The 110522-nt window shown below is 35.9% G+C and overlaps 4 protein-coding genes and 1 pseudogene across 8 annotated transcripts; 3 read left to right on the forward strand and 2 right to left on the reverse strand.

Annotated features, from left to right (window-relative positions):
* Positions 1–5870: 5870 nt before the first annotated feature.
* Positions 5871–36153, forward strand: LOC148845507 (DNA ligase (DUF630 and DUF632)). The gene is made up of 4 exons (XM_088956073.1): positions 5871–7093; positions 31983–32158; positions 33730–33953; positions 34967–36153. Exons 1-4 carry the CDS (start codon positions 6082–6084, stop codon positions 35769–35771), a joined length of 2217 nt encoding a protein of 738 aa, XP_088812199.1. The 5' UTR covers positions 5871–6081; the 3' UTR covers positions 35772–36153.
* An 11708-nt stretch (positions 36154–47861) lies between these two features.
* LOC148845508 (small ribosomal subunit protein eS28 pseudogene) lies at positions 47862–48332 on the forward strand (annotated as a pseudogene).
* Positions 48333–67053: 18721 nt separating this feature from the next.
* Positions 67054–75324, forward strand: LOC148845509 (Ubiquitin-associated/translation elongation factor EF1B protein). Of its 2 annotated transcripts, none has more exons than XM_088954634.1 (2): positions 67054–67664; positions 73181–75324. In XM_088954634.1, the coding sequence occupies exon 2, from the start codon at positions 73210–73212 to the stop codon at positions 75160–75162; it is 1953 nt and encodes a 650-aa protein (XP_088810760.1). In that variant the 5' UTR covers positions 67054–67664; positions 73181–73209; the 3' UTR covers positions 75163–75324. The 2 variants fall into 2 exon arrangements, with proteins under 2 accessions (XP_088810760.1, XP_088810761.1); XM_088954635.1 differs by lacking the exon at positions 67054–67664 and adding an exon at positions 71373–72544.
* On the reverse strand, positions 70799–86344 carry CDPMEK (4-(cytidine 5'-phospho)-2-C-methyl-D-erithritol kinase). 4 transcript variants are annotated; one of them, XM_088954639.1, is made up of 11 exons: positions 85923–86314; positions 85707–85802; positions 85525–85593; positions 85310–85414; positions 85151–85207; positions 84861–85061; positions 82867–82959; positions 82671–82770; positions 82481–82580; positions 77269–77354; positions 70799–71104 (listed from the first exon to the last, which is right to left on the reverse strand). In XM_088954639.1, the coding sequence occupies exons 1-11, from the start codon at positions 86121–86123 to the stop codon at positions 71070–71072; spliced, it is 1143 nt and encodes a 380-aa protein (XP_088810765.1). In that variant the 5' UTR covers positions 86124–86314; the 3' UTR covers positions 70799–71069. The 4 variants fall into 4 exon arrangements, with proteins under 4 accessions (XP_088810765.1, XP_088810763.1, XP_088810762.1 ...); XM_088954637.1 differs by having other exon boundaries at positions 70799–71373; XM_088954636.1 differs by lacking the exon at positions 70799–71104 and adding an exon at positions 76039–76238.
* An 11552-nt stretch (positions 86345–97896) lies between these two features.
* Positions 97897–101309, reverse strand: LOC148845511 (phosphatidylinositol 4-kinase gamma 8-like). The gene is made up of 3 exons (XM_088954046.1): positions 101066–101309; positions 100861–100915; positions 97897–100157 (listed from the first exon to the last, which is right to left on the reverse strand). Exon 3 carries the CDS (start codon positions 100050–100052, stop codon positions 98235–98237), a length of 1818 nt encoding a protein of 605 aa, XP_088810172.1. The 5' UTR covers positions 100053–100157; positions 100861–100915; positions 101066–101309; the 3' UTR covers positions 97897–98234.
* Positions 101310–110522: the final 9213 nt, after the last annotated feature.

Here is a 110522-nt window from a genome sequence, read left to right on the forward strand (position 1 = left end):
TCAAATATTCTCAAAGTGGTTTCTAACATGACAATGGACATACTGTTTCCAATACCTTTCAAACGCCTATGCATTATTGGTCAGGCTGGTTGTAGTGGAAACTTGGGATCAAATCCCTTTGTCACTAAGGATGTGGGGCTATGCTCCTCTCCACCCCACGCGCGCGCACACACACCATGAATCCAAAAAATGGGATAAAATATAGAGCTACCCTATGCTCTGGGGGTAGTGACACTTGGATCCTCAGAGCCATCTTCTACTTTCAAATTCTTAAATTTTGCTCCAACATTAGCATTCTATTAAATTTTTATGGAACTATTTTGCCATTTTCTTTATTGTTGGTTTACAATTAACAATGGCGATTGACGAACACTGTATGACTGTACCTAGAGGTGTAACCAAACCGTGGAGCATTTTTTGGAATCGAACCAGTATTACTGGTTTTTTGGAAAACCGATGATTGGAACGAAAGTCAGTCAGTTAATCGGTTGACCGGTTTGGTTAATCATCGGTTTGGTTAACTGTCATTTTTTTGTATTGGTTAATCGAAACTGAATCGATACTTCGGTTTTTTAAAAACATCAAATCGAAAACAAACTAACCAGTTTGGTTAACCGATTTTTCAGCTCATTTTGATCGATCTTTTCAGTCGTATTGGTTTTTCGGTTTTATTTTTTGCTCACCCATAACTGTACCTCTTTCAACTCTCCTTTGTCTACTTCTTTATCAAAAGAAAAGGTAACGGGAATATACAGGAAAGTTTAAAACTTGGGTTTTGGAAATGTAATAAAGAAAATGGCAAATGGTCTCATAAAAGTTCAAACTAGCGGTGTAGTTATTTATATTTTGTCCGAAAAGAAAAAACCATAATAACCTCCCTTGAGTTTTTGGACAATCCTATAAGTATCTCGTGTTTTGATTGTAACAAAAACCTCCCTTATGGTTTTGAAGAATTGTATACCTCCCTCCATGATCTTTCATTAAAAGAGATATTAAAGTTATCAAAATGCCCTTGTTACCATAAGGTATTATTGTACACAATTTAGAATTCCAACTTTGCCTTTTGCTATTTGCAACTTTTAAAGAATAATTCTTTCTACCAATCTAGATGGAGTATGATAAGAAGGCTGAAGTGAAATAGAGAGAAATGGATTTTTTTCTTTTTTAGGGTATTTTAGCAAATGCACATTTGAATGAAGTTGGTTAAGGATTAATGTGGTATTACAAAATGCATACAACAAGGATTTCCCTTTGAAAAGTTAAAGATGAGAGGTATTTAGTTTATAAGATTGCCCAAAAAAGTCAAAGAAATTAAAATTGGTGCCTTGGCTAAGGAGGATGGAAGTTCCACCTATGGATGTGTTAGGAATTAGGGGTGTCAATTGGACTAGATTGGGTCTAATATGATCCAGTCCAATGTGAGTCTATTACAAATGGACCTGGCCCAATCCAATCCAATGAATATCTTGGACCATTTTGGACTGGTCTAGAGACTGTCCAATCTGTTCAAATTCCTATTAATTTATATTGGTTTCAACTCAAACCTGGTCCATTGACACCTATGTTCTTATCTTCTATCAATGGACCAGATATTGGCTCAATCCAATATAAATTCATTATGGATGGATTAGGTCCAGTCCAAATTCAATATGTCTTATTGGTCCATCCAGTCTGTCCAAATTCAATATGTCTTATTGGTCTGTCAAATCCATCAAATGAAATTTGATTTGGAGACGGAGTCCAACCCAAAACTGGTCCATTGACAAAAAATTAATTTGGCTGGGGGTGGGGTGGGGGTAGGTAACACATTTGCGCATCGATAATTATAGAAGGGATTCACTTCTTGTCATCAATAGTCTCAAAATGAATTTGGAGCATGCGCCTTAGTCGTATCGGTTGTTGGACTGGCGCGATGCATGGACTTTTGTTAAGTGAAAGTAAAACAATAAGGATACATAAGAGAAAATTACTTTTTTCTATATTTTAACTTTTCAAATAAATAATATTTTTTTATGTTTTATGTACTACTTTTCATATTTTTTTACAATATAATAATAACAATAATTAATTTTATATAAATTAATAGTTTAATCTTCAATAACTATATAAATTTATAGCAAAAATATATAATTATTGAAAACAAATTTATAACAAAAATACAATAAATAACTAATAAAAATACAAACAAATCCAATAATTACAAAATACAATAAATACTAAAAATATATTAAATTAATTAGTAAATTTTGTAATCTCCAATAAAAGTTTAATCTCTAATAAATATTAATCAATGCATTATAATTAAAATACATAGTTACTGAAAATAAATTTAATAAATTAAATTTCAAAAAGATAAATAACAATAGTTTAATCTCCAATAGTTATTGAAAATTTACTATTAAATAACAAAATGAAACTAGATTTTTACATAATTATTGAAAATATAGTTATCACAAAAATAAATTTAATAATTATTGAAGATAAAATAACTATTAATTTTAGTATATATAAATATATAATAGATATAGATAAATATTTTAAAACTATTATTATTAAATATTATTTTTTGAATGTTATTTTATTTAACTATTACTTGATATATGTGAAATAATGTTTTTATTATTAACAGAATAATAATTGTAATTATTATTCTATTGCTAATACATACTAAAGAATAATTTTTGAAAGCTATAACATATTTTTGCTATTCAAAAGCTTTAATACCTCCAAATTATTAAATAATATATTATTTTCAATTATTTATATTTTAAAATCTTATTATCAAATATTATTAAATCTATCATAATTATTTTTGTATTTTGAATAAGTTTTTTAAAGTTATTACTTAATTTTGTTATTTAAATAATATTTATAATATGATTTAGTTATTAACTTTTCAATATTTTAAATTTATCTATTTAAATATTAAAAATAATAATAATTTATTAAATTGAATAATCCATAAAATTATAATTTATAATATTATTACATAAATGCACTATTAATTTTGTAAAATATAAAATTATTATTAATTTGAATATTATGAAATCTATTATAATTCTTTTTCTATTTTTAAGAAACTTTTTAAATTTACTACTTAATTTTGATATGTTAAATATTTAAATATTTAAAGAATATTTATTTTTTTATATTTAAGTTTTATTTATTTTAAATTTATTATATAATATCAAATATTTTGTTTTATAATTATTTGGATATTTTAATATTTTTTTATTATTTGTATATATATTAATTTTTAAAGTTTTTATTATTTAAATAACATTTAAATCTTTAAAATATTAATTGGTTATTAAATCGAACAATCCATAAAATTATAATTTATAGTTATTACATAATTTTGATATGAATTTCATAAATATATACAATTATTAATAATTTAAATATTATTAAGTCTACCATAATTGTTTTTGTATTTTCAATAAATATTTTAAAATTATTATATAATTTTGTTATTGATGAGGGCAGATTTGGCCCTCCACTAACATCGACACATGGTATATCAGAACAACTGGACTACATCCCAGCATCACTTAGGCGACAACTTGCCTTAGCCAAAATAGGGTCCCAACTGGCGACCTGCCTCTGCCGCCGACCTGGTGACCTACTTCTACTGCCGACCTGGCGACTTGCTTCTACCGTAGACCTGGCAACCTGCCTCTACTGCCAACCTGGCGACCTACTTCTGTCGCCGACCTGGCGACCTGCCTCTATTGCCAACCTGGCGACCTACTTCTGTCGCCGACCTGGCGACCTGCCTCTATTGCCAACCTGGCGACCTACCTCTGTCGTCGACCTGGCAACCTACCTCTCTAGAAGCTTGCTAGTCGTCTTCGAACCTTTCGGGATCACGCCACGTAACCGTAGGCCTTATCCTCATCCCGCCTGAATCGGAGGAAAACGGTAAGCCTTATTAACTAACACGTTATCCTCCTTTCAAAACAGAACGGACCCCTACATCATGGGCCGAGGATTCTGAGAGTGTTTCACGATACCCACGACAACCCAACTATATAAGGGCATCAGCCCCTAAGACCCAAGTAGATGTGCAATTTAGTTCTCACTGCTCTTCGGCTCTCTCACATTTAGCTATCTTAAAATCTCTTATTAGTTGACTTAAGTATTGGAATGCCCACCTCGGGTAAAGTAACCCAGGCACTCTGACACTGTTTCCTTGTAGGTTGCATCAGAACCATCTCTCCAACTTGTCACCACTCAGTTAGACATCAGAGCTACCTCTCCAACTCGTCACCACTCAATTAGGCGTCAGAGCCACCTCTCCAGCTCGTCACCACTCAGTTAGGCATCAGAGCCACCTCTCCAACTCATCACCACTCAGTTAGGCATTAGAGTCACCTCTCCAGCTTGTCACCACTCAACTAGACATCAGAGCCACCACTCTAACTCGTTACCACTTAGTTAGGCATCAGAGCCACCTCCCCAGCTCGTCACCATTCAACTAGACATCAAAGCCACCTCTCTAGTTCATCACAACTCAGTTAGGCATCAGAGCCACTTCTCTAGCTCGTTACCATTTAGGTAGGCATTAGAAACACCTCTACAACTCGTCACCATTTAATTAGGCATCAGAGCTACATCTCTACCTTGTCACCATTAGCTAGGCATTAGAGCCACCTCTTCAACTCGTCACCATTCAGGTAGGCATCTAAGCCACCTTCTAGGTAGGAATCACTCAACTAGGTGTCCAAGCCACATTCTAGGTAAGATTATTTAGTTAGGCATTTGAGTCACCTGCCAGTTGGGAATTGCCAAAACACACATCATTAATTATAATATTTAAATAATTAAAAAAATATAATTTACAATTTCTTTAGATAAATATAGATGAAAAATTGAGGAAGAAGATAAATAAAAATGAGAGATAATTTAAGAGAGATTAGAGAATAATGTATCTATCGGAATATTGGAGTATGGTCATAATGTAATAGTATTGCTGACGAGTTTGGATTTGCTCCAAAAAAGAGCACCTTACCCGACCTCCTGCACGTTTTGGCCGTGCATCTGAAACATTCCGTGCTTGTAATTTTTTATTGACGGGAGATGTTTTAGATGTACGGCTGAGACGTGCTGTCTTGTTAGTGTGAGGCGCGATGTGAGGAGCAGATCCGAACTCATGACGCGCGCGGAAGGGTCAAAAGATCGTGATTCGTGAGGAATCCTTTTCTTGTTTGGGACCGTGGGGTCTATCCTATCTCGCTTTTGTAGATGGCTAGATGCTGCCGGAAAGGCTCTCCTTCGTTGTTGTTAAGCCAAAGAAGTTTTAGGAATCTTGTCAAAATAAAAATGGGCCAAAACACAATAAGTGCTTTTTCAAAAAGTACTTGAAGAAAAAGCCAAAATTTAAAAACTTATTCAAAATTGACTAAACACTTATTGGGTTTATTTACCAAACACATATAAGTGATTATTGATGTGGTCCCGGTCTCAATTCTCAAATAAGCGATTTTTCCAATAAGTGCTTAAAAATAAGCACTCCTCTAATTCGGTAATCCTAAACGGGGGCTACATTCCAATCTTTTTGTTTTGATGAATTATCTGAATTCCAATCTGACGATGACCAGTCGTCAACACGTTCTTTCTGAATCGCTTTGCCAAAAGAAGTGAAGAATCGCCATTCAATAAGGGTCCCACACATGACATGACACTCGTACAAGGTGGGGTACGCCTGTTGGATTAGATCCCAATCTGACGAGAGAAAAATTTCCCTCCTATTAAAATTGGTAAATTAACGTACTATCTCTGCATCTCACGTTGAATATCTCACACGTAGTACTTAAGTGTAACGCAACGGGCGCACGGTTCAAATGTACCACACGTGCCACAGAATCAATGAAATTTTAAAACTCCAAAGAACCTCACTTTCTCCCTTTTCCGCTCTTTGGAAAGAGGACAGTAGAAGGTACCTTCAGTCTCTCAGTGCAGCAGAGGTTATACACAGCGCATCACAACCGAGAACGGTCACAGAAAACCTCATTGGGAGCTTCTGGTCAGAAACCCATCTCAAGATCATCAAGCTAGGGAGCTCTTCCAACCCATCTGCAAATGGGTTGCACACAGTCGAAGATTGAGAACGAGGAAGCAGTCTCTAGATGTAAGGACCGGAAGCAGTACATGAAAGATGCAGTCACCGCTCGGAATGCCTTCGCAGCTGCTCACTCTGCTTTCACCATGGGCCTCAAGAACACCGGAGCAGCACTTAGCGACTATGGCCAGGGTGAAGTCCAGGACATCCATCGCCCTTCTCAGCCCACCCCCCAACCACCCATTGACACCCTTCCTCCCCCGCCTCCTCCGCTACCCAACTTCTCCCCGAGTCCTCTTCAACGCGCAACTAGCATGCCGGAGTTCCCCGTGACCAAGTCCCATCTCAAGCCTGCGGATACCATCCGGGAAGAAGATGGCGTTGACAATGAAGATGGTGATGACAATGGGGGTATGGAACATGACAATGACAACGATAATGAACTCACATTGCGCCGTAGCCGCCACCGCCGGAGCACTACTGGTGGTGGTGGTGGGAGGGCCACCGAAGCGGCGGAACCACCGCCCCCGCCTTCCCCACCTCGTACCCCGCCGAGTGATCCTGTACCTCCGCCTTCTCCCCCGGAGTCGAAAGGCATGACTTGGGATTACTTCTTTATGGTTGAAAACATGCCTGGGCCGTCCTTGAGCAATGCCGAAGAGATTAGACCTGGGAAGGATGGGGGTGGTAGTGGAATGTATGATGGGAGGTTTGAGAGAGTGGAGAATGTTGGTGTTAATGGGGGTGCTGGTGATATGGGTAATGCAGTTGAGCCTCAGACGCCGGAGAAGGTGATTGAGCCGGCCACTGCTAAGCCGGTGAAGAAGCCGAAGCAGGGTAGTCTTGTTCATTCTCACACAGCGCCCCCCGAAGTTAAGAGAGTAGGGAGGGCTGTTCCGAGTGTCACCCTATTGCAGATTTTGACAGAGCTTGATGATCATTTCCTTAAGGCTTCGGAGAGTGCTCATGAGGTGTCCAAGATGTTGGAGGCGAATCGGTTGCATTATCACTCTAATTTTGCAGATAACCGAGGTATCTAACATTTCTTAAGACATCCTAAATTTATTTTGTAAACCTTTGGATCTTCTTAAAAATGTTGGTCTGATGCATATAAGAATCTAAAATATAGAGCATTTGAACTTTGAACAATAATTGCCATGGAAATTCCGAATCTAGATGTCTGAATTATCATTACCGAGAGGGAATAAAAATACCCATGAAGTAAAAGAGAAGCAGCTGATATTTTATTTTAAACAATGGTGAATGAGGTAGAGGTTAACTAGAAACTTTGATGATTAATGTGTATTCCATCCAAGGTTTATATTATTGATATTGCCAATGCGGGGCGTATCTTATCAGTCACCAAGATGGAAAATAGTGAGAGCTAGGGGATATTAACAGTTTGAGCTGTTAATATTCATCCTAGCAAGCCTATTTTCAAAGAATAAATTAAAAAAAAAACTAAAAAAGAGTATCGGGCAATCAAAATGCATAATACTCAAAAAAAATCTATTGATCTTGATTAATATTGAAGGGTTTAACAATACCATTTTTCCCAAAAAAATGATTAATGTTGAAGGGTTTAACAAGATTATCTATTGATAGGCTTTCAATGGATGAATGGTCTGTTAGGAAATAAGATCTTTTGTTTATTTCATCTAATTAAATTGAGCTCTTTTTGGAGATCTTTCCAATATGAATAATTCAATTCATTGGAAAGGGAAGGAACCAGTAGGAAAGATCTGCACTAGGGATCTGCCTAGTGCCTTGAGGCAGATAATTGTGAATTTAATTTTTTCTGTTTCCTTGAAGTGCATGTGGTAAGTTAGGTTGAGCTGGATTTTCCATATCTCTCTTTATAATCATATTTGTTCTTACACAATTTTCATTGATCTCAGTATTTGTTCTTACATATCATCATCATCATCATCATCATCCAAGCCTTGTTCCAACTACATGGGGTCGTCTACATGAGTCCTGTTATTCCATTCTATCCTATTCAGTACCATATCTATCGTTAAATTGTGGGCCCTTAAATTTTCATTGATCTACTGATAAAAAAAGATTTGTTTATCTCTTAGACTCTTACTAATGAAAATGGTGTAAGGCCAGCTGTGTTGTATGAAGCAAAGTATTGCGCAGTCAAGAAACAACATGTCCAGAAAATGAATGTGGCAGAAATGTGAATGGTTAGATGGATGCGTGTAAAAACTAGAAAGGATAGGATTAGGAATGAAGTCATCCTTGGGAACCCAGGAGTAGCTCCAATAGGTGATAAAATGAGAGAGAGTAGACTAAGTAAGATGGTTTGGTCACATGCAGTGAAGACTACCAACTTCTCCAGTTAGAAGAAGTGATTTGTTACATGTTGAAGGGGCTAGAAGATCTAGGAGTAAACCAGAAAGGACATGGGTAGAAGTAGTAAGAGATGATTTAAGCACTAATAATTTAACAGTGGATATGGCTTTAAATAGAATGCCTTGGCGAAATAGGATTTATGCAGCTGACTCCATATAGTTAGGATAAGGCATGAATGATGATGATGATCTAACTTGAGAATTAGTATGGGAAAAAGCTGTTTAGTGGGAATGAATTTGGATTTGGGGAGGTGGAAGGGTATGCAGAGATCTTGGGATGCTCAATTTTGGATTGGTCCTAGAAATATTTAGGCCTTCCACTTGGGGAAATCCTAGGGACTCTAGATTTTGGAGTCCTATTCTTGAAAGGTTTTCTAAGAAACTAGCATCTTGGAAAAGAAACTACTTATCTTAGGAGGCCACATCACTGTCATCAACAAGTCCGGCCTAGCTAATCCTCTGGTATACTACCTCTCTGTTTTTTTGAATCCTAGTTTGGTGGCTAAGAAGTTAGAGAAAGTTATGAGAGATTTTCTATAAGAACTTGGGGAAGTTGAAAACAATCATTTATTAAATGAGATGTGGTGTGCCAAAGGAAATATCAAAGGGAATTAGGGTTAGGGACTGTTGAGGGATAAAATAAAGCTTTACTGGGGAAATGGTTGTGGAGATTCCCTTTGGAGAGAGACAGGTTCTGGCATAAGGTGAGGTTTAGCATTCTTGGGCTCTTGTCAGTATGGGATGCTGGAATTTCTATAAGAAGTACTAGGGATCTTGTCAGTATGGGACAGCTGGTACTGATCATAGGGAGGCATTTGCGCAAGTTCAGTCAGAGGCCCCCTTTTTATTAAGGAACAACTGGAAAACAAGGTGAATGGTGTCGATACTGAGGCTGGTTTGACACAGCTAAGTCAGGAAAATGATGTTGTTGATGAAGTTTTAGGTAAGGTAGATAATTATAAAAATAAAAGTTTCAGGTAAGGTAGATATGCAAAGGATAGTGGATAGAGGTCAAAATTGGGAAAATCTTGGGCTTGCTATTCTGGAATGGTGAGGAATTTGCTAGGAAGGCTTTTGAAGAATTTGAAAGAAAAATGTGGAAGAGAAAATGAAGAACAAAGCGAAGCTGGAAAGGAAAAATGAATGGGACAATGAATTCTCAAATCAAGAGGATGTGCTCACAGATGAAGACTGATGTGGGCAGTTGGAAGGGGCTGGAGGGCTCTTGGTTTTAGTCAGATTCGGGGGGTGGTCTCTAGTCTTTTGGGGATTTTTTATTGGGTCTGTTCAGTGATCTTTTTTTGGAATTGTTTGGGTAATCTTTTACTTGGAAGTTGTGGTTTATTTTTTGGGTTTTTTGGGATCTTTTATATGCAAGGTGTGGTTTTCCGAGGGTGTTTCTTGCTTCTGGTGATATCTTATCACCTCCTGCTGTACTTTATTTTTTCTAATAAAATTTCTTTTGATTCTTCAAAAAAAGAAAAAAACTCGAGGAATGGAGGTGCAGGTGCAATGGGTTCATCAAAGATCGGTCTATGCTATGGCTGATAATTTGGTTAAACAAGGGGTGAATAGAAATCAACCATTCTGGGCTGAGTTGTAATTTGATTTAATGGGGAAGAGAAAAAAAACCTGTTTCTCTTCAACGATGTATATTTCTTTGTTCATATAATGTTTATGAATGGACTGAATTCAAGTTATCTATCAAAAATGTCATCAATTTACTTGTTTATTGATGGATAAATTATTAATTTCATTGTTACTTATGTTCAAGTGGTCTCATGGCGCATCTTGTTTGCTACTGACATTGTTTTAATTGATAGCGATCGAGTTCCTCCACATACTTTGAAGTGTTGCAAAATAAGTAGTTGAACTTAACTCTCCCTGATGCAAAATGAATATACCTTGGTAGTATGTTGAGTTATTGAGACAAGAGGAACACCTTGATTCTTTGGTTTATGCTAATGGGCTTTAGTTGTAATGGGCCTAAGGCACTCAATTATTTATTCATGCAGCTGTTCTATTAAGGGCATTCTTGTAATTTTCCCTTTATTAACAATCATTTGAATATATCTTTGAGAAGGGATAGGAGACAGCCATGATCTCTTTTCTCCCAAACCTTTTTTTTTTCTCTCTTTTCTTCTTTCTACTGTTATGTACCTTTCTTTTGTACTCTATCTTAAGATCTTGATTAAACATTAAGATTTATTGCAGCTTATTTTCCTACTTGGTAATAAAATAGTGTTCTTCCTATTTCGTCTTCTTTGAACCCCATAAACCCTAGCTCAGCAGTGCACTTGGAGAGATGAGTTGCTGATCATCAGTACAAGTTGTCGCCTGGTTGGTAATTCGAGATAGTGGATTCAAGTTTTGAAGCCTAGAAGGCATCCCTAGAGATTTTAGCCTAAGATCTGAACGAATTGGAGAAATCTACTCTTGATTGAGTTAGGGTTTAAAGAGGTAGATTGAGGCTGGCGCTTGCTTGCTAGGAGCTATTTGAACCATTAAGAGTATGACTACCTTTGGAAAGGGATCTGGGAAGATTGTCAAGAGGGACTGCATCTTCTCTCTTTCTCTCGAGTTATAGGGTTGATGAAACCCTAGCTTCAAGTGTTGAATTGACTATAGATCAGTTATCGTGGGTCTATTATACCCTATTTTTGTTTATAGTGACTTCAAAATTGAATTGTTGGATCAATGGATTAGTCAAGATTTGAAACAATACACAATCTGGAGTTGATCCAATAGGGTCTTTAGAAAGCTTTTACAAAGTGGGAAATGGGGTGCTTGGTGGTGCAAGATCTAACACCCTTTCGGAGAGCAATAGGAAGGTTAAGATCATCAGCACTTGAGGTATCAATAGCAATAGGGTCATTGTCAGAAATATCAATGGGAACTAAGGTACTTGGTTGGGTAGGATCCGTCCTCGGAGAATGTGATGGCATTGGTGGTACAACTTCTTAATGCTTCATAGCTCTTGAACTTGGTTGGCCTTTATGATGACACGAGAAAACATGGAAGGGAGGAGGATCAGGTAGATGAGGGAGTTGAATATAAGGTAGAGAAGGATTCTGAACCTGTTTGTCTTCATGCCTACACTCCCCTTGAGGAGAAACAGGAAAGAAAGGTTCACTCTCAAAAAAGGAGATATCCATGGAAACATGATATTTCCAAGAAACAGGATCAAAGCACCAGTACCCCTTCTGATTTGTAGGTTATCCCAAGAATATGCAAGGAATAACACGATGATCTAATTTCCCACTAGTGGGTGATAAGTTTTGAACAAAGCAACGACAACCAAAAACACGGAGAGGAATAGACAAAAGAGGAGCCTTGGGAAACAGAAGCTAATGTGGGGCTTTGTACTCTAACCACTGAGAGGGCATGCAGTTAATGAGATAGGTAGCGCAAAGGATAGCTTCAAGCCAAAAACGTTTGGGGACATTCATATGAATCAATAGTCCCCGAGCTACTTCAAGAAGATGGTGGTTCTTTCTTTTAGCAATACCATTTTGTTGTGATGTTCGAGCATAGGAGTTACGGTGGAGTGATCCACGTGAAGCAAAGAACTTCGTAAGATCATTATGGAAATATTCTTTGGCATTATTAGATTGGAAGATCTGGATTTCAGTTTGAAATTGGGTGAAAATCGTTCTTTGAAAATCTTGGATAATTTTTGGCACTTCATCCCTAGTTCGCATGGGATATACCCAATGTATATTGGGAATAATCATCAATAAAGGTAATAAAATGCTTGTAGCCACTTTCAGATGGTAAAGTAACTGGGCCCCAAACATTAGAGTGAATAGTATGAAAAGGAAATTCAGATTTATTATTCTTTGAAGAAAAATGAGTTCTACAACGTTTACTCAATTGACAAGTTTGACATACTAACTCTAACACTGACATTGACTTAAACAACTCTGGAGACACAATCTTTAAGGAATCAAAGGATACTTGTGACTGTAAGGCAAGCCTTATTCTCCAGCAAGTTGTCACCATCCACCATATGCCCTCTACCAATCATCTTCCCCGAGTTCAAATCCTGAATCACACAATAAGAAGGGAAGAAGGTTACTGAACTGTTTAAAGAATTGGTTATACTACTGACAGAAAACAAATTAATATGGAATTGAGGAACATGTAAAACATTAGAGAGTGTAGGACCAAAGGGAAGAGAAATAGTCCCTTGACCAGCTATGGTAGAGAATGAACCATCAGCCAGTCTGACTTTGTCTCTTCCAGAGAGAAGATGATAGGTCTGAAAGTAGGTAGACTTATCGGTCATATGTTTTGATTCTCCAAAATCAATTATCCAAGGAGAGTCAGAGGAATGAGACGATACATGGAGAGCTGTGGCAGAATTACCTGATGTAGGCGCATATGAAGTTGATGGAGGAGGGGCATCCATCTGGCGAATTGCCCTACCATAAAGCCCTAAATGATCATGGAAGGAATTAATGATATCCTCCCTAGGGTCAGAACCAGTGATTTATGTCTGAATTGTAGTAGTAGTAGGGGGCTGGGTTTCCTGAGTGGCCATGTTTGCTGTAGTGAATTTTCTTGGTCCTTGCTGACTTATTCAGATCTGAACCCTATTTCTTACTCTGTTTCTGAACCCATTTCGGCTTCCCATGAAGGTCCCAACATGTGTCACGAGTGTGTTGAGGCTTCTGGCAATGGGTGCACCATAATTTTTCTATCATCCACCCTTTTCTGAGAGTCTCCCTTCTTAAAAGAGTTTCCCCCACTAGTAACAACACTTCCTTTTGCTGCCAACACAACTACATCTCCCCCAGAATTATTCATCAGATTTCTTCTACTTTCCTCTGTCTGTAGTAGAGCATATACCTCTTGAACAGAAGGGAGATCCTTGCTTCCAAGGATCTGTACTCTAATGGATTCATATATAGGATTCAAGCCAAGGAGGAAGGCAAAGACCCTCTGCTGAGAAACAAGAGACTTATATGCTTTTGCATCTTCATCACACTTCCAATCTACACTCTGATAGTGATCCAACTCTTTCCAGATGGAAGACAAGTCTGAGTAGTACATAGAGAGACTCCTCTCCCCCTGTTTGCAAGTAGAGGATTCTGCCTGTAGCTGATAGATCTTTGCATAGTGTCTCAATTCAGAATAGGTTGACTTGGCTTGTTCTCAAATTTCATAAGCTGTTTCAGCCCACATAAAATTTCTTCTCACTTGAGGTTGCATAGAAACTAGGAGTCATGGCATTACCATACTGTTCTCTTGGTTCCATCTGTCATGCTCAACATTCCCAGAACTAGGTTCTTTAATTTTGCCATTTATATAGCCTACTTTTCCCCTAGCAGTAATGTAAAGTCTGATCCCCTTCGACCATTCTAAATAATTCAAACCATCAAGAGGTATGACAGCCATGGGGAAGGATAAATTCATACCTCCACTTAGTCCATTCTGCATTGATGAAACACTGAAGGTGGCTGAGTCTTCACTATTCATGACAGCTGGTTTAGATCACACTAGAAGAGGTTGAATAACTAGTCTGTCCAACTTATTTTCCCTTTCACACTGTTTATTCTGGAAAAAAAATTCTGCACCAGGAATAATAAAAAAAAAAAGACAGGCAGCCACCCTAGATCAACCACAGTACTTTAGTCACCATAAAACAAATTTTCTCTGCTGTTGCAATACCTACAGGTCATAACTGACCTACAAGTTACCCACTGCACTGTTGTTACAGCACACACAGGTCATCTCCGACCTACACACACTTCACAAAGCTGCTGTTGCAACACATATAGGTCACCTCTGACCTACAACCACCACAAGGATCACTTGATCCTACAAAAAAGGAAGGTACATGTGCTGATCATCTCACATCCGATTGGTTTTTTTCCTTTTTTTAGGTCTGTCCTGATACATGATCAGGGGAAAAAATAAAGAAGAAGAGAATGAAGCTTCTGAGATCAGTCCAAAAGAAAATACGTTGGTTCTTCAAAAAAAAAAAAATTCAGTAGCATGATGAGAAGGTAAGAAAGTAGAGAACTTGATCTCTTTTCAGATCTGATGAGCTTGCTCTGATACCATCTTGTCCAGAGAAGTGAAGAGAAGGGTGAGGAGAGAAAGAGAGAAGAGAGAAGAGAGAAGAGAGAAGAGAGATTTGAGAGCACCAAAAGATGTCGGCGGCGCTAGCTTTTTAATATTTATATTAGGGCGGCTAAACATAACATAAGGACAAGGGGAATTACAATAGTACCCCTGCGACACTAACAAATAAAAACATAAGAAAAAACACACTTTAACCAGCCTTTTAAAGGACAAGGGGAATTACAATAGTACCCCTGCGACACTAACAAATAAAAACATAAGAAAAAACACACTTTAACCAGCCTTTTAATAGCATCAATTTCTTCCTTTATTGCATTTGTCTATTCAGGTTTGGATAAAGTTTTTGCGACATTCTTAGGAATAGAGACACTGCCAATGGAGGAAAGGAATGCACGATATGAAGGTGAAATATGGTCATAGGACACAAAGTAAGAGATAGGATGATTAGTACTACATGATTTAACACCCTTTCTCTTAGCAATATGAACATCAAGATCATTAATGATAGGGGGATCAATATTAAGAGGTTCAGGCATATCAATTGGAACAAGTGTACTTGGCTGATTAGGAGGATCTACCTTTGGAGAATCTGATTATGTTGGTTGCACAGTTTCAGGTTCCATGGCTCTTGAACTCTATTGGCTCTTGTGGCGGCAAAGAAAGACACGAAATGGAGGATCAGGAAGAGGAGGTAATTGAGTTTGAGTCTGGGTGTGTTTCTCCTCAACCCTACTCTCTCCCTGAAGAGAAACCGAGAAGAAAGACACGACATTTGAATCTGTACCTCCTCAGACAGCTAGGACAACTGGCTCCCCCTCCGCACAACTCATCACACTTCTTGTACTCTCTTTTGACTAAATTAAGCCATAAACCTCCTGAACTGATGATGGTAAGTCTTTACTTCCCAACATCTGTACCCTAATAGACTCATATGAAGGGTTCAACCCCAAGAGAAAAGCAAATACCCATTGTTGAGAAACAAGTAACTTGTATGCCCTTGCATCTTCATCACACTTCCAATTCACATTTTGATAGTGATCCAGTTCTTTTCAGATTGATGTCAGGTCTGAGTATTACACTAAGAGACTTCTCTCCTCTGCTTGCAAGTAGAGGATTCAACTTGTAGTTGGTATATCTTGGTATAGTGCCTTTGCTCTGAATAAGTAGATTTTGTTTGTTCTTGTTGGAATATGTTAGAATAACTTAGTTGCATTTGTTAGGGCCTGTTTGTCTAATTAAAGTGTTTTTTATTTCGTTTTTTATTTCTGTTATGTCTGTTATTGTACTCATGGGCACAAGGGTCTTTTCCCTTGTTATTTCTGTCACCCTATATATATTAAATAAACACTGGCGCCGCCAGTACTGTTGCATTGCAAACTCTCTCTTTTCTTTTCTCTTTTCTTCTCTTCTCTCCTCTTTCACCTATCTTTGGCCGGCTACACTGCCAAGATGGTATCAGAGCAGGAATACTTATTAAAAGAGAGCAGACCGATCAACCCTACTGTCAAGAGAAGATCGATCAACCCTACTACAGGCTAGCAGAAAGGAAAACTGATTCTGGACTACAGGATAGCTACAACTGGTACAGATCTTCCTCTATTTTTCTCCTCTTTACTCTCCTTGATCATGGGCTGAGTGAAAACCCTATGAATCTGGGGCGGCTGAATGCTATTGAACCTGTGTAACCCTAGTTGTCTTGGATCGTGTGATCCTGTTGATGTGTTAAGACAATTGTAGGTCAATGCTGACCTGTCCTCTCAATGGTTTGAGTTGACTATAAGCAAAAAGGATCTCTCCTACTGATTAGTGGCTGTTAGCCATTCTAGAATTCTGATAGGCAGGTCTGAAACTACCGAATATTACCTCAGTTTTGTCCTGAATTTGGTACGGTTTGTGCACAATCTGGTTGGTAAACCCTAGTGTGTGGGTGTGAACTGAGTGGAGCATTGCTTTGTGGAGTGAGGGGTCCTAAATCCGGTGTGTGGGACTGAGTAACTGCTTGACCATGTCGACTGAGAATTCTGCTACTTCAGAAATCTCAGGGAGCCACAATGGAGTGAGTGGGGGAATGGATATGAGCTTTCCCATGGCTGTCATTCCCTTTGATGGTCTGAATTACCTTGAGTGGTCTAGGGGGATAAAACTCTACATCACTGCTAGGGAGCGAATAGGATACATCAATGGGAGAGTAAAGGAACCAAAGTATGGAAGTGCTGAGCATGATAGGTGGGACCAAGAGAACAGTATGGTGATGTCTTGGCTCTTGGTTTCAATGCTGCCACAAGTAAGGAAGACCTTTATGTGGGCTGAAACTGCTTGTGAGATATGGGAACAAGCGAAGTCCACTTATTCAGAACAGAAACACTATGCCAAGATATATCAACTACAAGCAGAATCTTCTACTTGCAAGCAGGGGGAGATGAAGATGCAAAAGCCTATAAGCACTTGATCACTATCAAAATGTGAATTGGAAGTGTGATGAAGATGCAAAAGCCTATAAGTCACTTGTATCACAGCAACGCGTGTTTGCCTTTCTCCTAGGGCTGAATCAGTCATATGAGTCCATCAGGGTACAGATCTTGGGTAGTAAAGACTTGCCATCAGTCCAGGAGGTGTATGCCTTGGTGCAGTCAGAAGAAAGCAGAAGAAGTGTGATGAATGGTGTAGAAGGGGAGTCAGTTTCCCTAGCGGTCCGGGGAAATTCAGATACAAATGTCGAAGGTGGTATTAAAAGGGGTGACACTCAGAAAAAAACAGAAGATAAAAGCAAGCTTTGGTGCACTCACTGCCAGAAGACACGACACACTAAAGATACATGCTGGGATCTCCATGGAAAACCTAAATGGGCACAGGATTTGGGTAAGAAGTCAGCACCGGATCAGGGCAAGAAACCAGGCCAACAGAATCAAAGAAGGTATAACTCAGCTAATCTGGCATCGACAGAGACTAGTCCTTCCGTAACTCAGGAGAGACATCCCGGTTCTGACCCTAAGGAAGATATTATCAATTCCTTTCGTGAACATTTGGAATTGTATGGTAGGACTCTCCGCCAGGTGGATTCTGGGCCTACTCCTTCTACCTCATTTGCGTCTACATCAGGTAATGCCACAGCCTTCCATGTGCCATCTCATACTACTGATTCACCTTGGATTATTGACTCCGGAGCCTCAAATCACATGACCGGTAAGTCAATTCCAAACATATAACCTTCTCTCTGGGAGAGATAAGGTTAGACTGGTTGATGGTTCTTTTTCTACCATAGCTGGCCGAGGCACCATATTTCTACCACTTGGCCTTACTCTTCCAAATGTCCTGCATGTTCCGAAATTACCTATTAATTTGTTGTCCATTAGTAGTATTACTCACTCTTTGAACTGCTCAGTCACTTTTTTTCCGTCTTCATGTGTGTTTCAGGATTTGACCTTGGGGAAGACAATTGGTAGAGGAAGCATGGTGGATGGTCTCTACGTGTTAGAGAATAATGCTGGTCTAGTGGCGACTGAGTCCATAAGTTTGGCGAGTGAGAGTCAGGCCTATTTATGGCATAATCGTTTAGGTCATATTTCTTTTGAGTCGTTAAAAGTTATGTTCCCAAAGATTTTTGAGTCCTTGTCAGTGAGTCAGTTACAGTGTCAAACTTGTCAGTTGAGTAAGCATTGTAGAAGTTCTTTACCTTTAAGAAATAAAAGATCTGAATTTCCATTTCATATTGTTTATTCTGATGTTTGGGGCCCTGTTACTCTACCTACTGCGACTGGTTATAGGTATTTTGTTACGTTGATTGATGATTATTCTCGATACACTTGGGTTTATCCTATGCGATCTCGAGATGAAGTGCCACAAATTGTGAAAGATTTCCAACGCATGGTGTTCACTCAGTTCCAAACGGAAATTCATATTTTCCAGTCGGACAATGCAAACGAATATTTCCATAGTGATCTCACGAAGTTCTTTGCTTCGAGTGGGTCACTTCAGCGAAGCTCTTGTGCCAGGACACCCCAACAAAATGGTGTGACTGAACGAAAAAATCGTCATCTACTCGAAGTTGCTTGTGGCTTGCTGATTCATATGAATGTGCCGAAACAGTTCTGGATGGATGCAGTATTGTGTGCAACATATATCATCAATCGCATGCCCTCTCGGCTACTAGGGTATAAGGCCCCACATCAGCTCTTGTTCCCTACAGCCCCACTGTCCACCATTCCGATGCGTGTCTTTGGGTGTCACCTACTCGTGGTAAACTTGACCCCCGGGCTATTCCTTGTGTTTTTCTTGGTTACCCCTCATCTCAAAAGGGGTATCGTTGCTATGATCCCATTGCCCGTAAGTACTATGTTTCCATTGATGTCTCATTCTTTGAGAGTCAACCGTTCTTCTCGGTTTCTCCTCAGGGGGAGAGTAGGGTTGAGGATAAACAGGCGACGACTCAGATTCAACTACCTCCTTTACTCGATCCTCCTCCGTTCCGGGTTTTCCATCGTTGTCATAAGAGCCAACAGAGTTAAAGAGCCGTGGAACCGGACACTATGCAACCAACATCATTGGATTCACCCGAGGCTGATCCGTCTCATCAGCCAGGTACACTTGCTCCCATTGCTCCTTTACATGTTGATTCACATGTCCCCAATGATCTTAATATTCCTACTGCTAAGAGAAAGGGTATTAGATCTTGTACCACTAATCATCATATCTCTAACTGTGTCCTATGAGCATGTTTCACCCTCGTACCATGCCTTCCTCTCCTCTGTGGACAGTGTTCCCATCCCTAAGACCGTGGCAGAAGCTTTGTCAAAACCTGAATGGACAGATGCAATGCAGGAAGAAATTGATGCCTTAATAAAAATGGTACGTGGGAGTTGGTAGATCTTCCTGAGGGGAAGGAACCAGTGGGGTGCAAGTGGGTGTTCACAATGAAACACAAAGCTGATGGAACTATTGAAAGGTACAAGGCTAGACTGGTAGCAAGAGGCTTCACACAGGTATATGGAGTGGACTATGCAGAGACTTTTGCCCCTGTAGCGAAGATGAACTCCATCCGGATTCTCCTTTCCTTGGCAGGAAATCTTGACTGGGATCTTCACCAATTGGACATCAAGAATGCCTTCTTGAATGGTGACTTGGAAGAGGAGGTGTACATGACCCAACCCCCAGGGTTCTGTGCCCGAGGCAGTGAACAAAAGGTGTGCAGGTTGAAAAAGTCCCTATATGGATTGAAACAATCACCTCGGGCTTGGTTTAGTAAGTTCCATGTAGCAGTCCAACAAATGGGATTCAAACAATGCCAATCAGATCATACATTGTTTGTAAAAAGAGGTGAAGGTAAAATTGCAGCACTTATTGTGTATGTGGATGACATAGTGATCACAGGAGATTGGGAGGCTGAAATCCAGAGACTAAAAAAATTCTTAGCCACTAAATTTGAGGTGAAGGATCTAGGCCCCTTACGATACTTCCTTGGAATTGAAGTTGCCCGCTCTCACAAGGGAATCTTTATTTCCCAACGGAAGTATGTACTAGATCTACTAGAAGATACAGGTAAGTTGGGGGTAAAACCATCTGATTCACCTATTGAACCTAATCACCATATGGGAGACAGTCAGGGAGAGTTTTTGAAAGATGTAAAGATGTTCCAGAGACTGGTGGGGAGACTTCTGTATTTGTCTATGACCAGGCCTGATATTGCCTATGCAGTGGGTGTCCTTAGTCAATTCATGCACAGCCCGATGACAACTCACTTTGAGGCTGCAGAGAGGATCTTGAGATATCTCAAGAAGTTTCCTGGGGCTGGTTTGTTGTTCCAGAAACACAGTCACTTAAAAGTGGAAGTATATACTGATGCGGATTGGGCAGGAGCAATCAATGACCGAAAGTCCACCAGTGGTTATTGTGCCTTTGTAGGAGGAAACCTTGTCATATGGAGAAGCAAAAAACAAAGTGTGGTGGCTAGATGCAGTGCTGAAGCAGAATATAGAGCGATGGCTCATGGGGTTGCGAAAATCATGTGGATAAGAAATCTGTTAGGTGAATTGGGTTTTGTAGTAAACGATCATACTTCACTCTACTGTGACAATAAAGCAGCCATCAATATTGCTGCTAATCCAGTTCTGCATGATAGGACAAAACACATTGAAGTGGACAAACATTTTATCAGAGAGAAATTTGAAAGTGGAGAAGTGTGCACACCATATGTCAACTCGGAAGAGCAACTTGCAAATATCTTCACCAAAGGTCTTCATCATGTGCGGCACAAAGATTTGTGTGACAAGCTGGGCATGATTGACATCTATGCTCCAACTTGAGGGGGAGTGTTGGAATAATGTTAGAATAACTTAGTTGCAGTTGTTAGGGCATGTTCCCATATTTCACAAGCTGTTTCAGCCCACATAAATGTCTTCCTTATTGCGGCAACATGGAAACCAAGAGCCATGACATCGCCATATTATTTTCTTGGTTCCACCTATCATATTCAGCACTTCCAGTTGTTGAGAAACAAGTGACTTGTATGCCCTTGCATCTTCATCACACTTCCAATTCACATTTTGATAGTGATCCAGTTCTTTCTAGATTGATGTCAGATCTGAGTAGTACACTGAGAGACTTCTCTCCCCTGCTTGCAAGTAGAGGATTCAACTTGTAGTTGGTATATCTTGGTATAGTGCCTTTGCTCTGAATAAGTAGATTTTGTTTGTTCCCATATTTCACAAGCTGTTTCAGCCCACATAAATGTTTTCCTTACTTGTGGCAGCATGGAAACCAAGAGCCATGACATCACCATATTATTTTCTTGGTTCCACCTATCATATTCAACACTTCCAGTCTTTGGTTCCTTCACTTTTCCATTAATATATTGTATTTTCCCTCTAGCAGTAATATAGAGTTTTATTCCCCTAGACCATTCAAGGTAGTTTAGTTCATCAAAGGGAATTACATCCATGGAGAACTCATATCCATCTCCCCATTCATTCCATTTTGACTTTTTGAAACCCCAAAAGTAGCAGAATTCTCTGAGGACATGGTAAAAAAAAAGATTTCAGTCTCAACACACAACTTAGGATCCCTCCTTGCATCGAAAAACAAAACCTAGCTCCACACAAGTAAGCAGTCCACATACACACTTTGGTTTGGACACAAATTAAGCACAAAACAGCACCAATTTCTAGACAAAAAGGCAAAATCAGATTGATTTCAGACCTGTACGGGTTAACAGTTCTAACCTGCCAACCTTCCAGAATGTCTAAGTGCATTAACCACGAGGAGAGATCCTTAAAACTTGTAATCACACCAACAATTGGAAATAACAGGTCATCCGTAACCTAGCCACCCTTTCATAGGTACAGGATCACACGATCCAAGAAAAAAAGAGGTATAAACCTCACAAAATTCTGACAACATTCAGCAGCTCAGATTCATTTGAATTTTCTCTTGGTACACGACCAAGAAAGATAAGAGAAAAAAAATAGAAAGGTTCGTACTAGTGGAAGCCTTGCTCGATCTGCTCTCACATTCAGTAAACCCGCTCTGATACCATCTTAACAGTAGAGAACTGACAGGAAATAAGAGAGAGAAGGGAAGAGAGGAAGAAGGGAGAAGGTAGAGGAGAAGAAGAGAGATTGGCGACACTAAAACTGTTTTGGCGGCGCCATAATATATTAATATTTATAGGGTGACCAAAATAGAAAGGGAAAAGATCCTTGTGCCCCTGCTGTAAATAAAGTACAATAACAGCCATAAAAAAGTACTTTAAACAGACCAAACAGACCCTAACGAGAAAATAATAAAATAGAAATAAACTATTTCAACAGAAAGCAATTTATGAGGTACATTTTTTTTTTGTTAATCTTATCCGGTATGATGTGGGTACTGGATTGATGGTCTTGTTTTGGTAGGACCTTTGGATATGTGAACAACCACTAAGGGTCCAATTTCCTCCGCTTTATGCACTTTCCTACTACAAATTTGAACTCATCTCTAAGTTTGTGAACTTCTTTGCCTAGGGTTTAAATTGGGATCTTGGATTCAAAAGGGGCCTTAGGAAAACAAAGTGTGAATCTCTCATCCTTCTTTTGGCCAAACTCGACTGTCTTCTTGAATCAAAATGTAGAAGTCAATGGGGTTTGGTCCATTTTTTAGATGGATTTTTCACTTGTGCTTCTTTTTTTTTTTCTAATTTTTTACTTCAGCCTTCCACCTTGGGGGTAAATTTTCCGGTGAAAGAAATTTGGAGTAAGCCAATCCCTCCTAAAATTCAGGTCCTTTGTTGGGAAGTTTCCCTTGGAAAGATTAACACTTGTGATTTGCTACAGAAAAGAAGGCCAAATAAGTGTCTATCCCCTCACGTGCTCTTTGTGCAAAAACAATGGTAAAACCATTTCTTATATGTTAAATCTTTTCATCCTGTCCTTTGTACTTTGTATTTGGGAGCATCTTTGTTTTCTCTATGGGTGTAGGTGGAGTCCTTAGGATGTGGTGGGTCTCTTTGACCCAAACGTATCGAGATAGCCAAAGAAAGGGCAAAGAATTATGTGGAAAGCAGTGAGAGCTGCCATGTTATGGACTGTTTGGGAAGAAAGGAATGGGAGGATTTTCAATGAAAAGATTAGGACAGAGGTGGAGATCATTGACACTGTTAAAACAAAAGTTGCACATTGGGTGAAGACCTTGTAGGACTTCCAAAATTTCTCACTAAACGACATTTCGAGAACTTTGAAGGAAGTGGCACTATGGGCTCAAGACCAGTAGAGGGAAACTATGGATTGGAGCTTTGTTAAACTCAACTTTGATGGGAGTTATATTGGTAATTAGGCCGTAGTTAGACTGGGAGGGGTCTTTTGAGACACAAAAAGGAAAGGTATTAGCATTAATTTTAGGACCCTTAGCAGATGGTAATGCATTGAGATTTGAGCTGTGTAGATTACTCCATGGTTTAAAATTTGCTAAGCAATTTGGATTCCACAACTTGGAGGGGGAAGGGGCTCTCGGGTGGTGGACAAGATGTAGCTCCCAAACCCCATGGATCTATAGACACACATTTTGGAAAATAGAAAGCATAACAAGAGATCTGGATGTTGCCATTACATGGGTAAGAAGAACAACAAATGGGATGTGGTGGATGTTTTGGCTAAACAAGGGACACCTAGGCACCAAATGTTTTAGGCTGATAAATCCAGATCTGTATAGGTTTTAGTTTCAGAATAATGAAGAGAAAGAAAAAAGAGTGATAGGTTAAAAGAAAGAGACGAGAAGAGAAGAGAAGAGAAGGAATAGAAAGAAAGACTAGTTCGAACTAGAGAATCCACACTCTAGTCGGCCAGGTTATTATTTATAGATTCTTAATCTCAAGCATAAAGACAATTGTGCCCTTATTTATGTTTGGGACACATCACTAGACCCAGGATATAACAGGTATTACATCACACCTTTAACATAAAGTAAAATGACCACACTACCCCTCTATAACCAACTCTAACATTCCCCCTCAAGCTGGTGAGTATATGTCATATAGTCCCAGCTTGTTACATATGTAATTCACTCTTCCCCAACTCAACCCTTGGGTAAACAAGTCTGCCCATTGACTTCTGTGTTTACTGTTTACATATGTAGTACTTATCACTCCACTAAGCACATTCTCTCTCACAAAGTGACAATCAACTTTTCTATATGCTTTTCTCTCATGAAAAACTGGATTGGAAGAAATATTGACTATAACTTGGTTGTGATAGTATAGTTTCATAGGAGTATCAATTGAGCACCCCAGCTTTTGCACTTATTCTTGCTAGCATTGTCTGTTTCATGCTCTTCCATGTCACCAAATTGCCCCCAAGAAAGGTACAATACCTTGTAGTGAACCTCTTGTCAGATATGGAATGGAACCAGCCTAACTAGCATTAGTGTATCCTTATATCTCAAGACTTCCTCCTTAAAACTGGAGTTCCTATCAGGCACCGTATAATCTTTAAAACTGCATCCTAATGTGGGATCCAAGGATTCTGCATAAACTAACTCGCCACATAATTAAAAATGAGATATGTGGCCGAGTATGGTTAAGTAGTTCAGCTTACCTACCAACCTCCTATACCTTCTAGGGTCTTCAAACTCCTCACCTACATCACTACTCAACTTGACATTTGGTTCCATGGGTGTTTTAGTTGGTTTAGCACCCAACAATCCTGTCTCTTCTAATAGATCAAGAACATACTTCCTTCGACATAGGTTAATACCATACTTGGACCTTGTTACCTCTATTCCCAAGAAATATTTTAATTTACCAAGGTCCTTTGTGTGGAAGTGATCATGCAAAAAAATCTTCAACCTATCAATCCCCAACCTGTCACTGTCGGTAATAACAATATCATCTACATATACCATCAGTAAGATCTTCCAAACACCTGTATGGTCAATCTCACACTGTTCCATGACAAATTTTTTCGAACAATGGTATTGTGGTTCACCTATTACGTGGTAGTTGATGGATATATAATAAAATGTTTGTCGTATTAAGCAAGGTGTGGGCACGACTGGCCCAAGTAGTGAGTAAGAAAGGAAAGGTGCGAGTATTGACCTTGATCCCGTTCAAGAGCGCAGGTGATAGGTATTACTAGCATTGCGTGCATGCTTTGAGTAATATTTAGGGTGATAGGCTAGTGATGAGTTTTAGTAATCAGTTTCTTCCTTTTGTGTTTAGGGTTTCTACAAATTTTGTGTTAAATCTCTTGAATATCAATTTTTTCGTACAGAGGCTAGCCAATATACCTTAGCGATGAATCAAAATGCAGTGTTTCACACTGAAGTCACAAGGCTTCGTGCAATGTTGACAAACAATGGCTTAAATTTGGACGAAGTCCCTTTGAGAGAGGGTGTGCTAGCATTGGCAACCTGCTTACAAGAAGATGAGGATGTTTGTGCAAAGTTCTATGTGGCACCACCATGGTAGGAAATTCTCCTAAACGGTCTAGTACAGAAGCTGGAGTGTGCTCTTGTGAGATTGTTGAATTGTCTCCCTCTCAGGCTTTAGGGCAGCAAGGGCAGGTTGCAAAAAAGTTTTCAGTTGCAGTGGGGTCGAAAAGAGTGTCGTTGGGGAAGGTGAAATGAAAATTTTGGGTGTTGTGTATGATAGAGTTGCATAGTTGCATAGTGACTAGTGAAGTCTTTGTCGCAGTCTCTTGATGGACGATCGCTATGGTCTTCTTTTAATAAGTTTCTCTGAAAGGATGATTTGACAGTTGTTAATAGTTCTTGCATAGCTCCATGGGAGGGTAAGTACACACGTTGGTTCCTTGAACATGCTTCTTCTGTCACAATTTTTTTTGTGTTCGCTAATAAATGGATAGTATTATTCCACCTAGAGGCTTGGGTTTATGATGAGGTATTTGTTTGATGGACATGCAACGTAGACAATTTAATTTAGTTTACTTGTGTTGACTGGATTTTGATTGTTTGTGGATCCCCCACTGACATATATAATATATAATATATTATCGATGTGGTATAGGTGATAGATGCATATGGGTTCTTGTTGATTGCAAGACCCACAAACATTGTGAAAATCTGCTATGTGCCTTTAGTGACCCGGTAAGTGGTGTTGATTGCAATGTAGCTAATATCTATCCCAACCGGCGTTGCATTAGTGGAGAATACTTTAATTTTTTAACATATAATGCAACCATTTTTCTCTGATATTCATGAGGATGTTTTGTATTAATGGTTGAAACCCAATGCAACCTTGGTGTCAGAGAAGGCCTTCATACCCCTATTAGATGGTTCACATTGACAGCTAATGGTGGTGGATATGGTGCAGTGGAGACTCCAGGCTTACTGCTACATGAACATCGCTTGCCACCAAGTACATGCTAGAAGCATTGTATGTACCTTTGATGTGCTGTTTACATCATTAGTTCCTAACCATATGCTTGTTAGGAACTGACCCATATGCTTGTTAGTGGGTTTTTCCATCAACAAGAACCCATATGCATCTAGCACCTATACAACATTGATAATATATTTCACTGGGGGATCCACAAGTAGTCAAGATCCAGTTAGCGCAAGTAAACTAAATTAAACTGTTTGTGCTGCATGTCCATCAAATGAGTACCTCATCATAAACCCAAGCCTCTAGGTTGAAGAGGGGTTGCATAATCTGTGGGCTCAACCATACATCACCGTTACTCCATACAATTGCTCGTTGCATTAATACTATCCATTTATTAGTGAACACAAAAAAAGGTGATAGAAGAAGCATGTTCAAGGAACCAGGGTGTATTTACCCTCCCATGGAGCTATGCAAGAATTGCTTTAACAACTATCAAATAATCTTTATAGAGCAACTTCTTCCTAAAAGAATACCACAACAATCGCCCATCGAGAGACTACGTCAAAGACTTCATTAGTCACTATGTAGCTAAGCAACTCTAACCTACATAACACCCAGGATTTTCATTTCACCTTCTCCTATGACACTCTTTTCGACCCCATCACAACTGCAAACTCTTTCGCAGCCTGCCCTTGCTACCTTGGATCTTGATATGGCAACACCACTATGCTACTTTGGAAACACTCTCTCTTTCCCTAAGCTGACTTACGTTTGTACGTAGACACTCAGGAGGGAGGCGACTCAACAATCTCACAAGAGTGCACTCCATCTTCTATACTAGACCGTTTAGGAGAACTTCCTACCACGGTGGTGCTGCGTAGAACAACGGATACGTCTGCACAGACATCCTCATCTTCTGGTAAGCAGGTTGCCAATGCTTACACATCTTCACTCAAAGGGACTTAATTCGGATCTAAGCCATTGTTTGTCAGCATTGCATGAAGCCTTGTGACTTTGGTTTGAAGCACTGCATTTTGCTTAGTTGCCGAGGTATATTGGCTGATCTCCATACGAAGAATTTGATATTCAAGAGATTCAACACAAGATTTGCAAAAGCCCTGAACACAAAAGGAAGAAACTGATTACTAAAGCTCATTACTAGCCCACCACCTTAAATATTACTCAAAGCATGCACGTAACGCTAGTAATACCTTCTATCCCTTGCGCTCACAAATGGGGTTAAGGTTAATACTCGCACCTATCCTTTCTTGGTCAATACTTGGGCCAGCCGTGTTCACACCTTGCTTAGTATGGCAAACATTTTATTATATATCCATCAACTACCACGTAATAGGTGCACTACAATAACAAAATTAAACTCATTAATTAACTAACCCGACCTTCCACACCAACGTCCATTAAGGGCAACTCCTCAGCACTAGGTGCCAAGAACTCAATGACCTATAAAGGGTTCACAAATCACTGTGTCATGTTGGACTTCTTGATATCTAACAAAATAAAAACTAATAGCATAAATAAAGGAGCTCAAGTAAGGACTATCAGCTCTATCATTCTTCAACACATTTGATCTTCTTAGCTTCCAATTATACCCCAGGTTTCTCCACTTAAACAAACGGGGACTGACACTAGAACTGATGGGGTGAAAATCAATATGGTCATACAACCATGACTACAACAACAACTAATAAGCGATGGTCAGGTAAAATAGTATTAGATACACGAAATAAAAATACCATGAAAACTAACTAGTAGTGTGATGCTGCATCCAAATAGGTTTCCACTCATGGTACATGTGCCTGTACTCGACCCCCGCTTGGGCACTGGATACTATCCTCTCAAGGCCACATACGAGGTACTCATGCACACATTTGCCCCATGCATAATCACTGTTATGTTGTAAATCATCAACATATCTGGCCTAGAAGCAGCTTACCCTCGAATTGCCCTTAGGAAACAATACACAACCATAAAGGAAGAGAATGATCAACCTCACAACCTCACAACCTCCTCAGTGTACTTGTCACCATCCCAACCAACAATCTTCTTTAGCTTGCGCCAAACCACATCCAACTCTACAAAGCCTGCATGATTTTCTACCAAGTCAAAAGATGCCATAAACAATCTCTTACTGGGGAGGCCGTTTGAGAAGTCAACGGTGCTATCCTTCAAGCTATGCCTCATTATCAAAGCTACATCATGTTCCAAACATTGGATTCTCCTCCCACATACATTAAAGCAGTGGGTGTCCGAGTCCCATGAACTAACAAACAAGCTCACTGAGTAAAGACATTTCAACTGTCACATGTGGAACATTTAGGAAATGACCAAATGGGGTCTGCTGGAACCTAACTTTGTTCTCTGATTTTAGAGGGAGACTATCTAGCAACTCTTTCAACCATTTCGTGGAGCATCTTGACCCAATGTTGCCACTTGACATTTTCTGCAATGAACATAACATGAATACATTAGGGCATGTTCGTTTGCTCTTAAGTCTGACATTTGAAAGTGCAATAATTACATTAAGAGGTATATTGGTATTCATGAACTTTTCTTTTCTCTGAACTCTGAATGTAGAGAATGTTGTTTTGAATTCTGAATTCTAAAAATGATCAAGTATCCATTTTGACCCCATATGTGAGAGTTTTTGTTTGTCTTTTTGGGGGTATCACTGGAAAACAAAAAGTTGTATGGTTGCACTTTAAGAGCTAAAAGATAAGAGGAAACATACAACCATTTTTCTCTTAAAGTTAAAAGATTCCTCTTAAGAGATCAGAGTTAACAAGCAGGTCCTAACTCCAAAGACACTCCTTACAAAAAATTTCGTTTCAATTAACTGGAAACAATGTGACATCCCACCTATCACTCCTTACCTAAACCACAAAATCAACTCCCACCTAAATCAATCCAACAGAGAACTTCAATACATGGTATTGAACTACCAAAGGGTGTGCATTTCTCTTCCTAGAATGCAGATGACATTGTTCTGATAAAAAATTACACTTTCTACTCGAATTCTTAAATTTGACTACAAAGGGATATTCATTAAGTATGCTTTAACAAGAGGAAAAAAACATAAGTAGCTCTCATGTATTTCCATGCTGATTAAAAGAAACAGATATTAAGAATTAATTCACTTAATGGACTGAAAACTTTTACTCATCTTTCTTGTTGCCTTCATAAATCCTAGGGTTACAGGAAGTAAATCATGAGTTTTAGTCCTAAAAAGTTACCAAGGGTTACTTCTGATCCATTATTCCATGTATTTTCTAAGCTCCATGGGAGAGGAACTGTGGAATTTCCATTTTAATAACTCAATAGATGTGTGCACATCACGGTTGACCACATACAACATACAACATACATGCCTAATACTTGCTTAACGAGATATTAGAGCTTCTGCTACTTAGATAAGACACAACGACAAATATCAATGACAATCAAATTTTCTCAACCAAACATATATGCAAATGCAATGTGAAACAACTAATGGAAGGGGAATCAAAAATACACAAGAAATCGAAACACCCTTACCCAGCTTTGCCAAGAAAAAGGGATGGAGGGAGACTTAAAAGCCAGTTGTGGAGCACTGTTCCCCTCCAATTGACCGTGAAGTGTTGGCGAAATGCAATGGACAAGATAGCAGTGTAGCCTTCAGAACTCCGGCGTGGCGTGGAGCTACCGGTTAAAGGCTTGACGAATGAATGACTGAGATTGCTGTGAATGGGTGGGAAGAACCTGAAGCCAGAAAAGGAACACTAAGCTTTGGGAAGAAGAAACCTCACGGGCCCGACCAAAGGCTATTTTATTTCAGGGGTATAAGGGGAGCTTTGGTGCAAAGATTGATGACTTGTGTGGGTGGGTGGACTTGAAAATAAATAGCAATTTGTTAACCAGCTCCCACCAGAGTTTTGCCTCCCGTTCAAGGCTACCCGACAATTCGAATTCTGCTGTGGACCTACCGATAGACCCCATCCCCCACCCCACCAAAAAAAAAATCTGGATAGGTGGGACCAACATTGGCAAATGACCCTTTCTTTATGTGTGCATATATTGCTTTCTTGCTCAAGGTGTGAGTAATGTAACTTGTAGGGTTAATTCTCAAGGCTTGAACGTCTTGCACCAGTACCACATTGGAGTTTCCTTAAGTGGTACTACTTGGTTGTTGAAGACAGGAGGGTCGTTGTGGCAGCGGTTGTGGTAATATTGAAGAGGCATCTTAGCAATACATGCATTCTGTAGATTTTCAAGACTGCTATTCAGTCTTGATCACTAAGAGATTTTAGGTTCGATGAGAAGAGAAAGTGAAGAAGATGTAGAAGAAAGAGTGATGGAAGAGCAATAGAACACAAATTTTGAGGAGAAGAACAGAATGTCAATCATTCTGCCGTCGCCACTTTAAGTTAATATATATAGGTTATGCTAGTTACATGAAAGGACATATCTGCCCTTGGTGTTTACATCATAACTGTGACTAGATAACAACCAATATAAAACTGAAACTAGAAATAACAAAACAACAAAATAACCACAGCTGTGACTAGATACATTCTACCCTACGGACAGAGTGGTACCACAACTGTGGGGCCCACATCAATGTTCTCTACACTTCCCCTCAAGTTGGGAGTATATGTTCATCATTCCCAACTTGGATAGATCCGCCTCTAGCTTCTTTCTTGATACGGCTTTAGTAAGAATGTCGGCTAGTTGCATACTGGATGTGATGTAAGGGAGGCATACTTCTTGAGATGAGACCCTCTCTCGCACAAAATGGCGGTCAACTTCAATGTGTTTGGTTCTGTCATGCTGTACTGGATTATGTGCTATATTAATGGCGGCTTGATTATCACAGTACAGCATCAGGGGTTTCTCATACTCAATACTCAACTCCTCAAGTAGAGATCTTAGCCATAGGATTTCAGCCACTCCATTGGCCATGGACCTGTATTCTGCTTCAGCACTTGACCGGGAGACCACACTTTGTTTCTTACTTCTCCAGGAGACAAGGTTTCCTCCCACAAGGGCACAATATCCCGAGGTAGACCTTCTGTCATCAACACACCCAGCCCAATCTGCATCAGTATAAACCTCCACCTTCATGTGATTGTTGTTCTTGAAAAGTATACCCCTACCTGGGCATCTCTTCAAGTAGGCTAAGATTCTTTCTGCCGCAAGAAGATGTGTGGTTCTAGGAGAATGCATGTACTGGCTGACAACACTAACAGCATAAGTAATATCTGGCTGAGTGAGGCAGAGATATAGGAGCTTTCCTACCAGTTGCTGGAATTTATTCTCACCCACATTCCATGTAGGAATTTATTCTCACCCACCCTTTGAGAATTTTTTTGTAAGCCATCCAACTTGATGATTTTCATGTAGGATGGTTCAAGTGGTTTCAACTGTCAATTCTGTCCCACTTTCATATCATTACTTGGTAACGCAACACAGATTGAAAATACTTTTGAGGAAGGGAACACAGATTTAAAATGTAAAAAATGCTCATAAATTTGAAGTACAAGCAGTTTTTGTAATGCTTTGTAGTATACATTTGGAAGTATGAGCTGGTTGTTTTGTTCAATTCTGTATCCATAGTGTATTTCTATTTTATTATGCATCAGTTTTTCATATGCATACCTTGCTATATGTGCAGGACACATTGACCATGCTGCAAGAGTGATGCGTGTTATCACATGGAATAGGTCTTTCAGAGGTTTACATAATCCTGATGATGAAAAGAATGATTTTGATTCAGAAGAATATGAAACTCATGCTACTGTCTTGGATAAGTTGTTAGCATGGGAAAAAAAACTATATGATGAAGTTAAGGTGAGTTAATATCATACTCAAACCTTATCTATTGGTTATAAATCATTTTTCATTTTTGGCATTTCCTCTTTTCCACAAAAATTATCCTAGTGGGGATTTCCTGTTTTGGTAGGCTTGTGTCTGCAAAATTTATCCTTTGGTAGCCATTGATATACTTTCATTTAGTCAGTGTTTTTTCATTAGTTGTGTTCTTTGTAGAAAACTAAAGCTGCACCTAGGCCATAATTTCATTTGTATGTCAGATTACATTCACTTGAGATACCTTACTTTTTTTAGGTCACAGATGTTCATTGAAAACCATCGATATGATGTTTTTCTTGTTGTCTCAGTTCTTTTACCAGTCCTTTTTGTTTATAAGGATCGGTGCCTGTTGCCTGGTATTACATCCACAAGTGGGGCTGTCAATGGACTGGTATATCCAATCCAATCCAGTTAAACTGGGTTTGGATTTATAATTTAATTTATCTTAGCTATTAGATTGGATTGGATATCCACCTCAAAATCTGATAAATATCTGATACAAAGGCATCTATTAGAAGTTAAAAAGGTAAATGACAATGAGAGAAAACTATCCAAATCATCTTAATTTATATAAAGGACAACCCTGGTCACCCAGGTCGCAGTGGAGCAACCCAACTGTTGCACCAAGGTCCACCTTCAAATCTTCTTAATTTATAAATTTCAATTAATTATATGGGAAAAAAAACTACACTACAAGGTATCCATGAAAATCACTGTTGATCACCATTGTTACTTAAGCAATGCATCTCCCAACATAGAACCAGAAATTGGAGGGAGGGAGGGAAAAGGGTGCTGATGGTTTTATTGATCCTTGGTGGAATCCAGATCAAGTGATGCTAAAGCTTCCACATTGTTGACTCTACAAATCAAGTAGTGCCAAAACTTCCATGTCACTTGCATTTACACTAAGATCTATATAAGCCTTTTCTCCATCGAGAGCTTCTTCAACATGTTCAATGTAAAATCCAGGCCAAAGTGAATCAGTGTGTAGAAATAAAGAAGAGTTAAAAGGAAGATAAGGGATTTAGAATAGACTATACATTGATATCAATCCTATTACTTTCTTGTTTTTTGTATTTTTTTTAACTTGTTTTAACATGTAGTTTGAGGTCACCATCGGGATAGATTACCGGAGTATCATTTGTACTGCTTTAATAAATATTCTTTTGGATTTGGATTGGATTGTTTTCCACACAGATTGGATTCATAATGAATCAGATTTGGATTGGAGAGATATCTGGTCCATTGACAGCCCTAGGGCCACAAGATCAAGATGTAGCTTTTTGCAAGAAGAAGGAATGAAAAATAAAATTGGGAAAAAGAGTAATTGTTTAGATAACCCTACGAGCAGTCAAATGAGTTAATTAGAAAACAGAAGAATAAAGAATAAAATTACATATAGGTATATGCTGTACATATACTCTTTTCACATCCTATACTCATATGATACAACCATCTATCCTTTAGCTGTGCTTTCTTTACAAGCACAATCTTGTTCTGTTGGTGTTGCTTATGATGAACCTTACTGTAGTTTGACTCATGCTGGACAGGCAGGTGAACTTATGAAGTTGGAGTATCAGAGAAAGGTTGCTTTGCTGAATAAACAAAAGAAGCGTGGTACTAGCACTGAAGCACTGGAGAGAACCAAAGCAGCTGTTAGTCATTTGCATACAAGATACATAGTTGACATGCAGTCTATGGATTCAACGGTCTCAGAAATAGACCGTTTGCGTGATCACCAATTGTACCCAAAACTTGTCAGCCTTGTGGATGCGTAAGTTGAGAGTGAACTTTTACCTGTGGTCAATAGTTTGGTGGAGTGTATGTATTACTCAATCATCTATCATCTTTTTTCCCGTTGTGACATATCAGACTGTTTAATTATTTATATTTCATTTATTTAGCTGCTCTCTAGGCCTCACCAAAAGCTAACTTTGGTGTTTTCATATACCAATGGTGGGGTCTGGAGGTAGGTGCCCAATACAAGTAGCCTAGTGGTGAGCATCTCATCATCATCATCTTCTAACTTGTCCCATCTATAGTGGTCAGCATCTACCAAATATAAAATACCAGGAAGTACCAGGCTGTGTGTGTGTGTGTCTTCATGTGTATGTGTGCTTTCTCAGTTTCTCTAATAATGTTTTCATCATAAGATTAAAACAAATGAAAACTTGCTTTTATATGCGTGCATGTGCTTGTGCTAATAGAAATTTCTTAATACAGCTTATTACTAATTCACTTCTATTAGATGAGAGATTTCCTTTTGTTGCCTTTTACTAGCCTTTGTATTGCAACTTGTATTCTTGCATTTCTAGTATTTTCGCCATATCTATTTCTTTCTTTAATGAAAGTTTTTAGTATTGATTAAAACAAATGGTTATCAACAATAGAATTTGGTCGAAGCAATTAACTGTTACAGTATAGGGCTTAGCTTTTCTCATTTTCTTGAGGTTTTGTGTTAAGGGCTTAATTTCCAAGGTTGCTGTGATGAAATTGTGGCAGTTATCCTATATTATTAAGAATGTAGGGCTCTAGCTAAGTTTTAATATTTGATCCATTGTGTGCCTAGGGAAGTAAATACAGAAGCTTTTTAGGTATTACAATTGTAATGCTTCATTGATTGGTTTGTTAAGTTTTCATTTTTCTTTGTTTTTCATTCTTTTCATCCTTTACGTTAGTTCTTAGCGCTGCATCTCCCCCTTTTTTTATTTGTCATTGTGCCTTTATTAGTTGTCATTTCTCATCTGCAAAAGATGAATTAATTACCATCTGGTGTTTGAACTACAGTATGACCAATATGTGGGAAAGCATGCATGCACACCATGACAGTCAGCTGAAGATTGTTTCAGATCTCAGAGCCCTTGACCTCTCCCATGCTCCCAAGGAAACAAGTGAGCATCACCATGAACGTACTGTCCAGCTGTGGAGGGTTGTCCAAGAGTGGCATTCCCAATTTCAGAAGCTTGTGACTCATCAGAAAGAGTATATACGGGCCCTCAACAACTGGTTAAAACTGAACCTCATTCCTATTGAGAGTAGCTTGAAGGAGAAAGTTTCTTCCCCACTAAGGGTCCATCGACCTCCAATCCAGAGTCTTCTGCATGCCTGGCATGACAATCTGGAGAAGCTTCCATATGAGCTGGCCGGGACTGCAATATCCACATTCGCTGCCGTCATCAAAACCATCATAGTGCACCAGGAAGATGAGATGAAGCTGAAGGAGAAATGGGAGGAGACTAACAAGGAATACATACGTAAGAAACAGGCGTTTGAGGAATGGCACCAGAAGTATATGCAGCGCAGGACTCAATCTGATGAAATGGACCCAGAGAGAGCTGAAGATGCAAATCACAAGGATCCTGTCACTGAGAAGCAGTTTGTTGTCGAGACTCTGAGGAAGAGGTTGGAGGAAGAGATAGAAGCCCACCAGAAACTCTGCAGGCAGGTGAGGGAGAAATCAGCAGGAAGTTTGAAGATGCACTTGCCTGAGCTCTTCCGAGCCATGTCAGACTTTGCTTTTGCATGTTCTGACATGTATAACCGATTGCGGTCCATCCCACAAATTCCGGATACACCTGAGAACCCCTCTTAACATTGGAGTAGCCTATAGTGTGTGCTTTGTATTTATTCTGCTATAACTTCGATGTATTTTCCTCGGCACCAACTTATTTTATTTCCTCTTTCCCTCTTGCGTCAGAGTTGCTACATGTTTACCATTCATTCCATTTGCTTTTCTCCATGAGTTTATAGGACAGCTATGGCGCACATGTACATCCAGAGGACAATTGCAATCTACTGGATTGACACCAAAGAAGCTTTGATAGGATTACATTGTCCCTGGAAGTATGTATTCTTAAATTGAGTTCTAAATGTAATGTATAGATAGTTGAAAGTCATTTGTAAATGCTGTTTTCTGGCATGAGACCCGGAGATTGCTATATGCAGCAGGCTTGAGTGGTGCTAGCTTTCATAAAGCAGATGCCCTTGTCTCATTGAGTTTGATTTCTTATACCATTCTCCTCTCTATTAAGTTTGTTTATTCTCTCTCATCTCAGGCATGTGAAGAAGCAGATGTTCTGATGTGGTGGATTCAGATTGTCCGTTAGGTGGGGAACTTCAAAAACAGCTTGATAGGTTCAATGTGCAGAACCTGAATCTGTATTAGCTTTATATTGTGCTAAGATAATGGCAAGCATGTGAAACCATAGGAGATTCCCAGGTTGTTTAGTGCGAGCTGAATTTATGCTTTAGTATAAGCACTCTGACTCTCTTAGCTGAGGCCCTGAAATAGTGGTTCTTGGCAATGCTTCTTGCCCTCTGGTCCTTACCAAGACAAATGAACGGAAATGATCAGATCAGCAATGGCAAATTTGCCAAGTAGCATGATGGTTCAATATATACGAAACAGAATATTGGGAAGAAAGAGATGTATCGGGGTTAGTTTTGGACATTTATGGAATATGGATATGGATGCGCCGAAAACAAATATTTTAAAAAATATGTTAATAAGGGTCTGTTTGGTTTGCAGTGGTTTGCAATTAGAATTGGAATCAGAATCAAAATCCTTCAGAATCGGAATTTGAATGGTCTATTCTCATAGTCTGGTTTAGACAGGAATCAAAATGGGAATTGGAATCTAACAGGAATGAGGCTTCATTTACAAGCAGGGGGGAGGGAAAGGGGAATATTATTCCACCAAGTATGAGATTTCCATTCCATCCAACCAAAGAGTTGGAATGGGAATGGTTCATTCCGATTCTGATTCCTATTTCCATGAACCAAATGGGTCATAAATCTAAGCACTTGGAAATCGGAACTTTGTTCCAAGATTGGGGCTTTTCGTTGGCAGGATTCTCATGGGGAGATTAATACCTTTGATATTCTCCAGAAAAGAAGGCCTTACTAGTGTTTGTTGCCAAACTGTTGCCTTTTTGCAAGGATGTTGATGAGACTTCTTTCCATTTATTAATATCCAGCTTATTTTATTTTGTTGTTTGAGAATGGTTCTTTTTATTGTTTGGGTGTAGGTGGGATGCACTGTACGATTCTTGTTTCTCTTAATTTTCAATTGGCTGAATAAAAGAGGAAAGATAATGTGGAGATTGTAAAAGGCAGCAACAGTTTGAATAAATTTGGGAGAAAAAGTAATGCAAGAATTTTCAAAGGAAAAAGAGAAGCAAAGTAGCAATTGATTACTAGATGAAAACAATGAACCTCTTACTCACCATTTTCTACTGTTGACATTTTAGGAAATGGAGGAAGTGGCGGGATCTTCTAGTAAGATAAAACACAATACCAAAATCTTAGTCACCTCATGAAGAAGGTTATGTCAAATTAAATTTTTGTGGAGGTAGCATGGGAATTCAAGGCTTTAAGATGTGGGGAGAGCATTAAGGCTGCGTTAAGCAAAAGAATTAAATCTATGTTTATATCTATATGTGTACTTCCATTAAAAGTATGAACGAGAGTCTTAAACTTTTTTTAACTAAAATACCTCTATTAGTCTCATTCAATTGAGACTAATATATCCTTATTAAAATGTAATTTGAACTACTACTTTTAGTCTCATTCAATTTCCTATTATTAAGTCTTATATTTACAGTTTTAACTCTTACATCTTTCATTGAATTCTATTCTTGATTAAAATACTCATATTTTTGAATTTGGTCTCTCTATAATTGTGAGGGCATAAAATACAAATTGAATTACTATTTTTCATCTCATTTTGTTCACTCTCGTTAAGGGCTTGTTCGTTTTCTCTTAAAATGAATCTTTTAACTTTAAGGGGGCACTCTATTTTTGGATTTTGAGAGGGGGAAAGTTGGTCAATGGGATTTGGTTCCCATTGACCAAGAATCTCATGTTCTTTTTTTTTTTAGATTTATGTGGGGACCAGGGAAAGTTTATTTTCTTGGTTATCACTTACCTATTTAGTGATACCAATCTCCTAGGTGGGTAAATAATTTTTCCACTTAGGGGGAAAGTTGCCAACACTTGAATGGGACAAGAATGCCCCTTTTAATAATAGAATTTTATGGATAGAATGGTCAAATAAAAGAACATGGGTAAATGCACTTACTCGGCTAAGAGTTTTTCATGAAAAACTTACCCAGGTAACTGCATTTACCTGGGTAAGTAACTTACCGAAAAGTGAACGAGGCCTAAGAGAAAAATGATTGTTCGTTTCTTTTTATCTCTTATCTCTTAAAGTGCAATTACAAAACTTTTTGTTTTTCAATGATACCCCCAAAAAGACAAACAAAAACTCTCATATATGGGGTCAAAATCGATATTTGATAAATTTCAAAATTTTGAACATTCTCTGCATTCAAAATTCAGAGGAAAGAAAAATTCACCAATACCAATATACCTCTTAGTGTAATTATTGCACTTTCAAATGTCATACTTCAAAGCAAATGAATACGCCTTAAGTCTTGTATTTAAGGTATTAACTCTCATTCCCTCCATTGAATCAATGTTGGAGTTATTTTTTTCTTACCAATAAATTCTATCAAATAGATGTATGTATATATTTAGTACTTTTAACAATATAAAGCCTTTTTTTTTGTTAAAACCGACCAAAAAAATGAAACTAGGACTGTTCAAAAAAGTCACCAAATCGACAAAACACTCGATTCAATATGGCTAGTTTTTAAAGTTGTTGGGTTGGTTTCGATTCACCAATACATAATAACTTGAATGGTTTGTTTGGTTTATAAGTTTATAAACCAAAAATAACCAATCCGAACTGATTACGTATTAGTATATATAGTTGTCTAGTATTAGTAGACAAAAGTGGAAACATTTGTACTCTCTCTGTCTCTCTCTTCCCTTCATTAATTGCTTTCACTCTTTTTGAGACTACTCTTCTAGCCTAAGGTGTGAAGGAATCAAATGCTATTTTAGTAGCCTAAAGCACTATTTGGTGATTCTTTTGAAAGTATGAAAGTATGAAAAGTATCGAAACACATTCGTTTGGGGTGTTTTTTACTTTCAAAAAATATAGAATAAAAGTACAAAAAGCATAAAAAACACGAATTGAGCTTTTGATACTTCACACTTTTTGGCCCTCTAACATATTTTATACTTTCTTAAATGTGTGCATCAACCACCATGTGAAAGTATATACGAATGCTACATGAAAAGCATATGCACATTAATGTACTTAGTGACACGTAGTATGTGGTATCATTAACTTACTTTTTCAAATGTCACATGACATTTGAATATAATTAATGACACATGGTATTCATATATGCTGCCATGTGGCATAACACCATGGATAAGTCTTCAAATCCCATGTGGCATTCATATATCATGCCACATGACATGCCCATATTACTGACTTATATAAAAATTCCATGTGGCATCATATATGTATAAACCATTTTGCTATTGTTGTTGTTGTTGTTGTTGTAAAATCTGCATATAGAACATTTTATTTGGTTGTGTAGCTTCTTTCTTTTTTCAAGTCAAGCAAGTCTTTTGTTGATATTATTGTTTTTAAGAGAAACATGAAATGTTATTTGGTTGTGCAACGTCTTTTTTGTTCCAGGTCAAGTGAGGTGTTTTTTCTTTATTGTCAATAGTTGATTGAGTTTAAAACCAACCAAACTGAGAACCTAACTCCCAACCTGAGTGGTCGGTTTTCATGCAAGGTTGGTCGATTTCAAACGATGAAAACCTCAACCTGATTGATTGGTTTGGTTGAGAAAATTGTGTGCAATCAAACCAAGCCGACTTGTGTACAATCCTAAATGAAATTGTCTTCCATCTTGATGGCAAGTTAGTAACTCAACCATTTGGGTCAAATGCATCAACCTTTGATATCAGTATTAAATAATACAAATGAAGAAAAAGATAAAGACACAAAAATATAAAAATATAGAAACTCCCTAATATATTATATTAATAATATTAAAACTAACCCAAAAATGAAATTGATTTCTTATTTGGTGGTGGGTCAACAATTCAACCTTTTTAGTTGAATGTGTTAAAGTTAAAAATATAAAAACACAAAAAAATTGTAGAAAACATTTGGGCACATCTCTAATGTTTATATTAATCATATTAAAGAAAAATAAGTGTGATAAGCAAGAATTGTTTTTAGTAATGATAGAATTGAAATACAAATTTACAACTAAAAGAGAATTTTTTTTCTTGTTTGGTGGTAGGTCAATGGTTCAAACCTTCTAGGTAAAATATATCAACCCTTGATGTCATAATTAAGTAATAAAAATTAAAACATGATGTTTCTGAACACTTGGGGTAGATCATCTCCCTACTAGTTGTAATTTATTTCCAATCTATCAAAGAAGTTAAAACATGATAAAAACACACACAAAAAAAAAAAAAAACATATGCAAACACATACAAATTTTGTAAAAAATACGTGGGCAGATTTCTAATATCATATATTTATCATAATAAACAGAAATAAGTTTAATAAATAAGGATTATTTTTATGCACATACAAATAAAAAATTGTAAACATACTATTACTTTCATGAATTCGGATTAACTAAACGCTTTCGCTGTTCAACAGGTTGTGGAACCAATGATGAGGTTCCATGCTAGTAATAAATTCATGGGCCCCACAATGAAAGGTGTGGGCCCCATGTATTTTATTACTCGAGTGAAACCTTATCATGGGTTCTACAGCTTGCTGAACAACCAAAGCATTGAGCTAAACATTGCTCTACTTTCATCATCATTATTCTGGTGGTTTTTTAATTTCTAATTTGAATATGAAGAGGGGAGACATCTTCTTTGCTCTCAATAGATTATATATTGATTGCATTTTAGAAATTGTTCATAAGATATCAATAGACTTTTATGCAAAAGATATCAACATAATTATTGTTAACATATTTATATATTAAATTATAGTAATTATTATTTTTTAATTCTTGGATCGGTATAGTAATAAAAGATGCCTAAAAGTTAAAACTTGTATGTGAAAGGTTCAAAGCAATGTTTTAAAACCAGATCAGACAAGGAACCATTTTGGGACCGGTTCCCAGGTTGAATGGTTCAACTGTCTGGTTTGAACAAACAACCCATTCTAAGTTAAAAAAACAAAAAAATAAAAAATGACCAAAAAACGTTGTCCAGTCGACGGTTCGATGGCTTGACCGCTCGGGTTAGTGGCTTGCTAATCAAATCAACAATTTTTTGCCACAAAATAGCTTTAAGGTGAAACAAAACTGGTTACCTGACCAATTCCTAAGTTTTTTTGTTCGATTTTCTGGTGTAGTTCTGTTTTAAAAACCACAGTTCAAAGTATCATACATCTGATGCACACAAACATGCCAATTGAGTATGTGGGGTGAATGAAAAGATTTTTTTTACTTCCATGTTTTCAAGGAGGGTGATAATATTGTTATTTAAAGTTTAAGAACATGACCTTTTGAAAACACCTTAAGAAAGATGTCTTGGTGACCTACCAAAATGATATAATATGCTCGATACAAAACGTATATTAATACTTTGAACCAACCAATATAATTATGACAAGTTATCGAAATGCAGTGTGATGATAGTTTTTTTTTTTTAACCATGTTTCATAGTATTCTTGATACTTGACATCAAGCATGTCAACAGTTCAATGCTCAATTTTTTTTTAATACTCTACAAATAAAACAAATAAGATAGATTTAATGTTTAAAGTCATTAAAAAGGATCTAAGATGGAAGCAACATTTTGACCAACCAAAGGCAGCAATCAAAAGAGATCTAAGATGGTGGTTTAAACCGTCACCTTTATTAATTCTGAGTTGAACATATTGCCACTTTAGGAATGATTGAACTGCATTGGACCAGTTCTCAAAGGCGACGGTCTTTTCTGTCTAAGCCAATGGTCTTGACTTAGGCTGGCATTGGTTTAGGTGGGGGGCTCATGACTGCCGCCTTACCTCTGAGGCGGCGTCCTAAAGGCTAAGTCGATAGTCCTATGATTGTCGCCTTTAACTGTTTTTCTTGTAGTGAACTCTAGGAATTTAGTATATCAAACACTGTAAAAATAAATCGATACATATTGTATGATATACATTGACAAATTGTGACATTTTGAACCTTGTCTATAACCAAAGGATTCAAATTTGATTTTTTTTAGCAAATTTTAATTTCTTTACTTTTTTTTGATAATACAAAAATTATGGCTTAAGAGTTGGATTAAGGGAATTTAATGTAGGAGTTTGAGTTTGGCACCAAAAAAGGTATCTTACATAAATCATCAATCAACTAGCATTCATTCAAATTCACGTGAGTTTCTGATTGGTTGAAGTTTTTCATATATCATTTGTGGGACATGTGTGATACACGAGATTTGTTAAGTTAAAGATAAATAATAGAAACATGTAAGAGTATATAATTATTTTATATAATAATTAATAACCATTTATATTTTATATACTACTTTAAATAATTTTTTACAATACAAAAATAACAATAATTAATTTTAGATAGGGTTGTTTATCAAACTTAGGTATGATAATTTTCCCCATTTCTCTGATCCTCGTGGGATCTACCCCGAATGGGGTGGGGATGGGGATGATTTTCCCCCTGCGGGGACGGAGATGGGAAAATTTTCATCCCCATTGGTGGGGACAGGGAGAGCACTCCCTGTCCCATGGGGAGTCCAAACCCCATCCCATGGGATCCCCGCTAATATATATGTATATATACACATATGTTTATATATGTATATAGGTACACATGCATCTATATATGTATATATATGTACACATACATCCCATGGGATCCCCAATCCCTGCTAATTTTCATCCCATTCTATTCATTCTCATTAAGTCTTATATTTAAGGTATTAACTCTCATTCCCTCCATTTTCATCCCATTCTATCAAATAGATGTATGTATATATTCAATACTTTTAACAATATAAAACCATTTTTTGTTAAAATCGACAAAAAAAAAATGAAACTAGGACTATTAAAAAAAAGTCACCAAATCGACAAAACACTCGATTCAATATGGCTAGTTTTTAAACTTGTTGGGTTGGTTTAGATTCATTAATATGCATTACTTGAATGGTTTGTTCTGTTTATAAGTTTATAAACCAAAAATAACTGACCTGAATCGACTATGTGTTAGTATATATAGTTGTCTGGTATTATAGACAAAAGTGGAAACGTTCGTACTTTCTCTCTCTATTTCGCCCCTTAATTAATTGCTTTTACTCTTTTAGAGACTACTCTTCTAAGGTTTGATGGAATCAAGTGCTATTTAACCAATGCCATTTTAGTAGCCTAAGGCATTGTTTGGTGGTACTTTTGAAAGCATGAAAAGTACTAGAACACATTTATTTGTGGTATTTTTTATTTTCAAAAAACACAAAGTAAAAATACAAAAAAGCACAAAAAACATGAAGTCAACTTTTGATACTTCATGGTTTTTGGATCTTTGACAACTTTATATTTTTTAAAATGTTTGCATCAATCACCACGTGGTAGTGTATATATGAATGCCACATGAAAGCATATGCACATTAATGTACTTAGTGGCACATAGTATGTGGCATCGTTAACTTATTTTTTCAAATGCACATGGCGTTTGAGTATAATTAATGACACATAGTATTCATATATGCTGCCATGTGGTATAATACCATTGACTTGCCTTCAAATGCCACGTAACATTCATATAAGATGCCCATGTCATCTATATATTAATGACTCATATTCAAATGCCACATGGCATTCATATATCATGCCACATGACATGCCTATATTATTTACTTATATAAAAATGCCATGTGGCATCATACATGTATGAAACATTTTGTTGTTGTTGTTGTAAAAACTGCATATTGATCATTTTATTCGGTTGTGTAGGTTCTTTCTTTATTCAAGTCAAGGAAGTTTTTTGTTGATATTATCGTTTTTAATAGAAACCTGAAATGTTATTTGGTTGTACAAGCTCTTTTTTGTTCCAGGTCAAGTGAGGCTTTTTTTTTTTGTCAATAGTTGATTGAGTTTAAAACCAACCAAATTGAGAACCCAACTCTCAACTCGAGTGGTCAATTTTCATGCAAGGTTGGTCTATTTCAAATGGTGAAAACCTCTACCTGATCGATTGATTTGGTTGATAAAATTGTGAGCAATCAAACCAAGTCAACCTATGTACAGTCCTAAATGAAATTGTCTTCTATCTTGGTAGCAAGTTAGTAATTCAACCATTTGGGTCAAATGCATCAACCCTTGATATCGGTATTAAATAATACAAATGAAGAAAAAGATAAATACACAAAAAATGTAAAATATAGAAATTCACTAACATTTTATATTAATAATATTAAAACCAACCCCAAAATCAAATTGATTTCTTTTTTGGTGGTGGGTTAACAGTTCAACCTTTTTGGTTAAATGTGTCAACCCTTTGTACTTTAATAAAACAATAGAGTTAGAAAAATATAAAAAACACAAAAAAATGTAGAAAACATTTGGGCACATCTCTAATGTTTATATTAATCATATTAAAGAAAAATAAGTGTGATAAGCAAGAATTGTTTTTAGTAATAATGGAATTGAAATACAAATTTACAACTAAAAGAGAAATTGTTTTCCTGTTTGGTGTAGGTCAAGGGTTCAACCTTCTAGGTAAAATGTATCAACCCTTAATGTCATAATTAAGTAATAAAAATTAAAACACGATGTTTCTGAACACTTAGGATAGATACTAAAGAAAAATAAGTGTGATGAACAAGAATTGTTTTTAGTAATGATAGAATTGAAATACAAATTTACAACTAAAAGAGAAATTGTTTTCTTGTTTGGTGGTAGGTCAAGGGTTCAACCTTCTAGGTAAAATGTATCAACCCTTGATATCATAATTAAGTAATAAAAATTAAAGCACGATGTTTCTGAATACTTGGGATAAATCATCTCCCCACTAGTTGTAATTATTTTCAATCTATCAAAGAAATTAAAAGATGATAAAAACACAAAAAAAAAAAAACATATGCAAAAACATACAAATTTTGTAAAAATTATGTGGGCAGATTTCTAATACCATATATTTAGCATAATAAACAAAAATAAGTTTTAAATAAGAATTATTTTTATGCACACACAAATAAAAAAATTGGAAACATACTATTATTGTCATGAATTTGGATTAGCTAAACACTTTGATTGTTCATAGGTTGTGGAACCAATGATGAGGTTCTACGCTAATAATAAATTCATGAGCCCCAATGTGAAAGGTGCAGGCCCTATGTATTTTATTACTAGCGTGAAACCTTATCAATGGTTCCAAAGCTTGCTGAACAACTAAATTGTTCAACTAAACCATGCTCTACTTTTATCGTCATTATTCTGGGTGGTTTTGTAATTTGTAATTTGAATATGAAGGGGGGAGACATCTTCTTTGCTCTCAACAAATTGTATATTGATTGCTTTTTAGTAATTGTTCATAAGATATCAGCATACCAACATATTCTTATGCATAAGATATCAACATAATTGTTGTTAATATATTTATATATTAAATTCTGGTAATTATTTTTTTAATTCTTGGATCAGTATAGTAATAAAAGATGCCTAAAAGTTAAAACTTGTATGTGAAAGGTTCAAAGCAAGGTTTTTAAAACCGGATCAGATAGGGAACCATTCTAGGACTTGTTCTCGAGTTGAATGATCCAATTGTCTTGTTTGAATGGACAACTTGTTCTGACTTAAAAAATAAAAAATGACCAAAAACCATTGTCCAGTTGGCGGATCGATGGTTTGACCACTTGGGTCAGTGGTTGCTGATCAAATCAATGGATTTTGGCCACTAAATGGCTTTAGGATGAAACGGAACTGGTTACCCGACTAGTTCCCAAGTTTTCTGGTTCGATTGTTTGGTCTAATCCGATTTTAAAACCATGATTCAAAGTAGCATACATTTGATGCGCACAAACATGCCAATTGAGTTTGTAGGGTGAATGAGAAACTTTTTTTTTTTTACTTCCATGATTTCAAGGGGGTGATAATATTGTTATTTAGAATTTAAAAACGTGACATTTTGAAAACACCTTAAGAAAGACGTCTCGGTGACCTTCCAAAATGATATAATATGCCCGATTAGACCTGCTCAAGGGCCGGGCTCGGGCTTGGCTTTTGCCAAAATTTAAATAGGCCCGACTTGAAGCCTGAGCCTGATGCAGCGTAAAGTTAGACCCGAAACCAACCCCATAAATAGGTCTGTTCCTGATACCAAGCATTTTGTATTAATACTTTGAACCAACCAATATAATTATGACAAGTTATCGAAATACAGTGTAATGATTGATTTTTTAAACAATGGTTCATAATACGCTCAATACTCAATATCAAGCATGTCAGTAGTTCAATGCTTAGTTTTTTTAATACTATACAAACAAAACAAATAAGATAGATTTAATGCTTAAAGTCATTAAAAGGCTCTAACTCTAGGAATTTAGTGTATCAAACACCTTGAAAATCAAGCAATACATATTGTATGATATACATCGACAAACTGTGACATTTTGAACCTTGCTCATAACCAAAGGATTCAAATTTGATTTTTTTAGCAAATTTTAATCTCTTTACTTTTCTTTGATAATCTGAAAATTATGGCTTAAGAGTTGGATTAAGGGAATTCAATCAAATTTACGTGGGTTTCTAATCGGTTGAAGTTTTTAGCACATGATTTGTTAAGTTAAAAATAAATAATAGAAACATGTAAGAGTATACAAATGTTTTATATAATAATCAATAATCATTTATATTTTATATTATACTTTTAATAGTTTTTTTATAATACAAAAATAACAATAATTAATTTTAGATAGGGTTGTTTATCAAACTTAGGTATGACAATTTTTCTCATTTCCATGATCCCTGTGGGAATCTACCCTAAATGAGGTGGGGATGAGGATAATTTTTCCCCCATAGGGGCGGAAATGGAAACATTTTCATCCCTGTTGGTGGGGTTAGGGAGAGCACTCCCTACCCCACGGGGACCCCAAAACCCGTCCCATGAGATCTCTGCTAATATATATCTATATATACGCATATGCTATATATGTATATATGTACACATACGTCTATATGTTAACATTTTTAAAAATATGGTTAAATATGTTTGAATTTTTTCTAATAGGATTGTAAATTTTAATTATTTTATTTTTATTTTTATTTTTTAAATAAAACAAAAAACAAGAACATAATAGTTGACATTATAAAGAATCATGGGGAGTGGAGATCACTGCGGGGATGGGGATCCCCATGGAGATGGGGATATGGATAACTTTGTCCCCATTAGCGGGGATAGGGATGGGACGGGGATAGAGAGATGCTCCTCATCCCCGCCCCGCCTTATTTCCATTCCTAATCAAATTAATAAAATTGACCAACCCGATTTCTAGTATTTCCAACCAAATTTGATTCAACAATTTCCTAACCTACTACATAAATATTGCTTAGTGGTCATGCGTTCAATGCATCTGTTGTATGTTATTATTTCTGTAAAGCAACCTAATAAGGTACTAACAAAAAAATGGAAATTACAAAAAATCAAAGAATTTTAATTCGACTGGAATTGGAATATTGGGATTTGGTTTCTATTTGGATTCTAATTTTCTGTATTGGTCAGACACTCCGACTCTATATATATAAACCCATCCTCGGTCTCACTCACTGTGGTAAGATTCTCTCATTCGGTAGTCATTCTAATTAGGGTTGGTTTTTTTAAATTAAACATTGAATTAATGCTTAATTTTTCAGCACAACCACAACCAACCAGCTGAATTTTTTTAGAAGGAAAACATGGATTCGCAGGTGAAGCTAGCAATTGTGGTTAAGGTGATGGGTCGAACCGGATCGAGAGGGCAGGTGACACAAGTCAGAGTCAAGTTTCTGGACGATCAGAACCGTCTCATCATGAGGAATGTCAAGGGACCTGTCCGTGAGGGTGACATTCTCACCCTGCTTGAATCAGAAAGAGAAGCCAGGCGGCTGCGTTGATGGCATCTTGTTTTTCTAATTTCTTGAGACTGAATCTAGGTAAAGAGGGAATAAATTAGGGTTATTTATTTATTTTTTGCTTTGAGCTTTGAATCATGTAATTTAAGGTTTTAGCCTTTAGGCCTCAGTTTTGTTTTGATGAAGTAGTTTGTGAAGAAGGATTCAGTTCTGATAAATACTTCAAGTTTACTTCTCTCTCCACCTTTCCTTTGGAAATTATGTGTTTTTGATAGAACCAAGTTGTCTGAACAACTAGGCTATGCTTGGTTTGAAGAAAAAAATGGGGAAAGGAAGGAAAAGATGGGGAAATTTATAGAAAGTTTGTAAAGGATTCTTTATCTTTTCCTTTCTTTCCCTACTTTTTTCTTGAAACCAAACACAACATAAGGGAGAGGTTTGAACCATGTAATTTAGGGCTAAAAAATAGTATGTGAATAAGGAGATTCAGCATTTCAGCTCTTGAGGTTTATTTCTCTCTCCGCCTTACTTGATATTGGAAATTGTGTTTTTTAGATAAAAAGAAGAAAAAGGAAAATAAAACTCAATTCATTCATTAGCTCAGTGAAGAGTCTGTTACAATGGTTGAAACCAATCTAGAGTGGACAGTTGGATCGTTCCGCCTGGAACCTGTCCAAGCAACTAGTTTCCTGAATCAGAAATTTACTAAAAACCGTTGATTTTGTCAGCCACTTAGGTAATTGAATTTCGATTCAAATAATGGTTTTTGACTATTTTTTATTTTTATTTTTTTATTTTTTAGAATTTCAACAGGCCATCGTTCGGACTGATGGTCTAACCGCTGACCTGGTGACCAATTTGGAAATTGTGGTGATCGATGATTGTTTAGTGAAGACCATAATATTAAGGATTCATATTAGGGTTTTTAATCTTCTGATTGTAGGGGTTATCATCTCCGGCTCCGCCTGCAAATTTTCTAGCTTAGGCTTAAGTTCTGTGTTCAGGCCTGGCCTGGTCTTTGGGCCACATTAGGCCCAGAAATTCGTTGGCCCAGCAGGGCCCAAATATTTAACCAAAAAAAGAAACGCAGGCAACTTATTGCACACTCCGAATCTGTTACCCACAAAACGTTCCCACATCTCTACCCACGAACCACCACAGTTGTGAATTGGGAGCATCTCCCATTAAATGAAAAGGGAGAAATTCCCGATGCACAGCTGTAATTTCCCGTGGATAAGGATGTGGGAACACCTTGTGGGTAGCAGATCCGACCCCAATGAGCCACGGTATTGCCTGTAGAAGGTATTTAGGAGACTACACTACATATTAAGTAAACTAATGTAAGTAAGCCCGGGTACCAATCGTGACTAACATGAAGCTACTCTGAATAACTTGTCTGGAACATGGGTGCTCAACCAAAGCAGTTAAATTAATGCAATTTGTCCCAAATACAGAAGTCATCCCAAACAGGGCCTAAAGGTTTAGACATCCAGTTTGGACTTGGGCTATGCCCCTTATCATAGTTGTAGAGCCTGACCCAATGTTGATGCGGCATGGCCTGAGATCATATCTCTGCCCCACAGCACATCCTCACCGTATATTGGGAACGTCTCTCGATAATGACATCATTGGGACTGATATTATCATCGAGAGATGTTCCCAATACACTGTGGGGATGTGCTGTGGGGTGAGGATGTGAACTCGCCTGACTCATGATCAGTCCTAAGGTTCAGTTTGGAAGGAATACAAATACAAAAATGTGCAGTGCAAATGCCTACAAAATACAAGATTCTGCATTTTACATATTTGTATTTATACTCCTTCCAACCTAAGCTTGAAGTCCTCCAATGGAAGAGAGATAACTTGAAGAGGAATCACCAAAAATAATACTATCATCCTCCAACTCATGAGCAAAGTAGAGAGACTCTGACAAATGAACCCTTACAATCACAAACCAGAACACCAATAGCAAAACATCTGAGCCTTGTAACCTCATCATAATTAAATTTTCGAAAGCTAGGTGTTGAGGGAGTCCAATGAGGCACCAATTGAGGGGACTCTAACACTTTGATATTGAGATGAATCATAGGATTGGTGCGATTGTTTGATGTAGTGGTAATATCTTATGCTGGGTTGGATTGTTTGAGGGGGTGTTTTAATGCTGTTCGATCTAAGGTATTTTGAACCGATGATGCAGTTAGATAGTCATATCAACTGGATGAGGCCGAGGTGAAAGGATGAAACCACACACTGAGATTTGCAACCAAAGTAAGAGTCAAAGGCCCGGGGAATTGTTTCTTGGATAGGTACTCTGACGCTCAAGTCAATAGGGTAGAGAAGGATGCGGCCTGGATGAGCAAGTTAAGATAGTGCTGGTCCAAGTCAAAGAAAGTGCAAAGAAGTATTCCAAGAGAGTGGTTCCCAAAAGTCCCTTACCTTGAGTAGGGAATATCTACTTATAGTTGGCCATCCGTGTCCCAGATAGATAGGGCTTCTAGGATTGTCGAGATGAGAGCGTTCGTTGAGGTCTTTGGGAGGTTCCTTCTTCCCTAGTGAAGTTCATTTCCTTGTCCGTACAGGACACTCCTTCTTAGTCGTGCTCTTCCATTACACGTGACATTGGCGTGGCCTAAAAGGGGGCGGCCATGGAGATCGCCATGTGACATCCTTAGCCAGCTCAACCATCACCCAATCATGTTCAACAACATGATGTTTTAGTTTTCATTTGTTTTTTAAATTATCATATCAGCATAAAAATAAACCACTTCTTGAACTGTATTTTTGTTTTAAAAGAATAAAAAGCAGGTTGGTTGCTTTATGGAACATGTTTAAATAATCAACGAAATCTATGGTGCAGCAAAATACATGATTGGTTTAACGTAATGATAAGTACACATTGTTAAACATAAAAATATACTTTTGTGAAAAGTGAACCAATAAAAGTAAGCAAATTTTAACGTCATTTGTTGACAACTAGATTTAACGTGCAATTAATATTGGTGAATGCAATATAATTGAACTCTAAAATTCATAAATTCAAGAACGTGTTTTTTTTTTTTTTTTTTAATTTTGGAAATGAAAGCACACATTTAACCAAGAGCATGTTTTCTGTATTTTTGTTTTAAAACCCAATTATTACTTACAATAAGAAAAAAACAGTTCTCGTTGAAGAACGTTCTCTGAATTATTATTTGTTCTCTTCAATGTTTTTGTAGTGTTGTGATGATCATACTGACACAGAACTGCTTTAGGAGATGTTCTCCAATGTGAACTTTTTTCCCTTGCTGCTAGTTCTTAAAATAAATCAAAACTATCTGGTTAATTTGAAAACAACTTGCTTCTAAACATGTCCGATGGTATCTATACCACTTTTTTTATTTGTTTGTTTTAAGAATCATCTTTCAAAAATATGATTTTTTTTTTTTAAATGAAACCAACTTGCTTTTCTTTTCAATTGGATGGAAAGTTGTTAGTATTTGGATGAGACAAAATTAGGGGTGAGCATTTGGTTTATTCGATTAAAAAACGAGTCAAATAAACCAAAGTTTTTAAAACCAAACTAAAAAACTAAAACCGAAACCGAATTGTAGAAAAACCGAAATAACCAAAACTGAAATTTTTGGTTCGGTTTTTGGTTATTTCAGTTAAAACCAAAATTTAATAATATATACTTTATTATATATATTATATATTATGAAATCAAATTATATTATATTATATATAAATATATAATATATTATATAACATATTTGCATATTATATACTGGACTTGTTCAAGGGTCGGGCTTTGGGCCGGGCCCATTCAAATTTTAGCAAAAGCCAAGCCCGAGCCCGACCATGAATAGGTTTATTATATACTATATCTTACATATTATATATTATATATAATAATAGAAAGTTTGGTTAATTTGGTTAGCCGAATTTCTAATTCTAAAAACCAAAAACCGAATTAGCCAAATTGATTTAACCAAAAATCGGAAAAACCAAATTAAAAAAACCGAAACCAAAATTTTTGGTTTGGTTTTTTGGTTTTAACCAAATAGTTCTCACCCTTAAAACAAAATTACTCCTTTTAATAAATGTTTTTATGGATAATATGATCATTGTCTTATTTACGTGGAAAATAATAAAACATGGGTAAACACACTTACCCCGGTAAGTGTCGGATAAATGCATTTACCCAAAATGGCTTCCCAAAATGCTTATGTGGAAACTCATAAAAACATTAATAAGAGTATATTTTATTGCTAGTTCTAATTGGATATGCCATTCCGGACTAAAAGAAATTTTTGTGGTAAGGTATTCCCTATTGCATCTTTTGGGGGAAATTGGACTTTTCTGTTAATATAAAGAAGAACAAATAAAAAAATAAACAGAAAAATACAAATAAAAAAAAATAAACTGCAGCAGCCTATGCATCCTATTCATGAATTTGACATCAATCTTGAATTAGACATGAATTCAGCCAAACAACGCAAGGAGACATTAAGTTTTACAATAACAAAAATACCCCGGCATTGGCATCAAATGTAGGTACATCATTGGTTGACGATTAAATTTTCCAAATACCCTTAGGGTCCTTTCAGTTACAGCTGAAATGGCTGAGTTGAATTGACTTATTGTTTTGTTTTTTAGTGAATAACATTTTTAGAAGGTTGTGGGCAACTTATTGGCTAAAACTAAAGTTGGGTTGATTATCGTATCTTTGAATATTTATTATTTAATTGTTTTATTCGTTGAAAGACAAAACGATAAATTATTCAGTTCAACCACCTTAGCCTTTATCAATCGGCGCCCATTAATTCTTTTTTATTCTTGTGGACCCCAACCGATATTAATTTAAAATGGGAGTTCATACCCTTACGTGTCAATAATGGTAACCTGGCCCTTCGATAGCTGACACTTGTCGATTCAGAAACTAATGGCAATTATTGGATGGATGGGCCCATTTGAAGACGCCTCCTATACCAACAATTCAAGAACGTGTTTTGAGTTTATATTTGCGCCCTACAACGTCCCACAGCAGATATCTATCATGTGTTGCGAACATCTATCGATGATGTATCAAAATTGATGATGTCATCACCAAGAGATATTCTCAATAAACGGGCGAAAATATATTGTAGGACATTGTGGGGTGCAGATGTGATGTCGAAAGTTTTGGGATTGAGCTGATACATAATGATGGTTCATAATATATTAAGGGTCTGTTTGATTGTAGTTGGAATTGAAATCAGAATCAGAATGGGCATCTTTTGGAATCAGTTGGAATGGTCTATTCATATAGTCCGTTTGGTTCAGACAGGAATGGGAGTGAGAATTGGAATATGCAGGAATGAGATTTCATTCCCAAGGGAGAGGTAAGGAATGACCATTCCCTCAAATGGGAGAATGCCATTCCAACAAGAATGGGAATGGAATTTCGATTCCGCCCAACCAAATATTTGGAACTGAAATAACCCATTTTGATTCTGATTCCAGACCCCTATTCCCGTGGCCTAAATATATAACCAACTGAGGACTGGTGGAACTCCCAAAAGAGTCATATAGTCTCGTGGAATAAGCTGTGCCATCCCAAATCTTGTGGTGGATTAGGTCTCAGGCAAGGTGCTAGGATGAATAAAGCTTTATTTAGCAAACAGGTGTGGAGGCTGTTAGCCTCCCAAACAACTTGTGGAGCACACAAATTAAACATAAATACTTCTCCAATTCCAACCTGTTCAATGCAAGAAAACCAAGAAGTAGCAGTTCTCCATGGTGGAGACAAACCCAAAAGCTCCTGTGGATAATCAAGAACGACGAAAACATACAGGCATTCCAAGACTCTTGGGTCCCCACCCTAAATGGAGGGATTTCGAAGCCAGCTCCAAATACTCATCAAAACCTGAGTATAAAAGTGTGTGATCTCCGTAGAGAACACTAATGTGGACTCTACTGTTTGTATGTCGGTAATAAGTTATGATTAAGATTAGTTCTTTATGATAAGAATGAGACTAGTCATTTATAAGATTAAAATTATTCTTTTATAAGATTATGATTAGTCTTTTTTTAGTTTTATCTTATCTTATCTTATCATGCCATGTAAGTAATTCAGTTCTTTTACAAGTATGATACTATATGTATAAATTTAAGAGGGAGGCGGCTATTTCAAACATCAACCAAACTCTCTTTTATCAAAATCTCTTTCTCTCTCTCTCCTCCCTCTTCTTTTCTTATTTTTTTTCTTTTCCTTTTTAAGTGTCTGTTCAATCTTGAACGACTACTCACATTAGTGTTCTCTACAATCTCCTAAGCTCAGAGGGAGCATGGAACCAGGCAGAGCTGCTCCAGTTAGTGGACCAGCAATCAAACCCCCACATAATGAGCATTACACCAAACAATGAGTTAGAGAGAGATACACCTATTTGGAAATTAACCAAGTGGCTAGGTCAGTCGGATTCATTCTGAAGTAAGTTCATCATCATCAACATTCTTTGACTGGAAGCTACTTTCTTTGGAAGATGAGTATTCCATACCGATTCCAACTTTTTGTTTGGAAAATGCTATGGGAAGGTATACCCACGAAAGACAAAAGCCACCACTGGCTAGGTCAGTCGGATTCATTATGTGTGTGGTGCTCAAATGAGGTAGAGAATTTTCATCACCTTTTCTTTCATTGTCATTTTGCACGAGCTGTATGGTGTTCAGCCCAGGTTGGATTAAACCCAGAAGCAATATCAAACCAGCCGGCCCATATAATCCTCTCAAATTGGCACCAAAAACTCAGATCAGCACATTCAAAGGAAGTGGCAATAGAGATCATGGGAAGGAGGTGTATGTTGTTTTATCTTATATGGAATGCAAGGAACAAAAAACAATTTGAAAAATGTCACATATACCCCACAGGAAATTATAAAGAAATGGAGAACCTACATACCACTAGAAGAATGGAAAGACTCGAGCAGCTGTGCTGATGTACAGTTCCCGAAAACCCACCTAGGGGAGTAGCTACCATGCAAATTGCAGGATGAACTTTCATCCTCCAACAGTCATCAAGAGAAGAAACCATATATGAAGGAGCGCTATGCTGGGCAGTCATCCCTTATGATGCAGAGTTAAAGGCACTAATTTCAGGTTTAGAGGCAGCACACAGGCAGAAATTATCTTCGGTAGCAGTATACAGCGACTCCATGCAACTTAAGTCCTTTTTGCAAGACATCACAAAGCCAAAGCTCTGGGTTGAAAAGCTTCATCAGCCGCGGTTAGCCAAGCTTCTGAAAGCTTTTACGAGTCCTTTTTTGTTATATGTAAATAGAACAAACAATCAGGCCGCGCACACCCTAGCATATACAGCCTGTAAATCAGCGATATCTATAGTTCCTTCTAAGAACAGATGGATAGGTCTAACCTTAAGTTACGTAAATGAATGAAGCGGCCTCTTACTCAAAAAAAAAAAAAAACCAAAAACAAAAATATAAAATATTAAAATACTACAAAAGGAAAGGGTTTGGTAATGATACCATAAAATCTTGAAACCAATCAACTAGTATCGTGGCAACTAATCATATGGTATTTAACCAAAATTTATGAAGGGTTTTGATTGATCAAAGCTCTTATAGTATCATGTTTTTCGGGTAGTATAGATTTTTTTCAAAAATAAAATATATTTTAAATATTTAAATTGTAGGATCACCCCTTTAGAAGATTTTTCAAAATTTAGGAGGTGTTTTGTATTGTGGATTGCTTGGTTTTGAAACTTGCTACACCCATTAGGTGTTCTTCTAGTGGTGTAGCGTATAAATGGTTTTGAAACACAAAAATATCCCAATTTCTCATCCACACCAAAATCCTGTGGATCAATACAATGATAAGTAAAAGATCATTAAATTTTATTGAAAACCATAATGATAGGCATCGTTACAAGCATCCCAATGGGAGACGTGAGATGTGGCCTCACTGTTAGAACAAAGCTAGTACATAATTATAATTGCGCCCAATACAATTGATCCCTAATTACCCCTTGCTTAGCTAGTGAACCAGCCAATGCATTAGCCTCCCTCCTAACTCACTTTATACATAAGTTCATCTACTGTGTTAACCGCTGAAACTTCTTCATTTCATTTCTATAACACCAAATCAATAAGTCTGAATCTCTTAGCCAACCTACCACCACCTTGGAATCCCCTTTAATTACTAGGTTCTCCAAGTTCAAGTCTTTTGCAATCTGGATACCTTGTAATACTGCAAACAGTTCAGCCTTTAAAGAGTCTCCAATCTGCACCGATCCTAAATAAAGTGCTAGTATGATCCCTTCTTTATTTCTTATGACTCCTCCAACTCCTGAAAGACTTGGATTGCCTTGACTTCTCCCATCAAGGTTTAATTTCAGAAAACCTTCAAAAGGAGGTATCCACAACCGGCCTTTGTTTCATCTTTTGCACTAAACTAGATACCACTGAAAACCAATCCCTCTAGATATCATCAAAGGAAAACTATTTAAATAAATCCAAAGTTAGTAGCCAATGTATAATTATTATATATAATGTGATAATTAATTGAAATATCTTATTTAAAATTTTTCTAACAATACATTCACACCACAATGAAAAACAACTTATGGAGTGTGTGATGCTCCAAATCATGTGATTTCAACCACACCACAGCAGGGCCCGACAGGTGTAGACACATAGCACCTTATAAAGACCACACCACCAAACACTGCCTTACAAAAGAAATATGTGGACATAAAGAATCCCAATTTCTCAAGATAAAACAACTCAAATGTCAATTTAAATTAATCAGTTTTAGGAATAAGAGGAATACTAAATAGGCTCATAGACTTTGTAGCCTTTACAACACCCCCTAAAGTGGGACTTGGTGTTTAGGAGGCCTTGTAAGGGTTAAGTGCAACATAGTCATAAAGTGAAAACTTCTAAATGATCTTACAACCAATACATGAGAAGACAAGAGTAAAACTTACTCAAAATAGAGTAGCCAAAGGATGCCATTAGCATCTATGTTTTAATGGCAAGATTCCTTCTACCCAGATGCCTCTCTTCTTCAGTTCAATGGGGAGGCTTTCTTCTACTGGGATCAAGAATGATGGAGAGTTTAGGGTTGGAGACCTCCATTTGTAGAGGAAAATATTGGTCATTCACTTATCTATCAAGGTTGGTTCAACAATGGCGTTTGTTGCCAAATGAGTGGCTAGTGAATGAGGTGGAAATATAGAGCTTGACATATTGTTGAATCCAAACCGTCTAGCAATCTCCTACTTGACTTGATCTTGCAATGATTATAAAAAAGCATACATATAATGTGTACTGTTATCTATTATTATTTTGTAAAATCACCAACTCTTTCAAGTGATGTTTTAGAAAAACGATTTTGATGCATGGCCACAAATGAGAAAACCTTCCTCATTCACATTCTTTATGGCATATAAAATGAAACTGGGACAAATAAGATTATTAATATAATATCATGGATTTTAATTACACCTGGTTTATGGAATAATGCCATTCCATGGTCATTGTATCAATGCATTATTCTTCATAGTTCATACCTTAATGTAGAATGACATGTATGATGTGGTCAAGCTTCTAACTATGTATTGGTCTATGTCGGTGCTTTTTTTTTTTTATGTTTTACTTATTTTTTTCAAAGTCGGTTCAGAGGGGACGATTTAAGGCCCAGCTACCCTCTAAACCAGTGGCTGACCCGATACAACCCCTATAGGGCATATCGGGAAGCCACCGACATGATACGTATCGACCGATATGAGCCGATATATGTCAATACTATGAACCTTGGATGTGGTAATAATTTCTTCCACCCTTACGGTTTCTAAATATTTGCTATTTATAACACATTAAAACCTTACAATGGAAAAGCAATTATATGAATAATAAGCAAATGGAACAAAAAATTATACTTTATGGGAAATTGGGAACAATAATAGTAACAATCTAAGTGAATCAAAAGATTTTACAAAACTCACGTGAGTTCTATGCTCGATAAATGATTTCATTGAGAGCCTTTGCTACCTAATATGGAAAAATTGGGTTGAAAGTTGAAAAGTATGAACCTGACTTAACTTTATATTTATACGTATAAATATTATATAAGCATGTATTTATATACTCAAATGGTTAGATATTAGCATTCAATTCAATATGCTCCATGCCTGTGTCAACTATTTAAGTGAGCCCCTCAAGCTCACCCTCGGTTGGGAAATTTTAGGTCTAAAAGAGGATGACCCATTTAATTCTTGTATGATAAGCCTTACTTTTGGCATAAATGTCTCATGATAATACTTGAGGAAAAAGACGGTTCTATATGAAATGCCTTGTATGAATAAAGTTATTCATAGCTAAAATTAGAAATGTATAAAGAATTTTGGCTTTGAGTGAATACATGAAGATCTCATTTCCAACATTATAACCATGGTTGATATCACCCTTTAGTAAAACAAGGATTCCTTTTACTAAAGCCATTAGTGTTTAACTTACACAATAATGTATTTGTGTATGCTTATGTGCACAAATGAGATTGGACTAAATATCACACATGGTATATATAGATGCATTGTTATATATATAATTACATACATATATTGCTATATAATGCGCATCCCTACTTTTGCTAAATGGCTTCAACAAATGCAGAAAAACTACGCAAAATACACTTATCTTTTTTTATTTTTTATCTCGCTATTAATATCATATACAACACATATGCCTTCCTATATACTTGTTCACATAAAAATAATGCACATATATACGTAGTTCAGTTGTAAATGTATTGGAAAAGATTCATGATTAGGGTAATTGGATCATGGGATCATGCTTGGATTGGATTAGTTAGGTTTAACTTCTAGGATAGGCCTTCAGAATTGAAGACCAATTAGTGCCAAATTTAGATTAGGTTGGGTTGCCCAAGTTGTCCCTATATATCTTACATTTCCAATTATTTGGCCAAATTATTTGTATCCTACCTTGTCATTGGTGCTCTAATCTTGCTAACAACTCTACATATCCTCAGCTATTTTAACTTACTTTTTTCTTATAAAAAAGTTAACTTATTTTAAAGCTAAGTTATAGAGTTTTAGCCCAAAATATAACAATTGAGTGCTAACACATCAGTACATTTATGTGTAAAATTTAGTTTTAGTTGCACCATTATAACATACATTGAATCACACATTATTTTGAAGTCTTAGATCAATTGTGTTTTGGTTATTTTAAGAAAAGACAATTTCATCAAGTCTAACATATCTAAAGCCTTAAATCAAATCTTTGGTCTTTTGGAGCTTAACATCAGTTTTTTCAATTCTATTTCAATGGCCCATATTGTCTTACATTGTATTTTATACATACTTTAGCATTGTTGAAGGTGCCAATTGGCTCATTGATAAGGTCTATGGCTAGTTCATTGGGATTGAATCCCACCTTTACCAAGGTTGGTGAGGTTATGGGGTTGGGGATGGGCTACATCCATTGTGTAGCCCCAAGAACCCAAAATAAAAGAAAATATTGTTTTATATTAGGATATGCTAAATATTCATTATGTGTGAAACATATTTTAGAATAAACATTTGTGTTTTGGTCATAACATATGTTGTTTACATGTTGCAATCAAAATTCAGAAAAAAAAAAAAAGCTCTATATGTATAACATTTTTAATGTGCATAATTTTGTCTTTAACTAGCTAAGCTAGTCTAAGTTTATAGGAAATATAGGTCTTGGCTTAGTCCTGAAGTAAGCCTAAAAACATACAATCTAATAAAATAATTTTACATATTTTATCATTTTCTTCATACTTTTGTAATTTTTTTTTAATTTTATCATATTATTATCTTTATTATTATATAATTCAATTACATAAACTATAATTTTCTTTTTATATGAAAATTTATTTCTTTTGTTCTATATTTTTATTGGTATTCAATTTAAATGTATACATGTCACCTGCACTTCATTCAAATTTACCTATTAAATGCACATTTATGCATTTGGTTGGCTATTGCTATTTTAACATAGCCATATTAATTATGAAAGAGTGATGAGGTCCTCTTGTAAGTTGTTACATGTCCATGTACTTAAGATCAAGATCTACTAATGGACGGATCAAATAGCAAGGATTATTCTACCCAAAAAAGTCAAATATATATCTTAACTATGTATTTATGAATTTGAAAATTCATGCATTATTTAATGGTAGAAAGTGCACTACTGCAACTCTAAGAATACGTTAACGTTTAGATTGTTAGAAGTTATTTGATTTTTTTTTTTTTAATTCTTTGTGTAGACGATCTTTTAGGACACGCACTCATATGTTATTGAGCTGTGTTTCTTATTCATAAAAACATAATGGTCAATGAGAAGGAAATCATGGTTCTTTTTATAAGGCATTTTCACTGTAACAATATTCCTTTTATTTAACACAAAAATAAAGAAGATAATTGTTGAGAAATTTTTATTTAGAAAAATACCATGAGAGAATCTTTATAGATTATATCGAGAAAGATCTTAAAAGTCACTTTCTGAAAACATCGAATATAACTTGTCTGTATTAGGTATATTTGTAGAAGGTAAATGACTATATAAGTCCTCTTCTTAGAACCCTAGTTCTTACCTCTGCAACTCTTAAGACATCGATTTCCTTTCATCACTCGAGCATCACATATCTGTAAGCCATATACTCGATTCTCTGTTTCTTTAAAGTTTCTTCTATTTTTTTTTTCCTCTTAAAGGTTTAGTGTTTTTTAGCAAGTTTATTGTTTTTTTTCCTCTTGTAATTTGATTGTAGATTGTAATCATGTGGCGATCCTTAGGTCGACATGTTTCACCTTCTAAGGGAACAGGTGCTTGGTTTAATCTTTTATTTCTTTCTTCTTTGGTCTTGATTAATTTACGTTAACTACGAATTTCATTGCTGATATCCACTATTAGATCTAGCTAGGAAACATATTGTTTTTAGGGATTTTATAATCTTGATTCTTATATATTGTAGTTTTATTTGAAATATTTTCTTCCTATTTTTCCATGCATACTTACCTTTCTTATGCCTAGGGCTTATCTAATGTGATACAAGTCTAAGACTAATTTTTTTTTTTTAACCCCAGAATTTACTCTCCACTATCATGATTGGAGACTAATCCTTTACATTTGTTAGGAATATAAGATATGCTAAGTGGGTTTAAATGACCATGTTTTCTTGCCTTGATTAATATAAACTACTTGACTTGGACCTACTCCTTTGTATATTTTCTACCCAAAAAAATGCCTTAGAATTGGAAACTTTGGAGCATAAATCTTGATGCATGCTTTATACTATTCAATGCCAAAGTTCAACCATAAATTATGATTATCAAGGTGGTGCTATTTATAATTTGTTATAATATTGTATTCATGTTTTATTGTTTATATAATTTTATAATGTTATACAATAATTTTATTATGTTATTGTTATATAACTTCGGTAAAGGTTTTTCTAATTGTTATAAAACTCTATTAACTCCAATTTCTATCTACATCATATTGTGCCTACCTTACTTGGGTTTCCCTAATTGTTAGAAAACTTTACGAGGTCCAATGTTCTAACTTAAAAAATGCCCTAAGAATAACTTATTTTAAAAACTTACCAAGGTGTTTTAAGTTGAAATTTGCCCTATGGATACACTTTTACCAAAGGAACATGTGTATACTATTTATTTAGCATTTAATTTTTATGTAATATATATTCTTTATAAATATTTTATAATTAGAAAAGATCAATTAATCTATAACTAAATTTATAATCCTTTATATTTACACTTTATGGAATTTTGCAACAAAATTTGTTTCCTACCAAAATTATTGATTTTTTTTCAGTAAAATGGAAAAGAAAGTTTATGGGAGAAATTAATTTTATTCCTTTCGTAAAACAAGAATCCTACAAAAGAGGGAGTTAGAAGAAGTCCAAGAGATACAAAAGAATATGAAATAAAGAAAAAAAATAAAATTAATAAAATAAAAGTAAATGAAGAAATGAACTATCAATCATCAAGTAAATAAAAACAAAAAAAAGAGAAGTAAAAGGTGTGTTTTCCTTAACTTTAATAATCTTGAAATGGTTTTAATTATTTGAATTTCCATATTTAAATGAACCAAAGTTTCATTAATATGAAGAACAACTTAATGCCATTGCAAGTGACACCAATTAGGTGGGCTCAAAGTAGTTCTAACAATCATACAACTTGTTTCTAGAAAAAGAGTATAATGGGTTCTATTCACAAAAGTGGCTCCAATGTTAAGGCTTTAAGTACCTGAACTTGACATGTCTTGTTTGTGTATATATTCATGCACCATGCATGTATGTTTGTATAGTTATCAACAATTTTAAGTTTAAAATACAAATATTTTATTGTAATGTAAGTATTATATATCCATAAGGCTCTGTTTGGAAAGAGTACAAATACAAATATATACAGTATAAATACATACAAAATAATACAAAATATAAGGTTTTGCACTCTCCATATTTGTATTTGTACTCCTTCCAAATGGAGCCTAAAGTAGCGCTATAACTTTGTCTCCCTTTATACACATAAGGTTCAAAGTATTGATATCCTTCATACTGATTTTTCATGTATCAAGTGATTCAAAGCATCAATATTCTATGGGTCCATTTGGTTTATAGTTGAAATTGGAATTGGAGTGGTCTATTCTCCTCATCTATTTGGTTTAGACTAGAATCGAATCGAAATCAGAAATTGTTGGAATTAATGGATTCTCATTCCCAAGGGAGGTGGAGGGAATGACCGTTCCCTCAAATGGGGGAATGCCATTGTACTAGGAGTGGGAATGCGATTCTGATTCCGCCCAACCAAACAATTGGAATCTGAATGGGTCATTCTGATTCTAAACCCCTGTTCCCGTAAACCAAATGGACCCTATGTTTTTAACCAAGTTTCAGAGAATGCCCATTAGACTACATGGTTTCCACACCTAGAACATTGTTTAAACTTGACAAAATGTCTTAAAATCCTACTAGTGAAGGTATTGCCTTATTCAAAAATTGATATGTATCATATGATACATTATGATAATTTGAACATTGTATATATAATAATGTCTAAACTAGTTAACATTGATTGGCTACTTCTAAGCCTAAGGAGTGAGGATATATATATAAAGCAAAGGAAATCCCAACCCGAAACCTAACTCCAAACAATCTAACCCAACATGCATGACTTGGGCACCTAATTTGAATTGATAATTGTGGAAGTATTTTTTCTTAGCTATTATGTTTACTTGCTTATTTCAGTCAATGAAAATCAATAATACTTATAATTGATTAAAACAAATACCTCAAATGCATTACAAAACTTAGTTCCACTAGGATTTTTAATAGTTTTCAAAAATTACAAGGGAACATGTCGCTAGTAACTGGCTCTATTGCTTATGCAACATATTGCCAACATATTGGCTTTTATAAAAGGGTTCAACTATGATGCAAAAAAAAAAAAAAAAAAAAGCTTTTAACTAATCAACTAGAATCATAAAAGTGGTAACCAACAGGGGGTGCTCTTTTAGTATCATATCTTTCGGGTAGTATAGATTTTCCCTTTATGCTCAGTTTGGAAGGAGTACAAATACAAATATATAAAGTGCAAAACCTTGTATTTTGTATTATTTTGTATATATTTGCACTGTATATATTTACATTTATACTCTTACCAAACTGAAAGGCTCAGTTTGGAAAGAGCACAGATGCAAATATATATGTAGAGTGAAAAACCTGATATTTTGTATTATTTTGCACCTATTTGTACTGTACATATTTGTATTTGTACTCTTTTCAAATTGAGCCTAAATACATGCAAAATAATACAAAATACATGGTTTTGTACTTTACAAATTTGTATTTGTACTCCTTCCAAACTGAGCCTTATGAAAATTCCTCTTTTAGTATATCTTGACATGATCTAAATTATATATATTCTTGAAATTTGCTCATATGAACTTTCATAAGAAAAGCCATTTGACTACGTTTGGTTGATGTATTCATTTGCATTGGTGTAAATGCATGGGATTGCAAATAGGCTGATCTGGTTTATTTTTGTTTCATATTTGACTTTGTCTTATTTGTTTGTGAAAAACAAAATAGAAAGTAAAATGGTGTGGTTCCACCTTATATGAAGGAGTAATGAGATAGAATGAGGGTTATTTGTTTTAGAGTGAGATAAGAAACAAGATGATGTGGTCCCCACTTTATATGAGAGAGAAGGTAGGAGGAAGGTGCTGCAAGTTTTGCATCAGTTTCTAAGATGCAAAATTTACAATACTAGTGAGTACAAATGGGGCAAAAAGTACAAATTTTGTATCAAGTTGGAGTGCAAAGCATAGTAACAAACAAATAGACGCAAAGTTGAATTGGGTGCAAAATTTGTGCATGATTCAGATTTGAATTGCAATCAAATGCAGCCTTTATTGCATAAATATCATATTATTGCTCCTAAAACATATTAATAGTTTGATCATAGATGAAAACACATTATAATGTGGTATTAAGGCCTTAGAAAGATATTTTGATCACAATGTTAAGTTTTTCTATTTATATGGCATGATGTGAGAATCTACTCGAACTAGCAAAGGACCATTGCCTAGATATGACTTAACCTTCATTTTCTTGCACAAAGGGGGCATTTGGTTTTTGGATTTTGAGAGGTTGAAAGTTGGTCAGTGGGATTCACAATCCCATTGACTAAGAAACCTATGTTCTTTTTTCAAATTTATGTGGAGACCAGAGAAAATTTATTTAAGTGATACCCATCTTCCAGGTGGGTAAATAACTTTTCCACTTGAGGGAAAGTTTCCAAAACTTGGATGGGACAAAAATGCCATTTTAATAGTGGAATTTTATGGCTAAAATTGTCATTGGCTTATTTACTTGGGAAATAAAAGAACACAAGTAAATGCACTTACTCAGGTAAGTACCTTAATAAAAAGCAAACGGAGCGAAAGTGGCTACTCTCAAATTCAAACTTGTGTTTTCATACTTGTAATCAACACAAGATTTTTCCATTATACCAAGTAGGACCTTGGATAGTTGTTTCTCATCCTTGTAGTCATTTTCTTTTTTCTTTTTTTTTTTAGTTTATTGTTTTTACGGTAGATATACATGGACAGGTAGAGACCCCATGATTCTTAGTGTTTGTCATTTCAACAACCTTAAAAATGGATAAGCATTATAACACATTTTTAATTTATTAATGGGAAATTGTCAAAAACTCACCATGAGTTTTCAGCATTTCTCTTAAACTCACCACAACTTTTCAAAATGTCTAAAACTCACCATGTCACTAACTTGACGTTAAAGAGACTAACGACTGTTAATATATTACTATTTTAACCTTCACAAAAAAAAATATAAAATATATACATATATTTTGATATTTAGATATGAAAAAAAGGAAAGAGTTCAAAAAGTATTTTCAAATATAAAATACATAAAAACACAAAAATTGCAAAAAATATAAAAAAGTATAGAAATTGCACACAGAATAAAAAATTATTTTCAAATTATAGAAACTACAGAAATTGAAAAACTAAATCAAAAAATAAAAAATGTAGAAAAAACACCAAAAATTATAGAAAAACATAGAAATTGCAAATAAATAACAAAAAATACAGGAAATTTTATAGATTATAGAAAATAGAAAATGTAAAAAAAAAACAGAAATTATAAAAAACATTAGAAATTATAACAAAACACTAAAATGTTAAAGAAAAAGAAAACTGAAAAATGAAAAAGACCCTTTTCCTCTAACTCACCATGGGTGATTTGGTCATAAAAAATGTTATTTATGCTGACAAGGACACCTCCGTTAAGAAACATTAATGGTGCAGTAACGGAATGTGAGTTTTGGAAAATAAACTTACTAACATGGTAAGTTTTAGACGTTTTGAAAAGTTGTGGTGAGTTTAAGAGAAATGCTGAAAACTCATGATGAGTTTTAGACAAATTCCCTTTATTAATTTCATAGTATATATACTAAGAGAGATTCTATTAGTTAAGAGGGTGTCCGACACTATGGTTGGTTTTATTTTGAAACCAAAATTGGGATTTGTTTGTTTCCTCACACTGGCCTCATAACCACATCCCACCATGTATTGTGAACATCTCCCCATAAATAAAAACATACAAGTACAAGAGTGTTCCCAAGGTTTGACTGCAGGCTGGGACATGCTATAAGGTCAGTATAAGGAGCACTATATGAGGAACAAATCTAGACTCAACAAAAACAATACAATTTTACTTTTATTTTTAAAAACAAAACCAACCATGTTGTCTAACAACCCCCTATACCTATAGAGATTTTCTGATTTCTCTTATTTAATGTTTCCATGAACTTGAAAAAAAATGATATGCATGATGGGCCCATAAATCCATTTATCCATCCCCAATTAAATTTATTCACCTACTTACCATCCATGATAAGTTGATTCCTCCTTCCTTTTTTTAACACTTTTATCACTTAATACTTACTCCTACCACAATAACACCTTTAAAGCTTTGCATCATTATTATTTATTACCGTTACTATCACAATATCACTGTCACACACTGTTGCTAAAATAACCTTTTCAATCAAATAATGGGACCCATCAGAATCAAGTCCATGGGGCAATAGTAATTTCATATCCCATTCATCCACATCTAGTGACCAAAATACCCTCTACCAACATAATTACCCTAGATAGACAAGCCGACAGCTTAGAATGATGACCACCAGAGAATCAAATATTGGCCTGGCAACAGAACATCAATATGGGAGTGGTACCCTGCTCATGTTCTATTATACTTCCATGGGTACTTTTGTAATTCCCACACCAGGAACCCACATCCATTTGCCAAAATGACCTTTATATACAATACAATCACCAAACACTCCACCATCTCAGAAAAAATAAACAAAACGGGGTTTTGTCCTTTTAGGTCCCTCAGATTAGGGTTTATCTTATTTGATTAGAGTTTGGAAGGAGAAGAAGAATGGGAAAAAAAAAAAGAGATTTGCATTTCTGATTCCTCGCCCCTGCACAGTGTGGTGGTGCCCAGGAATTCGAAGTTCCGGGGATTTTAACAGAGTCATTAGTTGGCGACTTTCCCATTCGGTGCGGAATCCCAAGGGCCGATCCCTAATTAGGTAAACAGACGGATCCCAAATTTCCATTTAATTCGCTACAAATGTTTCTTTCACGCACAGAGACAGAGAGAGACAGCGAAAAAAATAATTATTAAAATTAAAAATAAAATCGAAAAATAAGAAAAAAAGAAGAAACATAGAACGAGAGAGAGAGAGAGAGCGAACGAGCGAGAAGAGACAGCTACGATAGCGAATACAATACAAACCCTCCCAACCCCCTCCTGTTATTTCTTTTTCTTCGTAATCTTGCAACCCAAAACCCTAATTTCCTCTTCCTTCGATTCCAGCCTCGCAATCTTTATCCTCTTCAAGGTTCGGTTCCAGATCGCCGTTGAAGAAGGACCGCGCAATCGGATTCTCTTCCCCAGGTTAGTTTCTTAATTCTTCTTCTTCCTCAATTGTGTCTTAATCTCGCGGCCGAATGGGTTTCGCGGTTTCTTGTGTTTTGGTGGTGGATTCGTGTTGGACTACGATGTCTTCGTTTGTGTGTTTGATTTTGGATTTTGTCTTTGGATGTCGGTGGTGGATCCCTTTGGGGATTTTGGTGTTTCGGCCATTGGAGGTTTGCGGAGTCGGCTGGGATGAAGTTTTATGGTTTTTGGTATATGATCTCTGGTTCTTTTGATGATTATTGTGGGGGGGGGGGGATGGTTTAGAGATCTTGTGGACCGTGTATGGCGCTTTGCTTAGGGCTCTTGTGCGATGTAGTGGGATGGAGTTTGTTATTCTGCATTACGTTTTATTTTCGTTTATCGATTTTGTGGATGCCGCATGATTTCGTTATTCTGCCATTCGGGACTGTAGCGTTCCTTTTGAAATTGTGGGGTTTTAGTTTTTTTTTTTTTATTTGTTCTCTGCTTGAAAATTTGGTTATGAGACATTGAATAGACGGGGCTGGGACGAGATTCAACGTGGATAGTGATTGGGATTCTGAGTTGTAGGGTTTATGTTTATGTCCCTATGTCTTTTGCCCTAAAAACGACTTTGTGCGTGCGATATTGGTTGACGCATCCAGTAGTTGGTCATTGTATTTGTTTCGTTAGATGGAGAACAGACGAGTTCTGCGATCCTCTGACATCTTCTTTTGTTAGATATTAATTTATGCAAAAGAAGCACCAGAAACTAAAAACAGGGCTGTATCTAGAAGTCATAATGAGTTCTTGTACAATCTATACTGAAATTTGCTCCGAAGGTTACTGACATGTCTAGTGAAACCTAATGTTGGGGAGTAGTCTAATTGTTCTCCGTCACTTTGCTCATATGAATAATAATTTAGAGAGTTGAGCCATTGAGGCAGTAACTCTATTTTGAAGTTCTGCAATCCTGATTTGGAATGACTGAACTCTGAATTGCAGCAATCCTGAATTTGGGGTAGACTCCAATTGTTTTTGTTAAAAGTGAAAAGGAGATCATGTTATGCCATTGTTGAGCTACATTTTCTTTTCTAGAATGACCAAAGCCAGAAAGTTGTTTAGCTTTGTAGGGTACCTTTAGATAAGCATAGCATGAAGCCAATCGTACTTAATTATTATTGTGCAAATGGTCAATTGGTAACTTCTCTGAAGAGGCATCATATGCTTTTTTTGGTATTTCCTAAGTTGGAACTTTTGGATTTAATAGTTTTTAAGTGTGTTGAGTCTGACATAGTTCTGCACATTATTTTCTAAATGCCTTGTTTATATTCTAGTACAGTGAGCTTGCTTCAAGGACAAAAGTGAATGTTGATGCATTTTGGGGTTGAAGTTGCTTTCCATGAGCAATTTTCTTTCTTTGATGATCACTTTTTCTGCAAGATAATTATTGATACATGGTGCTTATACAAGTCAGTCAAATCTCGTTAGAATTTAGTGAGGTACATTGTGATTTGTGAGTCCCACAAGAATCTCCAAAGTAATTGTGTTCATAAGAGTTGATAACGACAGAGTACAGACATCAATAGCATCTGAAGGAGCTGATTGTCTGAAAGTATACAGATAATGCCAGTCATTGGGATAGAAGTAATTTATGTCAGTAACCTTGTTAGGGGTGGTTGACAAATATTAAGAATGGTTTATCAGAATTGCTTTGCATGATACAGCCATGCTTCATGGGGGGAATGCTAATTGTAAGATGTCTAGGACGATGGTAAATATAAGAAAGATTATAGAAAACGACACAGTAGAAATGATTGATTTGCTGGCTATCTTTGTTGCACCTTGAGGAAAAAAAATAAGTGGGTTTCAGATTGTACAGCAGTACAGGGCAAAGAGAGAATGATGGTATCTCTAGGATTAAGTTACAATTTTCTTTTTCCATGGTGCCCATAACCTCTATTTTTTGTGGTGTGGTGATTCTGTGAATGGGAAATCTGGCCTTTAAGCCTATGACACTTCAATATTTATTTATTTATTTGTTTGTTTTAAATTTGGTCTGCTGATATGTGTAGAAGTTTCCTTTATTTGTCATCTGTGTAACTTGGGGCATGGGTTGGTTTCACAGTGTCTACTATAGGTAGTAGTTCATTTAACATCTATAATATTCCATTCTGAAATGAAGTCCTGAGGTGTGTGGATCTTTCTTAATACATTCTGTCTAAATCTTTTAATTCATTGTCTTACTGAGTTTTTGAAATTTGGATTTATTTCTAGTTAAAAGAAGAAAACAAGTTAGGTTGCTGAAGGATTAGGCATAGCTGAGGTTCAAAGTATCGATATTACCTCTGTGTATCGGTACCTTAAGTGATGCGCCTTTTATTTTTTTATTCTTTTTTTTCAAAAATCAGTTTTAAGTATATATATATATTATTTAATAAAAAATGGGTTCTCAAAAGCACCTGTAAACAGGTGTATCGGGACCCAAAGATATGGTACGATATGCTCAATATGGAGCGTATTGTATCAATACTTTGAACCTTGGGCAGAACCTTCATTCCTAAATTCCTAATGTATAGTTACAAGAAGTTTCTGCCTTGGGAATTCGATATTATTGACCTTTCTTTATGAAAATAACAATATTTTTTCTTCCAGTTGACAATTTTTTGCTTATAGACCACTAATTAGGAAATGAATAAAGCCCTAGCTAAACATGAAGGCAAAATTTGATCATTTTTTAGTATTGGGTCCTAAAAATCATGGAATTTTAATATCGTGGAATTTTGTTAACTTTTCATAATATTTTGTATTCTTGAACAAATGTAGAAAAAATGCACGAACATTAAATTATCAAACCTTGTTAAATTCTATATTTTTTCTCAAACACTTTGTGTAGCAGCTGGACCATTCATTTATATGCAAGTATTTGGTAAACATGTTTTTTATTGCAAATACACCTAATTGAACTTTTTTGAGAAAAAAGAAATGCATTTTGTTAATATATATTGGATAAGCCCCAAGTACAGTGAGCTGTACACGTAAGTTACCAGAAAGTGCATTGGATATTCATCTAAGCAAAAAATGAATCCCTCAAGCCGGAGGAAGAGGGGAAAAAAATCCCTGAGAGGCTTTAGCATAGAAGTCCAAGAAAATATCAAAGCAACAACCCTTAGCAACTTTTCCTTTTGAACAAATTTGTTATTGAATATCCTTATATTGTGTTCCTTGCATAGGCTCATAAATAATCACAGAAGGAAGGAGGTTTTAGCATATAAGTCCAAGAGAATATCAAAGCAACAACCCTTCTCAGCAACTTTTCCTTTTGAACAAATTTGTTATTGAATATCCTCGTATTGTGTTCCTTGCATAGGCTCCTAAATAATCACAGAAGGAAGAGCATGCCATGAAGGTTTCCCATTTTTCTTAAGGCCTTTGATGGACCGGCAAGCTATTGCGTCCTGAAGCATCATTGGGAAGTACCAACAGACATGAGTTGCTGAAGGAAGAAGATCCAAATCTTGTAGCTAACCCATCAATGCAGAAATAAGTATGCTGATTTGAGAGGACCAGAGCACAGAACACAGCTTGTGGAAGGGATATCCACCCCTTTAAAGATTAATTTGTCCCTAGTAAGACATTTCCCCTACTGCAGTCCACATCGGAAATGAAATCTTTGGTGGCATTGACTAATGATAAACAACATGAGCTGGGAAACGAGGGGGACTGGCTGCAGAGAGGTGCCCATAGATGGAATTTATTGAGAAAACATCTAAGATGAACATTCAGATACAAATAATTATATTTCTTTGGTTGTCCACAGAGTGAGAATTATAGATAATTCTAAAATTTTCTCAAGTTCTTAATAAGTGCTTGTTTGGCCTTTGGCCTAAGAATGTGTTTATTTTTTTACACACACTGGGATTTTATTGATTCCAAAAGTTTTAGTTTAAGTATATATATTTTCTCTCTATCTGAAAATGCAAGAAAATTGAGTGCAAGGTGCAAAGTCAGGGGGTGGCTTTACTGCAGTGTGCAGATGGTACTTTGTTTCTCTGTGACGACTCTAAAGAACGGGTGGAAGTGGAAGTTCTTAAAGAGTTCTGGTAGGGTTTGAGATGGTATCAGGATTGAGAATTAATTTGCAGGGAAGTGGAATCATGGCAGTAGGGCAGGTGGATAACTTGCAGGAGTTGGCTGACACTCTTGGGTGCAAGAGTGGATCCTCACCATCCAAATATCTTTAGCTTCCCTTTGGAAGGAAGTGTATGTCCAGTTGTCTGTGGGATCCCATTTTAGAGAGGCTTGATGAAACGTTAGCCTTATGGAGGGCTAAATACCTGTCAGGGGGGAGGGGGCGCACTTTTAATCAGTGTGAGGTGGTTGGGCTTATTGAGAGGAGGATGAGGGATTTTTTTTGAGGTGGCTGGAGGAATGAAGAAGATCCATAAAGTATGTTGGAAGAAGGTTTGCTCTTCGAAAAAGAAAGGGGGATTAGGTGTGAAGAAAATCCTTGCTAGGTATGTGGCTGTGGAAATTTGGTAACCAGGAAGGTGGGCGAAGGTGGGCTGTGGAAGGATGTACAGAAGTGATATGGACTGGGGTTCAAGGGAGGTGACATCCAACAATGGTTGTGCTGTTTGGAAGAGGAATGGAAATGCAAGATCTGAATTTGATGAGAGAATCAAGTATAATATAGGAGAGGGCAATAAGGTCAGGTTTTGGACTGATGTTTGGTGCAAGGGCAGGCCTTGAAGTAGTGTTTTCCCCAGTTGTTTGATATAGCTTCATGTGATGCTTAACAAGGTGCAGATCAACTCAGGCCAAGAGGATAGTAGCGTTTAGAAGCGGAATAAGTGAGGAGTGTTTTCTGCTAAATCTCTATACAATCAGATTGCAGGGTAAGGGTCAGATTGTTTCTCTACTTTGGTGTGTGGTTTCCTGTTACTTTTCTTACCAATCAAAATGCTTTTTTAGCAAAATATTCTCTTTCATTTTTATTTTCATTTCATTTCTTTTATTTTCATATACTCTTGGCTGCTAAGTGGCGTCATATTATATTGTAGTGAATTGTCTGTTATGATTATACTTCTACAGAAGGTTTGAAGTACCGAGTATAGGTAGGTCCTACAAGCAAAAATTTACTCATGAAAGTAGTGAATTGTCTGTTATGATTATACTTGTACACAAGGTTTGAAGTACTGAGTATAGGTCCTACAAGCAAAAATACACAAGGTTTGAAGTACCGAGTATAGGTCCTACAAGCAAAAATTTACTCATGAAAAACTGATTTTGCTTGTCACAACCTTGATGTTGTGAATTAGAAACCTAGAACATGTGCTGAGAAAAAAAGTTGAAAATGAAAGTGAAAAAAAGAGGTGAAATGAATTTGAATGCAATAACTTTTCCAGTTTGCTGTTCATAGTTAAGTTTTCACCCTCAACAAAACTGTGAAAATATGCATTTATTTAATTGTTTGTTTTGATCCTGAGGTACCATTTCTCAAGAATAAACACCGTATCTTTGTAACATTTCAGGGATTTTTCAACCATTGGAATCCAGAGAAATGTCTCCGTCCTCCAGATCCAAGTCTAAGTCCTCTTCAAAATCTGCTAAGGAGCAGCCGAAGGCTTCATCCAAGCCTTCTACGGCTTCGAGCACAGGGAATGGAATTCCAGCAAGTGCATATAATCCATTATCAGGGACTTTCCATACCCTTGAATCAGCACCTGTTGTTTCCTCTCCACCTCCCCACAGCAGTGGTCGGTTTAGAAACATAGATGAGACAGACGAGCATTCTGGAAGCTCACTTGGGACTGGGGCTGAGTATGATTCTATTTCAAACAATGATAGTTGCTCTGGTGAGTCAGAAGACCAGCAGAAGGAGAAAACAACTAGTGCACCTGTCCGACAGGAAGCAATACCTGGCTCTGACAATGACAAACGAGACAAGATTCGGCAGAAGAATGAGAGGAAGCACCAGCGTCAGAGGGAGAGGAGGGCCCAGGAGTTGCATGAGCGGTGCAGTGGCTATCTCATGTCCAGGAAACTGGAAGCACTTGCACAACAGCTTGTTGCTATGGGATTCTCTTCTGAGCGGGCAACAATGGCCCTTATATTGAATGAAGGCCGGGTAGAGGAATCAGTTGCATGGCTATTTGAGGGAGGTGAAGAAGCAGCTCAGCAGAAGGATTCTAACCTTGATGGTGGGAGTAACCTGAAAATTGATATTTCTGAAGAGCTTGCTCGGATAGCAGAGATGGAGGTAAGGTTTAAGTGCACAAAGCAGGAAGTAGAAAGAGTGGCTGTAGCCTGTGAAGGTGATTTGGAAAAGGCTGCAGAAACCCTGAAGGCTCAGAAACAGGAAGCACCTACTGCTCCACCAAAACCAGAAGAAACTGGTGATCCCCCGGTGGCCAATGGTGGTAAGCTTGCAGTTTCTGTCACTCAGAATCTGGTGAGACAGCAAGCAAAGCCCATTCCTTCTGTTACAATACAACAGAGAAGGGATGAAAGGGATTTCAATTACACAAAGGCGGTGCCTACAGTGGTGACATCTTCAGAACCTGCAAATAAGAACTTGCAGTCATTGAGGAAGATTCAGCCAAAGTCAGAGTGGGCGAGGCCACAAGTGGCTACATCATCAGAGAAGAGGTGGCCAAGTGCGGGGTCAAGCCCTTCTGTTTCATATTCTTTGGCATCTCCTTTGCAGGTTTCATCTCCACCAGCAAAGGCTGAAGCTCGGTATGTGGTTGTTGGTAGTGAGGTTAAGAACCTACAAACAGGAGCAGTGAGAGAACCAGTCATCATGATGCAGCGCCCACAATCAATTAATGCAAAGCCGAACCCAGTCACAAGCATCAATGCCTCCCCTCCTGTGAGTGCTGGATGGTATTCAAACAGTGTCGCAGGTGTGGAAATAATGAAATCTAGTGGGGGTTTACAGCATATTCCAACAAGTCTGAGTTCAAGCAATATGAGCTCACAACAGTTCTACCAATCTCAGTATCAGCCCTTTGCTTCCAGCCCAGTAGAGCCCCGTACAACCAGCTGGGGTGGTTCATGGAGCACTACAGGGTCGGCTTCTTCATCACTTGCTGTGCCATCTTCTTTGGGGCTTTTCTCTGGCTGGGGTTCAACGGGGGCATCAGGCTCAAATTCACCGGTGGACTGGAACACAGGGGGCTCTATGCCACAATGTGACTACACCAACATAGACTGGACATTGGAGTCAACGTCATCCTCCAAGCCGAATGGATTGTGGTTGGGGCTTGCGTCATTTATGAACAACAGCCGAATGTATGATTCGTGGTCATCAGCAACTTCTGCAGGTGCAAAGCCTGTGATGAGGTCAGCCACTACTAATGGTGTCTGCATTGCGGGCTTGCAGGACGGTGGGGTGGCAGCAACAGATGCATCATCGACGTCTTCCGCTGGTTCTCATGAGTGGACATCACCTTTTGCGGGGAAGGACCTCTTTAGCCTACCCAGGCAGTTTGTTACTTCCCCTTCTCTCTAGGACGGGGGAAGACTTGGAACGATAGAGAAAAGATAAAAGACAGAAAAAGTGGGTTGGATTTTCTATTGATCTTGGTTCTTTCCTATGATGCCCTGCTGATGATTGTTGATGCTTATCAAAGTGAAAGAATCTAGTCTTGGGTGATTGTTTGGTTTCTTTTTATTTGCTCTTCCATCTTTCACTGGCGAATAAGCCAACTCGTGCCATCACCAACCACTTGGAGGAAGAATTAAACGAGGTCTATGATGTGGCGGCAATAGCAGGAGAGGTCCGTCTGTTTTCTGGGATTTTGAGGGGGGAAATTGGTTAATAGGATACCCATATCCTAGTTAGGTAATTTTCTCGCCTCGGGGGAAATTGTATGACAGTCAATGGACTTGTTTTGGATTGGTCCCTGTCCAGTCCAAAATCAATGTCCAGATTGGATGGACCAATGAGATATGTTGGATTGGACCAATCTGGTCCAAAATATTTTTTAGATTCGACTGGAGCTGGTCCATCTAACAAATTTATGTTGGAGTGGGTTCGATTAAGTCAATATCTGGTCCATTGATATAAGACAATATGTGTCAATGGACCGGATTTGGGTTGAAAACAATCCAGTCCTAACTGTCCATACATTGAATTGGACCCGTCCAAGTTGGTCCAAAGCATTCATTGGATTGGATTGGACCTGATCCGTTTATAATGGACTCGCATTGGACTGGATCGGATTGAACCAAACCCAGTCCAATTGACACCCCTAGTCTGACACTTGGATGGGAAAAATTGTCCCTTTAGTCCATTGAAACCAGTGTGCAGCCTATTGAAACCTTTTGTTACCGTCGGATTTGTAGTTTGCTCATTTTGGTTTAAATTTTCCTACGATGGCATAGATTGAAGTACTAGAAAGTTAAGATGTCTTCATTTGAGAAATTTATCCATCAAGTGGGTATAAAATGCACTTGAAATTTCCTTATATAAATCATGAATTTACTGAATGGTTGAAGCAAGGTCAGCAGGGGAATCGCAAGAACTTATTGTTGATGCGGGTTCTGTGTACCACTGGCCCTCCGTGCGAGTGAGGAAGTATGCCTCTGCAGTATTGGGAGCAATAGTGTTAAATTATTTTCGAGAGAGAGAGATTTACAGAGTAGAACCTAGATTTTGTGCTGGGGGTTTCTAATTATCCATGAAGGAAGCTGGACTTTGGTTTCATTCTCAACCATAAAACAGATTCTATGATGACAAGACGCTAAAGAATATTTTGGTGCAGAATGCCTCCTGATAAGAGAAGCCTCAAACTGATCCCCAAAATGTATTAACATTTTATGAACTAATTACCCTGAGAATAGGACATGAGTCTTTCCGAAGAAATGGTTATCATCTTGGGATCTCTGAATACTGTTAAGGTGGATTTCTACAAATGGAAAAATTTTGTTCAAATATAAACCCACAACAGTGCTCTATGGAACTTCGGGTCTTGGCTCCAGGAGATATGGCAGGAAGCAGTCTTTTATGCCAGAAAGGTGGAGGAGAATACCGTGATGGAGGGATTGAAAATGACATATGTCACTTCAAATAAGTTGAAGGACCATCTGTTAATGAACAGACTGGATATAGAGATTGAATTTGAAGAGAAATCATTGTTTATCCAAACGCATACCAAAATGAAGTTCGATTAATAACAGGAATGGAAATTCGATGGTTATGAATGATGTGAGTGGTAATCATTTATCAAAAAAAAAAAAAAAAAGATGTGAGTGGTAATGAGACATTTTGGAAGAGGGGGATGGAGGTAACTGGTGTGTGAAGTAGATGCATTGCCATCTAATGAACAGCTGTCTAATTTTTGCAAGTTGGCGTGTCAATATATCATTATAAAGAGAAAAGAAAAGACCAAGACTAGGGTTGCAAGTTGTCTTTGATGTTGGTTACTTACTGTTGCTTCTGGGGCCTGGGCTTTCATAGTTGAGTACCTAGTATATGCAGGATAGTTTTGTTATGGTGGTTCCCAGTAATCCCCATTTACTTCTAGTGTCAATAGCTCCACATAACTTTACGTCCTTTCTATTTCTTTCTACAATAAAAAGCTTTCCTGATGAGAATAAAAGATTTGAGGCTTACCAGATATAAACACTTCTTGGTATTCATCATCATCATATACAAATTGGGGGGGATCTGGAGAACCAATTCCCACTATGGTGCTTCCACTGCATAAAATATATCAACAACCATAAAATTACAAGCAGCTATCAACAACATGAAACACATGTGAGAAATAAAGGAAAAACTGAATTAGTGGTTTTCGTGCAAGATCTAGGATAGCATAATGTAGCTATTTCAAGTATCAAGCCAGCATACAACTTTTCCCCTGTTGCACAGGAGAGTCCTAACTGTTGTCTCTCTCAACAAATGCTTTCTCTGTAATGCAAGTGGAGAATCTATGTTCTCTCTATTAATCTCCTGTCCTTGTTCTTCCATTAGGTGATTCATTTTTTGCACTCTTTAATTGTAGGTGGTCCCTACCTATAGATGTAGGTGGATCCTTTTTAAGAGCTCTTTTTTCAATCCAACCAAGAAATAGGAAAGATCGTATGGAAGTGTACAAGAGCTGCCTTTCTTTGGTATTTTGGATAAAAGGAATGCAATGATATCCAAGGAGAACCATCAGCCCAAGGAGGCCATCATTCAGAGTAACATGATTAAATGGTGCATTGGATTAAAGCTTATAGAGAACTTTGTGCCATTCTCAAAGGATAATATTATTAGCGGTTAGCACATTGTGGTGAAATCCTCATCTTATAGGCCCAACACCGCTATGGATTGGACTAATGTATACAACCTTGGATACATGGTCTATCAACTCCCTCATCTTCCCAATAACCTAATACTTGCACCATCCCCAATCTTGAATGATGTAAAGTTTGAAAAAGCTGAATGAAAATTTATAATGCCCTTCCAAACACTCACACCATAGGATGATCTTATTTCTTCTATCCCACCCAAAATTGACCAAGGTTTAAATGTTGGTGTCGGTGGAAATGCCAGTATCCAAATATAGGAAACATGTTGGAAATATTGTAAAAATTATAGATATGGTGTAAGGATTAAAGTTCGGTACCAGATATCGTATTGTACAATTTGGATATGGATACGCTTGGGAAACGTATGAATACACAAAAAAATATGGAACGCTTGGATACAATAGGGAAATATGTACAAATTCTATAAATATATTATTAACAATAAGCTTAATGGCACAATAACTATAAATAATGTATAAATATATATTAATTGCATATTGTAATGGTATATATGAAGAAATATATTACAATTAATATAACAGGATGCATCAATAATGTAGATTAGTGTATTGTACAATTAATATATTACAAATTCTATAAATATACAATTTTATTGATAATGCATCAATCAAGAGTCGAAGACACATTATATGGATTTTTACAAACCAATACATGTACAAAGCCATTATTATTTCGTTTTCTATTAAAGTCCAAGGCACAAAACATATGCAACTATTATATTTGAATTATCATATCAATTTTTTTCTATTTTATAATTTTTAATTTTTACCATTAACAAAAATCATCTAAAAAATTATTTCTCAAATGTTTGGTAAACAATATTTTCATTTTTTTAAACATTAAACATGTCATTATAAAATGTAAGTCAAAATATCAATTAATAATTTATAAAAATAAATAATCTTATCTTAAAATATATCAAACCTATTAAAATTTTGAAGATGCATATCATATGAAAATTCATAAATTTTAATTACTAAAATAACTATTCCATTATTAATATTTTATTTTTATAAAATTTCTAAAATAAAAATTATTATTTTTATATAAATGTAGATTAGTGTATTTGATAGATTCAATTTATATTATATTCTCAAATATTTTATAAACAATATTTTATCTTTGTAAATAATAAATACAATGCTATTTAATGAAAATTCAAATAATATTTTATAATTTATAAAAATTTTAAGATACATATCATGTGCAATTTTATACATTTTAAGTATTAAAATAATTATTTTATTATTATTTTATTATTTGTATAAATTTTCAAAATTAAAAATCATTTGTTTGATATATATGTGGATTTGATAAATTATTTATTCCATCGTTTTATAAAATACTAATTTTAAATATTATTTATTTAATTTGTAGTTGGAGTTGTTGAATATAAGTGTATGTTAGATTGCATGTAGACACTAATGTTAATAAAAGTTAAAGTTATTATTAAGGCTACAACTTGGGTTGGGTTGTCTCGAACCCAACCTGAAAAAGTTGGGTTGGGTTGATGCTCAGGTTAGGGTTAGGGTTGAAATTTATGAACCAATCTTTACTTCGGGTTGGGTTAGGGTTGACCCCTCGGGCAACCCAACCCAACCCAATCCAAACCCGACTCTATAGTACACACACACACACACACACACACACATATATATATATATACATTGATTTGTTTAGATGCATGATAGTTGTATAACCCCCATCACATATTATCATTTATTTCTTTTAAGATAATCGCTTCACTTAATCCTAATTGGAAATACTAGAACCTCAATAACATATTTTATGTTTTTTGAATACTTCATTTTTTATTTCCTCTCTATTGTTTGCCACCCATAGCTTGCTACCTATAAAAGATCTATTATAAGTCATAACTCATAATAAACTATAGTCGTTTCAAACTTTGTTTCTGAATTTTGTACATAGAGACCCAATAAAAAATATCAACCAACAAATACTAATAAAACATAATATATGTAGTGAAAATCGAGTTAAGATTTTAGATTAAGAAGTTCTACAAGATTTTAAGGGATGAAAAGAAGGTTGGAATGGGCCCAACCCAAGTCCAGCCCAATCCGAAGTAGACTTCGGGTTGGGTTGGGTTAGGGTTGGAGGTATTCAGTTAGGGTTAGTGTTGAAAGTTGGGTTGGGGGTTTAGAACTTAGGGTTGGGCTAGGGTTGGCCTCAACCCGACCTAACCCGGCCCGACTTGCAGCCCTAGTTATTATCATGAAGTAAAAGATGGCTTAGTGGTTAAAAGTGTATGCACTATTGGGTGCAACCACGCTGGATGACCTAGGTTCAAACCACGCCAGGTTCTCTTTTTTATGGTGAACCACTAGGCACGTTTATTGTCAATTTCGGGTTTGATACACTTCCATATTGGTGCGTACCATACCCTATTTGGCGATATTATATGATGCACGCCAATACGGTGGCATATTGGACCGATACATCCTTGACATGGTGGAAACATTGTGGAATATGTAAAATTATAGAATGATATTTTATTAAATGATAAAAGAAGCGCAGACACACTTTTTTAGATTTATCTCCAAATCATATTAAACAAAGCTAAGAAATTAAGGTTGTAGACAAAATAATATGTTGTGAAGTTGTCCTAAACCTTGAGAGTCAAAACTACAAGATAGAATGAGTTCAAGAAAAAACTTTAACTCATAGGAAATTAAAACGATTTTAACAAATCAATCAAATAAACTTACACAAACAAAAACTAAAATTTGACTTGATGTTTAAAAAAAAGTATCAATTGGCTCAAAGTGGTACTCATGTCCATTGGGTGGGCAATAACACCGCCATTGCACATATCTACAGTATTTTCACCAACTTATCTTATAATACATTAATACTTTTTGTAGTCCACATAGTGGATGGTAGTGCTCATTGAGAATATGCCAATTCCAGTAAAGTTTTATGCCAACATCTATGGAAATGGAAATATTAGGAAATTAATGGACATTTTGAACCATGAAATTGACCCCCCATACTTGAAGCAACTACTCTCCTCCATAATGACTCTTTCTCAACCCCAAACAACAACCTAATAATAATAATAATATTATTATTATTATTATTAGTAGTAGTATTAGTATTATTAGTATTATTATTATTATTTAAACATGGAATATACAGTACAAGTAGATTCATCACTAGCCTGTCCGCATTCATGTCTTTTCCTAATTGCACGCCCTAGCTTGCAGCTAAGGGCTCAGCCCTAATAGAGTCTCCAACACCAATTGGTCCTAAAAACAAAGCAACAATATGGCCATATCCATTTCTAAATTCTCCCCCTATTCTGGAAGGACCCACATTCCCCAACAATGCCTTATATCATGCGCCACTTTATTCTTTGTATCCCAAATCCTCCATTTCCTCTTAGCCCTACACATCCATTCCCATTTTACCAAATGGTTTTCTTTCAGCCATCTTGATGTTCCAAAGGAATTCTTTTTGGTTTCTAGAAAACCTACCGATGCTAGAATTCCCAGGATTTGCAAGACCCACCCATCAAAGTTCAATTTAATATGATGAAATGGTTGAGAACTCAACTTAATACATCCCTCCTTGCAGATGTTGATACCAGTACCACTACTGCTTGCCATCCTATCATGATATCATTCATTGTAGACATCAAGAACATTCAAAATCCAATGTATCAGTGTCACTCTAACAGATGCGAGTTAAATCAATGACTTTGAAGTCATCTGTTTCTAGAGAAACTTCTATGTTTCTGACCTTTCCATAGTTGCTCTTGCACATATAAACAATATCTTTCCACTTTTTTCCTTCCGAGGAGAAAAAGAGAAAGATAGAAAGGTATTGTTTCCCTGTTGGGTATCCATCAGGAATGAAACAAAGAGAAGAAATACTCCCAACTACTAGCAAATAATGAGAAATAGATTAGTATACCCTAAGTGGATTCATCAATTAATTCACACAAAACACATATAGAATGAGAGGCACTAACAGGTCTTGGTTGAAGAACTAACTGATTTCTGATGAGTGCCTCGTAAAAGGACTTTACAGTGAACTTCCCAATAGAGAATTCTTTCTCTGACCTTTCTTCTTGCTGATTTGATGATACCTCCACTTCACTCAATCTCTTGAATTGATCTATGCCATCCTGAATCTCCTTCTCCGAGATAAGTTTTCTAAATACAGGATATCAAACCACACTTCTACCTCTCACTTCAAAACAATCCTTAATAGGTATTTTTAACCTGTAACTGATGAATTCTTGAACACAACTTATATAGCTTCCCTCCCCATCCACACCATTCATCCATGTCAACTCGTTAAATATATAAATCCTAACTTTCTAATAAAAATGTGTATTTCCCCCATTTCTTTATTGTTAAATAGATGAATGCAGTATTAAGCATGGATTCTACCAATGCTTAAAATTTCTCTATCCATGTCCAATTGGAAAATACCCAAAAGATCTGCAAATGATGTTCAATAAAAGAGGCACAGCAGTGTCTATTTACCTTCCTGACATAAAAACAGCATCATACTGTCCCCGGCCAGCAGCAAGGATGCGTTGTTTCAACTTTCTAAGAGATGGTAGGACTTCAAATGCAGGAGGCTCTGCAAAGAATGAATCAATAAGAAACCCATAGATGATTGACCAAAGTCACATGCAAAGAAAAAAATACATCATTGTGAAGGTTCTCATACCTAGATCATTTATACAAACATCTTGTGATATTCCATTCCCTGAGATTTTCTCCAGCAAGTTTAAAGGGTCAACCTTACTAGTTTGATCCAGACGAAGGTGCTGCACAAATCAAAATTTAAACCTAGAATTATAAATATGGAACAACAAAATATAAGATAATGCTACTATTAAAAGTAACATTCATGTTAGCAGTGCCTTGTAAACTTCAGCTGTCGGGCATGCTTGTTGTGGCTTTATAAGAACCATTGGTATATCCAGTGGTATTGGTGGTGGAATATCTTGAACAACCTGGTAAACAGAGCCACATTTTAGACATCAGTTTCCTTAATTTGAAATTCCACTTCCAGAAAGCAATAGTATCATGTAGGTACCACCAATTGAATACATTATATACCAAAACAGAGTTTTTTTATTTGAATACCATTATAAGAAGAGTTGAAAGTAAATGGAGTGGTTTCTTAATAATAATATCTAATATAGACGAGTTTCACTACCACAATAATGTAGTAGGAAAGCTTGGATTTTGATTTAGTGGAATATATTATATACTACAGAATAATCATCTGGCATTTGTCAATATATATATATATATATCCCATTTTGAATACAATATATTGATCACTAGTATATGCTAACTAATTTCCTGTACATTTATTAAATGTTATGTTAATTCCAGAAGTTCAGTTTTCCTGTTTTTCGAATCCGACATTCCTTAACTCTGTTAGATTCTAAAGTTCAATTCAACATTAATGCTATATCTGAAGGCCAAAGGACATCTCAAGACATTTTGGGATATCATTTTGGGGGCTGCAATCAATCAGCTAGATCCAGGAGATGACATCAAGTGATCCATATGGATTGATGTGAATGTATACTACAAGAACAGTACATACTCCATAGTGTCAACTTCATTCATATTGCCCAAACATGTTACCCCAATAACATCTTTACTGCAATTTCAAATTCAAAAGGAACTGTCTATAGTTCAAATAAGAATAGCTATGATGGTGTAACATTCTCAGAAATATGCCACCGAAAAGTTGTTCTTCCATTTCAAATCATTGGATGAATATGAACCATCTCCCTAATTGATTCTAGAATGAGTGGAGTTAAAATTTGACATGGAACATCATAATTGAGGGAGATCAGAACCAATTTGAAATTTGTTAGTATATTAATCAACTTGGTAGACATATAAGGGAAAGAAGAAGTGGCCAAATGATTGAAAGTATGCTCAAAGAAATCAGACATTGTTAGTGAAGAAATCTGCAGTGAATCTATGCAGCAGCTGTACTGACCTAGTGAATCATAAACTCCTCTCTAAAACAAACAAAAAAAAGATAGACATTCTTGATGTGTTTCTAACATATTACGTTGTACCATATGCACTAAATATTAGTAGGATATAAACATGTGATTGTTTTTTCGAGAGAAAGTAAATTGTACTGATGGCCAATTGTCTCAGGGCCTCCACTATGTCTATTCTTTCTAAGAAGTGAAAACTTATTAGTATAGTAAAGCAACACTTTGTAAACAAAATCAGTTTTCATATTTAGGCACTGAATTCTATAATATAGTATGTAACCCAAATGAATTGAGTGTATCATCAAGAGAGCAACATAGTGCGATTGAGACACCTTCTCTTTGATTAATAAGGAAACAAAAACCCACGAATCTAAGTACAAAATAATAAAGTGGTAAAGAAACCATTCTGACTTTACCTTATAAGTCATTTCTTCCTTATGGCAAATAAGAAAATAAAAATAAGTTTTTCCATAAAAAAGCAGCAATACCTTCTTCACCATGTATGCTTAAAATGTCCTACAAATGCAACTACATATGTTCTTTATGACAATTGAAATCTCATCACCAATCGCAACATGCCAACAACCTTCGTTTGAGTCTGACAGGTACCAGCCATTTCATTAAACAAGATTTAACTCAAACAAAAGATTCTTTGAAAGAGAAATAAAATAGTAAAATCGATCCAGAAAGAACCAAATTGTTCCAAAAAGGCATCAATAGTTTATATGGTCCATTAAGTCTCTCAATTCAGGGCCTAATCACAGGAGAGTGATGCTTGAAGGGGAATTTTTAAACCATATGAATATTTAACACATAAAAAGCATGCATTAATATGATGTGGAAAAGACTATTGAGTTATGTACATTCTGTGGATGAAAACATACCTCACCTCTGCCTGTACAATAGGCTGCTCCATGAGAGAAAAAGAAAGGAACATCTGAACCTATTTCACTTGACCATTCTTGGAGTTCCTTTTCAGTGGCAAGACCACCACTAAACTGATTTGCTGCCCATAGTGCAGTTGCAGCATTACTACTACCACCGCCAAGACCGGCCCCAGTAGGCACTCTTTTGTCAAGATGGATCTGCCAATGTTTTTAAATAAGAAATAAACTTGAAAGTAGTTTCAAGAATAAATATTGATCAGACAAAGATTAATAGAATTTGCATTTACCCAGAAGAAGTTGTCACTACCAGTCTTTTTCCTATAAAGATTAAGGGCTTTAATAATCTGCAAAGGAAGTTCCAAACCCATAAACCATCAAAAATCATGAAGAAAAACAAAACAAGATATTTGACCGAAAGTAAAGACTCCAATTACAATAGAACTTACCAAATTTCTATCGTCAAGTGGGACCCCAGATACATTGGTGGAAAGACGATCTTTGGTTTTAGATGGTGACAGAGAGAATTTTATTCTGTCTCCTAGACTTATAGCCTGGGATTATAATAGAGGGTGTGGTTATTGCCCTGAAATGCAAAAAGAGTAGGAAAGAAACCCAAGATAAAAAGAAAACAAGAACGAAACAAGTTCCTGGGTGAACTTACATGAAAGAGAGATGCCAAATCATGATACCCATCTTCCCTTTTACTAGTTATTCTGAGGAAAACATTAATCTGCGCATCAAATATACTAAATTTAAATTGAATTGAAGCAAGCTAAGCTCAAGAAGAAGAAGAAGAAAAGGGAGAAGGGACAGGAAAAAGAACAAGAAGAAAGGAATGAGTACCTTGCAAGGTGAAAAAAGATTTAGCCTTGAAAGTCCAGTATTCTTATCCACTTCATCCGCCAACCTATTTATCCTTTCATCTGGATCATAAACTATCTAAAACATAACAAAATAATCAACCGACCAAGTTAACAGAAGGCTTGAAATTTGCACGAGCAAGCAAGAAAAAAAAAAAAGAAAACTGAAATTCAGAGTAGAAGCAACGGATGAATATACCTCTAACTGTTTTCTCCCAGCTTTTGAATCAGAAGACATAGCTCTGACAAATGGGGTTATTCGAAATTGAGGCTTTTGATTAGAAGTACAAGCCCCATTTCCTGAAAATGCAGAGAAGCTGCTTTTTCTAAAGAAATTGCTGGTATTTCTGCTAATATCGGAAGGGCAAACGTGACAACAGAGGAATGGAGATGAAGCCATGGATAAATTGCACCTTCTGCTAATTCGAGTACATGGGTAGCTGGAAAGCTGAATTCTTGAAGATATGGAAGAGGAGCTCTAACCTCTAGTGCGCGAAATTTACTGTTCTGAGTCTAGAAAAACACAAGTTTATAAGGAATCAAACGTTGTGCGTAGATATTTATAAATGTTAATGTTTTCCTTACTTATCTGGGCAGCGATTCAGAAAAGGACCTTCGAACCTAATACGATACGAGGGACCCGCCTTTAACCATAGGATTGGTGTCACATGGGTGCAACTGTTACGTTTAAAGAATTGGTGTTTGAGACTGAGTCTCTCAGGATTCAGAAAGCCAATCAATTTTTAACAGATGCATTTAAGTATAGGCTTGGAAACGCATGCATGTGTTAACTGTAGCAATTAAGATAATGTAACTTTGCATTAATCCCCTAAAGATATCAATAACACAATGTTAAATACTCAAATTGGATTAGGGGAAGGTGCCAGCTAGCTCATTGGTAAAAGGGGGCTCATGCCATCATCAGGTTGAGGTCGGTTTTAAATTTTTAACGAATCCCCAATCTTGACATCCTGACCCTTCAGACCCAATCACCCAATCCGAATTTTGGATATATGCATTGCATGTAATTTTTTTTTTCATATTATTTATTTAAATTTTAGATATATTATAGTTAAGATATAAATTAAAAATTAACAAAAGTAATATATATATATACATATATATTAAAACAAAATGATCAAGGAGTTTTTTCTTTTTTTTTATTTTTTTATTTTTTATTCCATGTTATTTTTAAAATAATCAATGATATGCACTTTCCCAATAACATAAATATTCTATTCTCCTAAACTACCTCTCCCACTATCCCCCACTTTCACCAAACTTATCTCTAATTCCTATTTATCTTCTAAATTATCTCTATTTCATATTTATCTCCAAAATTATCTCTAATTTAGTAAAGAGTTTCTCTTCTAAATTATCTCTAATTCCTATTTATTCTCTCCCTTACCTTTTATATATATATATATCTATCTAAAGAAAAGTTTGGATTAAAAAAAATTAATAATTATCTAAATATTCTAACAAAATTATATAATAACTTTAAAATATTTGTTAAAAACAAAAAAAAAAATTATATTTTCATGAAATTATATACTAACAATTTAAATTATGTTTTTCTGGATTATCAATTTAAATGTTTTTCAAATATTTAATAATATAGAATATCTTTAAATAAATAAAATTTAAATATTTTATAGATTATTTAAATATTAAAATAACTAAATATTTATCATAACTAGATTCTAAATAGTTAACATAACAAAACTATATAATAAATTTAAAATAATATATATATCTATATATATATATATAAAACAAAGTGGTCAAGGAATTTTTTCCTTTTTCTAAATTTTTAAATTTTTTATTCCATGTTATTTTTAAAATAATCAATGAGATGCACTTTCCCAATAACCTAAATACTCTATTCTCCTAAAATTTCTCCTAAACTACCTCTCCCACTATCCCTCATTTTCTCCAAACTTACCTCTAATTCCTACTTATCTTCTAAATTATCTCTAATTCATATTTATCTCCAAAATTATCTCTAATTTAGTAGAGAGCTTCTCTTCTAAATTATCTCTAATTCCTATTTATCCTCTCCCCTACTTTTTAACTATATCCATCTAAAAGAAAGTTTGGATTAAAAATTTAAGAATTATTTAAATATTCTAACAAAATTATATAATAACTTTAAAATATTTGTTAAAAACAAAAAAAAATTATATTTTCACAAAATATATCACGAAATTATGTACTAACAATTTAAAATATGTTTTTTCGGACTATCAATTTAAATGTTTTTCAAATATTTATTAATATGGAATAGCTTTACATAAATAATATTTAAATAAAAAAATTAAATATTTTCTAGATTATTTAAATATTTAAACAACTAAATATTTATCATAACTAGATTTTAAATAGTTAAAATAACGAAATTATATAATAAATTTAAAAATAATTCTTCAAAGAGGAAAAATAATTATAACATAATATTGAAATTAATAATATTTTAATATATTACAAAATTAATAATGAAATTATGTAACAATAGTATAAATTATGATTTTATGGATAATTAAATTCAATAAATAATTAATATTTTAAAATTTAAATATTTTACATATTATTTAAGTATTTAAATAACTAAGTATTTTAAATAACAAAATATTTAACATAACTATTTTTAAATGGATAAAATAAATAAATTACATAATAAATTTAAAAAATCTATAAAATAGAAAAATAATTATAACATAACATTGAAATTAATAATAATTTTGTATTTTTACATAATATTATAAATAACTAATTTCAATTATATCAAGTAATAATTCGAGAAAATAACTTTCAAAAAATAATATTTAATAATAATAAATTTTAACTCTTAATTTGTATTTATTATATAATTACATATACTAAAATTAATATTTATTGTATTTCAGTAATTATTTATTGTTTTTTGTGATAAATGTATTTTCAAGAATTATGTATAAATTTATTTATTTTTGTTATTTAACAGAAAACTTTCAATAATTATTGGAGATTAAACTTTTGTTTTTTATCAGAGACGAGACTATTAATTTAACTGAATTTATTAGTGCTCATTAGTTGGTTTGGTTCGGTCCTAGGCTATTTGGCCAACCAAATTGACCTGGTCAGGTTAGGGAGTTGGTTAGTTGAAATCGATTGACCTTTTGTGAAAATCGACCCACTCAAGTTTTATCGATTTGGGCCAATTTTTTGGTTTGGTCAATCGGTTCAAAAGATTTAAACTTAAAAATTACAATGCAATTAATAAAAATAAATTTAAAAATTAGAGTTATGACATAATACATTTTAAACTAAGAAATATAAGAAATTTCCCACTTTAATATTAAAAATTATATTTAAAATATCAAATATTAATATATATCTATGGTTAAGTTGTTCGATTTTGGTCAATTTACAAGTGGTCAAAGTGAAATTGATCCAACTTGGTCAAATTGGAAATTTTTTTAACCAAAGTTGACTTAAAATACTAGAAAACCATCCAACTTGGGTCAAGTTGATCAGGTTGGTCGATTTTATCAGTTTGATTAATAAACCTATTTGAAATTAATAATTGTTATTTTTGTATTATAAAAAAATAATAAAATTAGTATATAAAATATCAATTATTATTAACTATTTAAAAGTTGAAAATATAAAACAATTGTATACATGTGTTTCTATTAGGGTCATTTACTCACATCTTATAGCTTTCATTTTACTAAAATATTTCATATATTTTATAACTTATTTACTTAATCAACTTTTCATTAAGGAGTGTTTTTTTTTGCCATTAGGCCCATATTTTTTATTCCAAAATTACCCTGAACACTTTTTTGTACAGAAAACAAAATTGACCAAATATAGCCCATAGAGTGGTTGCTTATGTCTTATTAAGGGTAAAAATGATATTTTTATTTTTATTTTCTTGTGATTAAATTTATTTAAATGAACATTAGTGTTAACATTGTCATTTTCCACTGTCATCTAATGGAAGATTGATTAAATCCATTGCAAATTATAAGTGGTAATTTAGCAAAATGCTAACTATAGGGTAGACTTTAGTAAATCCTGTGCGATGCACAGGTCCCCGCTAGTAATATGATTAAAATAAATTTAAATGTTTGTAGCAAATAACAATTATTATTATTCATTTTTTGTGTTCTATCATTTTTTTTAATATTTATTATTCAATTATGACATTATGGGTTTCTTTGAAAAGTTGGATCATTGACCCATCATCTATATAAGAAAATATCTTTGTTTTTATATTAGTTTTAAATTAGGGAAAATTATAGTTAGAGTGGGTTGTACATTTAAAATTAGGCTATAGGTTGGTCCTAAAACTGACAAAACTCTGAAAACTGACTCTACATTTCAAATTATAAAAACCCCGCCCAAGTCATTGGAGGCTTATGTGGCTATTTCCAACATGAGACTCTTAATCCATGTTGGACACAACAAAAGTCTTATACCGAAATTGCCCTTTAATGTTGGGTGATTGGAAAATAAAAAAAAAGGGTTTTTAGTTTCTCTTCCGCTCTCTCTCTCCCCCCTCCAACTTTCCCACTTTCATAGTCATCTCTCTCTACTCAACAACTATGTGATTTGAAAATAAAAATAAAAATGGTTTTTAGTTTCGGTATTTACATTCTCTCTATCAATTTCTCTCATTTTCTCTCTACCTATCATTCTCCTTCAATCTCTCTCATTCTCTTTCTCGGTCGATTTCTCTCTCCCTTAATTTCTGTTGTTCTCCCTCAATTTCTCTCCCACTCCCCTCTCATTCTTTTTTTTTCTTACACACCTACATGGTACTAATCAGATCGTATAGAAAACATGAGACCTACTTGGTATGGTTCAAAAATCATTACACCAATTTGATAAAAATTCATAAGAAACTCTTGGATATGAAATTTAACCAACTTGATAGAAATTTATAATTTGATTGTACAAGTGGTTGGTCCTTTTATTTTTTATATTATTTGATAAATATTGTATAAGTTTGTAAAAAAATAAAAAAAGAACGAGAGAGAGTGGGAGAAAGACTAAGAGAGAGAGAGAGAGAGAAATATATTTGGCTACAAACCAAAGCTAAGAGAGTGAGAGAGACCGAGGGAGCAGAAGATCGAGAGGTGATTGTGAGAATGAGAGAGAAGGGAGGGAGATCAAGAAAAAGAGGGAGCAAGAGAGAAACTAAAAACCTATTTTCGATATAGGCTTTTTGTTGTGTCCAACATGGATTAAGAGTCCCATGTTGGTAACAACCAGTGAGCTAGATAAACCTTTGATGACATGGTGGAATTTTTATAATTTGAAATGTAAAGTCAATTGTCAGAGTTTTGTTGGTTTGTAGACCAACTTGAATCCTAATTTTAAATGTATAACCAGCTTTCATTTACATTATATAAATAATTTTTACTTATCACACATAATTTTGTTTGTTTATGATACCATTTCACCGAAACCGCTAATTCACCACCCAAAAAGAAAAATGGTGTGATTTCTAGGTTGACATTAAATTTTGTATTACATTTCCATAATTTATAAAATTATTTCTTATCTATAATACTTATTTTTGTTCAATACAATGAATGCATAATATTAGAAATGTACACAATATTTTATTTTTTTTAAATATATAACATTAGATATGTGCCCAAATTTTTCTTTGTCTTTTCTTTTATTTATTTTTGTGATTCTTTGAATTTTATATTTTTAAAAATTTTATTATTTGACTATGACATCATGTCATTTTTAGGTAGATTTTAAATTTGGCATTCCATTTTCATCATTAATAAAAATACTTCTTACATTTTATACTTATTTATTTTAAATTTTTATTATTTAATTATGGTATTATTTATTAATCCATTTGACCTCAAAAGGCCAAATTTCTTGCCCACCACCAGGAGAGAAGAAAATGGTTTTGTTTCCAAATTACTTTTCAAAATATCTATCTTTATACTATTAAAATTAATATTATGGATTTCACTACAAGAATTTAATGATGGAAAAAGTATATCTTAAATATAGGACTTAATGAGAGAGAATAGGAAAATATTTTATTTTCAATTAAATTTTACATTCCATTCCATCATTAATAAAAGTATTTCTTATTTATCATACTTATTATTATTTAATATGTATGTTAAAAATGTTCCCATTTTTTTCATTTTATCTACTTTTGAATTTTATTATTTAATCATGGCAACATGGATTGATCCATTTGAGCCAAAATGGTTTAATTTCTTAACCACTTAGATGAAAACACTGTTTTTTTCTATGTAGATTTTAAAAGTATAAGATTTTATGTTATTGAAATTATTAATTTATTAAGTATGGATTTACTTAATAGAACTTAATGATGAGAACTTGAGAAGAAATAAAAATGACTTAAATATATGATTCAATGAATATGAATGCAATTTAATAACTTAAATGTTGGATTTCCAGAAATATTCTTAAGGCCATTTGTATTTTTTAAAGTGTGTGTGTGTGTGTGTGTGTGTGTGTGTGTGTGTGTGTGTGTGTGTTAGGTGGGATGAGTTGGATCAAGATTGGACTAGCTGATGCCTAAAGCCATCAGGCCATTTTTTACGGCCTAGATCTAGCCTATAGTTCCAAAACATTGGCCCAATTCATATAAAATCTCATGTTAGGTTAGGTTGGGTTGCCCAAGTTGTAGCTCTATGTGGGAGTGCTGCACTTATGTCATACTAAACTTATTAATACTAGTAAGGGTGTATGTGTTTTGCACGTGATTATTTTTTATAATGATGATAGTGAATAATATATTTCCAATTTTCTATATTTTTTATACTTGTATGTCTATAAAAATTATTCTTATTTGGCACACTTATTTTTGTTTAATATGATGGATATACAACATTAGAGATGTGGCCAAATGTTTTTATAATTTTTTTTTTGTATTTTTATACTTTATGTGTGTTTTCATCTTTTTAATTTTTATTATTATTTAATTATGACATTAAGGTTTGACATATTTTAACCCAAAAGGTTGAATTGTTGACTCACACCAAATAGGAACTACACTTTTTTTGGGTTGATTTTAAATTTGTATTTTATCTCTAGAGCTTTTTACAAAAATATTAACAAATCTATCAAATTGACAAGGTCAGGCATGTTAGGAGAATAATATCCAAATAGTTGAATTGAAAAAAAAAGTTTTGATAGACAAGATTACTCCTTAATTAAAAAGAAAACATATAAGGTGTCCCTTTCAACCCTCAACCTCAACCCTTCCATTGCCCATATAGATCAATAAGAAAATCTATTTATACTACCATTAAAAGTGTGAATGAGAGTGTAGAACTTTTGTTTAACTAAAATACCATGATTTTTGAATTTGATTCCTCTCTAGTTGTAAGGATAATGAAAATGATTCATTGATCTAAGATTGGACTTGGCACTCACAGAACTGTGCTCACACCATCCTCATAGCCTACTACGTAATGAGAATATCTCTCTATGAATAAAAAACATTTAAGTAGGAAGATATTCCCAATGTACAGTTGCAATAGGCTTTGAGGACTGAGTGAGCACGGTTCTATAAGTACCAAATTGGATCTCCTCTCATCTCTATTCTCTCATTGGGTAGACTTGTGCAGTTTTTGGAATTGATGGTTGGTTTCCTTAAAAAGATTTTGCTCTCTTTGTTTGAGAAAAGTGCAACCACACACCATAGTAAGGTTTTAGTGCTATTATCCATCTTCAAGAAACTATTTTCTAGAGTATTCAACTGTCATTGGAGGTGAGAATATTTGCATATTTGCTGATCGTAAACCACCATTTTGATGGCGAATTTGATTGTAAATCAATAGGATCTTTTTCTTGATCGTATCTGATATCTAGCTACTATTAAAGAGGAGATTTGTATTCCCATTATCTTTTTTTTTTATCAATAACACTTTCATTAATTCATCAAAGAAGATTTACAAAAGGAAGACAAACACGCTTATCTTCCAAGAGCAACAAAGAATCTCAAGAAAAGGAAAAAAGAAAGAGAAAAGAAAGAAAACACACTAAAGTTACAGCTTGGCCCAAAAAAGTGAATCCCTTTCTACCCCTTGTTTAGCTAAATCGTCAACTAGGGAATTAGCCGATCTTTTAACCCAATGTATCTTAACCTCCATCTCCCGCACCAGCCACTTGAATTTCCTCCTCTCATTATTGTACTTTCATAAGCCATTGTGATCTTTAAGCAGCCACCCTATCACCACCTCTGAATCCCCTTCAATTAAGAGTTTCCTGATGTTCAACTCCTTAGCTTTTTGGACTCCTTCCATAACTGGAAAGATCTCAGCTCTAAGAGAGTCACCCACTCCAATTGGGCCTGAGAGCATGGTAGAAATAACCCCATTTTCATCCCTAAAAACACCCCCAATCCCCGATTGTCCCAGATTTCCCCTGCTACACCCATCAAAGTTTAATTTCACGAATCCACTAAGTGGAGGGGTCCAAGCCACACTCATTACTGACTTAGTTTGTGTGCAATTTGCAATTTCACCCCACTTCCTCAACATGTCATCCACAGTGTAATCTGTGAATAGCTCCAAAGATTTGTATTCACATTATCTTTGTCATAATGGAGATTTTTTTGTTAGTTCTTGGTAGTTTTTTTCCTACACATGGAAAAGGTTTTCACATAAATCAGTTTTGTGTATTTGTTATTTGTTCTTTGATGGCTGTGATTGAATGTTTCTTTGAAGCAAGCAAATTGTATTTTGGTTGAATAGTGTAAAATGGAGTATTATGAACTCTCAATACTTTATTTTACACAAATACAATGCATTTGAAGGCAGAACAATGTATTTATAAGTAATGCCCAAAATAGATTACTTGCTCACTTCTAAGGCCCCATTTGTTTACAAATTTCTAACTTATCCGAGTAAGTTCAATTACCCAAGTAAATGTTTTTTGGGTAACTCTTATTTGGGTAAGTTGACTTACCCATATTCTTTTGATTCTCAAGTAAGTACTATAATGGCCTTTTTACCCATAAAAAATTAATGTTAAAAAGGGCAAACTTATTATCCCGCCATGTTTTATAAACTTTTCCTCTATGTGTGAAGGTTACTTACCCACCTGGGAGATGGATAAATTTTACCCGAGTAAATGAAGCTCTTTAATTTTACCATAGAACCCAATACTTAATGCAAAACAAACACTGTAAACTTGGTTAATGGGAAAGAGATGCCCGTTGACCAACTTCCCCCTCTTGTTTATGGTAAATGAATGGGTCCTTTCCAATTGTTTTCTTAACCACTTTTATTAATTGTATATTCAGGACCTACACAACGAATAGTTTTTTTATAAATGATCTTTTTGATATTTATCAAAAGAGAACCCTCCATTTGGGTTGAAGGAGGTGGTATGTGAAATTATACAGAGGACTATTTAAGCTTAAATTTCACATACCACCTCCTTCAACCCAAATGGAGGGTTCTCTTTTGATAAATATCAAAAAGATCATTTATAAAAAAACTATTCGTTGTGTAGGTCCTGAATATACAATTAATAAAAGTGGTTAAGAAAACAATTGGAAAGGACCCATTCATTTACCATAAACAAGAGGGGGAAGTTGGTCAACGGGCATCTCTTTCCCATTAACCAAGTTTACAGTATTTGTTTTGCATTAAGTATTGGGTTCTATGGTAAAATTAAAGAGCTTCATTTACTCGGGTAAAATTTATCCATCTCCCAGGTGGGTAAGTAACCTTCACACATAGAGGAAAAGTTTATAAAACATGGCGGGATAATAAGTTTCCCATCAAAAGAGAACCCTCCAATTGTTCTCTTTATTTTTGCATAATGTCAAAATCTCTAGGGTGTGTGAACAATTATGGAACTATCCATCTATATCTATATATTAAAACGGAATGGCCCAAGATGACATTATCTTTTTTTTTTTTCTAATAAATCTTATTGACCAAGGTTCAAAGTATCGATACTAGTCGTTATGCTGATAGGGCGTATCGGCCAGTATTGGTCTTTTTTTTGTAACTTCTACCTATTTTTTCGATTTTGGTTCAAAAGAGCTGGTTTAAGTCCCCACTACCTTGAATAGGCATCCACCTGATACAACCCCTGTAGGGGTATATTGGGAAGGGCTTGATACGATAAGTATCAACCAATAAAGGCCGATACGTAACAATTTTTTGAGCCTTGTTATTGGCAAATAAAATAAAGTGATGAAAAATTGGTTGTGCTGATGAGGAGGAAGAAGAATATTAGGATGGGTGAAGGTAGGAGTTTACGCTTTTGTTACTTTTAAAATGGGGAGAGCTCTGCGCCTCTCCTATGAATTCACTTTTACTGTGAATGTGATTTCTTTTTTACTCTGTGGGGCTGCACAAAGGGGTACTTTTAAAATGGGGAGAGCTCTGCGCCTCTCCTATGAATTCACTTTTACTGTGAATGTGATTTCTTTTTTACTCTGTGGGGCTGCACAAAGGGGGTAGCCCATCACCCAAACCCATAGACCCCTCAACTCTGATATAGGCAGAATTTGATCCCGAATCTCCGCTACAACCAACAGAAGACCTTACAAACCAATCATTTGGCATCTTGCTACTATCATGTGGATTTAGTCTTACATATATACCACGCCTTGATGTCCATTTAACTAAATTAAGGTGAGGTCACAACAATAATTGAAATATTGAAGGTATGATTTCACAATTTTAGCCTGGGGCTAGAACCAAGTGACAGACTCACAGCAAAAATGGATTGTCTCGATGCATTGTAAAGTAATATCAGTGCAGTTGGATGCATGGTTGGGTGATCTGAGGGCCTTGTTTACAACCCAAGCTGTCGAATGTGGATGGACAAAGTCACAAAACTTTTTTTTTTTTAAATGGATGACAATTCCTTTTTGTCCAATAAAAGAATCCGATGTAAACTAATACATCCACTTTGATATTAGGGCATCTTCAACGTTTTGTGGTGACATGAGTGGGATAAATGTCTGATGGAGTGGGTTTTGAAACGGAAAAAATGAAAAACCAAGCTGAGGGTTTACTATAAGCCATTTTCTTTGAAGCAGTTGGGTATGCTGAAGTCCAAACCAATTTGCTCTTGAGATTATAAATTACAGATTAATTGATTACACAGCTTGGCTTTTGTACTTCTGGTCGTACAAAAATAGTTTTTAAAAATTTTGAACTCTCTCACCAAATCTCTTGTTTTTCCTTCAAGTCTATTTGTGAAAAAATTACAATTTTTTTTTGAACTTTTTTTTATAGGAAAAAGCCTACACTCTTTTACCGTATGGAATAGAGAGAGTTTGCTACTTCACAATGCATGTACCTGCATGTATAGTATAATGAAGCGCTTTACAGGCACATTTTGCTTGTATTTTGCATATACTTGCTTAGCCCTTGTAGGGATGCCATAGGGAGGCTTAACGTGATCGTTGATTTTTATTTTCTCATCCAATGGTTAAAACAAGTGTGATCAAGATACATAATTCAAATTTTTAATAGTTATTAACTATCCCAGGGAAGGCTGCATAAATCTGTCTCTCCCCATTCCCTAAACCTCGCATTGATAGGAGTCTTGTGGACTGGACTGCCCTTTTCAAGTGATTATATCTAAAATACACTATATACTTTTTCTTTTTTTTCCTCTAATAGAAAAAGAAGACATCCCTTAATGTTGCAGAAAAACTCAAGAAAACAAATTTGAAATGGCACTCAAATGAAAATAAAACAAAGATAAAAGAAAATAAACACAGAGAACACAGACTTACGTGGTTCAGCTTATAGCTTACGTCCATGAGCAAAGGAGGAATAGAAATCCACTATGTAGTAGGTAATGAAGAAGAAATACATAGTTATGCTCTCATAGAAAACCCTAAGCCCCAAAATACACTCAATGTCTCACGTTCTCTCACAAGGCTCGACTTATGTATACAAAAGAGAAAACCCTCAAAAATACATGGCTCTTCGTATTCGGTTCGGACTTATAAGATGAATATGGGTCAGGTCCATACCATCGCAGAACCACTATGGAATTTTGCCTTCAGTTTTTTCTCAAATTAATTTGGAGAGGATTCATGAAACGGATCGCCACAAAGAATTGAAGGCACAAACATAACACTTAATATTTTCATTGATAATTAATGAAATAGAAAATTGATCATTTCATTGATTCTCAGGTTCATAAATCCAACTTCAGCATATTATTATATAAAAGGCCAGGTAAGTGTACCTGATACAAATAAAATACATCAAGTGATGAAAACAAAGATATAATTGATGGAAAGGAGGCGCCATAAAAATATAATGGAAAGGAGGGCAGTTTACCACTCACTGTGATCCATTCCTATATAGTTAGTAGAGAGAAGGGCAGTTTGCCACTCACTATGTTCCATAATCCATTCCTACACTGAGTATCTACACTATGGCAATTTGACCAATAATGCATACATAATGTACACCATTACTACACAAATCTCCTACACTTGCTATCTTTTATCTCTTTCCACAAACTTTTCTCAGAATTGGCATGAAGTTCCTAACCTTTTTTTCAATCCCATGTTCTTCCTGCCTTCAAAAGCCTCAGGAAGAAGCTTCCCAAATTTATCCAGAAACAACTCCCACTCCTCTTCAGTCATGCCTCTAAATGAAAAGCCAGCAGGTTCATTGTTGTGTTGTGGTACTGAGAAGCTTACACTTTTTGTCAATCCCACAACTTTGTCACCATCATCATTATCATCATCATCATTGCCATCATCATCATCATCATCATCCTCATTATCATTATCATTATCATCATCAACATTATCATCATCATCATTATCATTATCATCGCCGTCGTCATTATTTTCATTGCTTTCAATAACACCATTATTGACATTGTTTTCTTCGCCACTGGTGCTTCCATTGTCATCGTCTTCCTCATGTAATGGAGACAAAACCATGTGGGAGAGCTGCCTGCCTACTGATCGTGCTGACCGGAACTTCTTTGGAGGTCTTGGTGGCTTACCCATTCCAGGACAGCTTTGCAAAAGCCGGGGGAGATCCAACACATCTGCAGTGTTTTCTTCACAATCTATATCCAATTGGAACATGCCAATTTGTTCTTCTTTATCTTCAGTAACAGGTTCAATCTCAAACAGATAGTGCATGTTAGCCTTGGCTTTGGCACATAGAGTCTCTAACACACTTGGGCCTTCCTCTCCTCCACAAAATTCCCGAGTCATCATGTCTCCAATGTCGGCAAGACAAAGGCCAGCACTGGCAGCACGCTTCAAGAATATGGTGCAGAGAATAAGAACTCTAATGGAGGATTCTCTCAATGAAGGCAGCTCCTTTCGCAGGAGCTCTGCGTCCTTAAATGGATCAAGCTGAGATATGTACTCAGCTTCCAACTCTGAAAAGGGCACAGCGGCTTGTGGCCAATGCAGCCATTCAAAGTATGGATCGTCAAGCATCTCGGGTAGGCAAAGCCCATGATCTATGGGCACAAGTTCAGTTGCCCCAACAGAGTAGCTGTCATTGACATAGCCTCCATATTTCTTTACCAATATATTCCCTGCATGCCTGTCAAGGTTTAGGAGTCTCACATCAAGAATGCCTAAGCGATGAATGGAAGAGACTGAGAAACCAGATGGCCCAAGCTCTCCTGCATCCAAGTCATGATCAATAAAACGCTGAAGTGATGCAACTTTAGGAAGCTCCACTGTTTCTGCTGCTGTTGATCGATTGACATGGAATGTGACATGCGAGATCTTGACGAGCGTTGTGGGGGGAACTCCAGCAAAGCCACCGTGGTCAAGGAGGTAAGCTGCCACTTCACGGATACCAGTTTCGCCGACTCGAACCGAGCGTTTCAAGCCAGGCTGACCAAGTATCCTGCCTGCAAAGCCTTTTGGATTGTTTACTGCAAATGGCTCCTCGTCGATGGGCTTTGCCACAGCGATGTTGTCACCATTGCGATTGCGTAAGAAGTAAGCCCCTCCAAGCCCACCTGTGACTGGCACGGGGTCCACACCAGAGGCCATTGCTATGGCAGCTTCAACTACAAGGGCACGCACTCCTGGGGCACCTCGCCCCGCAACAATCTCAACCCTGGGACCATTATCGGCATCCTCCTCCACCTTGGGGGTGAGGGGCAGGCAGGGTGTGGAGAAGCTTTTGTGGAAGTTAGTGGATGCCAACGATTGCTTTAATGAGCAAGCAAGTTTGGCCTGGTCGAGTGCTTGGTCGAGTTCGAGCAAGTTGAAGTCCAGTTGTGTGAAGGAGTGGAGTCTGCATCTCGGGGACCGGGAAAATGGCTTGAATCCATGGTGGTGATTGATGGCTATAGCCATCTGAGAGATACTCGTTCAGCTGGGAATGGCAAAAATGGGTGGTGCAACTTATGTCAGAGGAACCCATTTGGGTGAGTTTTCCTGGGGTAATTCCCCATCACAAGTCTGCAAGTAAGATCAAAGTTAAAGAAAGAGAAAAAAGACTTGATCAAAGTCATAATACAATCATTAACAATAATTAGTGAACTAAGTCATTTGCTTGCTTCAATTGTGCTTAAACCTTTTGCCTCGGGAAAAGAGATGAACATGCACCAGGTCTGTTGTAGCACTATCTGCCAAGAGTAAAGGGAAGAGAACCCAGTTACAGAGACAGAAAGTGAATGCTCTTTGCAATTTAGCTATGCCCCAACTTCAAGCATATGAGATGGCTGAGAGTTCTTGCTCAAGCAATCTTGTTTGTGCAAGTGCTTTTTGCATATATTGGTAGAGGGTCCTACCGTCCTACAACCAACTAAATTCAACTCAGCTTGCCCTTAAATTCTTGCTAATACGAACCCGGTCTCACTCTATATTTTGTATCAAAGTGTAAGTCCTTGAATCTTTCCCACCATTTCAGCCCCACTTTCTTTGCCATGGGGGTTCCCCCAACCTTGGAAATTTGGTGGTTCCCAAGGAAATCAACACCAAAAATTTCCATTTTTTTGTCGCATTTCTTAAAAGGACCTGAGTTTTTGACCCACTATTATAATTCTTTTTATAATTAAACTCTCCAAATCATTTCCTTCAAAAATAACCAGAAATCTAAAGAAGCATATTAATTTGGATGTCAAAAGAGCAAATCATGATTAAAATGGACATCATTTATTACCAACAAATGTACAATGTGTTCCCTCGCACCTCCGCTCCAAGATCACCACGACTTACTGCAAAGAAAGAAACAGTTATCAGAGATGAAAATCAGACCATCGACCCCCTTCAACCATCAAAACAAACTGAAACGAAGAACTAAGACGGAGAAGTAAGTGAAAAGAATGAGAGGGGGGGGGGAGAATGTATGAAACTGGTAACGATACCATTTGACGACGACGAGACCCTGAACACTGGTGAGGCATCCAGGGAAACGAGGGAGCGCGAGAGAAAGATTACAATCAATCCCCTGGAGAACCCCCATGGGTGGGCTCCTCTCCTCCCCTTTTGAAGAGATCCCATGCCCCGATTTCTCCGGACTCTAGTAACCATTTTCTCTCCCTTTTTAAGAAAGCAATTGAAAGAAATCCACCCCCAGCTTTCTTGGGTCGGGGTTCTAGGAGAGAGACCAGGGTCACAAGAAATGCGAACTCGGCTGACTCTATGGATGACCATGTGGGCTTAGCAATAGCCTAGGCCCAGGTCCAGACCCTACCTGGGCCTCAAATGTAAGTCGGACACCAAGTCAGGCTTTGACCCTATTTCACAAATATAAAATATAATATTTTGTATTATTACAAATAATATACCTATAAAACATATGATACAATTTGTATAATATGAAATATTATTACTATATATAAGTGTATTTTATTGCAGGCCGAGGTTGAGCCCGGGCCAGGTTGGCTGTGCTGGAAATGATCACCCCTAAAGTCTAAATGTTCCACGAAATTGATATATATATTTGATAGCTGAGGCTAGGAAACTTGGACATCCAAAGTTTTCTGTCTACATTCGATAGTCTATGTTGTCCCTATCTAAAGGACTCTCCCTACAGGGCATGATAGTCAATATGATGAGCTTTGCGAAATGGTAATAATGTTGAAGGCATGGCTGTATGGAAAAGTGGTGTGTGGAAACAGCCCAAGTAGCATAGGCCAATTAATGTAGATAATCAAAGTTACCGGGCATATTTAGTTGTAAATGGGCATGTGTATTGTATGTGATAATTCCAAATCAATAATAATTTAAAGATTGGAAAACTGTTAGTAAAAGGGCATGTGTATTGTATGTGATGATCCCAAATAAATAATAATTCAAAGATTGAAAAACTGTTAGAATCTATCATTATGAGATTTTGGCAAAAGTTTTATTTAGTATTGGGTATTAATTTGATGCAACATATTCATTTATTTGGGTTTGAATAAAGAAAATGTAAAGATTCAAATTATATTAAATGCATTTAAAAAAAAAAGGAGGATCAAAGAGTCTTGACAAAAGATCAAAAAAATCAAGATGGAAAAACTATTTTCAAAAGTTATTAAATGAAGAATATGCAGGGGGTGTGTGTGGAGGGGTTAGTAACTCTAACAGTAATGAATATAACACATACTTTCATAAAATTAAAGTTACCAAAGTGAAATATGCTCTACACAAAACAAAACAAAGAAGGAAAAGGCATCAGAATCGGATGGTATCCCAATAAAAGTGTGAAAGGTAATATGAAGATAGGCTTATTATGGTTAATTAAACTATTTATAAGATAAAGAAAGCAAATAAGATATTGTATGAGTGGAGAAAGAGCCCTATGATGTCCATATTTAAAAACAAAGGCAATATGCAAAGATGTAATAATTATCAAGAAATTAAACTCTTTAACCACACTATGAAACTTTGAGAGAATAATTGAGGAAAGGTTATGACATGTGATAAGTATATCAGAATACCAATTTGGGTTTATGCTAAGGAGTATGGGTGTAGCTTCAGCAGCCTGGTTTGTGGTTTTGTCAAAATTTGAATAAAATCTAACTTGGGCCAACCCAAGTTGCACTCATACTAAGTAGATGAACTATAAATTCTATATTTCTAATAAGAGGTTTGACGTAAAAGTTTAGAGAGGAGAAGAGAAATCTTTATATAGTTTTCTTGATTTAGGAAAAAAATACGAGTCACTAAAGAGGTCTTATGGTGGATATTGGAAAAGAAAGGAGTCCTAAAGAGTTATGTGGTAGGGTGAGCAAAAAAATAAAAAAATAAAAATTCAGTTAACCGAACCGGTTGGTTCAGTTTCAGCTCAGTGTTGTTAAAAAAATCAAAGGTACCAGTTCAGTTTCAGTTAATCAATATAGAAAATCGACGAGTAATCGAACCAATCAGTATACATTTATTTCTATATATTTTAAATACATTTATATTATATATATATATATATAATAAATTAATAAATATGCATTATATATATTTATAATATATGATATATTTTTTATTATTTAAAATAAAATATTTTATATAAATTTAAAAATTTTTATTATATATTTATATACATTTTTATAATATATATATTGTAACGATTAAAAAAACTAAGAAACCGATAAATCGAACTAATGGTTAACAAATTGGCTTCGATTTGGTTTTGATCCGATTTTCCAAAAATCCAGTGGCACTGTTTCGATTACAAAAAGCCCATGGTTTGGTTAAGAGCACCCTAGTATGTGGAGCTTGTGAACGTCAGAAATATCCGACAATTCAATTCATGGCTAAATAAATGGAATCACCACCCATCAGAATGTGTAACTGGGAGTGATAGGCCTCCTGTATTTAAATTTTGTAAATCCTTTATGATTACTATTGGGTTTTAATCTCATAAGAGATTAAATCCAATTGGTTTGATTGATCAATTACATGAGAAATTGCACCTGCACACTTGGTTGGAAAATCAATTTTTCTCTTACAAAAAAAAAAACCCAGTTTTGAACTTGTCCCACATTGGATAATTACAAGGTTTGTTTTCAGTATTTCAATAGGAGCTGATTTACACTCCTTAGAATTAGTAGAGGAGAGTATGGGGATTCGATACCGCGCAACGCGCGCGCATGCGTGTGTGTGGCACAATGAGGCGCTTTAGAGGCGGACTTTGCTCGCACTTCGCGCTCACCCGCGTGGCTCGCGATGGGCGGCTCTGGTTTTGGTGCGTTGGTGACCGTTGATCATTGTTGATGAGATCAACGATCACGATTCAATCGGGTGTGATCAAGAGGCACAATTCAAAGTTAACAGTCACCCAACTGTTAACTTTTTAAACAGTCACAATGGTTGAAATTGTGACTGTTCAATGTGCCTTCTCTAAACAAGCACCTACCTTTTCCTTATACCTCTTGACAAATTATTTAAGGAGAATGAATCAGACTCCAAAACACCTAATTTTGAAATTCACTATTTCTCTCTCTCTCAGTCCGGTCTGCTACAGTCTCACAGAAGGTTTCTTTGGAGACTCTTCAACTTTGCTGGTTGCAGATTCTTGCCCAAGGCTCTGTTGTATCCTGGGAACGAATTTGCTTGTAACCCAACAGCAAACTCAGTAAAACTGAGTGAGGGCAAATAATGTTCTAAAGACAATATCTTCAGACGCGCCTCAGAGCTTCTCCTCCTAAGTTACAGTGACCCCATCTTCCCCAACATTTTTAGAACGTTATTCTGCAATGGAGGTGGAAGCAAGCATGACTTCGATCAAAATGATGAATCAAGAAATTGTTCGACTAGACCAGTTCGGTGGAGCAAATTTCAACCGATGGCAAGACAAGATGATTTTCTTTCTGACCACACTGAAGCTATACTATCTGTTGGACCCGAATCTACAATCACTTCCTGAACCCACTGACAAAGACTCTGAGAAACTAAAGAAGGAAAGAGCAAAACGAGAAGATGACTCACTTCTGTGCCGAAGACACATACTGAATGCCTTATCAGACCAGCTCTACAACTTCTACAAGGAACTTGCATCTCCAAAAGAAATCTGGAAGGCCCTGGAACTCAAATACAAGGTGTAAGAAGCAGATACGAATAAGTATCTTATTGCAGAATACTTTGACTTCACCATGAACGATCATAAACCTATACTGGAGCAAGTTCATGAACTACAGGTGATAGTTAATAAAATTCGATCACTTAACATCATCATTCCTGAATTTTTCCAAGTGGGAGCAATTATTGCCAAACTTCCACCCTCTTGGAAGGATTACAAGAAGAAGCTTCTGCACAATGTTGAAGAACTTACCTTGGAACAAATTCAGCAACACCTTCGTATTGAAGAAGAGTCTCGAATTAAAGACAGTAGGAATAAGACCCTGACCGGTAAGTTGAACTCTAAGGTAAATTTTGTGGAAGATGGATCAAAAAGACTAACCCTGCATTACAAGTAAAGAAGAATGATGAGAACTTCAAAAAGAGCAACAATAAGAAAGGACCATGCTATGTTTGTAGAAAGAATGGGCATTATGCCCGAGTCTGCCGATATCGGAAAGGCGGAACCAAGTCTACAAACATGGTAGAAGACAATCTCGTGGCCATGATTACTGAAGTCAACATGGTAGAATTGTCTTCTGGATGGTGGTTTGATTCAGGCGCCACAGTCCATGTTTGTAAGGACAAGTCCTTATTCAAGACATGAAAAAGTGACTGATGGCCATGAGGTACAGATGGAAAATCAAACATGTGCCAAAGTTGTTGGAAGAGGCAACGTAGAGTTGAACTTCACCTCTGGAAAGACACTGACTCTCCTGAATGTTCTCCATGTTCCTGACATTAGAAAGAACTTGGTCTCAGTAAATCTTGTTTGTAAGAGGGGATTCAAAGTTGTCTTTGAATTCGACAAACTAATCATATCCAAGAATGGGATGTTTATTGGAAAGGGATATGATTGTAATGTTATGTTCAAATTAAGTATTAATGAAGGAAAAGTTTCTACTTATATTGTTGATTGTTTCTCTTTATGGCATGATAGATTAGCACACTTGAATTTTAAATCCATAAAGAACATGAGCAAACTAGGTATAATTACTTACAGTAATGAATCAACTGAAAAATGTGAAATATGTGTAAAATCTAAAATGGCTAAGAAACATTTCCCTAGTGTTGAGAGAAATTCTCAACTTCTAGAACTAATCCATTCTGACATCTGTGAACTCAATGGTGTATTAATTAGAGGAGGCAAGAGATACTTCATAACATTTATAGATGACTTTTCTAGGTACACCTATGTCTACCTTATGAGAACTAAGGATGGAGCCTTTGACATGTTTAAACTATATAAGACTGAAGTTGAAAATCAACTAAAAAAGAAAATTAAAATCCTTAGAAGTGATAGGGGTGCTGAATACTTTAAAAATGAGTTTAATTCTTTCGAAGAATTTGGAATAATACATCAGTGTTCTCCTCCCTATACCCCTCAACAAAATGGCCTGGCTGAAAAGAAAAATAAAACACTTACAGAAATGATAAACTGCATGTTGTTAAAAGCTAATACACCCTTAAACCTGTGGGGGGAAGCACTCCTAACAGCCTGGCATTTACATAACAGAATTGTTTCTAGAGTTAATAACAAATGCCCATATGAATTATGGACATGAAAACCTAATTTAGCATATCTAAAAGTGTGGGGGTGCTTAGCATATTATAGAGTTCCAGATCCTAAAAGAACCAAATTAAGACTCAGAGTTAAGAAAAGTATGTTTATTGGATATGCAGAACATAGCAAAGCCTATAGGCTTCTAGACTTAGAGTCTAACATAATAATTGAAACTAGAGATGTTGAGTTCTTTGAAAATAAATTGTGTTCTAAACCTACAAAAAATGAATCCACAAAAAATGACAGAAAAACTCAGATCTCAATACTTATTGATAATAATGAGACTGAAAAAAGAAATGACACAACTATAACACCTACAATAGGACTTAGAAGAAGTCAAAGACAAAGAACAGAGAAACACTTAGGTTCAGATTTTATCTCTACTTAGTCAATTGTATTTTTGGTTGAGGCTGATAGAGAGAAGATTTAAAATAAAATACCCATTGTCCTAAACATTGAAAATGATAAAAAAACCTATAGTGAGGCCATGACCTCTAGAGATTCTGCCTTTTGGAATGAAACTATAAATGATGAAATGGATTCAATAATGTCAAATAACACATGGGTACTAGTAGATCTGCCTCCAGGATCAAAACCAATAAAATATAAATGGGTGTTTAGAAGAAAATACAACACTGATGGAACTGTGCAAACTTTTAAGGCTAGATTGGTAGCCAAAGGATTTAGTCAAAAGGAAGGGATTGATTACTTTGACACTTATGCATCAGTGGCTAGAACAACTTCTATTAGAACACTTATAGCATTAGCATCCATTTATCACTTATCTGTTCACCAAATGGATGTTAAAATTGCTTTCTTAATGGTGATTTAAATGAAGAGGTTTACATGGAACAACAAAAATGATTTGTTCTTCCTAGAAACGAGAAGAAAGTCTGTAAATTGGTTAAATCACTATATGGATTAAAACAAGTACCTAAACAGTGGCATGAGAAATTTGATTCTTGCATTCTAGCTTTTGGTTTTAAACATAATAGTGCTGATAGATGCATCTACTCAAAATTCACTGAAAATTATGGAGTAATTATGTGTCTTTATGTGGATGATATGCTTATTGTGGGTACAAATATTGAAATAAATGAAACTAAAAACTACTTATCCTCTATTTTCAAGATGAAAGATTTAGGAGAAATAGATACCATCTTGGGAATAAAAGTTAAAAAGCATAGTAGGGGTTATGCATTAAGCCAATCACATTATATTGAGAAAGTACTTGAGAAATTTAAGCATTTAGGGTTTAAAGAATATAGCATGTCATATGATTCTAGTATAAAACTAGTAGAAAATACTGGTAGAGCAATTGCACAACTTGAGTATGCTTGTGCAATAGGGAGCTTGATGTATGATATGCTTTGTACCAGACCTGATATTGCATTTGCAGTAAATAAACTCAGTCGGTTTACAAGTAATTCCGGTGTAGAGCACTGGAAGGCAATTGGGAGAGTTCTTGGGTATCTCAAGAGAACTTTGGAACTTGGCTTGTTTTATTGTGATTATCCAATTGTACTAGAAGGGTACACTGATGCAAGTTGGATTACCGGTAATGGAGATAACAAGTCCACATCTTGATGGATTTTTGTCCTTGGTGGGGGTGCGATCTCTTGGGCATCCAAGAGACAAACTTGTATATCTCACTCGACCATGGAATCCGAATCCATAGCCGTAGCGGCTGCTGAAAAGAGGCTGAATGGATTAGGAATTTATTATTGGATATAAAACTTTGGCCTAATCCTATGCCCCCAATTTCCATTTACTATGATAGTGAGGCAACTCTGTCAAGGGCCTATAATGGTACCTACAATGGTAAGTCCAGACATATAAGTCTGAGACATGAATTTGTTAGGCAACTGATTCAAGATGGAGTCATTACTATAACTTATGTGAGGTCAAGTAAAAATTTTAGCCAGAGAATTGGTAAGAATGACAACCAAAGAGATGAGATTAAAACCCTTTACTTAGTCACCTATAATGGTAACACAACCTGAACTGAAAAGCCATCGGTATTGGGTTTAATGGGTAACGACAAGTTACAGCAATGTGACTGTTAGCACTGACATTGAGAAAATTCCCATCACAACATAAACAGTGTTGTCCGTTATGATGAGATGCTGAGATAAACTCTTAATGAAGTTCTGAAATGTGTCAAATAACGGAACACATAGTGGAGATTCACCCATGTGAACATAGAAGTGGTGCCGCTTCTCATGAGGGTTTGGGTTTGCTCTCGGGATTGTTCATGAAACCAGGAAAGAAGCACATGGCTATAACAGTGTTGAGCAAAATTTGAAACTCTTGCAGAGACTGAACATTTTTATGTGTATAGGTGTCTCCGGTCTGTCTTGAGAGTAGTTGGTTTAAGGTCTTACCACTAATAACTTTGACAAGGCTCTGAGATAACTATACTAATAAGATGTTTAAGTTGATAAACACCTTTTGTATGCATAACTGTGTCATAGTAGTTTGGATTGAGAGAGAACTATATAATTGGTCAATCAATGTGGGGGATTGTTGGGTTTTAATCTCATAAGAGATTAAATCCAATGGGTTTGATTGGTCAATTACATGAGAAATTGCATGTGCACACTTGGTTGGAAAATCAGTTTTTCTCTTACAAAAAAAAAAAAAAAAACCTAATTTTGAACTTGTCCCACGTTGGATAATTACAAGGTTTGTTTTCAGTATTTCAATAGGAGCTGATTTGCACTCCTTAGAATTAGAAGAGGAGAGTATGTGGATTCGATACCGCGCAACCCGCGCGCATGCGTGTGTGTGACACAATGAGGTGCTTTAGAGGCGCACTTTGCTTGCACTTCGCGTGCACCCACGTGGCTCGCAATGGGCGGTTTTGGTTTTGGTGCATTGATCACCGTTGATGAGATCAACAGTCACGATTCGATCGGGTGTGATCAAGAGGCATAATTCAAAGTTAACAGTCACCAACTGTTAACAACTTTTTAAACAGTCACAATGGTTGAAATTGTGACTGTTCAAGGTGCCTTCTCTAAACAAGCACTTACCTTTTCCTTATACCTCTTCACAAATTATTTAAGGAGCATGAATCAGACTCTAGAACACATAATTTCAAAATTCACTCTCTCTCTCTTTCATTCCGGTTTGCTAGTCTCACAAAAAGTTTCTTTGGAGACTCTTCAACTTTGTTGGTTGCATATTCTCGCCCAAGGCTCTGTTGTATCATGGGAACAAATTTGCTTGTAACCGAACAGCAAACTCAGGGTAAAACTGAATAGAGACAAATAACGTTTCAGATGTGCCTCAGAATTTCTCAATGCCGATTTATATACTTCCTTTGAATTGGATGTGAGAAGCCGGGTTCTTAGTAATTCAAGAGGATTCGGGAACTTCTCTCCTTCATCCAGACTAATCCCCTTTTCGATGCAGGGGTCTGAGCAAAAGGATGAATTCTCACCCTTTTTCTATCAGACCCACACTCTTGGACTCAGCCGATTGGTCTGAAGAGAACAGAGAAATGCTCCAACCTCTTTAAAGAAAACCTCGATTCTCACCTTCAAACTTAACCTCAACGCGCAAAAACTAACTGAGAAAAAGAACTATAAAAACAGAAAGCCAATAAAGATCAAGGGGATAACGTAAAACATTTTAACTCTTATGGCGAGAAACAATTGACGCTTGCTGATTTAGGAACTTTGACTGGCTCGGACGGTCACTGAATAAGTACTAACGATGACCTGAGAAATTTGATGATGCAATGGGCAGCCACGATAGGCAGGATAGCGTCTCCGGCAACTTAACGACTTTCGATTCTTAGAGCTTTCTCTCTCGACCTCCCATTCGACAACCTTCAGTTTTTTACAAGAGAACAGCGAGAGTAAACAGACCCCCTTTCCCAGCTTCTCCTTCGACTTTCTCTCTGTCACGGACCCCCTCTTTCTCTCTAAATTTTCTGTCAAAGTCCGACCCCTTTCTCCCTCGAAACTCTCAACTCTCTTTCTCTCTCTCTCGAAGCTCTCTCTCCCCCTCTAATTTTCTTCTCTCACTCGAGCTCTCTCTCAGATTTCTCTCACTTGAGCTCTCTCTCAGATTTCTCTCACTCGAGCTCCCACCTCCCTCTTTCGAACATTCATCTCAGCAGCTTCTTCGTTTCAGCATCGTTTCTCACCTCCTTTCTTAGCTCGACCGCTCTACCCTTTTGTTCTCCTACCGACCTCCTATTTATAATAGGA

Source organism: Nelumbo lutea, chromosome 7 (assembly GCF_056320005.1).
Source record: "Nelumbo lutea isolate HS-2025 chromosome 7, American lotus-T2T, whole genome shotgun sequence".
NCBI lineage: Eukaryota > Viridiplantae > Streptophyta > Magnoliopsida > Proteales > Nelumbonaceae > Nelumbo > Nelumbo lutea.

Bases quoted from the DNA above. Each gene is read 5' to 3' on its own strand.
- CDPMEK (XM_088954636.1), bottom strand. From the start codon at position 86,123: ATGGCTTCATCTCCATTCCTCTGTTGTCACGTTTGCCCTTCCGATATT. The intron at 85,062-85,150 runs GTAAATGCAAAT...AAACATTGGCAG, and splicing joins GTAGTGACAACTTCTTCTGG to ATCCATCTTGACAAAAGAGT. The intron at 82,960-84,860 runs GTATGTTTTCAT...TCTGTTTACCAG, and splicing joins ATTGTACAGGCAGAGGTGAG to GTTGTTCAAGATATTCCACC.
- LOC148845511 (XM_088954046.1), bottom strand. From the start codon at position 100,052: ATGGCTATAGCCATCAATCACCACCATGGATTCAAGCCATTTTCCCGG.
- LOC148845507 (XM_088956073.1), top strand. From the start codon at position 6,082: ATGGGTTGCACACAGTCGAAGATTGAGAACGAGGAAGCAGTCTCTAGA. The intron at 32,159-33,729 runs GTGAGTTAATAT...CATGCTGGACAG, and splicing joins AACTATATGATGAAGTTAAG to GCAGGTGAACTTATGAAGTT. The intron at 33,954-34,966 runs GTAAGTTGAGAG...TTTGAACTACAG, and splicing joins CTTGTCAGCCTTGTGGATGC to TATGACCAATATGTGGGAAA.
- LOC148845509 (XM_088954634.1), top strand. From the start codon at position 73,210: ATGTCTCCGTCCTCCAGATCCAAGTCTAAGTCCTCTTCAAAATCTGCT.